This window comes from Eulemur rufifrons, chromosome 17 (assembly GCF_041146395.1).
Source record: "Eulemur rufifrons isolate Redbay chromosome 17, OSU_ERuf_1, whole genome shotgun sequence".
In the NCBI taxonomy this organism is placed as follows: Eukaryota; Metazoa; Chordata; class Mammalia; order Primates; family Lemuridae; genus Eulemur; species Eulemur rufifrons.
Genome location: NC_090999.1, coordinates 17,496,576 through 17,640,754, shown reverse-complemented (window position 1 = coordinate 17,640,754; position 144,179 = coordinate 17,496,576).

The window sequence follows — 144,179 nt, the reverse complement described above, 5'->3', positions numbered from 1 at the left end:
ATGTACTTTTTCTGTGTAGCCAAGAAAAATGGCCTGGAGGTGAGATCATGAGGGAAAAGAGATCAAGTGTCAATGACTTTGTAATTGGTCTCCAGAGTCAGTTGGAGCACGAGAAATGCACTTTAAATCAGCAAAGAGAGAACACTCTGACTGCAGTTTGGAGGCATAATTATCTCCCACCAAGTGGATGTACTCTTCCGAAAAAGAGCTCCCAAAGTGCAGGGAGACATAGGGCTTCATTGAAAGAAGATCTGCATGATGTGAGATAATCTAGTCAAACATTTTTAAAAATTGAACCTACCAGCTACCTTTTCATCCTCCAAACTACTTCCTCACACTCAAATATTTTCATTGAGCTAACAGAGATACAGGCACATCTTTCTCTATTCAAATATTAGTATTAAGCAGAAAAGAACATCCATGCATAGATGTTACAAAAAAAAAAAGAGTAAAAAAAATTCAAATGAATGGTGGATAAGGAATATAAAAGAAGAAAAAAATTTTCAGGACTCTGAAGAAAATGTCAAGCAGATGATTTTTTAAAAAATATTTATGTATTTTTATTTCAATAGATTTAGGGAATACAAGTGGTTTTTTTTGTTTGTTTGTTTGTTTGTTTTGTTTTGTTTGTTTTACATGGATGAATTGTATAATGCTGAAGTCAGGGCTTTCAGTGTACCATCACCAGAATAGTGCACATTGTACCTGATAGGTAATTTTTTATCCCTTACTCCCTTCCTTCCCTCCTTCTTTGGTTTCCAATGTCTGTTACACCACTTTATGACCATATATATGGTTTGTTTAGCTCCCACTTATAAGAGAGAACATGTAGCATTTGTTTCTCTATTCCTGAGATACTTGAATAGGTTAATGATCTCCAGTTTTATCCAAGTGGCTGCAAAATACATTATTTCATTTCTATTTATGGCTGAATGGTACTCCATAGTGTATATATACTGCATTTTCTCATCCAAGCATCAGGTGATAGGCACTTAGCTTGATTCCATATCTTTGCAGTTGTGAATTGTGCTGTGATAAACATTCAGGTGCAGGTACCTTTTTAATATAATGACTTCTTTTCCTTTGGGTAGATACTCAGCAGTGGGATTGCTTGTTCAAATGGTAGGTTTACTTCTAATTCTCTGAGGAATTTCCATACTGTTTCCCATAGAGGTTGTACTAATTTACAGTCCCACCAACAGTGTATAAGCAATCCCTTCTCACTGCATCCATAAAACATCTATTGTTTTTTGATTTAATAATAATGGCAGTTCTGACAAGGGTAAGGTGGTATCTCACTACAATTTTTTTTCAGGATATTATGGGGGTACAAACACTTTGGTTACATGTTATGACTTCGTCTCACCCAAGCCAGGATTAGAGGCATGCCCTTCCTGCCACAATGCTCACGGCATCCATTAGTTGTGAGTTTACTCACCCTACCCCTCAACCCCCAGTGAATATTACTACCATGTGAGCACCTTAGTGTCTATCAGTTAGTGCCAATTTGATGGTGAGTACATGTGGTGCTTATTCTTCCACTCTTGTGATACCTCACTTCAAAGGATGGGTTCAAGCTCTACCCAGGCTAATATAAGAGGTGCTAGATCATCATTGTTTTTTGTAATTGAGTAGTATTCCATTGTATACACATACCATATTTTATTAATCCAGTCATGGATTGACGAGCACTTGGGTTGTTTCCACATCCTTGCAATAGTGAATTTTGCTGCCATAAACATTTCAGTGCAGATTTCTTTATTACAGAATGTCTTTTGTTCCTTTGGATAGATGCCTAGTAGTGCTATTGCTGCTGCTATTTTAATTGCATTTCCCTGATGATTAGAGGTTTTGAGCATTTTTTCATGTATGCTGGCCATTTATCTATCTTCTTTTGGAAAAATTCTGTTCATCTCTTTTTTACATTTTTTGATGAGGTTATTTTTTTTCTTGCTGATTCTTTTGAATTCTTTGTAGATTCTAGATATCCGTGCTTTGTTGGATGTACAGTTTGCAAATATTTTCTCCCATTCTGTAGGTTGTCTGTTTACTCTCTTGATGATTTCCCTTGCTGTGCTGAAACTCTTTAAGTTAATCAACTTCTATTTATTTCTGTAGTTGCTGTAATTGCCAGTGGGGTCTTAGTCATACATTCTTTGCCTAGGCTGATATTTAGAAGAGTTTTCCCTACATTTTCTTCTAGAATTATAATGGTTTCATGCCTTACATTTAAATTTTTTATCCATTTTGATTAATTTTTATGAGTGGTAGGAGATAGGGGTCCTGTTTCATTCTTCTGCATGTGGCTATCCAATTTTCCCACCTCCATTTACTGAATAGGTTTCTTTTCCCCCATGCATACTGTTGATGCATTTTGTACATATAGAGTTAAGCATTAAATTATGTTAATGAGTTGTTATTTTCTGAGGAAAATTCTTCTACTGCTCAATTTTTGATATTTGAACTAAATATAGTGATAGTTTCTAAAGAGTTCCATTTTCCCAAGAGTGGGTGTTATGCAAACTTGAATGATCAATTATGATATTATCAACCATGCAATTCTAATTGTGATTTATTAATGTAATCTAGAGATTGGTCATTATTCTATTAGGCAATTAAAAAGCACTTACAGTTTATAATAGGAAAGACAGAGTTTGTTTATTTGTCCTTTTTTTAAAGGAAGTGATGAATAACTAAGTAAAAATATTCTCAATTAGGGTGGTGATTTGTCAATGGATCATGAATAAATTAACAGAAAGACAAATTGCAAAAGTCACAGACATACTATATTTTAAAAGTTGAAGGTTTTTAAGTGATTTCTTCCATTATCTGGACAGATCTCAGAGTTATGATTATAAGTCATTGTCTCATGGTAGATAAGAGCATGAAACATATTGATTAGACTGATTTCTCCAAAACTTCCACTCTCTTCCTTTAGATGTATCTGGCCTGTCCACAGGCTTAACTGCAAAGAATGCTGTACATAAGATGTTTGAAGAAACAGTCTTGAGGTAGTAGAGCAACAAATCCCCTTTGCCTCTCTATATCTTCAAGAATTTTCTAGCATTTCTCTTCAACTTCACCTGAATGTATTCATACTTAATGGCTTCACAAATGTTGCCTAAGAAGCTCAAATCTACAGATGTGCTTTGTTTCCTTGCTAAATGTCAGATCATTTGAAGCCACATCAACTGTTTTCTCATTTTAGGAGCCAACTTAGACCCTTTATGATGAAATTGCACTCCAGAAAACTTTTGCATAGCTTCCTATGGGATGTGGATCATTTACTCACATGTAGGCATGGCTTTATATGGCAAGTGTATCCTAAATGTGTGTTGAATTAACAAATTATTATGTTTGCATGGTTATTCACGTCAATTTAGTACATCCTCTAAAACGGAGGTCTCCAGCCTTTTTGGCACCAGGGACCAGTTTCAATGGAAGACAATTTTTCCATGGAACAGGGGTGAGGGGGTGCAGCGGGGTGGGTTTGGGATGATTCAAATGCATTACATTTATCGTGTACTTTATTTCTATTATTACATTGTAATATATAATGAAATAATTATACAACTCACCATAATGAAGAATTGATGAGAGCTCTGAGTTTGTTTTCCTGCAACTAGATGGTCCCATCTGGGGGTGTTGGGAGATAGTGACACCCTAAGTGTGTTGCTTATGTCCAGTCTACTCTGTAATCTTGTTTTGGTTGCTGTCACTGCAAAAAAAAAAAAACCCTACTTCATAAAGATAGGATGTTGGAAATGGAAGCAGGATTTTTTTTGTGCTTTTGTGGCAATCTCAGGATATTCTACCTTGACTTTAATCCAGAACATATGGAGACTTGAAGTTGTCTCAAACATACTTTTAAGGCCACCATCATTTGCGATTTCAAGCAGGTGGTTTTCTTCTAGCACGGACAAAGTCAATTCACCTGGCTTATTCACAAATGAGTCACGGATCCATTCCTTCCCAGTTTGGGGATTCTTTTGTGGTTGGGAAGTAATGCTCAAACTCCTGAAAGCTGAGATAGGTGATCATGGACCAGCTGGGAGAAAGAAGGCCCTGGCTCAGTCTCTTTCAAAATCTCTGCTAATGTTTGAAACATGTCAAAAATCCCCATGTTCACTCGTCGTCCCTATAATTCCAGTTTGGCTTTGAATGCAGCCACTTTATTCTGCTGACTTGAACACAGCTGTCATTCTCCCCTGAAGTGACAGATTGAGTTCATTGAGCAGCTTTAATATGTCACACAACTAAGCAAGTTTTGCGACCCATTCTGCGTCAACTGAAATGTGCTGCCAGTGGCGACTGTTTTTCTAAAAGAAATCTCTGGAGTGGTGCTCATTACTCAAAAACTCTGGCCAGTGGTCTGCCTGTAGAAAGCCATCTCACTTCTGTGTATAAGAGAAGACGTGTGCTCTGTGTCCACCTCCTCACAGAGCTGCACAAACAGATGTGAGTTAAGAGAATGGACTTTAATGCGGTTGATAGTTTTAATCACATCCTGAAAAACGTTGTTTAGTTCAGGAGACGTTTTTCAGCTAGGCAGCATTTCTCTCTGGATGACACAGTGCATAGACTCACATTCAGAAACGACCTCCTTGACCTGAATAGTGAAACCAGAAAGCCGCCCAATCGTGGCAGCCACTCTGTCCATGCTTATACTGATACAAAATGACCAATTTAGTTTTCCTGATATGTAATCATTCAAAGACTTGAATAGTTCTGCAGCTGTGGTTTTTGTTGGCAACAAAAGTGCATATAACTTATCCTTGTGTACATCCTTCTGAAAAATATATCCCACAAAAACAAGCATTGTTGCCTTGTGGTCAACATTGATAGACTCGTCAACCTGGATTTCGTACCAAGGTGACTCATTAATACTCTCTAATAATCATGCCTCAATATCCTCTGCTATTTCATCAATTCTTCTAGCTATGGTGGTAGCTGAAAGAGGAACACATGCCGCCTTTTGAACTGCAGCCTCTCCTAAAAGTTCACCACAAATGTCCTTAGCAGCAGGCAGGATCAACTCTTCACCAACAGTAAAGGGCTTCTTAGCTTTAACAATGTGGTTAGCCATTAAGAACGATGCTCTCAGTGCAAACACGTTTCATGAAGTGGTGGCCTTCCATAATTGCTTCTGTTCTTCAGATTCACATTTTTTTCTTTTGAAAAACTCCAAAGCCTTGTCTTTTAATACAGGGTGTGTGGTCTACATGTGGTGAAGGAGTTTTGAAGGTTTCATGGCTTCATTGGACAGCTGGTTGGTACATATTATACAAAGTGGGCTTGGAGAATGTGAATCACCTGTTGCAATGAACCCATAATTTAATTAGGACTCTTGGTATTTCCTTTTAAATGCAGCTTTTATTTTGTTGGCAGTCTTAGAATCTTCTGCTGTCTCATAATTGGGTCTCTCACCCTTAAGAAGCTCTCCAGCAATGTCTGTTTTTCACTCATTTTTGCTAGGGTTAGCTTGTGGGCTTACCAAAACTGTGACCAAGACAAGTGCACAGTGTGGGAAAGAGGTGTGGACGGAAGTGGTAAATAAAATAATGGGCGGGTCATGCATGAACTGAAATAAATGTTGCATTCTGACTTAAATCCAGCCACAAGATGCAGCTGTACAACTGAAGTACATCAACTCACTTACCACTATAAAGCCTGCCACCAGATGCCACTTAATTGCAGACACTGATAAGGTTTGATCAGAGTCCGCAAGCAATTGATTTAGTATAGTCTCTGGGCAGTCAAACCTCTTGCAGCCGCCCCTAGTACTAGCATCACTGCCTCAGCTCCACCTCAGATCATCTGGCATTAGACTCATAAGAAGTGTAAAACCTAGATCCCTCACATGCACAGTTTACAGTAGAGTTTGTGCTCCTATGAGAATCTAATGCCTCCACTGATCTGACAGGAGACAGAGCTCAAGTGGTGATGGAGAAATCAGGGGAGCATCTGTAAATAAGATGGAGCTTCATTAGTTCACCAGCTGTTCACCTCCTGCTGTGAGGGCCATTTTCTAACAGGCCAAGGACCTGTATTGATCACTGCGGCTCAGTGTTTGGGGACTGCGGCTCTAAAAGTCCCAGTATATGTTCAAAAGCTTTCTCAACTTCTGCTATAATATAGTTCTATGCTTTGGGGGCAAATAGAAAGAATCAAGGCCCTCAAAGTAGTTAATGTGTTTAATTGGGGAGTTATTCTTTTCTTTAAAAAAGTATTATACTAATAGAACTACTTTTTAAAAAATTATATACCTCTAAGTTTCAAAAATACTGAATGAATTCTGCTTCCAGAATTTTTCAACATGAAGGTTTTTTAAGTTAAAGAGCATTTTTTAGAGTATATTCATTTCAGGGACTCACTCATTTTCTTTTACCCAAAGTAACATAAGGATTCACAGACATTTTTATAAAATTTGCTAGCCTCTTTTGTGTTGATGATGTTAATTATTATTATTTCCTATTGGGGTAATCAAATTTTAATGAGTATGTTACGTGTTGACAATGTAAAATTACATGGGCTAACTAGGCATGGTGGCTCACGCCTACAATCCCAGCACTATGGGAGGCCAGGGTGGCCGGGAGTTCAAGACCTGACAAAGCAACATAGTGAGACCCCTATCTCTACAGAAAAATTAGGTGGTGTGGTGCGATGAGCCTGTAGTTTCAGCTACTTGGGAGACTGAAGCAGGAAGATGGCTTTAGCCCAGGAGTGTGAGGTTGTAACGAGCTATGATGACAATATTTGCATTCTAGCCCAGGTAACAGAGAAAGACCCTGTAACCCCCCCCCCCAAATATAATATAAGCTTTTATATTATTTTCCACGATAGATTTGCTTATTAAACTAAAGATACAGTCTACTGTCCTAATTCAGTTAAATTTGTTGCTGTTAACCCTCAACTCTTAAGCTTTTTTCATTTCTCTTTTTTATGGTAACTATTTTATTAGCTTTATTTATTTTTCAAATGTGGCATCAGTTTTTAAAAATTCTTTAGTTTTACATTAAACACAATTGACAATTTTAGAAAATCTTTGAATACAGTGTAACCTAATTGACCCAGTATCCATTTTTTAAATATAAACCTTTTACTACAGTTTTCTTGTGGTCATTACACACTGCCAATGAGAACATTTTCAGAGTATCTTTTTCAAAAACAACAAAAGAACCATGAAAGCAAACAATAACTTCAAAATAATGCAAACAAAATAACGAACTTTTCTAAAGACACTGGAGTTTAAAGGCAGAGTGAGAAAAAATAGAATATAAAAAAATATATAATTGTATGGAGATTAAAGATGTAAGAGTACTTTTAAAATTCCCGAAGAGGAATATATTTGCTATTTTACTAATCTCTGTGAGCCTATCTATGGAAAGGAATAACATATTCATATCTCAAGCTCTTCGGGAGTTTAGTTTTTACCTCAATGTATAGACAAATATAACTCCTTATAGAATTAGTTATCTAAAGAATCTTGAAGGCTATCTAAAAGGTGCACAGACATGTTCAGACACACACACATACTGTCTTTCTCTGTCTCTCTGTCTCTGTCTCTGTCTGTCTCTCTCTCATACACACACCCCATATACACCTACCAGAGCAAATAGAAGGGTTATTGGTAATGAACCTATGAAATTCAACCACTTTTTCTATTTTCCTGGAATTAAATCTTACCTGACTTGAGTATTTTTTTTTTTTTAGTATGTTATTTAAGACTATCCACAATTACTACTTAACTTTATCTACAGTGATATGTTGGCTAATGTTTTATCTAAAAGACATGTACTTTGCCTAATATTTGAATTAAAGTGATGCCCTCTTAACCTGGAAGCCCACATATTGATTTACCCTCATTTGTATGTGCCTGAAAATTAGATTTGATAGAAAAATTAACACCATTAAATAGTGTCCTCACATTCTAGGAAAGGCTTGAATATGCTAATTTGGGTTCATGTTACATAAATATACACATTATATTTGGGGATTAGCATACATGTTGTTTTCCAGGATTAGCGAGAGAAGAAAGCCCTAATGAAAAGGAACCTACTTTTCTGCCACTGCAACATCAGTGAAGAATATTGTTAGCTAATTACTAGGAAATTTTATATAAAAATATATTAAAATTACAATAGAATATGTAGTTCAAAAGCATATAATAGTACTATAGTAATAAAATGTGTATACTATTACTCATTCTTAAAATATAGCAAGCCAAGAGGGTAGTTTCTTTGCAATTTCCCTTTACTGCTTGGTCTCCTTTTTTTCCCCCCCTCTGAGTGATAGAGTGATTTTCCCACTAGTTATCTCTTCCACTAGATGTCAGGCAAGGGGAGGGAGTGGTAGAGAATCTAAAACCAAGACCATAGTTACTTTTTAAAGTGGTGAAATTGATTAGTAAATGCAGCCAAACTGAATGGTGATCAGACATATGCAAGATAAAACACTCTGATTTTAGTTCACATTTGAACTCAATATTAGTAACAGCAGCTGCATGAGGACTGTACTTTTTTGTGATAATATCAGTCTCTATTTCACCATCCTCAAGGAATTATTCTCTGATTGTTTAGAAAGCTTAGCTTTTGGTATGCATTCCTAAAACAACATGTACTTCTTTGTAGCACTCAACACAATTTTAATTGAATAATTAATTTTGTCAAGGTTGATTGAATGCATAACTGCTACCTCCTCCCAAATATAAACCTTGTGAGGTAGGGACTAAGTCTGCTTTGTTAATTTTTTTGTCCATAGATTCCAGCATAATACCTTGAGAAATAAGTAAGCTTTTAAAAACATAATATATTGAAGGAGTAATGAAATAAAAGGAGGAATAAACATGAATGAATGAATGAATACATTAATGGTGATATAGAGTTATCCATTTCAAATAGAAAAACATTTCATTCCTAGATTTATTGTTTGGGTTCAACGTATCTATATCTCTTAAGAACTGACAAGACTCATGAAAATGCTAGGTGGAGGCTTTGTCTTTTTAATAGACCATCTATAATATTTTGTTTGAACTATCTGAAGAAGGAAGTACTAATGATAGCATTGATACCTAATGTAAGATACCCACAATAAAAAGGGGGCAGAATTTAGGAAGATGTATTCTATCTAAGGACATAAATATATTAACGATTTAAGCATATTCATATTTTTACAATATTATAATTCAAAATTGTATTTCATGCCAATTCTCCTGGTGAGAACTTTAAAATTGCTACAACAGAAGATATCTATTGTTCTTGCTGCTTTTTGCCCAATTTTTGTTCCATACTGTTGAATTAACTACCTGTTCTCCTTAGAAAAATCCATCTTCCTCCTTCTTAATGGCCGTGAAGATTTTCTTATTCCTCTCAAAATATCTACATATCACTGTCTCAATACACCATTCCCCAACTCTCTAGGTATATAATTGCTCAAGCCACTCTGTTCTCATTGTGCATTTATGTGAGCTCTGTGATTACATTTAGCAAGTTTTATTGCAGCTTGCAGCATATATGTATGCTTCCCACTAGCTATTAAATGCCCTCATAAAATGAGCCATTTTTTATTCTATAGGACTTTGTAGAGTGTTTGATATTATTTAGACTTGTAGTAAATATGTTGCCTAAAATAATAAAGTGGTTATATGTTGGGGGAAAGCACAAGAGCTTTACGTATAAGAGTAGGCTTCAAAATAGCATAACCAATTAAAGATTTACTCCCATTAAAGTAGGTAATTTGAGTAGAAGACAATAATTAAGTTTTAACAATTGCAAATCTCTTTTACTTCCACTATCTGAGTTTTAGCTATTTACCTTCAGGGTTTTGATGTATCTTATTTTGCTAGTTTCCAGATATAATTTTCCTTTGCTTCATGAGCTCGTATTTCCTTTTTCTATGATACCTTCACTACTCCACATTACAAATATATTCTTTAGGACTCTTCTTTTTTACAGTTCTCAACATTTAGATTGTAAAATACATGGATGTCATTCATTAATCAATAATTAATTTAACATTTGTGAATTCCATATTTTTATCACATTTCCTTTTATCTACAGAAAAAAATAGAGGTTATAATTTATTATAAAATATGAAGCTTGAAGTAGATTATTTCTAGTCACAAGACTCTAGTGTTTTCTATTTAGGACAAATTCTATTATGTTAACAACTTAATAAACAGTAGGTGTTCCCCTAATGGTCTTGACAACCCCCAGAGTGGTAACTGGACCAGCATATCAGGTATTACAACTAAGATTTTTTCTTGACTTTCTTCCTTTTATCCAATTGAAAGGTAATAGAAAGCTTTCAAGATTGGGAAGCTCCCAAGTAACAGTTAGGCTATGACAAAACCACTAGAAAAAGCTTGTCTATATGATCATCTGCATCCATAACTTCCTACTTCATCAGGGAAAGTATTCCAATTTTTATGGGACAAGAGGTAAGGCAGCTAATCCTTTCAGAGTAACTGCTAAATTCCTTTCTTTACTCTTTACACACTTAATTGTCATACCATCTAGAAAGGTGTGTTCACAGCATTTGCAGCCACTGAGAGATTAATTATCAACTTATATAAACTCTTTTATTTAATAGCATCAAAGTCGATGAGGTGCTTCTCTGAGCATTTGTCCTGAGCATTTATGGTAGCAGGAATTTATCAAATTTCTGATATTTCTCAGTAAACAGTTTCTGTTTTTTGCACTCTAAGTTTCATGCTAACTGGTCATGGTCCCATGCAATACATGTATAGCTTTTTGGGCAATCAGAAGTCTTAAATAACTTATTTTGAAAATGGATCTGATGTCTCCCCAGTGACCATGAAGCATAAGTTTTTCCTATAATAGGTAAAACTGGTCTTCCTTCTTTCTCTACACATGGTTGTCAAATGACTCACCTAATCTTCTTCCTAGATCTATGGACTTCATTTCTGCTCAAGGTAACCTGCAGTTTGTGTATAATCAAGGCACCTAAATCACAGGAACTCTTAGATCTCTACAACATGTCCTTTGATGATCATTAGTTACCCACTAGCAATGTACCCACCCTATTATTAGCTCTTCTGAATGAATCTTCCATTCTCATGATTGCCCAAGAAGTCAACCTCTTCAAGCATACAAGAGCATACTAAACCATTCCATATTGGCAGCCACTCTGTGACGCTTCTGAATGCAATCAGCAAGCATCATCTGGAAGAATTAGGCTGTTAGTCATCAGCAAAAGGCTCAGCAGATGCACAGACAACCTTCCCTTAACATCTGTGGAGAGATATACTTGATCTGGGACACAACTACGTACACTGTTGGTCTGGAATCCAATAGAGGAACCATTACTCTTGTGGCTCTTTCGTTTTTAAAAATAGTAAATGCTTGAGAGGTGGTAGTTGAGTTTTGGGGAGATACTTGTCTTGGGTTAGGGCATGAAGTAGTCTGAGCTTAGGAACTGCATATTTAAGGAGTTCCTGGAAATATCCAAAATAAAGAAAACTTGATGTTAGCACCATGGGAAGTTAAGACCAGGAAGGATTTTGTAAGTGAGTAATTAAAAGAATGGTTCAGCAATCATATATTTCTCCAAAATTGTCCACTATTGTATGCAAATTTGGTTTATCAATATTGTATAAAAGTAACTACATATTAAGAATTAGAATAAATCAAATTTCCTGTCAGTTTTTTTAACGTCAGAATTTTTATAGAGATTGAGTTGCCTTTACACTTGATAATCCACAGTCTTTTAATAATGCAAAAAGGATATAGACCCTGGGAAGCTACGCTTAAATAAAATAAGGGAGATTTAATTAAATTATTGTACTTTTTGAATACAGAATATACTTAATTAGAGTACCATAATATAAACTTATTATTAACTTACTACCAAGGTGTGGTTGTTCATAGGGTCTCAACTTTCCACTTAATTTCAGTTCAGTAAATGGAAAAACAGAATTCTCATGCAATAATTCTAAACTATTTTACTCTTTGGATCATTTAAATAAATAAAGATATATCTACTTTGGTTATTTATGTTAATACATAAAGGCAGTATTTTTGATAAGGTATTATAACTAATTCATATTAATTATAAAAATTATGCCATCAAACATCTAATTAAGAGGCCAAGAAGTCAAGAACCAACCAGTGTTGATAGTGCTTTTGGTTGTATATGCCAAAAGTAATTCAGAGAACATCACTATACAACGATGGCGAATATTTCTATTGTAAAGGGGAAAAAAGGAAAAATAAGTAAATAAAGAAGTTACTAGAAAGACATAATTATTAGAAATACAGAGGAAAGCATACCCATATTAATGAATAAAATTATGTCAACAACTTTGGCCTTATTAGACAAAGTATTAATTCACTTTTATATATCTTTTTTTATACCTCTGTGTTAGTTACATTTTCATAGCATAGAGGTAACTTTCAAGTATTTTTTTTCTTGAATACATGGAGGATAGATAGAGATCAACTGAATTAAAACTTTGAGTAACCGTTAAGTACTTCTGTACTTTAATATCCATATCAGCTTTAAACAGATGCTACCATCTGTTTTTAAAGCCCCTAGGAAAATTTAAACCAGGTTTTAACTATAAACAAAGGACAACTTATCTCTTATTAAAGAGAGGGAGAAATTGATGAATAAAGTCATTTAGAACAATTTGCCAACATTCCTCCAATTAAATAACTGTCAATCAAAATTGGTTATGGAGATTTCACAATTTGAAAAAAAATTAATTCATTTTATGCTCACTTATTTGCAACGTCTTTGCCTTTTGTTAAAATATTAGATGTAATAAAATGTAAATACAATAGAAAAAGTACAACTTTCAAAGCAATATACGTGATTAAGTTATTTCTCTCATTAATAAGAAAAAATAATTTTAACATTTTAATAAAAAATATTTGAGTTAACATAAGAATAAATATGTTTATAAGATGATATTTTAGGCTAACCAAAGGCAAAGCTGAAAAATGTTAAAAATTGTATTTATCTTCCTACTAATGCAAACTCACACTCCTCATAGCCACCCCCAAAACAAAAATCTAGCTTTCTGTTTCACTGTACAGGCAGTTAACGTTTGCTGGCAACACTTGGTTCATCATCTCTTTCTTTATTATTCTCTTGGCTATTTCTCAAACACCACGTTCTACAGAAAACTATCCAAGGGCAGTTTTCTCCATTGCATTAACATTAACTAGTCCATATGCTCGGACTGTATTTCCTCTCATTTTCACTATTGCAAGAGTATTCAGAGAATTGCCAAAGCCTTCATGCTCTCCTCTTTCAATTGATAGTACACATTGCTAAGAAAATAATCTTTACTAGTAAAAATTATAATAGTGAAGCTTTCCTAATAATATTCTATAATACATGCCTATGCTAATTTTAATGATCTCCACATCTTTAGTTTGGTATTCATATTATCCATAAAGTAGCATAAATCTTAATTTTCAGATCTGTCACTTCATCTCATGCAGAGTCTATGCAAACTGCCATAGACTTTTATGAGCACATACCTACATTTTTCCCCTTATCTTCTAAGGTCTAAAGTAAATCAATATTTTATACGCCTTCTTTAATATTCTAAATTGAAAACTATCTCTTCTTTTTTGTTAATTCCTCTGAGACTTTTAATATTTATCTTTATACACATTTGTGTCTTGATAAAATATCATCTGTAATATTTAAAATTTTCTCTGGAAAGATACTATATTCTGTCCTCCATACACAATATCAATGACCATATTTGCACATAGTGAGTTATACATAAATATTTGGATTCCTAAATTAAATAAATCATATAAATACAACATTCAGAAGTTAATTAAAACAGGGAGCTCCAAAACTGATGCCATAATATGTATTTTGAAAAATATTCATGTTTCATCAATAACTATGCAATAACTGGGTGTTAAACATGTGCTTTGTGCTGTGATGAGTTTGATAAAGTGCAGACTACAGTTATGACAGATTCCTACATTTTAAGTCTATAATTCAGGCCTGACAATAAAGTAATTTAGTGGATGGCAATTTTTTTATAAATATATATATATATAAATGATATATATACACATATAATATTTTATTATAAAAAAGGTTTGAAAAGAAGATCACTTTAAAATATGAATAAGGAATGAGAGCTCCTATAGATGTAACCTTGGACCTCATAGCTGGGTGACTATCCACCGTCATGCCAGCAGATGAACAGATAAAATGTGGGCTGGTGAAAACCAGGCAGAGCAGAGGGTGAAAGTAAGAAGCTTATTTCCAGTTTCACTTGGATATTCAGTGAATGCTTATATACATCACGAAGGAAATCCTAGCACTTTGCCTTCTGTGTTGACCGGAAATTTCCAAAAGAAGTAAATAATGAGAAGTTGCTAATAACGTCCAAAGAGGAAAAGCAATCAAACAACAAATGAATCAATAGAACACTACATAAAAGGATAAGCAACTGAACAAGAGTGGGACTGCTAAATAAGCACATTAGAATCTAAAAGAAAATAGTCTAAAAAATTCTGAAAGAAAATGATTTCTGTCCTAAAATTCTATGCCCAACCAAAATTATAATCAAGCATGAAATTAAACATGAGCAGTTTTAGATTCAAAAGTTTTCTCGGGGGGATGGGGAGGCATGGGCAATATATATAGCTTGAACTTTTGTACCCCCATAATGAGCTGAAAAACAAAAAAATAAAATAAAAAACAAATAAACAAAAAAAAGTTTTCAGAACCTTTACTTTCCTTATTTCTGTATGCTATGCAAAATAATAGGGGGAAAATAGAAAAATAAAGATACTGCATTCAGTAAAGAGGAAATCCAATCTGAAAAAGAAATATGAAGGCAATAACCAAGAAAATGTGAATGTAGCCTAGAGAATTACATAGAGATTAATCCATGCAGACAATAAAAGAAAGCCATAGAAATACAAAAGAGGAGACCAAAATATTAGAATGGAGCATCTAATAGAGACTATTTCATAGATGTTTCAGAATTATATCAGAGTTAGGAGTCATCTAGTAAAACTCACATAAAATAAATTAAATCACTACAGATGACAATCATTCACCCCAAAACAATAATTGTACAAGAAAATAAATGTGATATTACTTCATTTGCTAGTGAACAGTGTTTAAAATTACAACAGTTAAATAGTATCAACATAATCAAAATTTGTTATTAAATTGTTATATGTTGAGATGACAAGAGAAAGAGAAGAGCTCATGTTTTTATTAAAAGATGTAAAAGAGAGTAACCTCCAAGTAGACTATTGAAGGCATTCAAAAGGATAATGTCTAAAATAAAAGAAAAATTAAGAAATAACTTTATAAGGTAGTTAAAAGGACACTAAGAAAAGAAGGTGATATTAGAAGACACCTCTATTTCCATAACTGTAGTATCAGAGCAGTAAATTTCTTCTAGTCACTTCCATGTATTCAGTTTTAGTGAAATGGAAATGCTCCAAAGCTTCCTGTTTGGAATAATAAATGGAAGATTTCTTCACTTAAATCTTCTATTACCCCCAAATCAACCTTTTCTAACTTGACTCAATTTTTCATGTTTATCTCACAATCTTTTTTCCCCCTATGGTAATAATCATTTTTATTTAAATAGCCACGAACCCATATGGTCTATTGTATTTTATTTTTTATTGTTTTTTATTTCAGGATATTATGAGGATATAAATGTTTTGGTTACATTTTATGTCTTTGCTTTGCCTCACCCAAGGGAGGTTTTGAGGCATGCCCTTCCCCTCTACAATGCACACCATGTCCATTAATTGTGAGTTTACTCCCTCCACCTGCCTAATCCCTGAAGAATATTACTATCCTGTGAGCACCATAGTATTGATCAGTTAGTAACAATTTGACGGCGAGTACATGTGCAGTCTATTCCTCCGATCTTGTGATACCTCACAGCGGATAATGGGCTCAAGCTCAATCCAGGAAAATATAAGAGGTGCTAGATCACTGTCATTTCTTATAATTGAGCAATACTCCATTGTATACATATACCAAATTTTAATAATCCACTCATGGATTGACAGGCACTTGAGTTGTTTCCACATCCTTGCAATAGTGAATTGTGCTGCCATAAACGTTTGGGTGAAGATGTCTTTATTATAGAATGTCTTTTGCTCTTTTGGGTAGATGCCTAATAGTGCTATTGCTGGCTCGAATGATATTTCTATTTTTAGCTCTTTGATGTATCTCAAAATTCTTTTCCACAGAGGTTGCACCAATTTGCAGTCTCACCAGCAGTGTAAGAGTGTTCCCTTCTCTCCACATCCTCGCCAGCATTTGTTGCTTTGGGATTTTTTGAGAGAGGCCAATCTCAGTGGGGTTAGGTGATATCTCATTGTGGTTTTGATTTGCATTTCTCTAATGATTAGAGATGTTGAGCATTTTTTTTTATATGTTTGCTGGCCATTATTCTGTCTTCTTTTGAAGAGTTTGCCCATTTATTGATGGGGTTGTTTGATTTTTTCTTGTTGATTTTTTTAAGCTCTAGATAGATTCTTGTTATCAGCCCTTTATTGGATGTGTAGAGAGCAAATATTTTCTCCCATTCTGTAGGCTGTCTATTCGCTCTAATGATAGTTTCCTGGGCTGTGCAAAAGCTTTTTAATTTGATCTTCTGTCCCACAATCTTAATGGTCAAGATTATACAGATTCTCCAGAATCTTGTCTGTATGTTACAGACAGACCAGTGAGTTACAGATGAGTTACAGTTGAAGCGTTTCCACCAATTTGTCTTTTAATTAGCCCTTTACTAATTAGAGGAACACTTTGAGATTATTTCCAGAGGTGTTGCAAATTATAATAATCTGCCTTTAGAGCAGATGTCCGGAAAAGAGTAAAGCCAGAACTTTAGCTTGGAGAATTAATTGTAGATTTCCCTCCTCTACCCTAACTTGTAGCTTTATCTGGCATCTCTTCAGGAAAGTTAATGATCTCGTTATAGCAGATTTCAAATTCTATATTCTTTTTCTAAATATCCCAAGCTTTGAAATATTAGGATTTTAAAAGTTCTTATTTTCGCAGCAGTCTTATGACTGGTTTCTTTTTAAAATTTTTATGATTAGTGATCAATTCTTCCTTAAAATTTACACAGAACTTTTTCTGCAACAGTGACAAATGTTTTACCCACCACACATCAACACAATAATTATATTCTCACATAAGGGCAAGCCTCACCTTTTTACCTACTAATGTATCAAAATACTGAATTTACTCACTATCTTATCATGCTGACTATGCCAAAATGTTTTATGGAAATTCTGGGCAAATAGTGGGAGAGAATCCTTTCTCCATGCCAGACACTAAATTGAGTGATTCATATTATAAGGCAATGACTGAAAGATTCAGAACACAACAAGACAGATAAAACTAATATGATTTGTACAAAAAAGAAATTTTCATTTCATTTTACCCAGGATAGTGCTCCCTCAGACCTCTCCTTCTTATTTTTATTTCCCTCAGTTGTTTCACATATCTGAACAGTGCTGACCGTGCCCTGCCACCCCTGTTAAAAGTGGCAACGAATTCATTTATTAAGGTGTTCCATGGGTGAGTTCTTACCACTTTTATTGGTAAAAGCAAAAGAAATCACCCAGATTAGTTTCATTTTTTAACAAAAAATAGGTTTATTGACATCACAGGCTAACATTCTATGAGAATGTCATATGTGTTCCAAATATTGACTAGTGTATTCTTCCATGTAGATAATTTTTCTCCTTCATTAGTGGTGGAAACGTATTTGTTGGGTTGGCTTCTGCTTAACATATCTGTCTCTGAAAATAGGCTCAGTGAAAAGAAAACTAGTTAATCTCAGCAACCTCTGACATAGTCTTTGTGAAAACTCAGTCTTGAAATTAATATACATTATAGGATAGTTTGATTGCTTTATTTTTTTAATTTAAGGTGATTATTATTATTTGTGGACATATGCCAGTATTTTTCTTCCCCATTGACAAGTAGAAAGACAAGTTATAAATTGACAAGGGGTGTTTGGAATGTATGTAGATTTTTTTAATCAAATTAAGCCTGCATAGACCATGTCTTTAGTGAACAGTTTGGACTCTATAATAGATATCATCCTCTAACCTACTATTATAACTAGGGAGCAAGAGAATTATCTCAATAACATAGGCATATATGCTGAGGCAAATGAAAGAAGTATAAACCAGTTTTTGGTAAACATAGATTTAACCACGTTCTGTGTATTAGTCAAGGACTTGCTTTTGTCTGTTTGATATGTACAGAGCTCAGTTTGATTTGATACTTCAGATCATATCATAAAAGCCTGTCAGTAAAACTAGTCCAACTATTTTTGATACCCCAATAAGTACTAGTAGGTTTGAAAATACATCTAACCTCTTGCAGTTTTATCACTGCATATATATCTATCCAAGTATATGTGTTAGTACTTTTGACACTCATGTTTTTTTATTCATAAACATATCCTTTGGGAATTTCTTCTTTCTATAAAACTGGAAGCTCAGATATTCTTGAGTTAACTATCATAAATATTTAACAGAGAATTGGAAGCTCTTATAAAAAACAGATTATTGGTCTTTCAAAAAATTGTTTTGGAGTATTTCTAGATTTGAAAAATTTAGGCAATGTTGTATATACAGAACATGTATAATTCAGTGAAAGTAACACAGCTGAGCCGTGGGATTTTTTTTTTATTTAAAAAGTAAAATTGTCAGTAGAAAAGAATCACATAAATATAAGAAATATTGGAATACAGATTGCCAAATAGAAATTATAAGCTATATTTATTACAAATAACAGAAAATGATTCTGAAAATTGAGCAATTTCTAGAAAAGCAAATTTCAATCTGAGAACAGATTACAGTCTGCTTGATACGTGAGTATTGCATATATCTAATTATTCAATATTGCAGCATCAATAAATCTTTAAATTTTCTAAAACTCTTAAATTACTTCTGTTTCTTTGGAGTCATATGCTTTAAGTAATTTTTAAATGTGATATTGAATTTAAGTATCTTAAACATAATTAAAAATGACCTTCCTAATTATCAGGCAAGATAAGTCAATTCAAGGTTACTACTTGCATATGAAGCAGGACTTATGAGGAATTGCACACTGTCACATGTGACAGGTTAAGAAATTGGCTTGCATGGGGAAGGTAAAAACCTCAAAGCCAGTTCACCAAGTAAAAGATGTACAGATCCCCAATTTTCCCATTACCTGCATAAAGAATGCCAGAGTTCAGGGCATTTTTGTTGGACAATAACTGTATGTTCATGATTTAGCAGATGAACTCTTTCGTATTGCTACCTTCATAGATTCTAACAGTGCAAGTGTGGGAGTTACTTTACCCATAAAACTTTTGAGCAGTTGATCCAGTATCAGTCATTCTGGATTTGAATACCAGCAAATCACAGGAGTTGTGAGGTATCACATGTTGCCCAGATCCTGGAAGTCTTGGTGAGCATGGGACATTGTAGACATCCTACCAGGATGTCGAAGCCACAGGAGACATGGGAAACAGAAGTTATGTGCATGCCTTCTTACTGTGAAATGGGAAGGCATGCTCCACACAATTAATATCATCCAGACAACCCAGATTGAGAATACAGAGTAATTTTTGGATCACCTGGTTTTTGCAACACATTAACATCACTGTTAATGGTGATGTATCTAAAAGATAGCATTTTTATTTGAAAGCATCCTGGGTACAGTTATATGTAATAAATCATATTAAACCTAGTAGTATCTGTCAACATTTTATTATTGTTATGAATTTTCGGATCAGGAATTTGGAAATATAGAGTAATCTGTCTCTGCTCTATGATGTGATTCAGCAGTGTGGAACTTGAGTCATCCAGGGGCCTCTTCAATCGCATGTTTGAAAATTGATGTGTGCTGGCACCTGAGGTTTCAGATAAACTCTCAATCCTAACAACCACACCTGGCCATTTCATGTGGCCTTTCTGCATGGGCTATTTTAAGTTTCCTCACAGAACAGTTGCTATATTCAAAAAATAAGCAACCCAGAAAAAAAGAGGTAGAACTTCATGACATTTTTATGACACAATCTCAGAATTCAGAAACATCACTTTTAACATTTTATATTTACCAAAAGAATTAGAAAGGCCTACCAAGTTCAAGAAAGGGTCAAGGGGATCTTCTTGATGGGAAAGTGGCATGGTTCCGGAAGAGCTATGGAACAGGAGATTCTGTTTTGGTATCACTGGGAAATATAATATGCCACGGAGACTTAGGGGAATTTAAAATTTACAATTTACAATTATACTCAAATTACTGTAAGTACATTTAAATTTACCAGCTCCATTTCCCATTTTTAATAAAATTTATTTTATTTGTGCCTAGAAAACTTATTAGCATATAAGTAAGAGAGACTCAAAAGAGAAATTAAGATATCATTTTGGAAAATCAAAAGTCACTGAAAATTTTAAAAGTGCTAACCATGGTATATTCATCTATCAATTGACTTAACATTGAAATTAACCTAGAAAAGATATTAACCCTGAGCTAAAAAGGTAAAAGAACTCCCTTACCTTCCCCTTTTGTTTTTATTTATTCATTTATTTTTGTATTTTTGGGGTTCTGAAGGGACCAAGGTGATTAGAAATTTTGTTATAGGAGGCGACTACAGAAAGTTTGTTCTAGATAATAATAAAGTGGCAAATAAATGCATATGTAATGAAGTATGTTCTCTAACGTTTCTTACATATGGCTCAACTCAATAGGGTACAAAGACAGATAGGGATTGATTATATTCCTCCAGATCACAGAATTTAGTACATGATGGTAGAAAAACAAGAACTTTTAATAATATTTAAACATTGTCTATAAACATTGAATATTATACTAACTGAATTTAATGACAGGCCACTGTAGATTGTAGTCATGCTATAAAGGTTTTGGTTAGCTTTCTAAACGTTGTTATTTACATTTTTAATCAAAAGAAATCCTGGGACTTGTCAGGTGTTTTTAGTCAATAATTCAGTTCTACTTGATAGATTCTTGGTATTTAAGATTGAAGAGAATTATCGAGGATTGAGTTAAAAATGGCCCACTGGATCTAAAGAGGAGATGCCAAAAGAAAAGAAAAAAAGGTGATCTTAAAAAGCTGCTAAATTTACTTTGAAATAATTGGTACACTTTATTCTCTGGTTCTTTAAATTTCCTTTAGCATAAAGGTGATAATGTATAACCTCTCTAATCCATATATATTTTAAAACCTAAACTTATGCTAATAGATGCAAGCTAGTTCTCAGCTTTTAATTTCCTTTAGTTATGGCAGGGTTTACTCACATTTTGGATAGATAGTTGACTCTACTCACCAGTATGAATTGTGTATTGCTCGTATTCATTGTAATTCATTTGTGGGTTGATTAAGATTGATTTGTGACTCTACTGCTTTTGTTAAATATTTTTTATATCACTATATCTAATTATGGATTTTTTATGATGAAGTTATATTTTATTTATAAAGTATTCTCTACTCTGATACAAATTTAGCCAATTGTTTATTTTGTTTTGCATCAAAATATCCTTTAGAACCAAGTAAGAAGTTAAGGTTACACTCTAAAGCCATTACATATGAAAAAAGGACTCTTTCATTTAGCAAAATTCTCATATTTTGTATTCCCACAAGGACTTTCAAAGTATACACATGATTCTCACAAGACACAAGGTTTTAGAAATGACAAGCCATTAGAAGCCACATTGTTCAGAAATGTGGAGTTTAGTGCCCTCTTTTACATTCCTAGTTACCTATTAATAGTAGTATGCAAGAACCTATGTGACAAGGGCAGCGCTGGCCAATAAGAGCATGTCTGTTTGAACTTTGTAAGCATTGATTTTTTTTTCCCTATGTCTAAATAAAACCTTTTGCTACATCACATTCCTAATCCATTAATGTATTGACATATGTTTAAATTACATGACATTTCTCACCCTAATTTCTATAAACTGTATCACTGATGTCTCACTTCTCCTCCATTTCTAGTGGCACCATCTGGGTTAAATTCACATGGGGGGGCTGCTGTACTGATCCTGCCTGAAAAGATGTCAGCACTAACAAAATGGTAGCTGTCATTGTTTCCACAGGTAGGCTGTCATGCAAAGTCCATGTTGCTTTCCAGTACTCCACCCACAAAAAAGAACATTCTATTAATTTCTACTTTTATGGGTCCTCCCCAGATTACTCTCATATTTTTATTTGTATTTATATTCTTTCACTGTGAATACTTTTTACATTATTATCTAATATTTCCTTTCCAGTGTATAATTTATATATATTTTGTAGAATAATTTATTTCTTTAGACTAAATATAATTGGTCAAATAATTGACTACATTATTCATCTATTTTAGTTAGGGTGATCAAAAATTTTGAGTCAAAATTTTATTTCTCTCTCCTCAAGTATCAAATCTCCATCCTTGCTAACGGTGTTCCCAGTTTCCCTCGCACTACTTAATTTCCTCCAAAGTTACATAAATAGACCTCCCATAAACCTCTTGGATTCCACTTATTGCTCCCCCATCAACATGCACTATCTTAGTGAATTGTAGCTGGGCAGTAGGGGAAATATTTCAACGAAGATTCAAAATGAAGACAATGCCATTCTCACCTCACAGGTGCAACCTTTTGTCTCATAATTATTTTGTATGATATCCACAAAAATAAAGATTACTGTTAACATTATTCTACAAAAGAAAAAATGGACAATCTTATTTATTTAAAAGTGTGTATTTCAAAATATATATTGATTTTCAGGCATTCCTTCCCTCCTATAATATATACTAATCTGTACAATATATTGTGTCACATGTATTGCTTTGAATCCAAGATCTCTTATTTAACTAAATCTTTATGTCAAGACAGTAAGTGTGAATGAGTGCTTCTCTATTTTCTTTTAATTTAATAGCCAGTTTTCATAATCTTTGTCAATATGAGAGTTTAACTGGGTTAAATTCCAATACAAGTAATTTAGAGACATCACTTTGGAATTAATTAAAAGATAAGTCATGCTAATTCTGAAGCCAAACTACTAAAGTCTATAACTTGATAAAAGTCTCTTGTTTTATAGTTAGAAAGGTGCTAATTATTTGAAGAGGTAACAGCACTAGATCTTGCCAAATTCCTCAATGGTTACAAAATCTTATAAATAACAAGGTAATAAAATCCTTTAAATTTAGCATAAATATGTGCTCTAAAAAAATATAGCAAGACCCACACTGGAGATTTAAAACCGAGGAGTTAGTGTAATGCCAAATGCACATAAAGATAGGTTCTGTAAATTTCCCATGAGAGATGATTCATTACTTTGAGGACGTCGATCAGACAGATGTTATATTGAGTTATTTCCTCCAGTTCCTCTCATTTATCCTTCACTTGCTGTATATGTGAGAAATACAGTTTTTGTGGGCTGATGTTCCTTCCTAATGTTCATCTTTTGTTCGCAGCTCCTGGGGCTTTGAACATGCTTGTGTCTATTTTTGCAAGGAAATGATGGCATAATTAATTTTTGAATAGTAATGTTCTCTGAGTAATTATTCAGTAAATAATCATCTAGCACTATTCAAAACTGCATATATTTGCAAATGAAACAGTTATACTTTGAAATCTTGTCTGAGGCACATCAACACATTAGGAGTAAATTATATAAGTCTAAATTTGTTTACAATTTTGGTTTTTATTTTATTGTATTAAGGATATTTATCATGTTCATTAGATTGTCTGTGCCTAGCCCAGAACCAAGAGGGAAGGCAGCAAACCATTGAAATTTATGTATTTACTGAATATAATTTTAACAGAGGGTTAGTGGTCTCTGGTACCACTAAACATAAGTTTACATCATAAATTCAACAGTTGCTAAAGTACAAATCTTATTGAAATACTAATTATGGCATATTTTAGAAAAAAAGAGCAGGGTGGAAATCAGACTAGTATTGAGCTAGGTAAAATTATAGAATACAAATCAAACTGTCAGTCAGGGCATCTCTTTCCTAGGAGTAACTGAAGCTAATTTCTGAATCTTGAATGTTCCATATTCTCCCTTATCCTTAGAGCTCTTGGTACAACTTACCTCCAAGAATCTTTCCCATTCTATGATTTGACTTCAGTAGGAAACTCTTTGTTCATATAATTCACCCTGTTGTTTTTATTGTTTGTTTGTTTTATCAATGCCAAAGCCATTAGAAAAACTATACTGAATTATATACTGAACTGCACATTAATTATATGAGCAGATCTCTGTCAGAATGCAATGGGCTTAAAAACTAGACATTTTTCATCAATGAGCCTGCCACTGAAAGTACATGGACTTTGGAGTAGAAAAATGTGTGTTTAAACCATACCTCTGCTGCTTATCTGTCACTGAGTGATGTTGAACATATGTATTTCATCTCTAAAACAGTGAAAAGAAATAATAAATTGCAGAGGTACTGGGAAGATTAGCAGTTAGCAGTGATATATATGAAATGAATATCATAATGCCTGCCATAACAGAATTCATAATACCATAAATTATTACCAAAACTAATAATCTGGGGTAAATGTCTAGAGGGACCTTGAAGGTTGAACCCTAATAAAAACTAAATCTGCCATGAGACTAGTGGAATTGATGAACAAATTCAGCAAAGTCTCAGGTTACAAAATCGATGTAAATCAGTAGCATTCCTATATGCCAACAACAGTCAAACTGAGAACTAAATCAAAGACTCAATACCTTTCATAATAGCAACAAAGAAAATAAAATTCCTAGGAATATATTTAACTAAGGAGGTGAAAGACCTCTACAGGGAGAATTATGAAACACCAAGGAAGAAAATAGCAGAGGACTTAAATATATGGAAAACATACCATGCTCATGGATCGGCAAAATCAACATTATTAAAATGCCTATGCTACCCAAAGTGATCTACAGATTCAATGCAGTCCCTATTAAAATACCATCATCATTTTTTCACAGATCTAGAAAAAATAATGCTATGCTTCAAATGCAATCAGAGAAGACCATGTATGGCAAAAGCAATCTTAAGCAAAAAGAAAAAAACTGGGAGGCATCAATTTATCAGACTTCAAGCTATACTACAAGTGTATAGTAATTAAAATAGCATGGTATTGGCACAAGAACAGAGACATAGACTAATAGAACAGAACTGAGAAACCAGATATAAAACCATCCTCATATAGCCATCTGATCTTTGACAAAACAGACAAAAACATACACTGGGGAAAAGAATCCTTATTCAATAAATGGTGCTGGGAAAATCAGATAGCCACATGTAGAAGACTGAAACAGGATCCACACCTCTCACCTCTACCAAAAATAAACTCATGGTGGATAACAGACTTAAATCTAAGGCATGAAACTATAGGAATTCTAGAAGAGAATGTTGGAAAAAACTCTTATAGATATCGGCCTAGGGAAATAATTTATTAAGAAGACCCCAAAGGCAATCACAGCACTAACACAAATAAATAAATGGGACTTGATCAAATTAAAAAGCTTCTGCACAGCCAAAGAAACTATCGGAAGAGCAAACAGACAACCTACAGAATGGGAGAAAATATTCACATGCTACACATACGATAAAGGGCTGATAACTAGAATCTATATAGAACTCAGGAAAATCAGCAAGAAAAAAATCAAACAATCCCATTAAAAAGTGGGCAAAGGATATGAACAGAAATTTTTCAAGCAAATACAGACTAATGGCCAAAAAACATATGAAAAAATACTCAACATCTCTATTCATCAGGGAAATGCAAATTAAAATCACAGTAGGATATCACTTAACTCCAGAGAGAAAGGCTTTTATCCAAAAGTCCTAAAACAATAAATGTTGGAGTGGATGTGGAAAGATAGGAACACTCATACACTGTTGGAGGGACTGAAAACTAGTACAACCTCTGTGGAAAATAATATGCGTATACCTCAAAGAGCTAAAAGTAGAACTACCATTTGATCTAGCAATTCCATTACTGGGCATCTACCCAAAGAAAAAAAAGACATTCTATAAAAAAGACTTCTGAACTAGAATGTTTACAGCAGCACAATTCACAATTGCAAATATGTGGAAACAACCCAAGTGCCCATCAATACATGAGTGAATTAATAAAATGTGGTACATGTATACTATGGAGTTCTACTCAGCCACAAAAAACAATGGTGATCTAGCACCTCTTGTATTATCCTGGATAGAGCTGGAGCCCATTCTATTAAGTGAAGTATCTGAAGAATGGAAAAACAGCACCACATGTACTCACCATCAAACTGGTATTAATTGATCAACACTATGTGCATATATGGTAGTAACATTCATCAAGTGCCGGGCAGGTGGGAGGGGGGAGAAGGGGCTGGGTATATTCACACCTAATGGGTATGGTGCACACCGTCTGAGGGACGGACATACTTAAAGGTCTGACTTGGATGGGGCAAAGGCAATATATGTAACCTCAACATTTGTACCCAGGTAATATGCTGGAAAAAAAAAGTTCTACTATTTGATAGTACAGCAAGGAAATTATAGTTAACAATGATTTATTTTATATTTCAAAATAGCTAGAAAAGGATAATTGTTATGTTCTCAACACAAAAAAAATAAATGAGGTGATAGATACCCCAGTTACTCTGATTAGATCATTACATATTGTATACAGGTATCGAAATATCACATGTACCCCCCAAAATATGTCCAGCTCTGATATATCAATAAAAAATACAAAAAAAAAAACCCTTTAATTTGTCTTGGATAAAAGAAAACTTTACCTTAATAAGTTCAATAAGTAAAAGTTATTGCACTTCACTACCAGACAGTTTTGCCTATGATTCCATAATCACAATCATCTTATGAGTAGCTATTCAGGTTAAAATCAATAAAAACTGAAAATCACCACATACAGTTCATCTCCTTGGAGCATCTGCTCCCACTAGAATCTGTCTGTTTATTCAGTGCCTTCAGAGAGCTGCTTTTTATGTTATGGTCAGGATTTATAGCTGGAAGCTAACAGAATGTCCGATAAAGCTTTACTCAGAACCTCAGAAAGGGCAGAAGTTTCACTGATCTCTTCCTAAATGTTAATTTGTACATTCTTTTTCACATTGTTTTTAGGAGAAAGCTCAAAGTGCTATTTTTTCCTACTTCTTAATATCTCTAATACAACAAAGATCTCTCCTTCCCCTGCCAGGTTGTGCTCCCTGGTTCCTGGTTCCCAGTACTGAAGAATGGTTACATACAAGCCTGCCAAAGGGATACAAGCAAGCTAAACAGCAAGGTTTATTGAGCACAGAACGTCCTGGAGAGGGCATGGGTCTATCCCTGCGAGAGCAGTCAACCCTGGTTTGGGATCTGGTTTCTTATCCTATTTTCTTAATAATATGCTAAGTGGGTGCGGATTATTCATGAAGTTTCAGGAAAGGAGTGGAGAGTTCCTAGAATTTCAATCCCTCCTCTTTTCTGGCTTTATAAGGTAGATTCTGGGGGTTGCCATGGCATTTGTAAACTGTCATGGCCTGGGTGGGTGTGATTTTTACTATGCTAATAAAGACTAGTTTACCAAAGGTCACTGCCAGCTCATCTGTGCACATGCCCCAAGGTGTTTGTTTCTGAGGTTGGCCATCTCTTAGATTTATGGGTTTCTTACTCCCCTCTCATTGGCCAGCAACAGTATCTCTACGAAATCTCGTTCACTTCACCTCTGCACCTGTTTCCCCTCCCTCCTGGTCCCTAATGCCTCTTCTGCATTTCTCAACATGATTCATTCATTCTGGCCTTCTCCTTCCTTTAATCTCCTCTTGTCTCTCTGTCTAGGGAGACTTATGTAGTTCCATCGACAGAAATGTCTTCTCTTTTCTTCTCCACCTACCTGCTCTGCTGAAATGCATTTATCTCACAATAATCAACACTGTTCTCCCATTCAAGATTAGGATCCAATCATCGATTTTCTAATAGCACTTCATAATTTTCTTCATACTTAGGTCGTCCATTATATTTAAATGTTTAGAGATGTATTCAATTATAACAAGGAACACATCAGATGCAGTGGTTCTTCCATAGTAGAAACTCAGTAAATATTTGTGGAATGAATGAACACTAAATGAGCCCACACTATTTTACCCTGTGTATGTGTGTATTTGTTTGCTCCTTGTTCATTTGGTTTGGTCTGATTTTCTACATGAAATTTATCTCTACTGCATTGAAGAACTTAAAGAACTTTTAATAAAATGACTTATCAAAGCTATTCTTCTAAGTTTTCCTTATAAAGGAAATAAAATAATAGTTTTGGGTGTAATCTATATTCTCAAATTTTATTATAATGGTAGAGTTTTGTGGAAACTTAGGAAAAAATAAAATAATTATTATTATTTATAATGGGAGCAAAATAGTGGTAGTTAGATTAACTTCATCAGTAAATCTTCAGGGAACAAAACCATTTCAATTCAATATCACATTTTTAAATTCATCAAATTTTCAAGAATTCTATAGTAAAATTACTTGAAATGAATTAACTCACTTGAGACTAACATACTATGTTAATAAATTTGTGAAATGACCTGATGAAATCTTTTGGTTTTAGGTTTTATTGCTAATTTATTGTTACATTTTTCTAACAAAAGAGCATAGATACATCTTGGCAACACCTTCTCTGTGTTTCAACACATAGTCTATAAAAATATATATAAATTGAATCCTCCATCATGTTTTTGATTAAGCCACTCTCACAAATGTTTACATTATGTAGAATTAGAGTTTTGTGTAAGATTTCTCTTTTCTGATAGCACTCTGTGCTTCCATCTCTTGTTAAAATCATCCATCTTGTTGTAATAATTTATCCTAACATCTTCCCTCATAGACTTTGATTTACTGGAGAACAAAAAACAGGGGAATTTTATTACATTTTCTTAAAATTGGATATATTTGTTGTTACAATAACTAAACTCAGATTTTATAAGCAAAATAGCATTGCCATTTGCAACAACATGAATGGATCGGGATAACATTACGTTAAGTGACATAAGTCAAGCACAGAAAGACAAATCTCACATGTTCTCATACAGTGGTTTTTAAGTGTTAGTATACTTTTCAGACTTCTAAGAGAACATTAGATTGGAGGCTCTGGTCAATGTGTGTGGGTGGAAAACACAAAAATCTGAAAACAATTTGGCAGATGCTCAGGAAAAGGCTAAAACCAACACAATTGTGATAATACTGTGAGATGATATGGAATCTAATAATGGAAGAACTCTCCCCTTTTCAACACTCCACTCTACATTTATTAATATTTTTAATGATATTCTGAGGAACTTCCCACCAATTCAGAACATTCATCATGAGTCGGTCCTGTTTTGGACTGTGCACTAAGGAATAAAGGCAATGAATCCTTGCGTTTTAAGTCCAAAAATATTGTCCGTGATTATGACAGAAATTATCTAAAAAGACATGGGAGTCAGTAGGATAAGTTTCCCCAACTGTTTTCCAGATGAACCTTTAGAGTAGAAAAGTCCCAGATAAAGATAAAGCCGGTAATTAAAAGTGATTGGAGGAGATTTAGGGAAAGATGACATAGACAGGAGGCAGAAGTATGTATTTTTCAAACACTCTGAATACTCACATTAAAAAAAAAAAAACGGAGCAAAACAAAACAACACTTCTTGGAGGAGGCAGGAAGTGGGGGACTAGGTGAAAAATTACCTCCCCATCTCAAAAATGCAGGCAGATGGTGACAAGCTGTCAACATACACAAAATGTGAATGGTATTGACATCTGCATAGCAAAGAGAAGGAAGAAGAAAAATGGAATCTGGTAGACCTGAGAAAACTAAAACCCCAAGATAGCCAATAGGTATTCACTAAAAAGGAGATGAAATGGGAGAGGTTTGCCTTCTGTAATGTTAAGTGAAAGCAAAGGACTCCCGGGAGGAAGGACTGAAGAACCCGAAAATTTTGCAAACTGACCTATGAGGGTTCCCTTCTATACACCAGGAAAGAGGAGTTCAGACCAAAATGGGTCTGGCGAGAGCACCAAAAAGTTGAAGGACATAAGCAATAAGATTTTTGAAAACTACACAAAATAATTGTGAAGAAGAAGGTCTATGAGACTTTTTAAATATTTCCTGAACTTTACCTCATCCTAACAGTTAAAAAAACCTAATTTTAGATAGAAGTGAAGAACATGAAAGTATCAATGTAAAAACATATAGAAAAAATACTGTAACAAACAAAAAAAAAAGAGAGGGGAAGGTTAAGGAAAATTATTTTACTACAAACAATAAAAGTTTGCCATAAATATATATGCCCCCAAGATATATAAAAGGTAACATATCCCTACAAAATGGTTTAAAATAAAAGAAGAAAATAATCAAAATATAAAAGCATGTCATAAATCAGTATTGGAAAAGCTCAGAATGAAGTGACAGAACTTCAAAAAGAATTAGATATAAAAGAAAATTGTTTTAGAAACTGAGATTAACTAGATGTAACAGAAAAGCAAGTAAGCATAACAGATAAGGTAAATAGGAGAAAAAAGACCAAAATGAAAACTTCAAAATAAATAAAGAGGTTTATAGCAAGTGGATAATATTGACTGTATAGTCCTACCTGCCTGAAAAAATAAACCGTGACAGAAGAGAGTGATAAGTGTTTGAGATGGTGGATAACCAAATTCCCCTGATTTGATCATTACATATTGCATGACCATATCAAATTATCACATGTGCCCCATAAATATGTACAATTATTGTCTATCAATAATAAAATGAAGTAAATAAATAAATAAAACTAAGATACTATGTGAACACATACACATACAAAATGAAGATCTCTAATTAATGGTGTTAGCTTCCAATTTAAGGAACTAGAAATTGCAGGCAAAGAAGCCCACAGAAAGCGGAAAAAAATTAAAAAAAAAAAACAATAAAGATAATGGCATGAGACTATAAAATAGAGAATAGAAAAATGATAGAGAAAATCAATGAAGTAAAAGCTAGTTCTTTTAGAGATCAATAGTATTGATTGACCTGTAGCCAAACTCATAAATTAAAAAAGAAGGAATATACAAAGTACCTTATTCAGGAATGAGAAAAGTCATGTCACTACAGATTCTGTAGGCATTAAATAGGTAAAGGGATATTATGAACAACATAGTACCAATAAATGTGAAAATTTGGAGAAAAAGACAAAATTTTTGAAAAATATAAAGCAACTTTACTCAATATCAAGAAAATAGCATGAATAGTACTAAATCTACTAAATAAATGGAATTTCTATTTAAAACCCATGTCACAAAGAAAACTCATTGCCCAAATGGCTTCACAATGTATTTATTCAAATATGTAAGGAAGAAACAATAATTCTACAAAAGTCTTTCAGAAACCTAAAGAGGTTATACTTCCCAACACATGCTAGGAGCCTAGCCTTACCTTTATGCCAAAACTAGGCAAAGACATTACGAGAGAAGAAATATTCTTCATGAACTAATATTTCTCATAAACATATATACAAGAACTCTAAACAAAAATTTAGCACATCAACCTCACCCAGGAACACATAAAAATGATAATAAATATATCATGACTAACTGGACTTTATCCCATATGTATAAAATTGTTTTAACATTTAAAAATCAACCAATATATTTTACCATGATAAAACATTTTAAAAAGAAAAACATATGATCATTTTAATAGATACAGAAAAACATTTACAATATCTAACATTCATTTCTGATAATCTAAGCAAAATAGGACTAGAAGGGAATTTCCTTAATCTGATAAATAATACCTACAAAAAATCTACATTTTGCTTAGTATTTGATAGTGAAATAATCCTTTCCCCTAAAGATCAGAAAAGAAAAAGAATGTCTCTTTCTAGCACCCTTATTAACAATATCCGCTTTTGGACTTTTTGGTTGGTGCAATTGGGAAAAAAAAAAAAAAAAGAAGAAGAAATGACAAGCCAATCAGAAAGGAAAACTTTTTATTTACTGAGAGCATGATCATCTACGTAGGAAATCCAATGGAAGTAACAAAATTTACTAGAGCTAATACATGACTTTTGCAAGGTTGCAGAAAACAAGATCAATATACACAGATTAATTATATTTCCATGTATTAGACACAAATATTTGAAAATTGAAGTTTAAAAATAATAACATTTATAATAGTGTTAAAATACATAAAACACAATTCATAGGAACATAGCTTTCAAAATTATGGAAGACTTTCTCTTTCAGTGAACACTACAACACATTACTAAGAGAAATTAAAGAGGACTTAAATAAATTGGAAAGTGTATTATGTTAATAGGTCAAAACATTCAGAAGTGTTTAGATTTTAATTTTCGCCTTATTGTTCTATAGATTCAGTGCAATCCCAATCAAAATCCTGATGAGTTTCTTTATAGAAATTGACAAGCTACTTCTAAAATTTGTATGAAAATACAAATGACACAAAACTTTGAACAGCTTTGACAAAGAAAAAACTAATAGTGCATGATTTTAAGACATTATAAAGCTGAAATATTTAAAACTGTTTACTTGAGTCTTAAATATTACAAATTGATCAGTGAAATAGAACACAGATTTTATAAGTAGACAATATATATACAGATAACTGATTTTTGACAAATAATTAAATGGAATTTAAGTATCACTAGTAGAAAATAGATAATGTTTTCATCAAACAGCTGGAACTTTCAAATATCCTTATGTAATAAAATTTACTTTGATCTATACTTAGTCTAACATCCGATACAAATTTAACTTAAATGCGTCATAGATCTAAATGTAAAGCTAAAACTGTAAAATGTCTATAAGACAACTCTGGAGAAAATGTTTTCACTTTTAGTTAGACCATGATTTCTAGAAATGACACCAAAAGTATGATTTAAAAAGATACAATATCATCATTGGATTTCATCAAAATTAAGAATTTCTGATGTTAATGAAACACAAAGCCACAAATTTAACAAAAATGTTTGCAAATCTTCCAAAACCTAGCATTGAGAAAATAAGAAACAAAATAAAAATGAACAAAATATTTAAAGAGATAACTACCAAATAAAACATATAGAAGGAAAATAAACAAACAAATGTGTCAATATCATTAGTCATTAAGTACATCATAAATCAAAATTAAAATGATTCATATTTATTAGAACGATTAAACTTAAAAAAGACTTACCATGTTAATATTAATGAACATGTAAGAATTGAAACTGTCATATACTTCTGGTGAGAACAGGAATAAAAAATGGTACAACCACTTTGAAAATGGTTTGGCATGTTCTTAAGAATTTAAACATGCATGTACCATATAAAACAGCTGTTCTACTCTTAGATATTTATCCAAGGAAAATGAAAGCCTACGTGCATGTAAAGACATAAATAAATGTTCATTTCTACTTATTTTGTACTAGCAAACAACTGGGAATAATCCAAATGTCTATCAACAGACACGAGGATAAGCAAACTATGGTATGCAATGCAATACTGTTTAGCAATACAAATTCTGTATGACTCCGTTTACATAAAATTAAAGGAAATATTAGCTGAAGTGTAATGGCAGAAAGCTGTTCACTGGTTACCTGGAGAGAGGGGCAAGTGGGCCAGGGAAAGGTTGGGGGGAACTTTTTGGTGACGGTTTCATAAGTGTATACATATGCCAAAACATTTCATTTCAAAATGTAAAGAAACACCATATGTTTTGTTATTCATTAAGATATGTTTTTATATGAGGGATGAATACAATAATATGTTTAGTCAGAAATAACTATTAAACATCAAATATCAAGTTCTTAATAAATCAAAATATTTTTCTATTTGGGCTGATTTCTCAATAACACTATAATGAAGATTCAAAGGCTTACATAAATGTTAAAGTACAAAAAAAGCATCAACAAACCACAAATAAGTTCATCACAAAACTGTTACAGAACATCAAATGTAACACAACTTCTGAATCTGAAAAGGTATATATTGTGCATCATCTTCTACAAATAGAAAAGCTCATGTTGAATAAACTGTTTTAAGTTCAGACAAATGTTTTTATTTTTTAATTTATTATTATTTTTTAATTTTTATGCTGGGTACATAATAGTTGCATGTATTTTTTAAGATACCAGAAATTTTGTGTTCTATAAAGAATGGTATAAATGATACATAATGTAAAAAACTGCCACTTTAATCTGAAATATTCACTAAAACAGAGAAAATGGATCAAAATAATAAAGATTGTATGTAATTAAAAATAAGCTTACAGTAGATTGCATTTGATTTTGTCTTGCATAGTAGTGCTTAAGAAAATTTAATTATGGGTATTGATATGTGATAGTGTTTCTAAAAATCTGAAGGAATTTTAACATGTTGTGAAAATGATGACACAGATTTAGTTGCCTAATTTTGCTTGAAATGTATGACATGATTTTTCCTTGATAAATACATCCTGAGTTAAAAGACATCTATGTGCAATAAACAAAAACATTATAGTCCTGTCTTTACTTTGTTATTTTGGCATTTATAGAGTAGCAGAGGAAGACTCTGTTATAGTAACTGGCACACAATCTAACTTGTGCTCAAGTTAAAGTAGATATTGTTACTCTTGCCCACACCTAACCATGCACAAGCAGTTTAGTTAGGCGTTAGTAATTAGGAAGTGCTTGGGTCTGAACAACATTGCATTATTTTTAAAGGAAACAAAGGCATTTTCAGGCATAGTCCTGAAAGTAAGTCAAGGGAGTATTAGACACAGTTTGGTGAGTGGTCAGAAGATGGATATTGAAAGGTGAATCCCCAGAGCTCAGTACTTTAATAATCTGCTAAATAACAATGAAAATTGGAAATAATAGACAAGAGCACTAACTTGAAAGTCAATGGCATTATAATCATGGCACTATTATAATGGAGATAATATTATGAAGGAAGAGCATTACTCACATTTACTGTGACGAAAAATACTGTGGTTAACTCCAAACCTAACACCCCAAATAAGTGACAGTTTACTTTCTCTGTTTAGCTCATCAGACTCTAAACAAATTATTTTCTCCTTATGTATGTTTTTGTTTGTATAAAGGAAACTTGGGAAACTTTTAACCTCAATGATGCCACTTGCCCAGGCACATCCTGAAACCACTTAGTTAGAAGTCCAGGAAATAATATTAGTTTTGCTTTGGGAAAACAAAACAAAGACAAATTCCAGTTTTTACTCAGAATAGTTTTGGTGACAACTTGTTCATTTCTCTTCCAAAGATACCCTGGGATTAAACAAATTATGCTAGTCACATATTCCAAAATTCTTTTAAAATATTATTGTAGGATGTACATTTACAGACAGTAAAGACCACAGTAAATTAAAGGAAATAAAACCAATATTTTAAAATACCGGAAGCTATCTTGGTTGGTTTTGTTTATTGTTTATTTTTTCTTTATCATTTCAGAGTGTACTTCCAATCTATTGTGAATATAGCATTTTGGCTGCAGAGTGATTTATGCTCTACCAAGAAGTTATTATTTTTCAAACAAAAAAAGAAAAACATTATCACTTTGGAGGTTTAGCCTCATGTCTACCTACACCCTAAGTCATATTTAACTTATTATACCCTACGTCATATTCCACTTATTGTATCTCATCTCTGGCTGAGCAGAGCAGACCATACTTTTAAAAAAGGAGGAGTGTTGGTTTGAACAGATGGCTTCCTGTCCTCTCTGATTCAAGGGTCACCATGGCAACAAGGAAAGAGGGGGTGTTGCTTAGCAACTGGAAACATTAATGAAGAGATTTCCAAACTGTATTTAGAAAAAAAAAAAAAACTGCTTGGAAGAACTTCAGGACTTGGCATAAATGTACCCCCAAATTCATTTATGAAACATGCTGAGTACATAATCACAAATCTGGAAGGCATAATGCTTTATAAGGGAAAAATATCAAATAAGTGGCTTACTGGGCATTTTTTCTAAAAATAATATTTTTGCATTAATAACAGCATTTATTGACAAAATATGACAGAATGATAAAACCATTATATTTTTTCTTGAGATATAATATTACAAAAAGCTAGATTAATTACAAAATTTGTTACTATCATATACTGTAATACAAACCGACATATAGGTAGGACCAGGAATTTATGGAATTGTTCTCTCTACCATGTTTGCTAATACACATGATGCAGCTACTTAAAACCCTTCAGGAGGTTCTCTCTCAAGCAAGGATAGAACTGAAGTTACAAATTATTAATGTCTATATATTAACTAAAAATATCTTTTCCTATTGAAAATGTTCCCTTATTAGTATTTCCCCATGTATTATGTTTTAAAGTTAATCTTGAAAAAATGGTTTATGCATGATCTTTTTTTTTAGGCGATCAATTGATAAAATAGAGCCAAATGGGATCTCCAAGATAGGTGTGTAGCTATTTTTATCTTTTTGTCATATGTGCTCCCATATCTAAATATAAATTTCATTGAATATTCCATGTCAGATTTGACACAAAATGCATATATGCATTATATTATTTAATATACGAGGGCTGTTCAGAAAGTATCCAGTCATAATTTTCATAATTTTTCATATTACATGGCTATACTTTCCGGACAGTCCTTGTATGTTTCTTTCATGTGCTTCTCAATGTGTTAACACTAGCTTTATAATGATTATATCATAATCATCATATTATAAACATTATTCTTCAATGATTTATATGTACCTATATAGTACCACCATTTTGCTAAGCACTATGACAAATGGCAAATATATTATATTGCTAATCTTTACGAAATATCTGCAAGTAGTTAGCATCTCCAATTAAAGATGAAGTGATGGAGACTAGGAAAATTTAATCAACATGAATGACATTGCAGCATACTACTCATAATCATATTCTCTAAATCTGAATTACATGAATTCAAAACTCACTTCCATTCAGTCCTAAGCAAATTATTAAACTACTCTGCCTCTCAGTTTCACTTTAAAATATGCATGTAAGTATTTACTCTTTGAGACTCTTAGGGCTTAATATACACAAAGCAAAAATAAATGGATTATGAGAAATGAAAGAATTAATATACATGAAGGTCTCAATAATGCTGGTACATGCATTGATGTGTGCTATTTCTGTTGTTTTTTATGTTGCTATAATTTGTTTGCATTATTATTGTATAAACTATCCATATAATAAGGAGCTCTTCTGGGACTTAAATGCAGTTTCTGATTAACACTAAAAACTATTGATTTTATAAAAGTAATTTGATATATGTTACATTAGTTTACCAAAGGAATAGGAAATACTTAGCTTTAAAACAATTTTAAAGTTTCTAGTTTAAATTTTTCTTCTTATGTATAAGAAAGTAATACCCAGAGAGATTAAATGATTCATCCAGAGTAAAGAAGATCAGAGTCTTTCTTGTTAGCTCATTTTATTTATTTAGCATTTAATATGTTACAGGCATTAGGCTATGCATTACAACCCTATGATCTCTTCTTCTGCATACACAAAAATGTATTAGGTAGAAATGATTAATTCTCTACAAATTACCCTATTTGCACATCTAAGAAAATAGCAGAAGCTAGATTCACATCTATGTTAGTTCTCTGTTGCTGCATAACTAAATATTGGTCAAAGGATACAAAATTTTAGTTCGACAGGAGGAATAACTTCAAGAAATAAATTGTACATTATGGTGACTACATTTGGCAGTATATTATGTACTTGAAAATTACTAAAGGAGTAGATCTTAAGTGTTCTTTCCACATAGACCAAAAGTTAAATAAATATGTGAGGCAATGCATATGTTAATTAACTTGATTTAGCCATTCCTCAAGGTATGCATATACTGTAGCCAAACTTTATGTTGTATACCATTAATATATACATTTTTAATTTGTCAATTAAATAAAAACATTTTTTTAAAAAAACAGAATGAGAACAATACCCATTTACTATCTAACAATAAGGTCAGCACTAGCTTGACTGAGTTTAAATTTTCTTAGAATCTCACAGGCTGGAATCAAAGTGTTGGCAGGGCAGATGCTTGCAAGAAGCCTCTGGAGAAGAATCTGCTTCCAAGCTCATTTAGGTTGTTAGCAGAACTAGTTCTTGGTGCCTATAGGTTGAGGTATCCTTTTCTTTGTCAAATATCAGTCAGAGGCCATTGTCTGCTCCCAGTGGCTTCCTATATTCACTTTCCGGTCCTCTGCATCTTCAGTCAGCAATGATACATTGAGTACTTCTCACATCTACAAACTCTGACTTCTTTTTAGCCAAAGGAAACACTTTCCTTTAAAGGGCTCATGTTATTAGATTACACCCACCCAAAAATTTGCGTATTTTAAGATTAACTGACTAAAAATGTTTATTACATATGCAAATTCACTTTTGCCGTGTAAAGCAACAATCATGAAGTGCCATTTCCTCATATCCATAAGTTCTATTTACACTTAAAGGAGAGCAGACTATACAATGGGGCAGTCATTGGGGGTTATTAGAATTTTACCTACCACAGTAACCAAGGCTATGATACCAGAGAACATTCTCCTTAACACTATATGATAATGTGGAACAGTATCTGTCTAAATAAAGGGATCTTAATATCTGTCTACATAAACATTGGCTGAACAAGCATTAGAAGAATCTATTTAGTGTATTTCTTATACAACTAGATTAATTACTGCTACCTTCACAGGTTTATTTTGTTCTAAATATATTCTCTTTTATCGTTTGAGAATGCTATGAAGATATTCATGTTGGTAGGATTTTTTGCTCTAGATTTATAATACAGACAAATAATAGGAAATAGATTAATCTCACAGATTTCTCTTTCTTCTGAGTTGTACAAAATTTATTATATCATAAAATCAATGTATGATTATATACTGTGTTAGACATAATGAATGCACTTCATTGTTCCTCAATTTCATCAGCTCAGTAAGATGATCGTATAATTATGGGATATTAATTTTCATCCTTTCTTGTTTCAAATAAATATCATATCTTGTATTATCATGTCTTTCAAATTATCAGAATAAATGTCTGATAAAATAATATTAAAATGTAAACTCTAAAATGAGTAACACCTATTGAAGTTGAGTAAGAAATTCATCATTCATCAGCTATGAAAGATGAATAAATTCTAGATATGCAATGTACAGCATGGTGACTATATTTTATACTTGAAATTTACTGAGAGAGTAGATCTTGAATGTTTTCACTACAAAACCTTTTAAAAAGTAACTAGGTGAGATAATGGATATGTTAATCAGCTTGATAGTGGTAATAATTTCACAAAGTACGTGTATGTTAAAACATCACATTGTATACCATAAATATATACAATTTTTATTTGTCAATATATCTCAATAAGGGTGGGAAACTTTTTTAAAATTAAAAAAAGAATGAAAGAAAAAAACAAATTAATCTAAACTTCTGCAATTGAGGAGCAAAATATCAGTGTTTTTGTGTCTTTTCTACTGATTTTAATGCAAAACCAGAGTGAAGAACCAACAATCTAATACTCTTAACCCAAATATTTAAGTATCTCCAAATATATAGCAGAATATTTTCATAATCAAAAAAGTAAAAAGGATAAAAAATTCTTCTAAATAAATGCAAAACACAAATCAAGAAACAACTCTGCCTTCTTTCCATCATTTACTCACTCCACAAATACAAACTCAACCTAAGGCATGACGGTTAACCATGGTGGTTACTGAGAAAGTAGAAAACAAATGAAACTCAAATGTTCTCAATAATGTCAGCCTGCTACCAATACTTATTAGTCCCATATCAACTACTTCCTTTATACAAAGCTCATATATTTCTTATTTAAAATTATTTTCTCTATGTGGTAGGTACACTTGTTTTTGTAATAAAGATGAAAGAGTGAGCTCAGTGAGCCTAAGTTTTCTAAAGGTAACCAAGATAATACTGAATGCAAACATCCATGCTTGCTATGGTTTGAACGTGCCCCCTCCAAAACTCAGGTGTTGCCAATGCAATGGTATTAAGAGGTGGGGCCTTTAACAGGTGATAAGACTATTAGGACTGCTTTATCATTAATGGGATTAAGGACCTCATAGCAGAGGCTTCTCAAAGCATTTAGCTAGCTTGATAGTTTGCTCTTTTGCTCTTCTTCAATATGAGGATGTAGCAAGAAGGTCCTCACCAGATGCTGGGGCCTTAATCTTAGACTTCCTAGCCTTCCTAACAGTGAGAGATAAATTTCTGGATTTTTTTCTTTTAATAAATTACCCAGTCTCAGGTATTCTGTTATAGCGGCACAAAATAGACTAAGAAAAAAAAAATGGTTTGTACATACATGTTTTGAATAGAATTGGCATTGATTCTCATTTCTTAAAGGTATATAAGTAGATTTCTCACTTTGCGATTTTGGTAAATTATCAGATAATATAAAGCATATAGTTGTTATTAGAGTGAGAATAACAATTGACACGTATTTATGCCACACAATTTTAAAGGATCATATTCCTGCATGTCTTCCAGTGGTAGTTTTATTACACTTGTAAAATTACTAGCCAGAAATTGAAGTGCAGAAATGATGACATCAAGAATAAGATATCCCAGGGAGAGAATTAATGTCAAAATAATTACATGGTTCACAGTCAAGGCTGTATGATTATTAGCAACTCTAGAGAAGCTAATTAAGTAAGTCAAAAAGTGTGTTTAAGCCAGTTAAGTTGGAGGGTTTCTATGGCTTCTGAACAAATAGGTAACACCTAATAGCTGAGAATGTACTCATTAATCAAAGGAACTGAAAATTGTATCACACTGATTAAAACCACATGTAGTAAAAATGCCTATTTAGTCTTCTTTTTAAATGAGATCTTAGCAAATGCTGGAGTGCTACAAATTTTAATTCACTCCTACAGTCAGACAAGGTTTTCATTTTATTATTCTCTCACAATTATTTTTATAATTACCTAATTTTAAGTAATTTCTCAGTCCTTCTCTTTTATCAATACTCATTGCTACTTTTTAAATAAGACAAAATTACACTTCTTTAAAACACAGACCAAACTTCCTACCTAAAGCCTAAACACAAAAAAATAGAGTGTATAGTGGGGTTACCAAATTTAATATAGACCTAACATGTGACATTTACTTACCATTAAAAGATCACATTAGTTATGTTTAAATTAATTTTTCCTTAAATATTCCAATGATTTTATTTAGAAAAGAAAAATGAAACAACAATAACAAAAAACCTGAAAAGCTCTTCCTATACCAATATGGCAGAATCATATACATTGGAAGGAACAGGCAGAATTTGCAAGGTAAAAAGGGAGATGGTGTGTGTCATAAACATAGTGACAGTGTGAGGTTAAAAAACTGCTATTCATTATGGCCCACTGATCATACTTCTTTCCCAGGCTGTCTTCACGATTGTGGTTAATTTTAGAATGCACCACTGCAAAGATTTCATAATAGGAAGGTACTCCTCAGGTTCTCATGAAGTAAACACAACGTGATAAATTAATTCAGCAAATTTTTTCAAGGGTCACATCCCATGACTTTAATACCACCATTTAGTACCAACCGATTAAAAAGAGAACTCTAATAATTATTCAGAAAAATACTCATTTTCAAGAATATTTTAGTTAGTTTTTTAAAAAGTGAAACAATTCAAATTTTAACTTCTTTTGCATTCATATAAAAATTGGGGAAAATATTAGAGTTTTTTTGGTTAAACATTATAAACATTAAACAAATTAGAAGTCTTGGAGTACATAGCTCTTAAAAGGATATTATTGTGGTGTACGTTCCATGAGAATAGAACATATATCAGTTAGAAAAACATAACTGAATAAGAGAAATGGATATTCTGCAATGTCTTACAATAATGTTTCATTGTATGTATCACTTTATTTGCATATTAAATGTATGCAAACTAGCTCACATCCTCTAACATTAAGCCTAAATATTTATTAATAATTCTATTTCACATTTGGACACTTGCATTTTAAGTAGAATTTGGTGGGAAGAATGTATAGCCTAAAATTAGAAATATTAGCATAAAAATGTTTGAGGACAATAGTCCAACATACATTTTAATGGTTCCTTAATCTTGGGGACCACGCTAGCCTCTAGAGGATAAAAAATAAAAAGGATGAGATGTGTAATCTGACAGATCTTTCTTTTAATCCTGACTTTTAAAATTACTAGCTGTGTGATTTTGACCAAGTTACTTATCATTTCTTAATATCTGTTTCATCAGTAAAGTAGGGATGATACTATCTACCTTATTGAGACATTTTGAGAATTAGAGATGGTTTATTTCATACAACTAAAAACATAGTTGTTACAGAAGGAATTAAGAAAAATTCCTAGGCCCTGAGATATTCAGAGCTTCTGCGATGCTTTTATACCTTGGAAACAGGCTGGAAGCACCTGGAGAGCTTTTAAAATGTTGGAATAGTCATCCCATTTCCCAGACTAATTAAATTAAAATCTCTGTGGGAAAGGCCTGAACATTGGTATCTGTTTAAAACTTCTTGAGTCATTATAAGTTGCACACATATTTGAGAATCACTGATTTAAAACAAGGCACATTGGTATTATTACTAGGCAAAAACATTCCATGGTCATAACTATTTAATAATTTCAAGATTAAACACCCTTAACTGAGTCAATAACAACAAATAGAAGAAGAAAAGTCAAAGTATGCCTGACTTTTAAAATTAGAAAATGGGAGACAAAAGATGAACCTATTGCTCCTAATTGAAAGGAAAATAATAGTATAAGAAGCAGCACTTCTCAAAGGAAAGTTGAGGCATGATTGTACTAACACAATCTTTTATATATTTATATAATTTTGGTCAAAATAAAAAGGCAAGTTTTGAGATTAAATTTCAAAATAAATCTAATGATGCATAGAAACATGTAATTACCTATGCAAAATGGGTAACTTTGCATGTGATCTCTAATTTGATACTGTTTAATTTGAAGTTTAGCTAAATTGCTTCCTTTGCCTATAGTTTTAGGTTGCTATATTTTTCAATATTTGAGATCTTCTAAATTTATTCACTTGAAATTGCCTTGGAGATTTCTAAACTGTTCTTAATTAATATATATATATGTGTGTGTGTATATATATTTATATATATATCTGTCTCAGGTGGATCCCATATAACCGTGACAGTTTTAATAGCTTTTATAAATTGAAAATAGGCTTGATTACAAATTTTTTGTGTATGTTCTAGCCAAATAATTTATCAATCATGGAAGAAACTTGGAAAATTTTATGAATTTGTTCTAATATATAGACAGAAGTGCTTTTTTTATAAAAGAAAATCTTGTACATCTCTGAAACGTTTCCAGAAGAGGACATATATAGATAAGTTGAGATGTCTTTGTATACTTAGCAATTTGACCAATGGCCTGTTGTCTATATCTTCTTTTAAAGATGTATATTAATAAATAAAAGATTTGTTTATATATCACGTTTTCTTTTGAGCCAGTATTTATACTGTCATATAACTTGTACATATTTAATTCTAATATTCAACACAGGAACACAGTTTTCTTATAATTTCTCTTCTAACATTGTAATGATCAGAAATAAATTAATGCTTATTTAAGGGTAGACCTTCCAGTTCATTGGAGTGGTCATTTATTAAATACCTCCCTGTGGACTTAAAAATCAAATACATTTTCTCAAATGTTTTACTTTTAGGTTAATAAATAGATTCCCTACACCAAGAGCATAGCCCAGTAAATGCCTCCTATTTGTAAATTTGTAGTTTTAAAATGCATTATATATATTACACATACACAGAATAATGCTCTCATAAAATGCCCACATCCTAATCCCTGGAAATCTGTGAATATGATACTGTACATGAAAAAATATATTTTACAAATGTGATTACGATAAGGATTTTGAGATCATATGATAACCCTCATCCAGGAGGGCTCAATGTAATCCAGAAGAGTTCTTAAAAGTGGAAGTAGAAGGTAAAAGAAGAGTCAATGTCAGAGTGATGTGATATGAGAAAGACAACTGGCCATTGCTGGCATTGAAGATGGAAGGCAGCCACAAAGCAAGGAATGGGGGCAGTCTCTAGAAGCTGAAAATGGTAAGTAAACTGATTCTTGCCTGGAGCCTCCAGAAGGGAGCATGACCGTACTGACCTCTTGGTTTTGGTCCAGAAAAACTGATTTTGGAATTATGATCTTCAGAATTGTAAGAAAATAAGTTTGTGATATTTTTAAAGTACTGTGTTTGAGATGATTTGTTACTACAGCTATAGGAATATGAGTATATGTACAGATGTGTATGTGTTTACATAAACTGAAGTCCAAGTAGAGCCATGCTGTCCTCTAAGATCTGGGTTTGTAGAAGGGAACTGACAAACCAACTTTCTGGCAGAGTTAGGAGAGTATTAGTGATATCCCTAACTGACATTTACTGAGTCCTTTTGAATAAAAGGAAAAAGGGAGGAATGGATTTCAGGATGTTTTTAAGTAATAGTACCTCTGAAAGGATAGATTCTCAGTCCACAATTGCTACCCAGTCTTTCCAAAATGTTTAATTAGTAGGAATCTTTTGTCCTTGAATGAGTTAATTAGTTTCTGTTTTTTTAATTGTAAAATGATAATGCTAGAATCAATTTCAAAGTTAGTAGTGAAAATAAAAATATGGAATAACATGATCCTTTTGGAAAATGTAGGTCACTTTGCTTCTGTAAACCCAAATGCCTAGTACTACACCCAGTAGATACTTTTGATATGCAGGCCAAGCATGGTGGTTCACACCTGTAATCAATCCTAGCACTTTTGGAGGCTGAGGAAGGAGGATCACTTGAGGTCAGGAGTTTGAAACCAGCCTGAGCAAGAGCAAGACCCCATCTCTACTAAAAACAGAAAAAATTAGCCGGATGTGGTAGTGCCCATCTTTAGTCCCAGCTGCTCGGGAGTCTGAGGCTGGAGGATCATTTGAGCCCAGAAGTTTGAGGTTGCTGTGAGCTATGATGATGTCGCTGTACTCTAGCATGGACAGACAGAGCAAGAGTCTGTCACAAAGAAAAAATAATGATACGTAAAGTTAAGAAAAATAAGCATTAGTTGACTGACTTTTAAAGGTGTGTATCTGCTTCAGATTTAATAAAATATTCTATGAAATTAGAACAAAAATGATGAGAAATATTTCAAGTTTAATTCTGATATGGTCTACTTCTAATTTGTAGACATAAGCTTCGCATCTTATCTTCACCTAAATATATATTACCCCATGTGTGTATATATATATATTTTTTTTCCACAAATGAGGAACATGAAAACTATCACAAGAACCAAGATGACAAAGCCTACAACAACTTTAAGCTCTATTATAACCTATTTTCATAATGGGAGAAACCCTTAAGAACAGATACAACTGGCAATAGAGAAATACGATTTAGTACTTCAAATTAATATTTATGAAAAACAACATATATGAAATGCTGGTGACATTCTTTCTGCTTAACAATTGGATCTCTCTGAATAAATATTCAGTTATATAAACTCCAAAAATTAGTGAAAATTATCTTCACAGACCACTGCTAAAAAAGACTATTTCAAATATATTATCTTCAATCTTTTATTCCATAATTAGAAACATTTTCACATAAAAAATTCTGAGTCTATTATGTAATGTCACAATGAAATTCATCTCATTTCGTAATTCTAATGTCCATGATTTGTTTGCCCATTTATGTCTTAGATTAGGCTTTCATTGTACCCCAGATACTTTACAAGTAATTATTATATATATATAAAAGAACAAAAAAATCAATTAAAATTATAGAGAAAAGGCACAAAAATTAAAAGACTGTGTTCTCAAGTATTTAAAGTATACCTAAGAACGTTACACATATATATTGACAAAAATAAAATGAAACTTATAACATAAACATGGGTACAAATTTATCACTTCTAAATCCTACTGCAATGGACTGAATGTTTGTGTTCCTTCCAAAATGTTATGTTGGAATCTAATCCACAATTCAATGGTATTTGATTGTAGGGTTTTTGAAGGTAATTAGGTTATGAAGATGGAGCCCTCATGAATGGAATTAGTGTCCTTATAAGAAGAAGCCAGTGAACTCTCTTGCACTCTTTCTACTACGTGAGAGATATAAAGAGATGTTGGTGGTTTGCAAAACAGAAGAGGGCTCTCACCAGAACCTGATCATGCTGGCACACTGATCTCAGACTTATAGCCTCCCAAACTGTGAAAATTAATTTCTGTTATTTATAGGCCATCCAATCTATAATCTGTTGTTACAGCAGCTCAAACTAAGATACCTACTGACAAAGTGGACAAAATATAGAAATAAATTATTTAATTCAGACTATTTCATCAGAGTTTGAGAATGAGGAAGAGGATTTTTATCCCAACTCTCCTGCCTATTTAAAAAAATTATTTATTTGCTCATTAATTCATATTTATTAAGGACCTACCACTTACTACATGTCAAGCCCTTTGCAAACATAATTGAACAAAATATAAAAATAATTTTGTTCTCAAGACCTTAAATTTCAGAAGGGGAAATTGATAATGAAAATATGCATAATTAATTAGTAAATGGCATCATAGTTTAAAATATTTTAAATATATATTGTTGAAAAAATAAAAGGCAGAGCAGGTGAGAATTATAACATTTTCTTCTTTAGATCGATATAATACAAATTTTAAAAGATAAAAGTACTTAACCTATCCCTAAAGGTATTTTACATATATTATCTTTCTTTTATCTCCAAAACATCCCTGATAGATTCTTATCAATTAAAAGATTAAAAATTGAATTGATTGAAAACAATGTGTTCAAGGATATCCAGCTAGTTAATGTCACCCTTATATGAAAATGTCTGTCTGTTTATAGGAGATTAAGTTTGTAAATATTATGTTGTTGATTTCTGTTGGTCATTAAAAGTTTAATACAAAAGAAATGATGGAAAACCATGTGTTTTGATTACCCTTATGGTGAAATCCTTATGTTAAAAGTCCTGTCAACCTGGTAAAGGAATCAAGACATATTTCCAGCTCCATATGCAGCTCAGACTGAGTCCTCTGCCACTTAGGTATGTCCATTTGAAACTTCTCTTCAGAAGGGAATAGCATGAGAAAAGAAACAGCATAGAAGTTCCATTTTTTTGTAGATATGAATGGGAAAGGGTGTTAGCTTTCAGAGTTGGCAGCAGCACAGGTTCCTAATGTTGCTTGGTCACAGAATGGCACCTGCCCGGTGGCAGTAGCTACTGCAGTCTCGTCAACACATTTGTTTCGTGCCTCACAGTAGAAGAGGTGGCAGTTTCTCCCCAGGTGAGTTCTTGCTGTATGGCTGTGATGAAACACTTGGCAAGGGAAGCGTATACACAGCTTCTCTGTTCTTCCAATCATGATTTAATGAATTAATTAATCATTAATGAATCCCTTTTCCACTTAAAGTAGATAGAGTGCTTTCAGTTATTTTATAGTAAAAGCTCTTGACTGACATGATGAACTCTAAGAGTAGGCAGCTTCTCTCTCTCTTTCCCCTACATCCAAGAGTGATTCTTTTCCTTTTTCTTCAGAATTCTCACTTGAGGTCATGGGAAAGGGACTCTGAATTTATTGTACTTGGTCTCATTTTGGAGGTTTTCTTTATGAAATGCATGTGTTCCTTTCTAATTTAAGATCTTGTCCCATCTCTGAGGCATCCTGATGCTGACGGTGCCTCAGCCCTGCACCTCATGTGCATCTCTGCAGACCTCTCTCACAACCAGCGTTTTCCGCTTTGCTCTGTTCCCCTCCCTTATTTCATCAGTTCTTCCCCTGTGGCCTTTCCCCTTTTCTCCAGGAAGAGGAGAAAAAAACATAACTTTTATCACTTGATGTGCTTCTTACCAGCTTTCACGGTATTTTCAGGATTGCATGGTGTGGCTTCTTCTGCATGGAGCATTCTTAGGATCCTTACCACGATGCTCCTGCTCTGCGCCACCATCTCCCACTGGTCTGCACAGGGGACTTAAAGCTCCTCACACAAAATCTCCACTGTTCATGTTAGCAAGTTCTCTTCCAGTCCTTCTTCTAAAGTTACTATTTCAGTGGTAGAGATTGCTGCATTAAAGGAAGAGCATACTCAATATTTAGAAATATATTACATATAAATTATGATATATTATTTGGTGTTAGAACATGTAATGATGATATACAACTCTAATTTTAATTTATAGTTCAAAATAAAATAGAGACCCTCCCTAAAATAAATTATGTGGATCACTTTGGATTGTATCAGTCACTTTGTGTTTGGTAGTTAGTGCTTATGGAAGTTTGTTTCCTACCCTCCCAGAGACAGGGACATAAGGGCTCTACCTTTCTTGATGATTACATTTTGAAGGGATTGCCCCTAGATCCTTGAGAAAGACATTTCTAAGTTGTAAAACTGGAAAGAGGCTGGGAGAAGATGTACATGTCAAAAAGGAAAAGAAAGAATTCATACTGGGGAGTTTTCTAAAGTAAATGCACTAAAAAAAGGGAAGGGCAGAGGCCTATAATCCAGAAGAAAATTGTCTCAAGTGTGATCAAGCTGAGGGGAACATTAATGCCATCTTGCTCAGTGTACATGAAAAGACAGCAAGGCACTTACCTTTAGTTGTTTAGGAAACCTCGGACCCTCAAGGTGAGAAATGAACTTCTTGGGGAGAGAGAACATAGGTGCTGGAGCTTCATTTAAAACTAGGGTTAAACAAGCACCACATGTACTCACCAGCAAAGTGGTTTCCCTGAGTGCACATTTGGGATTAACACCAATTGGGTATCGGACAGAGGTCAGGGCTCGGTGGAAGGGATGGGTGTATACCTACTTGATGAGTGCGATGCGCACTGCCTGGGGAATGGTCATGATTGAAGTTCTGACTGGGGGGGGATGGGGTGGGGGGAGGGGAGGAGTGCACACCTACATGATGAGAGTGATGTGCACTGTCTAGGGAATGGACACAACTAAAGCTCAGACTCGGGGGGATGGGGAGGCATGGGCAATGTATGTAGCCTGATCTTTTGTACCCCCTTAATGAGCTGAAAAACAAACAAACAAACAAACAAACAAAAAAAACTAGGGTTGTTTTTATAGTACAGGATGGCTCTTACTGCTCTGGCAATACTCTGTCCTGGCTTCTGTTTCACTCTTCATCCCCAGAGTCCTGTGATGAAGCCTGAGAAGTCAGTAACAAGAAATAAATAAATAGATCATTAAAATAACTGTGAGTTAATGAGCGCTTAAGGCGATGTCCAAATTGTTGTCATTGTACCAGACTGTAATGAAACACAGCAAGGAAAGGGTTTGCTCTAGTTCAATAAAGCTATTATGGGAACAGAGAAGGATATGCCGCAGAGTTAGGGGAACAAAAGCCGGGATAGTGGAAAGGATCAAAAACCAGATGGAACAAGAAGTCCCAATGCCAATGACAGGGGTCTCAGCAGCAAGCCAAGCAGGTTGTCAAAGGAGTAAAGAGGAAAACAAATAAAAGCTAGCATAATAGGATACAGGTCATCCCCGAAGATTAGATTGATTATACATATGAAGTACTTGACTATGATCCTTAAGGAACTTAGAAAGAAATACAGCCTGTGTGATGCTTTACAGAATTCCTTCAATAATACCTGAATTACTCAATTATGACCCTTAATACACCTAGGATAGTAAAATCCAGAGAAATCTGTTCCATATATAACCTGGTCATCATTAATCAGAGATGTTCAGAATCAATCATCCCGTGTAATACTGGTATTGTGTTTATGTGCTTTCACAAAAAAAAAAATGAATTATAAGAAAACATATATAACTTGAAATAACCAAAAAAACTAATCTGATTATGACACAGGCTTTGGATATCTTAGGAGTAGAAATATAAAATTGCATGTATTTTAAACCACAATGAAAAGAACAGGATATGCGTAATGTTAAACTGCATGATATTCCCAATAAATCTCTGCTTTTGGGAGAAGTAATTACTGATACTCTTCTGAACTTTTGGTACCTGCTATTAACACAGTAGGAAATTTTAAATTGTAACTTACCCTTAAGTCAAGGACTCAGAAATGACTGGGTTCCTCCTTCTAACAGGAATAACAAATATTCTTCAATTCCTTCTTTTGAACTAATGGGGCTGAACATTGCATATAAATAGTATGTGTACAGTTTTCATTTAAATACTCTTTTTGTTGCATTATTTCATTTAAAATAGTATAAAGTAAAAAAAACAATAGTAAGTATAATGCTTTCATTTTAATCACTGTTATTTTGTACTTGTACAAAATGTAGAATAAGCATGATGCAGATCAGTAAAACAAACATTTGCAGTCTTTTTATACAGAAGATTCAGAAAAGAAATATAAAACCATTTTGCCTGTTTTCCTATTTTTTTCGTACTTGTAAGGACTTTTAATTATTTTGAAAGCATTACTATTTTTTTAATTTAATTTACTTTTTTATTATTTCAAAGTATGACAGGAGTACAAATGTTTTTGGTTACCTGGATAACTTTTGTAATGCTTGAGTCAAAGTTAAAAGTGTGCTTGTCACCCAGACAGTGTTCATTGTGCCTGTCAGATAAGTTTTGGCCTATCCCCTTCTCCATCCTGCCCCCTGACTGATTTCCATTGAGTTTTACTTCCCTCTATGTGCTCCTGTGCTCATCAGTTAGTTCCAATTTAATACTGAGTACATCTGGTATTTGTTTTTCCATTCTTTAGATACTTCACTTAGGAGGATGGTCTCCAGTTCCATCCAAACTGTTGAACAAGGCATTGTCATCCTTCTTCATAGCTGAGTAGTATTCCATGGTATACATATACCACATTTTGTTAATCCAGTCATGAATTGATGGGCATTTGAGTTGATTCCATATCTTTGCAATTGTGAATTGTGCTACAATAAACATTCAAGTGCAAATGTCTTTTTGATAAGACAAATTCTTTTCCTTTGGGTAAATACCCAGTAGTGGGATTCCTGGATCAAATGGTAGGACTACTTTTAGTTCTTTGCGGAATCTCCATACTATTTTCCATAGAGGTTGTACTCATTTGCAGTTCCCCCAACAGTGTATAAGCATTCCTTTCTCTGTATAACCATGCCAGCATCTATTGTTTTTGGACTTTTTAACAAAAGCCATTCTGACTGGGGTAAGGTGATATCTCAGTGTGGTTTTAATTTGCACTTCCCTGATGATTATTAACATTGAGCATTTTTCATATGTTTATTGGCCATTTGTCTATCTTCTTTTGAGAAGTTTCTGTTCATGTCTTTTGCCCACATTTTAATGGGGTGGCTTGATTTTTTTCTTGCTGATTTGCTTGAGTTCTTTGGAGATTCTGGTTATTAGTCCTTTATCAGATATATAGATTGCAAATATTTTCTGTTATCTATAGGTTGTCTATTTGGTCTGTTAATTATCTCCTTAGCTGTGCAGAAGCTTTTTAATTTAATCAAGTCCCAATGATTTATTTTTGTTGTTGCTGTGATTGCCAGTGGGGTTTTCTTCATAAATTCTTTGGCTAGACCAATATTGAGAAGAGGATTTCCTACATTGTCTTCTAGAATTCTTATGGTGTCATGCCTTACAATTAAGTCTTTTGTCTATCCTGAATTAATTTTTGTGACTGATGACAGATATGGATCCTGTTTCATTCTTCGGCAAGTGGCTATCCAATTTTTCCAGCACCATTTATTGCATTGGGCTTATTTTCCCCAGTACATACTGTTGTCTGCTTTGTCAAAGATCAGTTGGACGTTGGTAGATGGTTTTATATCTGGGTTTGATAGTCTGTTCCATTGGTTTATGTCTATATTTCTGTGCCAGTACCATGCTGTTTGGGATAGGATAGCCTTGTAGTATAGTTTGATGTCTGATAATGTGATGCCTCCAGATTTATTCTTTTTGCTTAAGATTGCTTTGGCTATTCAGGCTCTTTTCTGGTTCCAAAGTAAGTAGAGAATTATTTTTCCTAGATCTGTGAAATATGACATTGGTATTTTGATGGGGATTGCATTGAATCTATAAATCACTTTGGTTGGAATGGAGACAATGTTGATTCTATCAATCCGCGAGCATGGTATATTCTCCCATTTGTTTATAACATACCTGATTTTTTCCTCACTGTTCTGTAGTTCTCTTTATATAGGTCTCTCAACTCCTTGGTTAAATATACTCTTAGGTACTTTATTTTCTTTGTGGCTACTGTGAATGTTATTGAGTCTTTGATTTCATTCTCAGCTTGACTGTTATTGGTGTATGGAATGCTGCTGATTTGTGTACATTCATTTTGTAACCTGAGACTTTGTCAAATTTATTTATCACTTCCAGGAGTCTCTTGCTGGAATCTTTGGGGTATTCTAGATATAAGGTCATATGGTACACAAAGAGTGATTGTTTAACCTCCTCTTTCCCAATTTGGTTATCCTTACTTTCTTCCTCTTGCCTGACTTCTCTGGCTAGAACTTCCAGCGCTATGTTTAATACAAGTGGTGAAATGGGCACCGTTGTCTTGTTCCAGTTCTTAGGGGGAATGCCTTCAACCTTTCCCCATTCAGGATGATGCTGACTGTGGGTTTGTCATACATGGCCTTTATAACTTTTGAGATAAGTTCCTTCTATGTCTAGATTGTTGAAGGCTTTTATCATAAAAGGGTGCTAAATTTTGTTGAATGCTTTTTCTGCATCCATTGAGATAATCATATGATCTTTTTGTTTCTGTTTTTTGTGGTGAATCACATTTATTGATTTACATATTCTGAATCACCCTTGCATTTCTTGGATGAACCATACTTGGTCATGGTGAATTATTTTTTTGATCTGCTGTTGAATTTGGTTTGCTAGTATTTGATTGAAGACTTTGGAACCTATATTCATAATGGGTATTGGTTTGTAGTTTTCTTTTGTGTGTGTGTCCTTTCGTGGCAGTGGTATCAAGGTGATACTGGCTTTGTATAATGAGTTGGGGAGCGTTTCTCCTTCTTGATGTTATGGAATAATTTCTGTAAATTAAGTGCCAACTCTTCTTTGTAGGTCTGATAAAATTTGCCTCTGGATCCATCTGGTCCAGAGCTTGTTTCTGTTGGGAGATTTTTTATTGTTGCTTCAATCTCATTGCTCATTATAAGTCTGTTCAGGTAATCCTAGCACTCTGGGAGGCCAAGGCGGGAGGACTGCTCGAGGTCAGGAGTTCAAGAACAGCCTGAGCAAGAGCAAAACCCCATCTCTACTAAAAATAGAAAGAAATTCACTGGACAACTAAAAATATATATAGAAAAATTTAGCCAAGCCTGGTGGTGCATGCCTGTAGTCCCAGCTACTAGGGAGGCTGAGGAAGGAGGATTGCTTGAGCCCAGGAGTTTGAGGTTGCTGTGAGCCAAGCTGATGCCATGGTACTCTATCCCAGGCAAGAGTGAGACTCTGTCTCAAAAAAAATAAAACAAAACAAAACAAAAAAAAAAACAAAGTCTGTTCAGAAGTTATATTTCTTCCTGATTGAGTTTTGGGAGGTTGTGTGTTTCCAGATATTTGTGCATTTCCTCTACCTTTTCAAGTTTATGAGCATAGAGATTTTTATAGTATTCATAGATGGTATTTTGTATTTCTGTAGTATCAGTTGTACTATCTCCTTTTTCATTTCTGGTTAAGCTTGTTAGGGTTCTTTCTCTTCTATTCCTGGTTAATCTGGAAAGAGTTCTATCAATTTTGTCTATCTTTTCAAAGAACCAAGTTTTTGTTTTGTAAATCTTCTGTATAATTTTCTTTTTATTAGATTTCATTTCATTCTGCTCTGATCTCAGTTATTTTATTTTTTTTTTTTTCTTCTGCTGGCTTTGGATTTGGTTTGCTCTTCCTTTTCTAGTTCCTTAAGATGTTTCATAATATTGTTAATTTGTGATCTTTTTGTCTTTTTGATGTAGTCATTTAGGACTATGAATATTCTCCTTAGGACTGCTTTTGCTAAATCTCAGATTTTGATAGCTTTTGTCTCCTTTGTCATTCAGTTAGAAGAATTTTTTAATTTCCTTCTTAATTTCATTATTGATCCAATAATTGTACATCAACAGATTGTCTAATTTTCATATAATCTACATTTGGAATTCTTTATCTGTCCTTTCAATATTTTCATTTTGGCTGGTATTTATTGCTAGAGAGCTGGTGTCCCCTTTTGGGTGTTTCCTTTTTCTCTGATTTTTCATACTTCTGGATTTCTTTCCCCGTTTCATACTCATCTTGATTCTCTGTCTCCCTTTGATGACAGAGGATGGAAGTCTTTGAAATCCTTTCTCATTCCTCAGCCCTGTGGTCTTCTTAACAGTGTGAATTCTATTGACAGGCCCAGCTTAATTTCTGAGGCAGTAGGTGGTACTTGTGCATGAGAATCAACCATACCCTGAATGACTGAGTCAGTAAATGCTGTAAAGGATGTACAAATTGATCTCTCTGTCAGTAGGTGGTACTTGCCAGAAGGAACAAGCTGCAATGTTGTTTTTGGGTCCTGTGACCAGCTCTAGTCGCTAAAGAGAACCACTCGAATGTCACAGGTGGTAAGTGGGGCCCAAGAACTTCCAGGTGAGTCCTTATTCTCTACCACAGTGGGGGAGTGAGGGTGGGTGGGACTGGGTTGGGTGAGCTTTCCCTCAGACTCCACTAAAGCTGGAAAGGTGCCTGTTTCCACAGGAGTCAAAGGTCTGCTTCCAGCTTCTGGGTAAAGCTGCCAGAGAGAGGTTGAATTGGCCACACCCGACCAAAAGGTCTGTCTGATTGTGGAGACAAGCCCATCTGAGATTCACAATCTGGCTATTAGAAGCAGGCTTTGCTCTTCCCTGCCCCCCTACCTCCTGCTCCGTGGACTCCCTCTGACATCTGTCAGCAGGTAGGAGTTCAAGTGAGCTGAGCTCCCCTATGATTGCACTGTGTACTGGGAGGTTCCTCACCCAGGATCCCAGTCTGAGTTGAGAGCACAGGCTTCCTGTTGGGGGAGAGGTGCCCTGTGAGTACACTGCAGCTAGGACCCACACCATATTGTTAATTAAATCTGCCCATGTGGGCTCCCTGGCCTCCTGAAATGGTTTTCACAAATCTCACCTCTGTACCCCTGAGCAACACAATTGGGGCTACGGGATCTGGCCTGCAGGCCTGTCCTTGAGTCCCCAGAGATCAATCCCTTACCATGCCAGGGAGAAATTTGCTGGTCCCATGTTGCCTATTGGGTTTGAGGTCCGTCTGTTTCAGGGTGTGCTCTACTCTGATGGAGCTGCTGGGCAAGCGGCACTAGGGAGGGGCAGCGAGCAGGAAGCTCACAGTCCAAGCACCTTCAGTCCACTGCAAGATCTTAAGAGGAAAGGTTGGATCCCCAGTCTCTGTGGAAGCTTTGGTTTGGTGGCTCAACTGTCTCTGTCAGCAGCCACAGGTCGGGGAGGGGAAGGGGAGGAAAAGAGTCTGGTTGGAGGAAAGCTAGCACTCTGGTCATCTCTGTCCCGCTCTCCAGGAGACAGCCCACCCAGAATGTCTAGGCTCTGTAGTCACACAGATCATGCAGGACCCGCTGGACCTCTGTGGCTCCCACAGTGTGGGCCAGAGTTGGGAAATGTTTGTGTGGGAATGAGCAAGACAAAACCCAAGGAGTTGAAGCCCCCTGGGTAAGACAAATGTGCATGGTGGGTAGAGAAGCAATATTGTACTTGGCATTCTAGCTTAGATCTGCGGTAACAGGAAACTCCCCAGGGGGGCTGGCAGCCTGGTGCTTTGTCAACAAGAAGCTCCCAGCTTGATAATGGCAACAGCTTTTGGGCTCCTGGGGGTAGAAAGCCTCTCCAGCAGCTAGGGGATCTGACAACTGTCAGAGATATGAGGGAGGGAGAAAACAAACCACTCCACTTACCCTTTTTGCTGCATGCCAAGCCTGTCAGGGGTTGAATTCTGTTGATATTTTGTTCCTTCTTGTTCTGCTCTGCAACTTCTTCCTGTGTAGTCTCTTGTAAGTTTTGGCACCCTTCCCTCAGAATTATACCTGAGCTATGTTTGTTTGTTTGTTCTCTTTCATCTAAATTTTTTCTTTCTTACTGCGATGCTCTGGCAGCTGGTGTCTCTGGTCAGACATTGTACAAAAGTGATTTTTTCCTGTTTTCCAATAATGCCCACTGGCTAGTGATTGCATCTTCTCACTAGCATAACTTTTCACAATTTGATCATTGAATATTTAAAAAAATGACAATATTCTGTATCAGTCACAATTTTTGACAATTTAAAATGTACAGCCATATCATTATCTGACTGGATACTTAGGAGGAAACCAAGAAGCTATAATTGGCAGAAAACTGCACTTAGTATAGCAAGAAATAAGAAGAGATTTCCGATCTAAGAAAAAATATGCACCTGAAATCTCACTGAGTCTTATGTGTACCTGTGTATACATGTTTCTAAATGCACTTCTGTATCCCAAACTGCCTGATATTTAATACTATCATGTGATATTCCAAAGAACATTGTTATGATGCATGGCTTGTTACATTTGTTTGTAAAGCAGCTAACCTTGAATACACTCTTTGCAATACATTGAAATTAATGTGTTGTGTGGACATGTAAGTGATGATTGATGGGTGAATGAGGTATTGGCTATCCTCATGGAGAAGAACCAAAGGATCAGTGTCCAGAGGGACTCAGTAATTTCTAGTCTTTGGATCAAGTTGTGAATTTAGGATTTGGAAATTTTAACGTGTAATTTGCTATTAGAAAGAATCTTGCATTTAAGCAGTTTATATGAAACAAATATGCCCAAGAAAATTCATATCTGTTTCAATATCTCATTGTTCCATCCCTCTGATTTTTTATAGAGGTATAAGGGGACATTTTGAGAAGTTTCAGATGTAAAGTGTCAATTTTTGACACATGTATCATCACATTAATATTGCCAGTATAATATGCCTTACATATTCAAATGGGGAAGATTTCTCTAAAAGCATATATGGTACCATAAAAAGAGAAAGTCTTACATGGAAATGCCAATTTCTCCCCTTTTGCTTCATTCCTATTTAATCAAAATTGTGAAACATATTTCATAGCAACTCTGGGAAAATATTCTCATGTTTCATAGGCACTTGTAAGGAAGTAATAACTTTGCTTAATACAATATAAGACATCCTGTGAGAGCTCAATAAATATTTGTTGACTACCTGACTAAAATAATATATACTCTTCTTCATGAGAATGCAATTGCTAAAGAGATATTGAAAACATACTAATTGAAATAAATCTAAAAATGCTTTCAACTGGGAAAATTTCACTTTGCAGTTAAAAACCATTACAAAAGATTTATGATAGTTAAATTAAGTAACCCATAAATTGTATCAAAAAAACTATACTACATGGTGACAAAAGAATAGAGTAGGTCTTTCTATAATATTTACATTATTAAGAAAATGCTAGTTTTCAAATTAATAATATATTATTTTTTGCATATAGAAACATGAGGTTAAATTTAAGATGTTTTATTCCCATTTATATGATCTTCATTACCCATTTCTATAGTAATCAAAGCTCATATTGGAAGTAAACTGCTTAAAAGTTACATCATTAAAATAACTTTTTACACCATTAAAAATCACCAAATAAAATAAAAATATATATGCAAAGTCATGAGATGGTAAAGCACATATAGTGAGCAATAAATATTAACATTTAAAAATATTTAATCCAATTTACTGAGGTATAATTTACATATTTAAAGCCACATACATTTAAGTGTAATTTTTAAATGAGTTTCAACAAACGTCTATACCCTAGTATATACCACCCCAATGGAGATAGAAAGCAATTTTATAACCCCAGAAGTTTCCTAATCCCTCAAATTTTCTTATGCTGTTTTCTTTAGTTCCAAGTAATGACTGATGTGCTTTCTGAGATTATAGATTCTATAGATTAATTTTCGTCTTCCACAATCTTATACAAGTGGAATGAATGGTATGTTCTATTTTGTGTCTGGCTTTGTTTACTGAGCATAATGTGGTCATAAATGCTGTTTAATGTATCAGTAGCTTCCTAATTTCTATTGCTGAATAGCACTCCTCTGTATTTGAATTTTTTTTTTTTTTTTACAATTTGTTTATCCATTCTTACATTGACATGTACTTTATTAGCCGGTTTTGAATAGAGCTGCTATAAACTTTCAAGTGGGTCTTTGTGTACTTACGTGTTTTCCGTCCTTTTGGATAAATACGTGTGAATGGAATTGCTGCATCATATGGTAAGTATATATTTAGTTTCTTGCATTTTCCTGCATTTTGAAATTCATGGATAAACAGAATTTTATTGTAATCTTTTTATATAGTCTTTATTAAATATACATTGACATCAATAGCTAAGACTTAAAGACAGCTATCTGTGCTCCTTCTTCAGAAAACTGAGTCTTATTTCTGAAGTCCATTGCATTAGTCGGGGTTCTCCAGTTTTCCAGAAAAACAGAACAAAGTGTTTATGTATACACACATACATATATATATATATATCTACACACATATATTAATATATGTACACTTATATGAGAAAGAGTGTTTGATTTCTTATAATAAATTGCCTTATGCAATTATGGAGGCTGGCATGTCCTAAGATCTGCTGTTGGCAAGTTGAAGACCCAGGAGTGCTGATGGTGTAGTTTCAGTCCAAGTCTGAAGGCCAGCAGTCTCAAAACCCAGAAAGAGCTAATGCTTCAGTTCAATTCCTAAGGAAGGCAAAATCTAATGTCCTAGAAAGAAGGCAATGAGGTCACTCAGGAATTCTTTCTTATTTAGGGGAGGGTCAGCCTTTTTATTCTATGTAGGCTCTCCACAGATTGGATGAGGACCACTCATACTGGGAAGGGCAATCTAGTTTGCTCAGTCTACTCATTTAAATGTTAAAATCATCTAAAATGTACTCACAGAAACCCCCAGAGTAACATTTGACCAAGTATCTGGGCACCTCATGGCCCAGTCAACATGTACAGTTAAACAGCATACTCTACCTTCAGGTTTCTATATTCTAATAAATGAAAGCTTTCTTATTTGTAATACCAAGCAATGACATCTTCTGAAATAAAAACAGATTTCAATATGAAAAATGTTAGAATTGAGAAAATTCTTTCTGTAGCAGAATTTACTCTCACTGTTATGTGGTACCTCTGTTCTCTAAGTGAATTTCCATATTCCTTTGTAAGATCCTAGTCCTGGGTTCTGGGAAAGTTCCTCCTCCCTTTTTTCCTGTGGCTTTGGGATGGTAAGTAATGATTTCTGTTGCCAATATATTGGTTTTACTATCATCCCATTTGCCTTCTGATTTTCCATTAAATTCTCTGCATTTAATTCATCCACTCATTCTACCTCTCAAACCCATTTCTGCACTAAAAGCTCTCCTACTAATGGCATCGATGTAACCCATGTCGTCAAGTACTCAGTATTCATTCCTCAACTTAGGTGGTTCTCATCAACATTTAGTGTTGTTGACTATAGCCTATTATTGAACCATTTTCTTTCATTGCCTTCACTGAACAAATTATTTCCATTGATATCGTTACTTCTTAGTATCCTTTGCAGGATCACTCTCCTCTAGCAGGCACTTAAAGTTGATCATCATCAACACTCAGTCTGAGAACCCACTTCCTTTCAGTCTATGATACTCCTGTGAACATACACAAACTCAATTACTGCCTATCGGCAGAAAACTCACAAGTTTGTATAATAGCTCCCGCCCAAATTTCTTTCTTGAGTTCCTCAAGTTACATTAGAATGTATATCATCATTTTACTTGGATGTTTCAAAGCAACTAATATTAAATATATACAGAATTATTTCAAAATACCCTCACCACAGATCTGCTTGCATTGTGGTCAGAATCCCGGTCTCCTGGTGTAACTATTTTTTGTTTCTTGGAAATAGGTTGTCAAGTTTTCTCCAACTTTAAAAGCTTTAAGTCACATTAATACTCACAAATTTACTTCTACATTGTATGTAATCTAGAGATAGAAGTTCAGTTTTATCAACTCCCTTAATTTGTCATTTTAAAAATTAACTTAGAGGCTCTATTTATTCTTTGATAATTAATATAGATTTGCTAACATGAAAAATTCATTGGATTATTTTAACCATTTTTTCATAAATTTCTTGATAAACATCAGTGAATGATTTGGCTGTTGAACATATGTTGATCTAAAATTTTATTTTTTCCTTTGAAAAAAAAATCTTTTTTTTTCTTAGGGAACATGAGCTAGGATCCTTCTTAATTTCATATAGAAAGTTAAAAAAAAAAAAAACTTTTGGGTTGTTAAGTTAAACTGATTTTATGTTCTTTAGACTTTACTATGAAAATTAAAATACTTCAGATTATAAATGCTCAGACCTTACAGCAGATTTTGAGCCTCGAATTTTGCTGAGTTCACTTTGTTCATTTCAAAAGAATGTGCATATTTAAGCTAGAAAAATATGAATTAAATATTAACTACTATTACTTAGCTGTCAATTTTCTTGTGATTAATTTAATCTTTTGGGTTTCTATTTTCTATAACCATAATATAAAGGGTAAATAGCTTAAAGATTAGATTTACTATATATCAATTACTTTCAAAATTATACAATAGAAATAAATAGTGGTTATTACTGCTAATACTACTAATAATTTTTCTATTTCTGGTGTCACAATGTTAGTTGTACTAATCTACTTTTATACTGTATATTCTATCAACACATCTGAACTTGTCTGTTCTCGATTTTGAATTGAGTTTAGGGTAAAATTAAATTGATTTTATGTAATATTAATAAGATAAAATTTATTTTTGGAAAAAATTCCTTATTGCCTGTGAGAATATTAAGACATTCTTATAAGGTGATATAGTTGAAAATATATTTCCACTACATAATTGATTTTTGGGATTTTTTTCAATCATTGTTTTTTGACCCACATTGTATAAATCTATGATTAATAAAATAGAAGCAGGCATGCAATCAAAGTTAGGGTCTGGTAAGATGTATCTTATACTTTGGAGTTTCTCCAGAGGTAAGCTGTCAGCCTTCTCTTTAATTCTAATTCTTTTAAGAAAGATCACGATAATTACAGAACTCCTGGCATAGCATTTATATTACCATTCATAGTGATGGATGTACATTAATCAAAGTGTCAATTCAAAACTCAGAAAATTTATTTTAATATGTATTTGTTTTAGCTATTTCCTCTGCAACAGGGTATAACATCATACAAATAATGCTCTATAAAATATGTCATGAATAATACAGTCATTCAAGTCTTTCAATCATAGCATTAATTTGAAATAGGAATGGATATGAATTTTCTATGCAAATGAAGGAAACTCATAAGATAATTAAGTTTCTTTGCACTATATTGTAGACACCTCCCAAATATCTTCTTTCAATTCTTGAAGGTAAGCATGTAGAAATCTGTTGCTAGGAGCAGGGAGTACTATTCATTGACACTGTGGGCACATGCAATCTTCCATTGTGTTAAATTTCCTACTGATATATTTTTCTAATAGTCAACCTCTCTGACTTTCTACACCTAAGATGTTAGTACTGATTGGGTGGACCATATCGCCCTGTGGCCGTACTGAGTCTGGATACATAGAGAATCACTGAATATTCAAAACCGCTACATTCTCTCTTTCTTGTTCTCTCTCTCTCTCTCTCTCTCTCTCTCCCCTACGTGCACACACACACACACACACACACAGCATCAGGGTGTGTTTCTGAATTTACAATGTCTTTCTACTGATATTCTAAGTACCAAAACATAGTGTGATATTTTTTGTTTCTTATCTAGGCCATTGCAAAATTCTTCTATTTTCTATGGCCATATTATTACCTCATTTAAAGACATTTACCAATCAATTACAACTTATACTATCTAATTTGGCAGTTTATTTGTATTAATTTAATTTTCCAACATAAGCCCTAGCAATTACTTCCTTCTTTCTGGATTCATGGATTATGTAGCATCAGTTAGGAGGTAGCATTGAGGTTATCCACACAGAGCTAGGGTTAAAATCACCAAAATATGAAATACCTTGTCTAGAACTACATAGCCCAAAAATATCAGACTGAGACATTGATTTTTGTGATTAGCAAAGGACCATTATATTTACCTTCCCATTCCGCTTTAGACTTCTCTCTATATAACATTTTCTTAGTCTTCGACTCCCTCTAGTACATGTATTCTATTTAAATTGATCCATTTTTTTTGCCGTAATACTTTTATCCATAATCAAATCATGTTCTTCATTTTATCTCATTATACTTTGACCATCTATGTAATAGTCTTCTTCCTCATATTCCCACAGAACACAAATCTTAGTGCCTAAACAATTATATTTCCTTAGTAACTATTTAAAGATCAAGTTGATGTATAAGAAAATACTTTTAAAATATTGTCTATTGAAAAAAAAAATGTAACTCCAGCAGACACACTAGTACAGGAACTCAGTATTCTTATATTATGATTCAATTTTAGTGTTTTCAGAAAGTATAATATATTCTTGCATGTGTGAAACCTTTTTTTAAATGTCTAGATTAATTTTCTATCCAGGCAAGGTTGAGTAGAAGGGTTAAATATGAAATAAGTGGAACTAGGAGGTGTCCCTATTAATTATACATTTGCTAAATTTTTTGGTCTTAAAATGAGAATAAAGCTCACTTAGTGGGAAAATTAGGAGGAGGAGGCAAAACTGTGGTTAACCAGAATGTTTATCTTCAAACAAATTTCCTCCAGTTAGAAGTAGCTTAATTTGACCTCTACATGTGATCTGCTTTTTACTGGCAAGAATTAAATTTCTGGGAGGGAATGCCTATAAAAATCAATGTTGATGTTTATCTATATTTACCTAAGGGGGTGAAAAAATATCAAATATTACTGTTCTATAATAGACAAGTTAGGAAAATGGTTTTTCTGTTTCTGGAATGTAAAAAGAAGTGTTCTGTGGTCAAATCTAAATTATTTAGACAAAATGTAAAATTGAAGCTGTCATAGTAAGGTCTGAAATATATTCATGCCATTAGCAGTTAAACACATAAAAATTAAAAAAAAATAAATTTATTGTTAGACGTATTAATTCAAACCTAACAGAAAGCTATTCTACCAAAAGAAGAAACTTTGAACACAGTCTTTTGTTTCGAATTTTAAAGTTAATTTGAGGTAATATTACTTTGATATAAAATAACGTATTTTATGTTGGAGATGAAGTTCAGAAATAAGGAACATGGGACTTTTCCCTCTCATCCTCCAAGCCACTGCCCTCCAGAACCTACTGATTCACCTGTTAGGTAACAGGTAATTTATCTGTCTCTCATTGCCTCATTTACAATATAGAGATAATAAGACCATTATTGTCTGAGCATATGAGAATAAGAACAAATGAATTCTATAGATCTCTGCTGCCTTTAAAATCACTGATTCTTCAATTAAATCTATCCCTATTAAAGAAATATGTGTTTCAAGCCAATTTTTCTATGTTCCAGTTTCTTGTCAAGCACTTCAAAAAGATAAGGCAAATTTTATATACATATTTATTTATTTATTGCCAAATACATTTCATTAAATCTTTTAGCACAGACATTGAGTGAAGTTCTTCACTATAGCATTTACAATCCTCATTTACAATTTCTATTTAAAGTTATTTCACTGAATACTGAAAATAAATATATTTTAAATGATCATAAAAATTCTATCAAATATAAATATTGCTTCACTCTTATGTGGAAAAGCAATAGACTGGGTTCTTATTTCCTTCTTTTTTTTTTTTTTTATTTAGAAGAAATTATTTTGGAGGAATATCCACAGTGGGTGGGGGGAGGGGATGGGTGTATACCTACATGATGAGTGCGATGTGCACTGTCTGGGGAATGGACATGCTTGAAGCTCAGACTCGGGGGATGGGGTGGGCATGGGCAATATATATAACCTGAACTTTTGTGCTCCCATAATAAGCTGAAATACAAAAAATATTGTTAACTTCATAAAGTTTAATCTATTTAATTAAAAATATGCACATGCTTGTAAAATATTTTTAAATAAAGACTGTAAGTATATTCTTCCCCAATCAGAGTAGTTCAGATGGAGGGCAAAATGATGAGAAGTAAATTTTAGAGTACACGTTTACTATTTATGTGATGTGGTCTTTTTAATATGATTTGATAGAATCTAAAATACATAGGGTGGACATGATTCTCTAGAGATAGTATGGAAATATTGTTGATTGCTTTTTGAAAGTTTATCCATATATTTATACATAAATTGTCAAGCTAATGTCCTCTTCTTATTAAAAAATTGAACAGTTTGACATATGCCTGCATAGAAACCACTCACTTCTGTTAAAAAGACAGAGTAAAATATTTCCTTCAATCAAACTAGAAATTTTCCTCATGAATAAGTTAAGAGCCCACTTCTGCATGCTTATAAGAGACAAATGAATTTTCAATGTCAGCATCAAGGAGTATGGGCAAAACTTTTTTTTTTTGGAAATTTTTATTTTATTTTTTTTAGAGATTGAGAGTTTTGCTATGCTGCCCAGGCTGGACTTGAACTCCTGGGCTCCAGAGAGATTTCAGAGTAACTGGTACTATAGGTGTGTGCCACAGAACTGACTGCAAAACTCTTTTATATAAGACTATGTTTAAAGCATACGTTGCAGATACTAATTTCCTTTGACACAAATGCACATGGGTAAGTCTATTAACCCAAATTAATCCTAGTTCTGAGTAAAAATCTTTAAAAACTCTAAAATATTAACAACAAAACTACAGAAAATAAAAATGTTTTAAAAAATTATTTAAAGCAATGTAACATAATTGTAACTTGTAACAAACTTAAGTATGTGAAACACATGCACAAAAGGCTTCATATTTTCAGAAATATTTGTTCATGTTACATTTCAGTGAATTTTATACTTATTAATGAATTTTGATTTTAGCAAGTAATCAACATTTGATTTAAAGCTGTTCAGATATAGTAGATTATTTGTGTTTACTAAATTTTTTGTTTATAAAATCAAATATGAAGGGTTTCTATCACAGAAATTTAGGTTTAATTTATTCTTTAAGTAAAGATTTTATAACAATATTGGAAACTATCTAATTAGTGTTATATTGCAATACTGGATTATTTTCCTTTCTTTTTATTTTCTATGACTCTCCAAAATTCATATTCAGATACTAGAACTTTAGAGTTTAACTTAAGAATAAAGTAAAACTAAACAATGGCTATTGTGGTTCTATTGCCGTTAGAATCTAATCTCTCTATTGCTTAAACCAACATTTATTCAAGGAAATTGAAAGCTTTTAGTGCAGGACTTTATTCTTAGCTATTGGATAGGTATTTCAAATATATTTAACTAAACATATGAACATACTAATTCATTGCCTTATCAGCATTAAACCAATTAAACCTTTGTACTTCAGAGAGTGGTCATAAAGTATGATCAAAAGTTTATTTATTATTAGAGTGAGATTGCATCTAAGAATAATTAAAGTCCCTTCATCCCTATGTTTTTCCACCCTTCAGTTCTAATTTGATAGAGTTGGTAGATGAGAAAGAATGTGAGTTCACATTACCTATGGTAATTTAATTATGTCTATGCAGGTTAAAGTCATCATCTTTCATTAATTCTCATGTGAATAATTTAGGAGTTTAGAATTTTGTGTTTATGTTTGTATGTATACGTTTGCATGTCAAGAAGTATGTTTTTCAGTACTTAACAATTTATACATTACATAAAGTTTTAAAATATATCAGTAGTTTTTTAAGATCATAGAATACTGATATATATTTTGTGCTTAACCTGAACACACATTGGGTCATGTAAATTATTGTCACTCTAAAGACAAAAGAATCATAAACAGTGTAGTGTATAGCTGTCAATTTTCTGACTACCCAGCAGGTTGAACCACCCTTGGTTATAATTCACAAATTCTCAGCCTTAGGGCCTTGCATACCAAAGTAAAACCCAGAAATTGAAATCATTTTTGGCTAGTACACAAGGTTATAACAGATTTTCAAATAAGAAACACTCCAAATTTTAGTTTGAAAATGAATAAGTTGACAAAGGCCTCATGACATTTGTTATAGGTGATTGTGTTATCAGACCTTGATGATAGCTGGGATAACAGCCCTGTATTCTGTTGATTTCAAGACTGAGTACTTGACAAATAAATATCTTCAGCTGCTCAACAAAAGCAGCAGTAGTGTTTTCTTTGCACCATTTTTAATATATGTCCTTAGGCACAGTTCCTGAGGTTTGTTTTCACAATTTTCTGAACTACCTAATATTCTTTTACTGAATTAATTTTTGCTTATTCATCCGGAGTCAGCATCTATTCTTTGCAACTAAGATCCATGCATTAAACAGAAAAATCTGATATCCATTAAAGAATTGTCTTTGCTATGAACAGTAAGTGACAGAAAATCTGACAGTAGCTTTAAAAAGGTTCTTTTTTTTCCCTCTAATTCCCTCAGAAGTGCAGAGGGAGATCGCTGCATTGAGTCAATGGCCCACAGCTGACAGGGCCAAGATGTTTGTACTTGTCTTAGCCTTTTCCTGCAGGGCCACAAGACAATTGTTACAGATTCAGCCACTAAGACAGAATTTCCTGCAGGAAAAGAGGTTAAAATAGATAATGCAAGAAGAAAGAAGAGACAGGTATATTAGAAACACAAAACTTTTGCTGAATTTCCCAGTAGACTTGTACTTGTGCCAAGTTAGCTCACATTGTGTCACACAGCCACCCTAATTGCAGTAGAGCCTGGTGACTTTAGTTTTATAACTACGTACCTTGCTGCTTGAAGTTCAATTGCCATCAGTTTTTAAGGAAGAATCTAACTTGACTGTATCATTCAGGATCCACATGCAGATACTATAAATCCTTTTAGCTATTTTATATGAAAACGTATTTATTTATTATAAAAAAATTATGTATTCATAAAAATGGCCAAAGGCTAGAGGAATAGATATGATCTCTGTTTGCAGGAATGACTATTTAAAAAACATTCAGCTCAAAGGAACTAGCCCACAAAAAACCGTGCTGCTTCTGATTCAGTCAGAAAACTGCTGAACTAAGTGCTGGCCCCTGAGTTATATTCCATTTGTTACAATCTTGGAATTGAGAAGCCACTGCTGTGATTGCTGGATCCAAAACCACACTGCCCCAGGCCTAATGCGTGGCTCTCACGTGTTCACCAGACATCTCATTTGCACTGGTCCTGAATTCAAGTCTCCTATGAACCAAATGTGGTAGAACCTAAATCACATTACAAGGCATGTAGAAAAGGTTAAGAAATGTAATTTGTAACTTTTAAGAAGCTACTATCCTGGAAGGAGTACCAGAAAACTGTTGGGAGATTTGTATGATCATATGTACTACAATTATGTAAAAATAAAAATAGTAGTAAATTATACTAATTAACCATTAAATTACAAAGCCATTCCTGGGCAAACCAGATCTTTCTTTCAATTAATTCCCTCTTTCTTATTTTCTTCATATCATACTTATTAGAGTAACCAGAGAAAGGAGAAAGTAACCATTAAAAATTAATTTTACTATTCTTCTTAAATTATCCATCAGCCCCTTGTCAAGTATAGAATCAACATTGAGTTCCCAACCATGCATATGAGATTCCATCAAACTGTCTCCTACCAATATCCCCTGCTTTATCTCTGACAACTCCATTGGAACATTTGACATTCTAACACTGGGCATCTCTGTATACTTCTTTGTTTCCCAAATCCATAAATTGATGTTTGTAGTACTTTCCCTGTCTCATATTTTTTCCAAGGTAAATCCTATTCACCTCTTAAGATGCAGATGTGCCTTCACATTCTACTAGGTAACAAAGCTAACACGATACTCTTTCACGTCTCTTTCTCTCTCTTCTTAAGAATATCTCCCAATACTTTCAGAATATATCCATCACTGTACCTACTATATTTTGTTTGAACTATCTATCTGAGAAACTTCTCTTTCCTATGAGATTATGAGTTACCTGGAGATGAGATTTATATTCACTTACATATTTCCAGCACATTAGTCAATGCCTGATCTTCGCAGGTTATCAGTACTTGTTTATGAGAGGAAGAAAAAATTAAATGATAAAGACTATTTTTTAGTAATAACTCTCATTATTAATTATAAGAAAATATTTTATATGAAGTTTAATTTATTTTATATGAATATTTTCTGGAATAAACTTGGTTATTAACATCAGTGCTTTTGACATAGGTAAAAATCTACTTGTACTCATGAAAATAAGAGAAAAAGATGTGCTGGTTAATTTTATGTGTCAACCTGACTGGACTGAGGGATGGCAAGATAGCTGGCAAAACATTTCCATGTGTCTATGAGAATGTGTCTGGAAAAGAGCATTTGCATCAGTAGACTGAGTAAAAATTGTCCTCTCCAATATGGGTGGGCACTGTCAATCCTCTGAGGGCTTAAATATAACAAAAAGGCAGAGGACGGGTGAATTCATTCTCTTTTCTGGAGCTGGGACATCTGTCTTCTCCTGTCCTAAGGCATTGAAGCTTTAGACTCAGATCAGGACTTAGATAATAGACTCCCTTTTCTCAGACCTTTAACTCTGACTACGACTTAGATCAATGGCTTCTCTTCTTTGCAAGACTTTGAGTTTGGGCTGGAGTTAAACCCAGTTATATTTTCTGGGTCTCCATTTTGCAGATGGCAGATTGTGGGACTTCTTAGTCTCCATATCACATGAGCCAATACCCTCATTAATAAATGTCTTTCTATATATCGCTATCTATATCTACATTTATACCTATCCTATTGATTATGTTTCTCTGAAGAATCTTGACTAATATACAAGACTCATTATTGGTTGATGTTATTGTTATGAGAAGTAAACTCAAATTTCTTGAATTGCTCATATGTTCTCACACCATGAAACATCAAAATTACTTGAATAGGCTAAACATATTTTAATATTTTATGCCTATAATGTACTTCTATATGACTGCAAAGACAGACTATGCTAAAGGATTTAAATAATTAATCAAAAGATTGGAAATTTTCAGGGCAAATATTTGACCTGATTTCAAATTTAGAATTTTCCAAATGCTGGAATTACTTTTTATGCAAATAGCATAAGTCTTTTACTGGGAAATATATTACCTTCAAAGATATTAATTATTGCTTATTTATTTATACCTTTTTGTTTCACTACCAAAATTGCAGACCTTGTCTACTTTCTTTAGGGACTAAATAAATACAACTAGTTTTTTATTTAATGTTTCTAAGAAACGTATATAAATTCTTGACAAAGAATGTCCTCTTATGTGATTAATTACACTCTTTGGAAGATCTCTGTAGAATATATTTTTTCCATATTCTAAGTTCAGTTAAAATAAAAATACAATATCTATATGTAATTGTGGCCCTAAGCTGTTTTTAGGAAACGATGTCTAACAAAAATTGATTGCTCTGAAGTTTTGTCTACCATAATGTTACTTTTAATTAGTGCTTTTGAAGATTGATCCTCAAAAACTAATCTAGTAAATTTACATCCCAATATTGAACATCTTAAAAAAAAAATCCAACAAGCTATCTAGATAGAGAATTATTCCTTATAGAGTAATCAGTAACAATTTTAATTTGAATATCACTCAATATTTTCTCCCAAGAACAGGAATCCTGCCCACATTTTGGGCCATCAAAGTTTAGGAAATAGCTCTCATTTAAGACTTTCATATGGACTTGTAGATTTTTAAGACTGCTTTCTTTTCCCTAAACATTAGAATTCTGGACTCTGAAGGCTGGGGTAAAAACCTAGTATAAATGTAATTGAGTTTTTAAAGGTTTCTCTAAAGTTCACTAGAGATTTAAAATGAAGAATTTCAAGCCTGCCTGGCTATAAATGAAATATGTTCTATAATGTTGGAACCAAGCACAGTTTTTCCTTGTCAGCAGAAGGTAAAAAAAAAAAAATCATCATTTGAAAAATATGAAATATGATTGATAAGTCAAGCTTGTTTTCATCTTTGCCTTGACATTTTTGTCACTGGAGGTCAAAGTTCTTATGATGTTACTCCTGATTTGAGTTTATTTTGGTGGAGTAAGGTGGGATCCAGATTACACTATCTCAGTTAGGAATTTTTTTAATTTATCCAGCTCAAATGAGTTGGTGAAAAGAAAATACAGACATAGACTTATACATACATATTAATATATATATATACACACACAAATACACACATGTATACACACACATATATCACACACGTATATATACCCATATATATCTGTAGTTATTTTATACAAATACATCTGAATATTAAAATAAGCAGAATATAACTGAGTAAAAATAATAAAAGAAATAAAAAACAAAAAGACTAGGTATATGTAGTAGTAGAGAAATATTTATATAATTCATACCTATAAAATAGAGAAATTTTGAAAGAATTAAATACTTATATAGGAAGAATTTAGAGAATGTTAGAGTATATGGTCACTCTAGTTATAGTGTTTTTATAATTAATTTCATATTAAAGAGCTCTCATACTGTACCAATTTTAAAGAACAGAATTATACTGATTTCTTAGAAGCCAGAAACTTTTCTGTGGATAAAATTGTATTGAACAAAAATAAGATATCAATGCAATTCTATTCTTGCATAGAATTTACTTCATAAAAATATGTTGATTCAAATCTGAATGAAGAAGTCATTTCCACAATAACACTAAAAAGGCATATACTGTTAGAATACCATTTTTTAAAAATCACCTATTTTCTTATGTATTCAGTAAGATTTTCCATTTATTTTTTTAATTTTTTGTGTGTTTCCATTTTTTTAAATGTGGTGACAGCAAAAATTAATCTTTATGATGAAAATATTTCTTTTGGTAGCCATGATATGTAGTCCCACATGTAATCAGATGAATTATTTCTTATTAATTTCCAGAAAGACTGTATTTACTAGATTAGAGTTAGTTGTGTAGTTCATTGTAGTTTCAAGTATCTAGAGACTTGTATTCAATGGGTCCTTATTCCTTTTGCCTTTACCACTTTTATTTATTACAAGATTGTGTTTACAAGAGTGTACAATTGGTGGTTTTTATCCCTTTTTAATCTTTCACCTGAGGTTACAGCACAAGTATAATCATTATAAAGAAAACTGCTATTTTCTCTGAAGTACTACTTTCATACAGGAATAAGTTATGTCTCTGGCAGCCTTTCAGTGACAATATTTCAGGTGTCCTATTGTAATAGATATTATTTTGAAGTTATCACATTTTGTTATCCAGAATATGTTCATATAATATTCTAGACAAAATCCTACAATAATATTGACAAAATAATAGATCACATGATTCTGTCACTTGCTGTGAGTGAGGTAGGCCAAAAGGATAGTTTCAGGAAGAACAAACCCCCAAGAATAAATTTTTTGAGGATGATGAAAATCACCAGGGGACCACATTACATCAACAGCCCCTGTTGAGTAGAAATATATGTTGATGAGACTTTCCACTTAAGCTTCAGGGTTATTGACCAATCATGAGGGATTTGTTGTTCCATTATTTGTTTCAAATGCTAATTAAGACTGTAGGTAGCTAAAATATTGTGTCTTTATTCACAATTATGCTAGATGTCTATAGCTTTCTTTCTTTTTTTTTTTTTTTACCACTTACCCACTTTTTATTTTGAGATAATTATAGATTCATATGCAGTTGTAAGAAATAATACAGAGAAAGATGACATCAAAAGCAAGGGCAACAAAAGTAAAAATAGACACATGAAACTACATCAAACCTAAAGTCTTTTGCACATCAAAAGACATAACAGAGTGAAAGACAATCTATATAATGGGAGAAAATATTTACAAATCATATCTGTTAAAGGATTAATATCCAGAATATATAAAGAGCTCCTGCAACTCAACAACAACAAAACAAATAACCCAATTAAAAAATGGGCAAAGGACTTAAATAGATATTTTTCCAAAGAAGATATCCAAATGGACAATAAGCATATCAAAGATGCTCAATATCACTAATTATTAGAGAAATGCAAATTAAAACCATAATGAGACATCACCCCACACCCATTATGATGATCACTATCAAAAAAAAAAAAAAAAAAGAACAGAAAATAAGAAGTGTTGGTAAAAATGTGGAGAAATTGGAATCCTTGTGTACTGTTGGTAGGAGTTTAAAATGGTGCAACCACTATGGGAAACAGCATAGATGTTCCTCAAAAAATTAAAAATAGAATTGCCATTGATCCAGCAATCCCATTTCTGAGTATATATCCAAAAGAATTTAATCCAGGATCTTGAAGATATATTTGCACTCTCATGTTCACTGAAGCATTAGTCACAATAGCCAGGAGGTGGTAATAACCCTAATGTCCATTGACAGATAAATGGATAAAGGACGTGTGGTATGTACATGCAATGTAATATTATTTGGCCTTAAAAAAGGAAATTCTGTCACATGCTACAATATGGAAAAACCTGGAGGACATTGTTCTAAGTGAAATAAGCTATTCACAAAAAGACAAATATTGTATGATTCCACTTATATGAGGTATTAAAAGTATTGAAACTCATAGAAACAGGGGCTAGGGAAAAAGGGGAGTAATTCATTGGGTATAGAGTTTCAGTTTTGTAAGATGAAAATGTTCTAGAGATCTGTTGCACAACAATGTGAAAATAGTTAACACTACTAAACTTTACACTTAAAAAATTAAATGGCAAATATTATGTATGTTTAACATAATTTTTTGGAATAACATTTAAAAAAAATACAGAAAGATCCCATGTATTCTTTATACAGTTTTCCCAAATGATGTCTTGCAAAACCGTGGTACAATATCACAACTATGACATTGACATTGATACAATGAAGTCACAGAACATTTTCATCACCACAGGGATTCCTTATGTGGCTCTTTTATAGCCACATCTACCTCTTTCCTGTCCTCACTCCCTCCTTAACCCCTGGCAATCCCTAATATATTCTACATTTCTATCATTTCATCATATCAAGAATGTTATATAAATGGAATCATTCAATATGTAACATTTTGGGATTGACTTTTTTCACTAAGCATTGTTCTTTAGAGATTCATCCAGGATTGTCACATATATCAATAGTTTATTCCTTTTTATTGCTGGGTTGTAAACCATGGCATGAATATACTACAATTTCTTTAGCTATTTACCTGTGGAAGGACATCTGTGCTGTTTTTACTTTTTGGCGATTGTGAATAAAGCTGCCATAAACATTTTTGTGTACAGGTTTCTGTGTGAGGACAGGTCTTCATTTCTCTGAGCTAAATGCCCAGGAGTGCAATTGCTGGCTCCCATAGAAGTTGCATATTTAGTTATTTAAGAAACTGCTTAAGTGTTTTCCAGAGCAGCTATACCATTTTACCTTCCCACTGTCAGTGTATGAGTGATCCAATTTCTCTGCATCTTCACCAACCTTTGGTGTTGTCAGTATTAAATGTTGCAAATATACCATACAAATAGGAGAAACAAGGTATGGAAGTATATGGAGACTCTCTGGACTTCCTTCACAACATTTTTCTAAAGATAAAACTATTCTAAATATAAAGTTTTTTTTTTAAAAAAGACAAACTCTAGGCTAAAAGCTAAACTTGTTATATAAACAGGGAAATCACAGGAAAGAAAAGCCAAAAAGCTAACTGGCATGTGAGTAGAACTGCAAATCAAAACAGTGATGATTTAGCATTTTAAACTTTTGCATTGGCAAAATGGATGACACAAAGTATTGATGGACTCTAGAATGGGACCCATCCTGCTGGTGGAAGTGCATATGAATGTGGTCATTTAAGAATCGAATGCAGCAGCCTTTAGTCAATCAAGTATAAACATCATCAATAAGATGATATTTCCACTTCAAATAGGTATAACCCCTTCCAAAAAACAAGCAAGCAAACAAACAAACAAACAAAAAAAAAAAAACAAACAAATTGTAAGTAAACACAAACAAGGATGTTCATTGAAACATTGCCCAAGGTAACAGAGAGGCAATTGCAAGCAATCTTGGAATGTAAAAGTCAGTTGGAGGCACAATATTCAGCAATAGACAATGAAATGTACCCATAGCAACACTGACAGAAATGTAAAAACTAGATTGAGTATAACAGGAAAAATGATAAGACTTATAAAACATTGTATCAGGTATGTAGATATAATAAATGTACAAGATAGATTGCACTGAGACAAAATCAAGAATGATTTTTCTTAAAATAGCATTATTAATTTTCCTGTATTTTCAGCATATTCTATTAACAAAGTAATTTACCACTAATAAATTTGAGGAAGAGTACCTATAGCTATATAGCAAAACAAAGTAACATGCGAAGTCTTTATTTTCTATGCATATACTTACTAGGTTTTGAATGCTAATTTTATAAAAATGAATTATAAATGTACTTTTTAATATACTTTCATGAAATTTAAACTGATATACTACCTTTTGTGGAAGGGAGGAAGAAAATTTCTGCATTTTACTGCAGGCTCACTAAAGTTCCTAACTGTGACCAGTTGTATGATGATTTGTTAAGGTCTTCTGCTTTTAAAAGCAGAAACTCATCTGGTTTAAGGTTAAGCTGACTAGGACATAAATTTCCAACAGAGAAAGCATGGTATCATACACAAATTTTAACAGTTCGTGTGAGTCAGTGGAGAGAACCTTCCTTTTAAATTATACACATTTTGCTATCGACATCATTTGTTTTATTTTTCTTCTTTTTGCTATTTTTTTCTTTTTTAAAATAAAAACTCAGTGATTTTCTGGCAGCGAAGCAGAAAAGGAAAATATCTGAGCAATTGGCAAATGCTTAAGTAAAAAGAAACTAATGTGAGATGGAATTTGCATTCTAGTCATTGGGGTGGTATGTAATCATGTACTGTATGCAGCTAAATGAGTCTGTTGTCTGGCTGTAATGAATATCTACATCCATCCTAACAGTTAATGAGGAATAAATGACTTATTATCCATGAATGATTGTGTCTAAATAGCTCTGCAACAAAAACAGAATATTAAAATGTGTCGCTAAAATAGATCTTAAATGATAATGAACTTAGATTATTAATTAATTTTTACAGCATCGTAAGGTTCACTGCTTTAGGATGAACTCAGCACTGGCATAGTTTAAGCACAATGATAGGCTCAAAGTCTGAATTTAAAATAGATTTCAATGTATTTGCATGAATGTATATGTATATGCATGCACATATGCATATTTAAACATATGTATATGCATATATATGGACATATGTAAAGACATACACATTTAAAGAAAAACTTAATTTTGTGATATTTATATTTGCTGCTTTAAAACTGACAACATTTATTTAAGCTTATCTACCAAAAATGTTAAAAATTCAGGATAATATAGGAGGTGCTACATCACCATTGTTTTTTGTAGCTGAATAGTATTCCGTGGTATACATATACCACATTTAATTAATCCACCCATGTATTGATGGGCACTTTGTACCCCCATAATATCCTGAATTTAAAAAAAAATCATTAAAAATTCATGTTTAATAGATTCATTTATGAGTTATAAATTTAATATTAAAAGGAAAGATTTCTATATTAGAATTATTTTTGATAAGCCTGAAGTTCATGTATAATTTTGAAATAAAGAGATTATTATATTTGTGAAAAAATAAAAGGAGCATCTTTTAGATTATAATTTTTCACTGATTTATTCAGTTATAATTGACAAAATTATATATGTATAAGATTTATTATGTAATTTTTACATACATATACATTGTGAAATGATTACCACAATCAAGTTAATTAATACATCCATCACCTTACATGGTTACCTCTGGGTGTGTGTATGATGGGAATATTTAAAATGTAGTCTCTTAGCAAATTTCAAGTATGCAATACATTGTTGTCAACTATAGATAGTCACTATGCTATAAATTAGGTCTCCAAAACTTGTTCATCTTATAATTGAAAGTTTCCACACTTTGATCAATGATTTTCCATTTTATTCCACTCTAGTCCTCTGGTAACAACTCTTCTATTCTCTGTTAATATGAACTCGACTTTTTTAGATTCCACATATAAGTGAAATTATACATTATTTGTCTTTCTGTGTCTGGCTTATTTCACTCAGCATATTGTATTCCAGGTTCATCCATATTGTTGCAAATGACAGAATCTTCTTCATTTTTATGGCTGAACAATATTTCATTATACAGATATGGAAACATATATGTTTATATATGCATATATTTTTCATATTGTCTTTATCCATTCATCTCTTGACAGACAATTAGGTTGTCTCATATCTTGACCATTGTGAATAATGTTACAATGAGCCTGGGGGTGTAGATATCTCTTTGAGATACCAATTTCATTCTCTTTGAATATATAGCCCAAAGTGGATTGCTAGATCATATGGCATTTCTATTTTTAATTTTTTGAGGAAACTCAATGCTATTTTCCATAATGACTGTACTAATTTACATTTCTACCAACAGTGTGCAAGGGCTCCTTTTGCTCAACATCCTTGTCAACAGTTGTTATCTTTGGTCTTTTTGATAACAGGCATTCTAACAGGCATAGCATTGTGTAGCTAACACAATGAGCACTAGATTTCAACCACTTCTTGTTACACATAGTAGGGACACAATAAATTAATGAATGACAGTTTAGCATTTAAGCAAGCATATCTACAGTTAGTAATATTTTTTGTTTTGTTTTGTTTTCTGATATCGATTCCTGGAAAGGACAGCAATATTTTATCTTACAGAAAGATGGCCTACCTATATCAGTAATGCTTATTTCAAATTGTCATTATGATTTATTTCGTGGCTATACGACTGAAATATCAGAAATATAGGAGTCTGTACCTTTCAATTGTTGGTCATTTTCAAGATTAATTACATTTGAAAACAAGTTTGGCAGACCAATGTATATATGGGTTTAATCCACAGTAATCTCCTGCTCTTTTCATCAAGTGTCAGTATTTTAAGATATTTCTAATTGATGCTAATATCACGAGTGTTTGCAGATAAATTAACATTTATTGTGTTTCTGCAAAGTGCTAAAACTATGCTAGGAAAATATCAAGGACATTTTCCTGTGTAGATACAATAATAATTAAAGAAAAATAAAGGAAAAACTACAGTAGATAGTACATATAGTAGAGAAAAGACAAATAAATTTGTATGGTAATACATGACAACAAAAAATATGCAAATAATAGAATAAATCAATATTTGATATTTTTTACAATGGTAATTTTTACTACAACTCATTGTCATGCTAGTTGTTACAGTGGAATAATGTACCTGAGAAGCAACATTCTTATTCTGTATCCTCAGAATTGAAAAAGATTTCTATAGACTTTCATATCTTCCTATATTCCTCTCATGTTACTTACATACTTCTGAGACTTACCAAAGATGTGGTTACTTCTTCTTTTGGAGTAGTTAAACCAAATTAATTTACAAAAATATCCATTACAAAACAATGAGTGATAATATAAATACTGAGCAGAAGTTGGATTCTGAAACTAGATTTTCTGGTCTGAATCCTAAAATTGCTAATGAGGAATTACATAAGTTTAGAAAAAAATAACTTAACTTCCTTGTGCTTTAGTTTCCTCATTTGCAAAGTGGAGCTACTCACTTGACAGAGTTATTATAAGAATTAAATAAATCAATTTGATAAAATTTGGTAAAAATACATTGAACATCTGAACACACAAAAAAGTATTTATTTTCTACCTTGGTGAAAAAAATAAAGATTTTTTTTTTTAATTACAAGTCTACATATAGCTTCAATAGAGTCCTTTCTATCATTAGTATTTGATATTTTAATGAACATACAAAAGTCATACACTTTAACTTATTTTTTTGTAATGCAAGAGTTTTCCACATTTCACAAATTTTTTACTTCCCACTTGTGTATTATTTTGTGTTCCCATTTGACTTTTAGATTTCTTATACAGTTGTTCATGTATACTGTAAATCAAAGACTAACAGGAAGTTTATGACTTCAACAGTAAGCACTTGAGGATTCTTATTTTGAAAATGTGTAGGTTCTAAAGCTCATTTATTTTTTGAGTAATAAGTATTTATATTGACAGTGGGATTTCAATGAAGTTTTCAGTGACTGGAGACACATCTCACATTAAATTAAGAATATTTAACACCAAAGAAGATTATCTTATATTTTAGTCACAGCTGAAAGGCAGCATTACATATAAGTATACCGTATTAAATATAAAAAACATTACATTTCTTATGTGAGGGAGAAATAAAGACTTTCTCAGACAAGCAAAAACTGAGGAAATTTGTCAAGCCCAGATCTGCCTTGCAGGATGTACTCAGAAGTGCATTTTACAAGGATCAACACAAGAGTCACATACTGGTATAAAATCACCCAAAAGCTGAAGCTCAGAGCCCGTATACCATAATGGCTCACGTGATAAAACAAAACAGTAAAGTTCTCTTCAACAGGATGAACAAAAATCCACTCTACTTATCAATTCTTTCAATAAATGTGAATACGTTGAACTCCCCACTCAAGAGATATAGGCTGGTTGAATGTATAAGAAAATAAAAGCCAAGTATCTTATTTCTCCAGGAAACACATTTAATCCACAAGGACTCATTCAGACTCAAGGTGAAGGTAAGAAAACAATATTCCATGCAACAGGAAACCAAGAGAAAGCTAGTGTAGCCATTATCATATCAGATAACATGGAATTCAAGTCAGCAAAAGTAAAGGAAGACAAAGATGGTCATTATATAATGCTGAAGGGAGCACTTAAACAAGAAGATATAAAAATCATAAATATTTATGCACCTAACAGAGGTGCCCCAGATTCATAAAGCAAACCCTACTTGATCTAAACAAAATGATAAACAGCAGCATCATAATAGCTGGGAACTTCAATACCCCACTAACAGAAAGGGACTGATCTTCAAAGCAGAAAATAAGCAAAGAAATGATGGACTTACATGAACTCTAGAACAGACAGGACTAGCAGACATTTACAGAACATATTACCCCAAAACCATTGAATATATTTTCTTCTCATCAGCTCATGGTACATTTTCTAAGACTGATCATATCCTAGGGAAAAAAACATGTCCCAATAAATTTAAAAAAACAGAATTATAACATGTATATTCTCATAACACAGTAGAATAAAATTAGAAATCAATTCCAACAGACATATTCAGTTCTACAAAAAGTCATGTAAATTAAACAACCTACCATTGAATTATTATTGGGCCAAGGAGGACATTGAAATGGAAGTCGAAAGTATCTTCAAACTAAATGACAAAGGGGATACAGGTTATCAAATTCTGTGGGATTCAGCAAAAGCAATCATAAGAGGAAAATTCATAGCCATAAATGCCTACATCCAAAAGACAGAAAGATCACAATTCAACAACCTAATACATTGTATCAAGGAATTAGAATAGGAAAAGCAAACCAAGCCCAAACCCAGCAGAAGAAAAGAAATAAGTTAGGTCAGAGCAGAACTAATAAGATTGAGGACAAAAGAATTACACAGAAGATTAATGAAACAATAAGTTGCATCTTTGAAAAGATAAAAATTGATAGGCCTCTCACTAGGTTAACCAGGAACAGTAATGTAAGGATCCTAATAGCTCAATTAGAAATAAAGAAGGAGATATTACAACTGATACCACAGAAATACAAAATATCATTTCTGAATACAATGAAAATCTCTATGCACATAAACTTGAAAACATTGAGAGAATGGACAAATTCCTGGACACATGCAACCTCCTTAGGCTCAACAGGAAGAAATATAAATCCTGAACACTCAATATCAAGTAACTAAATTGAATCATCAATAAAACAAATCTGCCAGCAAAAAGAAAAAAAAAAAAAAAAAAGTTCTGGACCAGATGGTTTCACAACCAAATTTTACAAGACCTACAAATAAGTGGTACCAATACCGCAGAAATTATTTCAGAACATAGCAAAGGAAGGAATCCTCCACATTTCATTCTACAAAGCCAATATTACCTTGTTACCAAAACCAGGAAAGGACAGAGCAAAAAAAAGAAAGCTACAGACCAATATCCCTTATGAATATAGATGTAAAAATTCTATATAGAATCCTAACAAATTGAATTCAGCTGCACATCAAAAAAATAATCCACCACAACCAAATAGGCTTCATACCAGACATACAAGGAGGGTTCAACACACACAAATCTATAAACATGATTCACCACTTAAATAGAGGCAACAAAGACCATATAACCCTCTCAATAGATGCAGAAAAAGCAATTGACAAAATTTAGCACACTTTTATAAGAACTCTCAACAAAATAGACAAAGATATATCATACCTCAATATTATAAAAGTCATATACGACAAACCCACAGCAAACATTGTACTGAATGGGGAAAAATTGAAAGCATTCCTGCTTAGAACTGAAACCAGAAAATGTTGCCCACTATCACCACTTCTGTTCAACAAAGAGCTGGAACTCCTAGCCACAGCAATCAGGCAAGAGAAGGAAATCAAATGTATCCATATGGGGAAAGAAGAGGTCAAACTATTACTCTTTGCTGGCAATATGATCTTATATCTATAAAACCCCAAAGAGTCTGCCAAGAGACTACTGGAATTGACAAATAAATTCAGCAAAGTCTCAAGTTACAAAATCAATGTACACAAATCAGTAACATTCCTATGCACCAACAACAGTCAAGCTGAGAATCAAATCAAAGACTCAATACCTTTCACAATAGCAATAAAAACATAATATCTTTAACCAAGGAAATGATAAAGCTCTACAGGCAGAACTATAAAACGCTGAGGAAGGAAATCACAGAGGATGTAAACAAATGGGAAAACATCACACTTATGGATAGGCAGAATCAAGATTGATAAAATGTCTATACTACCCAAAGTGATCTACAGATTCAGTGCAATCCCCATTAAAATAAAAATGCCATTTTTTGCAGATCTTGAAAAAATAATTCTATGCTATGTATGAAACCAGGAAATACCTTGAATAACCAAAGCCACCTTAAGCAAAAAGAACAATTTGGGAGACATCAATTTACCAGACTTCAGCTATACAACAAGGCTATAGTAACAAAAACAGCATGGCACTAGCATAAGAACAGAAACCTAGACCAATGGGTCAGAACAGAAAACCCAGATATAAAACCATCCTCACGTTGCCATCTGATCTTTGACAAAGCAGACAAAAACATACACTGGGGAAAATAATCCCTATTCAAGAAATGGTGATGGGAAAATTGGATAGCCACACATAGAGGACTGAAACAGGATCTGCACCTCTCATCACTCACAAAAATTAATTCACCTTGGATGACAGACTTAAGCCTAATTCATGAAACTATAAGAATTCTGATGAAAATGTTGAAAAACCTGTTACAGATACTGGCTTAGGCAAAGAATTTATGAGGAAGACCTCAAAGGCAAATATAGCAACAACAAAAATAAATAAATGGGACCTGATTAAATTAAAAAGCTTTTGCACAGCCAAGGAAACTATCATTAGAGTGAATAGATAACCTACAGAATGGTAGAAAATATTTGTGTGCTATACATAAAATAAAGGGCTAATAACCAGAAGCTACAATGTACTCAAGCAAATCAGCAAGAAAACATCAAACAACTCCATTAAAAATTAGGAAAAAGACATGAACAGAAGCTTTTTCAAAAGAAGAAAGACCAATGGCCAATAATCATGAAAAATTGCTCAGTCATCCCTAATCATCAGGGAAATACAAATCAAAAGCATAGTGAGATATCATCTAACTTCAGTGAGAATGGCTTTTATCAAAAAGTCCCAAAACAACAGATGTTGGCATGGATGCACTGAGAAAGGAACATGTATGCACTGTTGGTGGGCCTGCAACTAGTACAGCCTCTGTGGAAAGTAGTGTGGAGATACTTCAAAGAACTCAAAGTAGAACTACCATTTGATCCAGCAATCCCACTACTGGGTATTCACCCAAAGGAAAAGAAGACATTTTATAAAAAAGACACTTGCACTCAAATGTTTATAGCAGCACAATTCACAATTAAAGAGATTTGGAAACAACCCAAGTGCCCATTAATACATGAGTGGATTAACAAAATGTAGTATATGCATGCCAGGGAGTATTACTCAGACATAAAAAAATAGTAAACTAATACCTTTTGTAACAACATGCATGGAACTACAGACCATCCTTTTATGTGAATTATCACAGAGATGGGAAAACAAATGCCACATGTACTCACTACTAAATTGAAACTTACAGATCAAAAGTCATGTGCACATATAGTAGTAAAATTCAATGGAAATCAAGCAAGTGGTAGGTGAGCAGGAGATGGGTAAATTCACACCTAGCGGGTACAATGCACACTATCTGTGTGATGGACACACTTATAACTCTGACTCAAACTGTACAAAAGCAATTCATGTAACCAAAATGTTTTCATCCCCGTAATATTCTGAAATGAAATAAATAAAATAAAGTAAAATAAAATAACAGATTATTTAACACCAAAGAAGATTATCTTAAATTTAGTCACAGCTGGCAGGCAGTAATAAATGGTAACATTTTTTCCCTACAAAATGTGAGAAGGGACACTCTATCCTCAGCATTACCCCTCACATTTATTATTATTTTAATATAGCACATAAAAATAGGTTTCTTCAGGTTTGCACATAGGAATTTGTCAGCTCACTTAGAACAAGGATATTTGTATAGGTGACCTAACTCAATGACCTCACTGAGTCCATACTTTTTCAATATTAAAAAAAAATTATTAACAGCCAGTTACTGTACAGTAGATATAAGTAACTAACTAGCTAAAATTTCAAAGTAGGGTTTTCCAAAGCCATTGGTTCCATGCATAGATATTTTGAATATATGAACCCTATAAATAGGCCAAAAAAGTATTTATTTCTCTTTTATGACTTTTACTACAGTAATATCTATACCACAATAGTGTGTTCATGTAAAATTGTTGGCAGTAGCTAGAAAGCTAATAAAGCAAGAGAGATTTTTTCCATTTAAGTCTGATTGATGAGGTTTTGAGGATACAGTGTGTGTGTGTGTATGTGTGTGTGTGTAAGGTATAACATAAATTTGAAAATTTTGCAAACTCTAAATGCACAGATCCTTTTTAACTGTTAACTTTGTTAACTTTGGAGGCTTCAATAATCTAAAGTGTATTGTAACTCTCCCAGAGAGAAATTTAATTATGCCTTTTTGTTCTGGGAAAACTGATCATCACTGCCACAAACTTGGTTTGGAAACGCTACCTGATGTTTTACCACCTCCTAGATATTTTTTCTTTTTTTGACACCTACTTCCTTTCTGATGTCACACTAAAGAAGGGTGGATCTATTTAGCAATTTTTTATTTCAGAATAGGTTTACTTCCAAAGAATACTTCCCAGAGTGAATGTAAAAGAAAACTGAAAAATTGTTCACTCCAATTTGTGTACAGCAACATATAACTCTACCAGAGTGAACTCAGCTGTGATAAAGCCTTTGGAATTGTTTTCTTGACAGCTACATCAAGAAGATTAGTATCTTCCATATTCCTTTTTAACTTCTTGCAGAACCAATACTGTCTTTGAAAATCAGGATGGCAGGGATGAATGGCCAAGAGATTAACATAAAAACAGAAACAAAGCAGGAACTTTTTCTCTAGTCTCCTTTATTTTCCATGTTTCCCCTCCCTCTTCCTTTTCTCTCAACCTACGCATCATACTATATTAAAACACAGAGAATGACATATAATTTCTGGGAAACTAAATATGGCTCCACAATATGTTTCCTCTAATTGATTTTACTCCCCTTGTTGGGAGATACTTGTAGTCCTAATTTGCTGCACCCATTTACACCTTGTTTTCAAATACACTAATGAATAATTTATTCCCAAAATATCAGTGATGTAGGTTGTAGCAATATTTATTCATCTGATTATCTAAATAATAATGAAATTTGTGTTAAAATAAATCAAAATTCTAAAATTGTGTATCTTATGTTGCCTAGATAACTCAATACTTTTACAATACAGGATTTATGTTAGAGTAAAAAATTATCTGAAGCTTAAGAAATATCAGTAACGTTGGCACTCAGAATGAGTCCCCTTAATTGCTCTTTCCCAGGTTTCTTTGCCCAGGGCTGTCTGTATATGTCGTTTATGAAGTGCACAAGGGATGTTCAAACCACAGAGTATCTTTGTTATTTACATCAACAAAGGCAAAAGGCATGGTAATACCAGATTTACAGGAAAATTCCTGTCCACATGCAAAAAGGGAATGAATTTTGGAAAACATAATTTGTATAGTTAATCTGTAGTCTGAAAAACAATTATTCTAGGAAAGAGATGGCTACAAGCTAGCACAGGTGGAAGTTACCTGAGATAAGACGACGAATGTGACTTAAATAATAAATAAGTATGCAATCTTTTACTGAAAATGCAAATTGATCTTCCCATAATAAGAACAAAATTCTTTCTGAAAAATGGCTTTACATTAAAAAAAAATACTCTACGTATTGTTAAAAACAGTCTTCTTACATAGACTTTGCATCTAATGTTTGTTAAAACAAAGCATGATATTAACCAGCTAGTAAGGAAAAACATCATGGTATAAAACATCTACATGAATAGTGGTGTTTTGAATTTATACTTAAAACAAATTTTCAATAGAAGGCTTACACTTTATCATATATAAAATTAACTTAAGAATAAAGATTCTGTGATTTTTTAAGTTAAAAATTGTATAGAGATGGCAGTATAAATAAAAATCCATCAGGCATTATATTCATACAGAAAAATAAACAGCCCAAAATATCTATGTGTGTCACTATTGGAATAGCCTTGAGCTTCTTTAAGTACCAGGGAGAAAGATAATACCATGTAATTAGAATTTGTTTAAAATAACTTGGAAGATTAGCATACATATTTATTGTATAAAAACAAAATTAAAATTCTTTAAAAACAATGTTAAGGAATAAGAAATTTCTGACATTAAGAAAATTGGGACAAAAAGTATTCCCTGACAAGAGGAGGAGAGTCAATTAGAGGGAAGAAGTTGTGGAACCATGTTAGGTTATAGTTAAATCTAAGTTTTAATATAAAATATGATGAATAGGGGAGGAGAGAGGTAGTATGGAAATAAACGAGATTGGAGAGAGAAATTCCCACTATGTTAATGTATTAATCTCTTAGTCATTCATCCCTGCTGTCATGATATTCAAAGACAGTATGTGTTCCTCAAGAAGTTAGAAAAGGAATATGGAAGATACTAATCTTTACGTCTCTGTCAATGATTTATCCACAATAGACATCAATCGCAGTACATTCTTCCTTTATAGAGAAATCTTTCTGAACTTCCTTTTGGTGTTTGCTATCAGTTACTATCAATCAGTAAAACATTTTTTAAAGCAAACCAGAATACAATTTTTAGGTCACCTTTATTTTGCTGCTTTTCAGAGGAGGTATATAAAAACGACAAGTGCTTTCATTGAATAAATGTCATGTATATTAAATACATCTTTTAAATATGCTAGACACTTTCACAGTCATTGAATATCTTATAATTTATTTGAGAAGGTGTGCAAGCATAATCTTATTCTTATTTCATTAGGAATCTTTCATTACTACCTCAGAGACTTAACTTGACATAAAAATATTTTTCTTTAGTTAGAAAAAGTAAATTTCAGTACCTACTAATGGACACTTACCTTGATTAACATTAAAAAAAAATACAAGCCTTTATTTTCAATGTCTTTCTTCATTAGAAAGTCACTTCTCACTTAGTGATTTTAAACTCATCTGAGGAAAGCATAAAAGAATGTTTTGGACTTGCTTAGTTCAGCTAAGAGTTTCCAAGCATAGTTTATAAAAGAATCATATGTTAGATTTTCTGAACTAAAAAATAGGAGCAGTTGGTGATAATGGAATAACCAAACATTTTTAAATAAGTGTACCTTTGAATTGTGTATTTTATTTTCATAAAAATAAAGCAGCATAAACACATCACAGTTAATTTTAACATTCTGTGAATAACATAAAATTCAAACAATTTATATAAGGCTTTAAAAATCATCTTTTTTGAGCATATAACACAAAATAAATTATTACTTAAAACTAAATTGTACCAATGCAATATATCAATGCAGCAAAAAATTATAATTTAATAAACAAAGTCATTTTGCCCCAACACACTCACATTAACATTTGGATATGGCATTATACTCTGTTATTATGATGTCTTAAACTCTTGCAATTTTGTTCCCTTTGTTGAAGAAAGATAAATTTCTTACTTTTTCTCTATTACAGAACAGACATTTATCAACTGAGGAATGAGATATTTCTTACTAGGATTGTTTACATTTCCTTGACTTCTATCTTCTAAAATATAAAGAGATTTTGAGTTAAAAACAAAGAAACAAGAAAACTAAATTGTAACTAGTGAAATGAAATAAATTAACTTCATTATACCTATTTTAACATTGCATACATTTAGTGTTCATTTTACTGGTTATTAATGAGCTTAATCCCACATTACAATTAATGAATATTATTTATAAATGTAAAAATCAGATTACCATCAATATTTTTTATTATTCAATGAGAAAAGCAATGAAACATTCATAGTCAATCATTCTTAAGGAACTCTGAACAACACAAACTTTGTATTAGTTTACAAGCATAACCTGAACATAATAAACTCCTCTACGTGCAATCTATAATCAAAAAATGGAAAAACCTGACATTGTAAGCAACATGCCAGTTATTCCATCTGTAATTGAAAGCCTAAGAGTATGAGAGTAATAACAATGGAAATATAAAGCAAAGTGGCTATACACTGCTAGGATGTGACTTATTTTACTATATTTAGGCAAATGAGTTTTCCTCTATGGGTACTGGCTTTCTTACCGAACAAAAAATTTGGTTGAACTAAAGCTTGTCACCTCCCATGTAATTCAATAATTTATAATTTAAAAATAAAAGGTAAATGCCCATGTTTAGGATAAGAAGCCAAATAAAACTGAATAGAATATAATTGATTGAGGAATGGACACTTCTATTCCTCAACCATGACTTCTCCCTTAGATATTGCTGTAAGTGGCCACGGAACATGAATGAAACCTCGAAGAAAATTATCTTTTGTTTTTCCTGTTGAATTCAGGATAAAGGTAAAAAAGTTTAGGTACAGAAAAATAAAGAATGATATATTTCTCACTAAACCAATTTGGAACTAAAATAAGTACCTGCTAGTCTTATATTAGTCTGGATTAAATAAGTGACTAAAATAAGTACCTCCTACTCTTATATTAGTTTGGATTAAATAAATGAAGGCACTGAATAATAAGTAGACAATTTTGTTGTCAAGGCAAATGTAGTACATATACGATTAATAACTAATTTTCTAAACTTTATTAGTGTATTAAAATAACAATTTTCTTTGTATATAAACAAAAGTGACAAAGATAGACTGTACTTTTACTTATGTGGATATTTAAAAACTCACACTGGATTATCTGGATTTATGTACCTGCCTCTGACCTTGAAATTTTCTCACCTCAAGGTGCACCTCTGGATTTAATTTCTAAAGTATTTGGGCCCCAGGTTTCCGGTTATTGTAGGAATTCATTCAAGCAAGCCATCTTCAAAAAGGTTTTGGGGCTGATGTCAATTTTAGGACTCTCCTAGGATTACATGGATAAAAGTAAGTGGCCCAGCCTATCAGTGACATTACCATTAATGGATAAATAGCAGGAGTAGGACTGAAGTGACAGAAGATGGATTCTATCTAATGGAAGATAGAATCAAAATCAATGACTAATAACTAAAAAATTAGCTCTAATTTTGTTTTATCAAAGTTCACTTAGATGATAGAATTAAACATCTAAGTCCACAGATGTCTGGGAGTATATTAATAATCTTAGACATTTTTTATTAGTACACTTCATTTTATCATACTCATATCTTAAAATTGTAAAATTATATGCATATAGCTTAATAATTGAAAATATTTAGTAGCAAAATGATTACTGATTTTCATATTTTCATAATATAGTTTCATGTCATTAATCATTAATGAATTTAGCTTTAGAATACAATCTGGAATAATTTTCCTTGTTGAAAGGAAAAGGGTGTGTTTATAATGGACTTATTTTTGGATCTAGTGAAGTAAATTTCTCAGTAACATTAACTTGACTTTCACCTACTTGTGGTCAGTCATATTTAGTGCATGATCAAGTATTTTAAATAAATCACAACATAGCACTGATCTAATTTAATCAAATAAGGCTTAACTTCCTGGGCAAAAAAAGATATATTTTAAATAACTAAACATAGGATCTATCTATAGAATTTCATTTTATAGATAAGAAAAGTAAAGCACAGAGAAATAAAATGATTCATACAAGTAGAAAGCCACAGTGTAGGAAGAATAGAACAAGTATCCAGATTTTTATATTCTTAAATTAATACACTGTCTACAAGATCTTATTGTGCAATTTCAGTACAAGAGAAAAATTACCCTCACACATTACCCATGCATATAACATGTCTGTATTATAACTTTTTAGCAGTGCTATTAACATGGATATTTTCTCCAGAGTACTTATTCACAATCATAATTGATTAAAAAGTGACTATTTCTGTTCTTGTTTACTTAAAGTTTACTGATTTATAAGCTGTATGTGCCTAACAACTACTTGTGTTCAACAGTTTGTTTTTTTTTTTTTTTTTGAGACAGAATCTCGCTTTGTTGCCCGAGCTAGAGTGAGTGCCGTGGTGTTAGCCTAGCTCACAGCAACCTCAAACTCCTCGGTTTAAGCGATCCTACTGCCTCAGCCTCCCAAGCAGCTGAGACTACAGGCATGAGCCATCATGCCTGGCTAACTTTTTCTATATATATTTTACGTTGGCCAGATAATTTCTTTCTATTTTTAGTAAAGACGGAGGTCTCGCTCTTGCTCAGGCTGGTCTCGAACTCCTGACCTCCAGTGATCCACCCACCTCGGTCTCCCAGAGTGCTAGGATTTCAGGCATGAGCCACCGCGCCCAGCCTGTTGAACACTTTTTAGATACCTTCTTTTGGTTGGGAATTAATAAATGGATATTTGTGAAATTAAATAATTCAAACTCAAAGCTGTTGGAAATTTAAATTTTTCTGAGCCTTGAGAAAATGGTGGCTATGCAGCCTGAGTCACTTGGCTTATAGCAGCAACTTCTGCCCTTTTTTTCCTGTAAATAATTAGGAAGAACCAGTTCCACCATAGATAAAACCCCTTCAGATGATTACCTCTCCTCATAGAGTAATAAAATAATATTCTTCGGAATATAGTGATCTGTAACCAATCAAATCCCTGCAACCTATGTGCTGATCTTGTAAGGAAAATGTAATCTTGCTGAAACTTCTCTGTCTCTGCCCATATAAGTGAAATTTTAACTTCTCCACTCTGAAATGCTGATCTCATCTGTTTGGAGTCAGTGATTCTTGGGTGGCTGTCCTAAGATTTGCACTTGAATAAACTCTATACTTAATAATATTTTCTGAATCTCATTATGTAAGGTTTACATTTTGGTGGCCGCAAAAGGGACCTGAAGTGGACCCTCACTGTTTCCTGTCACTTTACTGACAATTGGAGCCCTGGCACCAGCATGAATGACTTTGTCCATCTGACCTTGTCAGAGTCAACAGGCATCTCTGCTAAGGCCCCTCTTGGGTTCAAATTTCCCAGCTTGGTTGAAGTTTAGTCTTTATTTGATCATCACACATTCCTAACTCACCAGGGTTGGAACTGAAGCTCAAGTGCAAGGTAGGAATTTTGTTTCCTTTTCTCTAGAGATTCTGCTGATCACAGATTTTTGATTTTTATGTTTCTCTGAGGTTAAGGTTTTGTTTAGAAAACGCTTAGAGTTTTTCAACCTTTTCTCTCCTTTGAAATTTTGATCAGGGAGAAAACAGTTTCTGTTTGAAAAAAGGAAGTGAATCTTTGTGGCTTAAGAGAAAAATTTGTAATCTTTAAAACTGGCCAGATTCTGAAGTTTAGTTCAATTGAAAAGTCTAAACTTTCTTCTTCTAACAAAATTATAAAAGCCTCTCTGTGAGGATGAGATAAGTGCAGAAGATAAGAGACATTGTTCCTCCTGGCCAAAAGGCCCCTAAGGTGACCTAAGGTCTTATAGAAGTGTTGGAGCTTTTCACTCATGATGTGAAAAGATCTCATAGGAAATTTCTTAATAAAAACATACAGGGGACCTTGTTTCATCTGGTGGGGACACAAAAAGGCTGATCACTTAGTCCCTTAAGCACCCAAGTCTCTTGGGATCACCAAGACATGTGAAAGGGAAGAATTGACTCAAAGGTAACACGTTGAAGGTCTATTCCCACAATAGCATACTTTATCCAAATCACCTCCCACTAGGCTTTTTGATCGTTCAAAAGGAAAGTCTAACTTACAGGTGATTATACTTCTGAAATTGAGACTTCCTCTTTCAGGAGAGATTCGCCATTAAAAACAGTTGGATTCCTGTTTAATACTCATGGTGCCTCTTCATGCAAATATTTAGACAAATGGTCTCATAGAACTCAGGATACCTCAAATTGCAATGGCCAAAGTGACATACTTTTGAAATATCTAAACTAGTTTATCTGCATTCTCAATTACAAGAAGCCAGCTCTAAAATAGAACAAAATAACTGGGAGAGCTATTTTCATTGCTGCTTGGAAACTTCTAAAAGAGGTTCTGATAGAGTCATTTCTTTGCAAGAGGAAAACAAAAATTGTCAAAAAAAATTTTGAATTGAAAAAGACCCCTTCCATCAGTTCCTCCTTCTCTCTTCTCAGAACTTCCTTGTATGGACTTACTTCTACTTCCTCCTCCTCTTCCTCTTCTCTCTGTTGTCCTGGCTCCATTTTAAGAACACTCTGTGTCTGGTGGAGAAAAACCTGCCTTGCTTTACTCATTATGGTCAAAAGTAGAATTTAAAGACATAATTAAAGAATTCCTGGATCCTCTTCAGGACCCCATTGAATTTGCTAGAGAATTCAAATTAACATTTGAAATTATGACCCTAGATTCTCTGATTTATATCAATTGGTTCAACATGTTCTTAATAGTATCAGAAAGTAAAGTCAAAGATTGAATAGCAAAGGGAAATTGGAGAAATCTTCCACAGCAGCAGTCCCCAATCTTTTTTACAAGAGGTACTAGATCACCATTGTTTTTTGTGGCTTAGTAGAACTCCGTGGTATACATATACCACATTTTATTATAGGGAGAACTATGAAACACTGAGGAATGAAATAGCAGAGGACGTAAATAGGTGGAAAACCATACCATTCATGCTCATGGCTTGGCAGAATCAACATTGTTAAAATGTCTATGCTACTCAAAGTGATCTACAGATTCAATGCAATCCCTATTAAAATACCAACATCATTTTTCACAGATCTACAAAAAATAATTCTATGCTTCGTATGGAACCAGAGAAGACTCATATAGCAAAAGCAATCTTAAGCAAATAGTGCAAATTAGGAGGCATCAATTTATCAGACTTCAAGTTATACTATACTGCAAAGCTATAGTAACTAAAATAGCATGGTACTGGCACAAGAACAGAGACATAGAGCAATGGAACAGAACTTAAAACCCAGATATAAAACCATCCTCATATAGCCATCTAATCTTTGACAAAGCAGACAAAAACATATAGTGGTGAAAAGAATCCTTATTCAATAAATGGTTCTGGGAAAATTGGATAGCCACATGTAGAAGACTGAAACAGGATCTGCACCTCTCACCTCTCACAAAAATCGACTCACGGTGGATAACAGACTCAAACCTAAGGCATGAAACTATAAGAATTCTAGAAGAAAGTGTTGGAAAAACTCTTACAGACATTTGCCTAGGGAAAGCATTTATGAGGAAGACCCCAAAAGTAATTACAACAACAACAAAAATAAATAAGTGGGACCTGACCTGATCAAATTAAAAAGCTTCTGCACAGCCAAGGAAACTATCATGAGAGCAAACAGACAACATACAGAATGGGAGAAATATTTGTATAGATTCTTGACAGTTTGTTTTGTTTTGTTTGTTCTGTTTTGTTTGTTCTGTTTTGTTTTGACAGTAGGTTCATTCAGAATAGATATTCCACAGCACTGTGTAAGAGTAACTTTATTGGTTTTATTCCTGATCAACTTGTCTAGGCCTCAAATAAGCCATACTGCTTAATTTGGAAACATAAAATGGCACAGACATTTAGTAAAAAGAACTGAAGACTATCTGGCTAAAATGGGGCTGAAGCCAGTGACAATCAAATTCTCACTTGAAGTTATGAGGGCAAGACATTGTGAGAGAAATTACACTATTCTTAAGACTTTATCATTAATATATTTTTTACATATATCTAGGTTCCTATTTCAACATGCTCTGTGGAGCTAATTACAAAGACAATCTGCAAAAAGGCTTAGCAGAGGATCTGTAGTACTTTGGAAAGTTATATTGCCAAATTCTGATAAATATAGAGAAGAAATTATTAGGAGAAAAGCACATTTGCTTACATTCCTGCAGACTGCATAATAAAAGTGTTGAAAGACAAATTCTTGTCTTCTATATGGTAAATTCAGTTTTAGCATTTTGTTTGTTTGCTAAGCAAAGATAAAATACCAGATATCACCTAAACTAAGGTAGAATGTATAATCCCTTTCTTGGGGATAAAGAAAATGCATAGTAGATTTCAAAAGTGAAACTTGCTCACCCTTCACATCTTCTAAACCAAGAGGAGTTAATCCATTCAAAGTGGTTAAGAAATGGCACAGTGAAGGAAGTCTCTGGTATCTTTGAAAATGGTTTGTCTCTGCAACAGTGGTTGCTATTGGTATCCCTTCTTCAAAAAATGTTGATGAAACATTAGTTTTAGTGAGATTGTAGAGGATTCCAAGGCAGAGTACATTGTCACAAAAATCTATTGAGTGATACTTACTTTAAAGCAGCAGGGTGTTGTAGTCAACAGAAACATTTGACTGCCCTTCCTACTGTTGGTAACTCAGCCCTATAGTATGTTTTTTAAATAGATATCTTCAACAGCTACAGCCACATTGGATTCCTGACTTGTAATAAAAAGGCCCAGGTGAAACCCATGCAATGACTCTTCCATGTAAAAGTAGTAATTAGAAACGCAAACCATCAAATTTATAAAATGGCACAGATAGTTCCGTTATAAAAGTCCTAAACGTTGCCAGGGCTGTAGTTCCTAATCGCGTCCCAATTTAAATCACTAGTTTCACTAATGCACAAAATACAAAGGTCAGAGAATGACAATGAATTATAGTGAGCTTCATTGTGTGCTGACTCTAATTTCAGCTGCTCATCCAGATGTGATCGATTTATTAGAACAAATAAATATAGGCTCTGCCACCTGGCACTGAGCTATTTATCTGGAAATCATATTTTTCTTTGTTCCAGTAAGTCAGAACTATTAGAAGCAGGGAAAGCAGTAGATGTCACCATTCTGCTGCAGGCTGAGGTAATGGCTCTGGATCTCTCCCACAAGAGAATCAGCTGAGCATTTCATCACTTCCTAGCTGGTCAGACACTTCCTACTCTGATTCATGTGACATCCTGTTGATAGGATCTGAGAAACAAGAAGTAGCCATTGCCGTGTATGTCTTCCTAAGTATCTGTGTATGAAAAAAATGGGGAAACATCCTACAAAAAGAGCAACTCACTGAAATTCTTCAAGGTCCAAAGTTCTTAGAGAGTAAGGCCAGACTGCATGTGAATTGTGGCAATAGTGATATTAAATTTGTACTCTTTGAAATCTATTCAGTGTATATTTGTTGGTTAATATTTAATCAAGTATAATAAGTATTTATTAAGCACACAAAATACTTTTAATTTTTAGGATATAGGGTTAGCATATAACATTTTGGCATAATTATATTCCAAATATATTTATTGCTTATTATTTTTACCAAATTTCTATACCTTTTTGCCTCATCTTTAAGTAATAACTGCTGTGTACATTCAACAGCTGCTTTATCTCTATTCAGTGAATTTGTCATTGAATTTCTAGTGCATTCTCTTCCCTTATAAATAGCGATGTTTCTTGGCACATAAATACTGGCGTGCCTTTCTTCATTGTCTACTACTTCATTTATCATTATGAACTATACTCTTGTCCCACAAAAGTCTTTGTCTTTAACTTTATTCTGTCTCTTAATAATATGGTAAACACTGGCTCCTCTTTGTTTGGCCAGATAGCAAATATATTTGCTTTAAATATTTTCTTTAAATGTATATTGGGCCATTACTAAAAAGCATACAGTTTATTACTTTATTTGTACTCAGTCCTCTTTTTTGTGTTATTATGTTATTTACTTTTATGACTGTTTTATGTTCATATACACATGAATAAAATAATCATGCTTTCTTGTTGGAGCATCTAACTATTCTAACTGTGAGATTTACATTGATTAATATTTTTGCATGGGAAGGAGGGGAGTTGTAAAAAAGAAACTAAACACTGTAGTTTCCCCCTGGAGCATTTGCTGAATTATTAGGTTCTTCAGGACAAAAGGCTAAAAAGCTGAACAGAAATTCTGTGAAAATAGAGAGGATTTGTTTATAGTTTCAGTAGGTTAAGAAGATAAAAATAAATATTTATGACCCATGAAGCAGGTTTGGTAGTAATTACTAAGTATACTAGGTTGCCAATTGTAATGCATGAGAATCAGAAAAATTACAGGTAAATAGAGCATTATAAAAGCAGCTTCTGTCCTCAAATGAGCTCAAACCTTGATTGCATTAAAGTCATCTACCTTCACTTTTTCAGCCTTATCAAAATTTCTACATTTTTTTTAACAAATGTCTAATTTTTGCTTAAAAATAACCATGATACCAAGAAATAGATTCAAGTAAACAAATCAACAATAGTCCCAGAACCACTGATGGTCTTTTAAGTTTTAAAATAAATATAATTAATACATTTGAGGAAATAGATAAGCTTGAGGATTTCACTAAAAACTACATTAAAGGAATCAGGTAGATGGAAGGCTGAAGTGGGAAGATTTCTTGGGGCCAGTGGAGATGGAGACCAGCCTGGGAAACATAGTGAGATGCCTTCTCTAAAAAAATTATTAAAAAATATATATATCTGGGCGTGGTGGCACACAGCTCTGATCTAAGCTACATGGGAGGCTAAGAGGGGAGGATTGCTTGAACCTAGGAGCTTGAGGCTGCAGTGAGCTGTGATCACACCGATGCATTTCACCCTGGGTGACAGAAAGAGACACTGTCTAAAAAAATAGAAAAAAGAAAAAAAAATTCAAGTGGAAATTAATGAAAATTAAATTATAACATTTAAAAGGAGAGTAGTTGAAAGCAAGAACATGAGATGGGTTAAAAAAAATTATTGAACACAGAAAAAGAAAGAATTAGTAACATAGAAGATAAGTTAGTAAAAAATACCTAATCAGAGCCACAGAGATCAAAATGAAGGAAAAAATACATATTTAAAATGCAGGAAAAACATTTACTAACTTCAGTGAAAATATTCAATGTTTAAAAGAAGCGAAGTATTTTCTGGAAAAGCAATTATGGAAAACTAGTTGTTGACACAGCCTATAAAAAGAAATGCAAGTTCTGAGGCAGTAAGAAAAGAAACGTAGTATGAAATTATGAACAAAAGGAAAAATAAATGTATAGGTTAGTATAAGTCACTAAGAGTTGAATAAAAAAGATAACAATGTGCTGCCAGTTTTAAAATTAATATAAAACTAAAATTCATAAGGCAGGGGAAAGGTAAGTATAGTTAAATTGTTGTAAATGTCTAGTATTCTCAACAAGATAGTTACAGCACTTTTTATTTTTCTACTATAATATATTTTAGATGAATATTGTAATCTCTAGAATAGTCCCAAAAACATAGTAAAAGAAAGCTAAAAATAATATAGAAATAAAGAGTAATAACTATGAATTTAAAACACACACACACACGCACACACACACATTTGCAAAGCAAAAAATGACAGGAAGAGACCTGAAGTAAATATTAGGAGAAAAGATTCAAACTTCATTATATTAGTAATAATTGTAAGTGCAAACAAAATGAATTAAATTAAGATTATTGTACTGGATATGAACTAAACAAAACAAAACTCTGTGTTCCTTATAGAAGAAACACCTTAAATAAGAGGTTGGGTGTGAGGAAAGCATGTGAAATTAAAGAAAAAACAACCAAAATAATGTGCATGTTAACCCCCCTACACACAAATTTTGGTATATCTATACATCATTTGAAAAAGCAGACTTGAAATCAGAATGATTTGTGGCAATAAAAATGAACATTTCATAATAATAAAAGGATTACTCCACAAAAATCATATTTTTAAAATTTTTATGGGCCTAATAGTACAGATTCAAAATTTATAAACAAAATAACAAGAAAATAAAAAGAATAAATTTATAAATTTCAAAGCACTGAGGAAGGTCTTAAAGCACCTTGCTCAATCAATATTAAGAAAAAAAAAACTAGAAAATTTCTGAATGTTGGAAAGTTAAATAATATACTTTGAAATACGGTATGTGCCAACAATAAACCATAACAGAAATGTGCTGATTTGAATGTTAAGGAAAATGTGGCAGATTAAAATTTGTGAGCTGCCTCTAAAATTGTGATTAGAAAAACAGATCCTTAAATACTTATATTACCTTTGAAAGGATCAGTTCGTTAATTTGTATGAGTCTGATTTACTATCATTGATTTTAGATAGTACTCAATATTTGGTATTATTTAGATTAATGACCACCACAAGTGGCTGCAAACTTTTGTGACGGTATTCTTTTCTGAAAATGACGGGTAATTTACTGCAGTGGATTAAAGTATTAAAGTTGGGATTTATGGGATCTATGCTGAGAGAAGTTCATATCCCACCAACTTCCCCTTATCCTCCAAAAAAGACAACTCATTGTGAGTGGAAAGAGTACTGTGAGTTTAAGGGTCTCTATTCTGGCTTTATGAGATCTACCTATGTGTCTCTCTTTCTGTCTGTCCATCCATCCACTTCTCATTCATTTATCTATCTACATTTGCCCTTTATTTATATAAATCCACTATACATTTTAGAGCCTGGAGTATTTTTATAGTTCTTGGTAGTTTTCCACATAAAAATCTCCTCATTATTGTTACTTAGATAATTTTCAACATATGTTTTATTTATTGTCACAGTTATTTAACGTTATCTTTCTTTCATTCACTAAATACAATCCAGGATTAGGAAATAGTTTGAACTCTACCTTCAATATGCATTGAGCATAAAGGCAAAATATCAATTGGCATCAGTGGCCATGAGAAATTTTTTCTTCTTTTTTTCCTTCATCCCCCCTTTTTAGGCTGACTCATATATATAGAACACAGTGTGGACGAGCTAGTCAAGTCTGATGTCCCAGAAAATGCTTCCCCACAGAACAATGATGACATTTCTATGTTTACTGTTTTAAGATGCTTTGATCACTTAAAACCAATTTGATGGTCACCTAAGCATAACGTTCATCGGGTGTCTGGCAGATGGAAGGGGGAAGGAGGAGATCTGTATATACACACATAATGAGTGCAATGCGGACCGTCTGGGGGATGGACGTGTTTTAAGCTCTGACTTGGGTGGGGCAAAGGCAATCTATGTAACCTAAACATTTGTACCCCCATTATATGCTGAAATAAAAAAGAAAAAAAGATGCTTTGATCAATAAATATTCTTACAAGCACTGTTTTTCATGTGTTATGTGGGTTGTGTGTCTTGCTCATCAAAGAACCTGATCATGTCCTACCATTCCACTGCTAACACTGATTTTAAACACCCACAGTTTCCTAACTTATATCCTTTTTTCCAGTTTTACCAGAGAAAACTTTATAAAAGTAAATCAATTCATGTCATGTTCAGGTCAAAACTCTCCAATAGCTTCCCAATTCCAAATAAATACCAAAGTCCTTTGCAAGGCCTTCAGAGTCTCACAGGAGCTGACCTCCCTTTACACTTCTGGTTTACATTCGTACTACCTCCTCATCTCTCCCTCTACTCTGTCTCACAGGTCTCCCAGCTCTTCCTCAAATATGTTATGCAACTCCTTTGTTGGTGCATTTGCCGTTGTTATACTTTCTGCCTGCAATCTTTTTTCCCATAACACTACAACCAGATAACAGGTTTTCCTGTATTTGGCCAAATAAAATCTTCTTCTTAATGATTCATGAAATATCTAAAATTATATCTTCCCTCCTTATAATCTTTACATGCTTATCTTTTATGTCTTATAATCAGCTACCATGCCATATATTTTTAGCGTCATAATTATTTGTAACCCCTAGTAGAATATAAGCTCCATAAAGGAAATAATTTTTGTTAGATTTATTATTCTATGTTTGATTCTTGAAAGAGTGAATCAGAAACATTTTAAAAGTATCAATTAAAAACACGTTCATGACTATTTTTAAATCGAACTTGAATTATACTTTACAATATGAAAAATGCTCTATTATTTGAAGTACAAAGGAAATTTTGATTGCCATTAACTTTATTTTGAACTTTATTTTTTTATTTATATACTGTAAAGTAAATATATGCTTCTATATACCTTAAGTTTCACATCTATTTTCCTATTTACAATAAAACTAAAATATTTTTTTGAGTCTGCCAAAATAAGCTATTCTTTTCTCTAATGAATCCAGACATTTAGTTTAAGTGACTGTCATTAGCTCACTCATGGGATAATATTCAAATTGTCAACACCAACCATTTTCTTTAAGTTCCAAGGATTGTAATTTTTTTTTGTTACAAGTTAAAAAGCATAGTTGTAGTACTTTTTTAAACGTTAAATATTCTTCAAATATATAATGTCTATCTTTTAAAACTTTTAAAAAATATTAATATCTTTATTCTTAACCACTCTGTAGAAAGAAGAATGCTTAGATAAATAAATATGAACTTAGTTGAGATGCCAAATATTTAATAAAAACATTTCTACAACATTCCTACTCTATGACAGGGTTTGGCAAACTACTCTCCATGAACCAAATCTAGTCTGCCACCTGCTTTTGTTAATAATGTTCTTGTAAAGAACACAGCCAGACCCATTCATTTATGTATTATTTATGGGTTTGTTTTTTTTTTTCTTTTTGTACCACAATTATAAATCTGAGTGGTAGCAACAAAGATATAAGGTCTGCAAAGCTTAAAATATTTTCTATCCGACATTTTACAGAGAAAGTCTGCCAACCTCTGTACTAGTAGGTGATAAGGGTTAAAGCCCGTGAAATGGAAAAGACTATAGTCTGTGACTACCTTGAGATTTCTGGGACATTAAAGTCAGTTACAACAAGCTATGTTTGTAAATACACTCCTGAGTTCTCCAAGAGAAACCAAGGTGATCAAAAAGTAAAACTGAGAGTTATCATGAAGATTGGGATACAATTTTGATAAAGATTTGATCCAGATGCTATTGTGATGTCAGGATAAACAAATGCAGTAAAAATGAATTGTAACAGACAAAAATGTAAGGAACTCTCAACTTATATAGACACTAGTTTGTGTGATGGTTTGCTCTTTTCCAAAGGATAAAACATTTTCTATGCAAATGCCCATCCAATGTCACTCCCAAATGTTTTTTTCTTAAGATTTTTATCAACATACACTTATGCTTAAAAGCATCATGTGCCTAATTTAAAAATATTTTGAAAATGATAGTCATTCTGAGTTTTGAGAATTTTTTTGTAGTCAATCTCACCACGTAAGAAAGAACAACAACCATGGTACTGTTTGTTAGAGACAAACTTTGATTTGTGCCACCTTCTGCTCATAGTGGTGGTAGGTGATAAGCAGTAAGTAGATGTAGTTCTCCTTCAGAGGAAGAATTATGAAATGGTGGGAAAAAAGTTAAAAGTACAAGTCATATAAATCCCAGGGGAAAACAGAAGGGTGTGGGGGGCACAGAGCATTAAAATGTTGCTCTATAAGTGTATTATCTATTCCTTACAACAAATCATTATAAAATTCGATGTCTTAGACGATCGACGATCTTTTATGATCTTCTGAATCTACAATTCTGGCATGGTTTTGGGGGGAAAGACCTGTTTTTGCTCCATGTGATACTACCTAGAGTGGTTCCAAGGACAGCTGGAGGATGGAATCATTTGATTGCTCACTCACATGTCTGATGGTTTGATGCTGGTTCTTGGCTGGGCACTCATAGGAGTACTTTCATCAAAAACACCTTCATGTAGCTGCTTGGTTTCCTCACCATATGGCAGCTGAATTCCAAAAGTGAGCATTCTAAGAGAGAATCAGGAAGAACAATATTGTCTTTTAGCTCAGAAATCATATTTTATCAACTGTGCTTCTTCAAGTGAAAGGTACGCATATTCCACCATTTGATGGTAGAGTGGCAAAATTCTAAAAAGAACAAAAGAAACCAGAGATAAATCATTTGGGGGAAATACGGAAACTTCTCAACTTATGATGGGATTTATATCCTGACAAACTCATCATAAATTGAAAATATTTTACACTGAAAATTCATTTAATACATCTAACCTACTGAACATCATAGCTTAGCCTAGCCTTTGTCAAACATACTCAGAACACTTACATTAACCTAAAGTTGGGCAAAATCATCTAACACAAAGCCAATTTTATAATCAAGTGTTGAATATCTTATGTAATTTGTTGACTATTGTACTGAAAGTGAAAATAAATCAATTGTATGTGTTCTTGCAGTAGGGTTTCTCCTGAATGCATCTGGCTTTTGCACTACTATAAAGTTGAAAAACCATAAGCTGAACCATCTGTAATTCAGAGACTATCTATACAATCTGCCATATTGAGGGTAAAGCACCATCTTAAACAATACTATGCCATCACTTGTTTCCAAATCTTCTTGACACAGAAAAAATTGTAGATGTTTGATATGATATTGTATCTTATATAAAAATAATTCTAGAAAAAAAGACAGGAAGAAACTCATGAAAGAGAAGTGAAAGTGTTCTAGGCATCAAATTAATTGCTTTTATTTAATAATAGTATTTAATTCACAAAATGAATGAAAAATAAAATGAAATGAATAGAATGACTCAGAGAGTTTAATTTGATGATACTCTCATTACATCCCTAGTGAATGATTGTTACAGAGGTGAGAGTGATGTTTGAGTAGCAATAAAAGGAATCAAAGTATTTCAGTTCTTTTGTAGACCTATCAGGTCTAGGTGAAATTTATTCTTTCACTTAGCTAAGTGTTTGCTTACACTACAAAAACACTAAAAACATTTATTAATGCACTATTTTTTAAAGATTTCTGCTGACTTCTGGTTAAAAACCTGAGCAAGATGAGAGTGGACATAGGTGATGTGATGAAGCAGGAACTTATGATGCCTGCAATTATTTGTTTAAAATGCTAATTACATAATGACTCCCTTAAAAAAATGAAAAAGAGGAAGAATGGTGGTTGTATCACAGAAGTAAATTATGGTACAATTTTTGGACATGCTACATTTGCTTTGTCGTAGGATATGGAATAGAATAAAGAGGTTGGCCTAGGTAAGAGCACATGCGTGGTACTGGAAGCACTAAGAACGTGTGGAATCACTTTATTCTTAGTTCACATCACCAGCTCTTCAATTCCACAGAGAAAGTAAATGCCTGTTTTATTCCATATATTCTAGCTAATTTTACCAGAAACCTAGTTATGCAAAACTGATTTTGATCCGTATTGTAATTTGCCATATGCCTTCCTCATTTAAAAGATATCCTCACTTTTCTGTGGTGGTTTGCTAATCAGGTCTTTGAGTATCTTTGAGACCCTGGGGAATCATTTTGTCTCTAGTCTGACAGGGAACTAAAACGAATTTTTTTTCCTCCAAGGATACCAGTAAAATCATGAAGACATTTAAAAAAAATGGATTATTGAAATGAAAGAAAATCACACTGTTGAGTGTCTGATACGTATACATTAAAGGAGAAAGGAATGAAGGAATGTGTTAAATTTTATGAGTATAAAAGTGGGGCAATGCTTTCTATTTGCTCTTAAAGCCAGCTTTTTCTATTACATTGGATAGTCTTTAAATGGTTATCCATGTGCAGCAATATACCTCACACAAATTTGCAGAAAGGAAGAGTTCACTCTGATATATTAAATTCCAAATAATAATTTTGAATATTAAAAAAATATTTCTGTAAAAACAGAAGAGTTTTATATGTAGTCGACCATGTCATTCTTTTGGGGGACTCTAAGGGGATATTCCTAGCTATGAATATAAATGTACATTAAATACATACTGAATTATAAATAATAGAAATAAAATTAAATAATAACAGTATAAAAGTAGTAAAACAATATTACTGCAATGAAATGCTTCTCCTTGAACAAACTTTTACAGCTAAATTATGAGTACAGTAAAATGGAAATATTTATTAACTCCGTCTGTGTTAGAGGTGGTACATATTGAAATATTTGTTCCACTTACTTTTCAATGTCATGCTTGTATCCTTTATAGCTAAAAGGATATTTATGTATTTGTTGGAGGTTTTGTTTATCTAGGTATATGAATTGCTAATTTTGTTAGATAAAGAACTGCAAGAACTAAGAAACAGATTCAATTGTGAAAATATTCAGAATTTTTATTAGGGTGCCACGTATAATAAACTATATGTCTACATTCTTTGATCTGTTTCTGAGAAGAAGATGGTTTGAAAAAATGGACTGTCACTAAATATTTCAGTTTATCTCCATGGATCTCAATGAAATCAAATCATGTAATAAAGGCTGAAACCTCACCTAGCAGCATAATATGCTCCTGTCACCTTTTATTAAAATGACAACGTTTAAACCATAATTCATGTGTTCAGGTTTATTTATCATTATTCATAGTTATTCTTTTGTCCTGAAGATTTCTAGTTCAGAAAGGCTATTTAATCTTTGGGACAGTAAGTAAAGCTCTGACAATTATAGTAAAGGTATATTTTATTTGCTACTGAATAATTTATAAGTAAACCTTCCCATTCTCCCAAATGCTGATTTTTTTCTGTATACACACACACACACACACACACACACACGTGTGTACATATAAATATTGCTGCAGGTATATTGCTGCATATGGATAACCATTTAAAGAATATCCAATGTAATAGAAAAAGCTGGCTTTAAGAGCAAACAGAAAGCATTGCCCCACTTTTATACTCATAAATATGAGAACATATATATGATACCTAGAAACAAAGTAAAATACCACTACTTTAATGCCATTATATTACACTCAAAAAATAAATATTAAAAATGCAACTCATTTATATTAATGGAAATTTAATATTAATTTTTTTAACATCGTATGTTAGATTCTGTCAAGAATTTCCATGATGATTAAGTTCTTTCTCTAATTATTTAGGAGATATCAGCCACATTCCCATAAAACATTCCAATGAGTCAGCTTGCCTATGTAAAAATAAATAAACCAGTTATTGGTTTTATTACCAGAACATTAGTTATATAAATAATGTGAGGGAATGTTGTTCATAAATTTCTTACAGAAAAAATAAAGTTTATTAAAGAAAGTCATGTGAAGGAAGCACAGTGAGGTGTGACTAATCTGACCAAAATTAAAATGTTTGTTAAAAGCCTCAAAGATTAAAAAGAAAATATAATGCTGTAACATGACTAAGTTTAGGCACAATGAAATAGACCAGAAAGTCTAGAAATAGACACAAATACATTTGAAACTTATTCTTTGAAAATAAAAGCCATCCCAAATCTATGGTCTACTTGATTGAAAGTGTTTGGATAACTGAATTGTCATTTAAGCATTGATATAAAAATAGACCTATACTCGGAATGCTGGCCAGAACAAATTCCTAAGAAATCAAAATGTTATAAAATTAAAACCATGAGTGTATTAAAAGAAAATATGAAAAATTCCATTATCATTATCATCTGAGAAAGACCTTTCTAAATATGGCCTAAAATCGGGAAGCCACATAAAAGACTTTAACAAATTTGACATAGAGCTCAGAAGACAAATGCCTCACCTTATTAAAATATTTGTCATTTCTAATATGGGTTAAATTTCCTGACATATAAAGACTGAAATTTAATATCATGCACATCAAAAACACGGTAGAAAATGTGAGTAAATGCTTTAAGGAAAAAAATCACAGAAAAGGCAAACACAACATTGTTCTTACAAAAGGGGGAAAAATGTGGATCGATCAGATGAGAAATAGAAATTAAAACTACATTGAGGTGCAATTTCTACTATGAACAAAGCATTTTCACATGGAATCTGCCTCTGCAAAGAATTTATGACTAACTCCAAAAGCAAATACAGCAACAAAAATAAATAAATGGGACTTAAATAAATTAAAAAGCTTCTGCACAGCAAAGGAAATAAGCAACAGAGCAAATAGATAATCTATGAACGAGAGAAAATATTTACAAACTATGCATCCAACTATGGGTTAATATTCAGAATCAACAACAAACTTAAACTAATCAGCAAGAGAAAAACAAAGAACTCCATTAAAAATTCAGCAAAAGACATTAGCAGAATCTTTTCAAAAGAAAATAGAAAAATGACAACAAATATATAAAATATGCTCAACATTACTAATCATTAGGAAAATGCAAATTAAAACCACAATGGTTACCTCTGTCAAAATGCCCATTATTAAAATTTAGAAAATAATAGTTGCTGGCATGGATGCAAAGAGAAAGAAATGCTTATACACTGTTGGTGGACCTCCAAATTAGTATAACTTCTATGAAAAACAGTATGAAGATTCCTCAAAGAAAGAAATGTAGATTTACCATTCAATCCAGCAATCCCACTACTGTGTATCTAGCCAAAGGAAAACTGATGAAATATGAATAAGGTTATTGGATTTTATCACTATTTCTTGGTTATGATATTGCCCAAAATATGTAGAAAGTTACTATTGGAGGAAACTGGATGAAAAGTATGAAATTCCTAGATATTCTTTCTTACTACTGCATGTGAATCAACAGTCTCAAAAGGAAAATGTTTAATAAAATAAAAATGCTGAATATGAATGTGAGAGTGGTAGTAAGTGAAAGTGCTTCTGATGCTCTTCAGAAATATAATAGGGACAGAGATGGTGAAAATGGATTTGAAAAGATATGGGTTCATACTGATTTTTCCAATTAAAAATGTGAACATTAGTGTACCCATCATCTCTTCTCAAATATGTTTCATCCATCACCATAAGTTTCTATAACAGTGACATACAAAGTGATAATCTTTCTAATATTCTAGACAGCTTAGAAAATTATCATTTTTTTATTTTCCACGGATTTAATAAAAAAGGTATCATGTTTCTTATTTCTTCATCTTTTCACCATAGCCCCAAAATATAGAAGAACTAAACTTGGATTTTACCCACATATAATTTTATTTTCACATATATTTTATCTTTATTTTTTAAATGTTATTTATGATGTTTGTATTCTCTTTTCCCTAGATTTGTAAATTAAATCTTTACATTTAAATAGTTACAGTAACACATTCAAAGACAAAATTACAAACAAAAAATAACTTTTTGTTATTGACTAGAAACAAAGCTTCTAAAATTCTATAGCCATAAGAAGGAATTAATCTTATGTTTAACATACAAAGATATCTTGAATCTTACAATGATTACAGGTATAATTCAGGGTTTAAAAATTTACTGAATAACCAGATATATTTTCCACTTTTCACTGTACAAGACAGACCCTAAGGCACTGCTGTTATCTATAACTGCTATAGGGATGTAGAATTGTCTGGTCAGCAGTTTCAAGAATATCGTTTACTTAGAAGTGATTCATATTATCTCATAGTGGCTGTGATGTGGAAGTCAGCCAGAAACAGGGTGATAAAAGAGAAAGAGGTAATTATCTAGAGAACTAAAGTATAATATGCACTTGTGAAAAGAGGAAAGAAAATGACTGGATGCATGCCTCAATTAAAGAGGTGACATTATAAGTCCAAGGGAAGAGGCAGCAGTGTATTGCTTTATAGCTTATATATATGCACCATAAAGACAAAATAGTGTGATACTTAGTAAGGAGAGAATGGGAATTTGTAGGAAGTCAGCTTTAGACATTTTAAGATAGCCTCTTTAAATTGTCTCACTTCTGCAAGGAGAAGCTTTGCATACCACATATGTATCAGAGAACATAAGATTTAATCCTTTAGTAGTGCCATAATCCAAGGATAATGTCTATCAATATTCCCACATTTGCATAATTAGGAGGGATGATTTTTTTCTAGCTGAACTGAGTTCTGGATACAAAGGTGATGCTAGCATAATAATTACTCCTCATTGGTAGATATCGCTCTTAATCTTGATAATATAAAGGCGCATATTTTCCCTTTACAATTAAAAGTAATTTGTGAGGAAATTCTTATAGCTTCTATGAATATATAGTTCCCAATTTGGTAGACAGTATATTTTCCAAAGATTGGTGGAACAGTATCTGTGTTTTCAAATGCTTTTATACATATGCCCCTGCTGCTCTCCCATCAGTAGATAAAATCCAAGTCTCTTCCCCTTGAATCTGTAGAGCCTGTTGAGTGTTTTGACCAATAGACTATGGTAGTAGTGACATTGGGTGGCTCCCAAATCTGAGGCATAAAAGATGCTTTTTCCTTTGTTTGTTGGAACACTCTTAGAGTGCTGAGCCACCATGTAAGAAGCCTGACTTCCTGAGGGCACCTTGCAAAGTGGAAGCTATGCAACAGCTAGAGACTACATGGCGCTCCATTATTTCTACAAAATTTTAATAGGTATGTGATGCCATCACATTGTAGTTCTAATTTTGAGTATCTTTCTGCATGTCATTTGTACATCTTTGCTAAGTGTTTTTACTGTTTGCTTTTTATTTTATTTGGGCTGGCTCCTTATTATTAAGTAGTGAGGGTTCTTTATGTATTCTGGATGCAATTTCCTCATCAGGTATATGGCTTGCAAAAATCTTTCCTAGTCTTAGCTTCTTAATTCACTCTTTTAACGGTAACTTTCAAAGAGTAGATGTTCTCATTTTAATAAAATTCAATGCACAAATTTGTCTAACTTTTATAGATTTTGCCTTTAATATTTTACTTAAAAAAACTTTCACTAACTCAAGATAATAGATTTTTTTCTAAGTTTTCTTGTAGGAGTTTTATAATGGTAGATTTTATATTTAGGGTCATAATCTATTGCAAGTTCATTTTTTTGCATACAGTGCAACTTATGGATTGAAATTCATTCTTTTGCATAAGAATGTACAGTTGTTCCAGTCTCATTTGTCAATAATACATATTTCTCCCCTCAATTGTCTTTGTAACTGTTGAAAAGCAAGTGAACATATTTAAATTGGTCTATTTTTAGACTCATTCTGATCCATGGAGCAGTGTATCTAAATTTATGGCAGTAACACACTATGTTAAATGCCATAGCCATATAATAACTCCTGTAGGTATAGCCCCTTATTTTATTTCTTTTTCAAAATTGTTCTACTTACCCTAGTGAATTTTCATTTCTAAATGAATTTTAGAATCAAATTGTCAATTTCAAAAAACAAGCTGGCTTATATTTTGATTAAGATTAAATTACATATATAAACTGGGAAAAAACTAGTATCTTAAAATATTTTTTCCAAATCATGACATTGTGAATTGATTTTGTGGTTGATATTTCTCTAATTCTGTAGATATTCCTTGGTGTTATGGGAGACAAAATTACTTGAAAATTTGTTCCTTTTAATCTTGCTGTGTCAGCTGGGATGAGAGTGTTTTTGTTTTTTTTTAATTTCAAAATACTAAGGGGTCACAATGTTTTTTTTTTTTTTTTTACATGGATAGCTTTTATAATGCTTAAGTCAGGGCTATATTTGTGTCTATCACAAGAATAGTGTTCGTTGTACCTGTTAGGTAGGTTTTTACCTGCCCTCTCATTCTCCTCCCCGCTTCTTGTTTTCCAATGACTTTTACTTTTCTGTGCAAACGTGTGCCCAACAATTAGTTCCAAATTAGCAGTGTTTACTTTAGAAAAAATTCTGCCCCACTACTGAGGCACATTCTTTTTTAAGTACTCTACCCAGTGCCCCATTATTTATACATTTATCCATTTCTGTTGAAGAAAACAGGCACTATTCCTGGCCCTGTGAGAGCTTGGAGGACTGTCCTATTTGCTCCTTTTGGATGTTTTTTTGTCATCTTCAGACAGTATCCTCGCATCCACATTCTGATTAATATCAGCTAAAAACTCAAGTAAGGAGACCCTCTTTGGATCTTTGGAATTCTCTCATTTCAGCTCTCTCATATCAGTACTGTTTCATAATCTCTAGCTGCTTTGGCCTCCGCACACTTTCAGTTCTGCCTCCTCATTTCAGTTCTATCTGAGTTTCCCCCGAACCCCTGCACTGGGGCCTAGCAATTTTCTCCAGGAAATCCAGGGAAAGAGGAAATCAGAAGGTTATCTCATTTATTTCCCTTTTCTCAGTAATTATTGTCCTTCATTGTCTGATGTTCAAGATATTGAGGAACATTGATTCATATATATATATACACACATATGTATTTATATATATTATAGAATGTGAGTGTATGTATATATTATGTGTGTGTTTTAATATCTATCAGGTGTAAGAATAAATACAATCCTTATTTCCCTGTCTTGGCTGAAAGCAGAGATCACTGGTTAATTTTTTTTTATTTTTTTAAGTTTTGGAAATTTTCTGTAAAGATACGAAGAATTCACAGAATTGAAGAGAAGAAAAAATAAGGGAACAGGGACAAAGTATCCTGTGGAATCTTAAGAGCAGCAACTGTTTTATAATCTTGTGTAGATAAAGTTTATCTTTCTATTATTTTATTCTAGTATCGAATACTAGGAATTGGCTTAACTTTAGTGATATGTATGAATGAACATTATATCTTTATACTAAAGAGACAGAGAGATGGGTGGAGAGGAAGAAACAAAGGGAAGGGAAGGGAAAAGAAGAGGTTTGGCAATGAATGGAGACATGACTCCATAACATATGTTCACAAAAGGATTAAAAACAATGGAAGAGAGTTAATTCTCCAAAAGGAAATCCTCTTACCAAGAAGGAAACATTTTAAATATGGTAACACAATATCAGCAATATCTACCATATCCTAATTTATTTAAGGTGCTCATTAGAGACATACATAGGAAAAGCAAAGTCATGTGTTATACATAGTAAAAATAAGTTAAAATTGCATGCTGTGTGCATATTTATTGAATGTCTAATTATAAATAAATATAGCTTATTATTTAAAATAAATAATATTGATTTTATTATTAATGTCTGCACTTTGCTACCTTGAGAAACATTGTTTGGTGTCTTTTTATCTCCAGATATTTTTCTATGAAATTATATTTTAAATTTAACAGAACTGAATATCTCGTTATTGTTTTCTTGTCCTATTTTCTTTTCTGTATTGTGCTTTAATTCATTCTTAATTTTTGTAGTGTATATTTTTGTACTGAATAATTTTTTCCATGGTTTATTTTTGAGGAGATCAAGGGAAACTCAGTGAATCATTTCATTGCTTCAAGAAAACAATTAAATTATAATTTCAATGCAATGGCATTCTGAAATGCACTCATCATAAGTCATCTAATTTTTTATCCTTATTAGTATTCTAGTCTACTTCCTTCCTACACTGCTATAGTTTAAGAAAAAAAAAGTAGCATTCACCATTATTAAAAATGTTGACAAGTTTATTCAAGGACAAACTAAAAAAAAAAAAAAATCAAGAAAAACATAAACAAATCCCTTAATTTCTTCACTTAAACATTTATTCATGTCTTTTTGACCACTTTCCCATACAGAATTTTTTTCCTTACATTTGAGTGTCAGAATTATAGGATTAAAATTTGTTTCTTTCTTTTTTAAATGTCAGGAAAAGCAGATAATTTTTTCAAATGCCCATTTCCGTAATTATTTAATTTTCTTTTCCCCAAAGTTGACGTAGGTTTAATGTGCTTAAATTTTAATGGTTTATTTTTTTACTATAACTTTATTCAAAAGTATTTAAAAAACCAAGGCTAAGGAAATTATTTGTTAGCTATCAATCTCAGTCCTGAATACTTCTTAGAATATATCTTTCATAACATTTTACATTAATTATCTAATTCGTATTTATATGTTCCTTTAAATTTAAATTGATATTTATTCAATGTTTTTGACAATTACTTTATAAATTATTCAGTATGTATTAATAAGCCACTATAGCTATATATATAATTTAAATTATATTAAAATACTCCTGAAATATATAACATAAAATCAATCTTGCTCTCCAATTACATATAAGAATTAATTTGGGCTGGGTGCAGTGGCTCATGCCTGTAATCCTAGCACTCTGGAAGGTGGAGGTGGGAGGATCATTTGAAGTCAGGAGTTCGAGACCAGCCTGAGCAAGAGCGAGACCTCTGTCTCTACTAAAAAATAGAAAGAAATTATCTGGACAGCTAAAAAAATATATATAAAACAAAATTAGCCAGGCATGGTGGTGCATGCCTGTAGTCCCAGCTACTCAGGAGGCTGAGGCAGGAGGATTGCTTGAGCCCAGGAGTTTGAGGTTGCTGTGAGCTAGGCTGACATCATGGCACTCTAGCCCAGGCAACGGAGCAAGACTCTGTCTCAAAAAAAAAAAAAAAAAAAAAGAATTATTTTGCATATATTTATCCATTATTTAACAATTCCTTGTTAATTTTATCAGAAAATTTCCATTTATGTGAAAACTTATGTATATATGTATACATGTACTGTATGTATATACTAATAAATGCATCAAATATTCTATTATACTTTGTATTTTGGGATCTAGCTTCACCACTAAGAATTGCTTGTGAATATCATAGATATATAATTTTTTAGGTAGAGAATAATATTTCATTTAGAAATATTAAGATAAATAAAGCTCTTATTCTGAGAAACAATTAAGTTGTCTCTACCTTTTCCACAAGAAAAGAAAATAGTGTTTTGAATATCCTATGTAGATGTACTTGAGTATTTTTTCAAGATAAATTCATAGAAATGGAATTACTGGATCAAAGTTACATACATTTAAAATGTAATTAACTGCTCACAAATGAATTTTATTTGATTTAAAAATTCTTGAATTCTCCAAACATTGGTGTTTTCCATATTGCCATGATAAACCAAATATTTTATGCCATCCAGCTTTCAAACATGGCCTTCCAAACAGAACAAAACAATCAGTTATCACAGAATGCTAAATGGGAGCCTTCCTCATTTGATGTTACAACTGAAGGTACATAGTTGACAAAAGTAGATGTCTTGTCTCCAGTTTTAATATGAGTTCCCAAACTGTTTTTTTACTATCTCAAAAGTGGCTTTAGCATCCTTTATTAAACAATATAGTGGAAGTGAAAAAATAATTAACAATATTCTTTTTATATTATCACCCACTGAGTAGGATGGCAGTTGCACCCCACAACTGCAGGCACAGTGAAGAGGCTGGCAAATGACCACTGTATCTGGAGACATGAATGTCTCTTAGTCACTATGTTTGAAACCTCAGAATTGACAAATAACAAAGGTGAGTGGCTGAATGGAGCTGACACATCAGGAACAGAATCGAGGGAGAGAGATGAATTGGGACCCCTCAAGGTTTTCAGCAAAAGGAAGTTTGAGTTTTCCCAATGCTCAAGTAAATCTTTGGAAACCAACTGTGGTTGAGTAAACTTTAAAGTTAAGTAGCCAAAAGGCTTGCCTGAAGGTGCAAAGTTATTGCATAGAGATAGTTTCTATGGGATAAACTGCCAGAGACAAGGGTAAAGGCTAATTGATAAATGTAATGTCCATCTACATGAAACATATTCTCTCTTGAGTAACTTGCCAGTGGGACATTGCAAGGGATAGAATCAACGAAGAGTACTGAAAATTTTCACAGGTAACAGAATCAGCCTTAAATGTCTTTTACAAAATAGTCCTGAAGCCAAATTTAAAGTAAATGAGCCATGCATATATTTTTATTCTGTTTTCTTGTGCAATACTTTTCTCTAGCCCCCAAGACAAGAGAGGCTATAAAATCAACTATTGAGTTCAGGGGAGTATAGAATTACAAAGAGAAGAAACCACCTCTAATGTCTCCTTTCTCTACTATAGACTTCTCATTTACAGTGAGAATTAAAGAATTTTTAAACCACTAATAGTCAATATTTTTAAAAATATGTAATTAATCTCTATAACATTCTTGTTTATTTTTGATATATGTTATTGATGTCATTAATGTATCCATGTAGGAAATATAATTTTCTGCTGTTATTCTATAAAAATTAAAAAGCATTTATGACATACGCTACTCTGTTCTAGGTATTTTATATATTGTGGTGAACAGTGAGGAATGCATAGTCCTAGTCACTGTTTTTTCATCTTTGGCTGGCCACATCCAATGACAGATTGTTGGGGGATATAAAGGTCTGGCCATTTGAGCCCAGTTAAAAAAAAAAAAAAAAAAAAAAAAACTTGGAAAGGCTGTTCTTCCTCCAAAGTTCCTCCAAGTGATCACTTGAGATTGTTGCCAGGCCTACATTGGGACTGAACTACTTCTTCAGCCCATTTTTGCTTTCTTCTCCCTTGCACAGGTGTTGATCCTGAATATTTAAAATATCATGCAAGCTAAATTTTATCTCATAGTCTGCAACTAGAAGAACCAAATGAGCAATGCATACAATAATTCTTTTAATATTAAAACAACATCTTGATGTGTGAACTATTAATATTCCTGTTTCAAGATAAGGAAACATAGAAATATATATATTTTCCAATAAATAAGTAAACATGTGTCTATGTTGAATGCTTCCAAAAAACTGAACTAATACTAAAAAAAAAATTAAAGAAAGTACTCTAGTGAGCAGACCAATGAAGGAAAACAGCAGATTTAGACACATTTTTCTTTGAGAACAAACAGCATGCCTATAATACAAGGAACATTATTTTGTCAAATAACAATGTTGTGTAATTTTCCTATCTTATCATTTTGAAAAACCAAATATCTGTCTGTCATGTCCATGCATCTAGTCTTGTTCATTATTTCAGACATTAGATCTATCTGCTTTTTGATTTTGTGTGTCTTTAGAGAACCAAGATCTTATTTACCAACTTTAAAATACTTTTCTTAATTCATCCCCTGCTTCCTCTTACTCAAATATCATCTACTAGATTTAAAACCCAATATTACTCTAATAAGATATTTATTCTATAAGGACCTTGAAATCCAGAAATCTTAGTGGTTTATAAAAAAAAAAAAAAAAAAAAAAAAAGGATTGCTATTCTGAGAAACTCTGCTTTAGTCTGGTGGCTCTTTGGGGTAGTTTCTTTCTTGGCAGTGACTCATGAATCTAGTCCACTTCCAATTTATGGCATCTTCACTTCAGATGTGACTTCCAACTCACTTTAGTATGGAAAACAAAAGACAAAATATTACTCAGCCTGAAAGTAATGCATATCATTTCTGTTTAAAGTTCTTTTGCAAGGGCTAGGCTCTACCCAAGTACAAGAGGCCTAGGAATAAAACTGTGCTTTCTGGAAGGAGAAGCACACCAAATATTGAAGGGCACTGATAATGTCTACAGTCCTCCACCCAAACCAAAACTAGGTTTAAAATGGTGATGTACTATGTCTCCCAGTAGGAGTCACATTCCAGCCAATAAATGAATAGAATATGATTAATCCATTGTGAATTCTCCAACTCTCAGTAAGGAAAATACTCTTTTGAAATCATGGATCCAGAACACGTTTTTTTTTTTCTTTGCCATTGACATCCTATTTATTTTTGGTTGACTCTAAAAATTGTTAGTTCGTGGTCTAAAAGAGTTGAAAAGATTTAACATTTGTTAAAGTGTCATTGGTCTTCAAATGGATCTTATGAAACACATTTCTGTGTTGGTTATATTCTAACAACCTTTTGGAAAATTTCACAGTGTTAGAACCAAATAGTATATTGAATATTGTGAATTCTCAATAGCTATTTGCTTAAGGATTAAATATTACATTTTGTTTTAAAAATACAGTCAAAACTGTAGAACATATGTTCCCTTATCCCAGAGACCTGTTCATTTTCAATACTTTTATAATTGCAATTGTGCATCTCAACAATTAGAAGTAGTTATCATTTGGAAACCTAAAGCCTCTGATTATGTAATTTATAGGACTAAAATATTGAATTGAATACTATAAACATATGTCAAGTGTGTCCTAAGCAGAAGGCACCAAGATTATAAAGAAAACCAATTAAAACATAAACCGTCAATTATGCTTTTTTTTTTTTTTTTTTTTTTTTGAGACAGAGTCTCACTCTGTTGCCCGGGCTAGAGTGAGTGCCGTGGCGTCAGCTTAGCTCACAGCAACCTCAAACTCCTAGGCTCAAGCGATCCTCCTGTCTCAGCCTCCCGAGTAGCTGGGACTACAGGCATGCACCACCATGCCCGGCTAATTTTTTCTATATATATATATATTTTTTTTTAGCTGTCCATATAATTTCTTTCTATTTTTAGTAGAGATGGGGTCTCGCTCTTGCTCAGGCTGGTCTCGAACTCCTGAGCTCAAACGATCTGCCCACTCGGCCTCCCAGAGTGCTAGGATTACAGGCGTGAGCCACTGCGCCCGGCCAATTATGCCTTTTTTTAAAAAAAGGATTTCTAAGTAATGTAATAAGATTACAGAAGAAATCTATGCTTACATATTAATATTATCAATTTTCACACTAAAACTTTAGAAAAACATTAGGAAAAAAAACACTACACTAAGACTCAAATAGATGTCTATTTCTTTTATCTAAGCTCTATTTAGTGAATGTTCTATGGTTGAATACATAGAATAAATATGTTAAGTCTATGTATCTCAGACACAGATTAGAATGGCTGATTTCTAAAGTCACTTCTTAAGCACTGCAATTATGTGATTTCAACAAACCGTATGTCTAGCTTTGTTGTAAGTGTCATAGACTAGACTCAAACTTCTCTTATGGGTTGGAAGTTGCCTTGGGCACATATGTTACATACCAGTAATTTTATTATTGACTCAGCTATAGATCATCTTGATTTGGCATGAAAACTAGGCACTTCATCTTGCTCTGCTCTACTTCCTTCAGTTGAGGATCAAAAAGTGTTTCTATCTGATTGTCTTACAGGGAGGACATTTGTGTCATGCTGTTAGCTCTAATCACTTATAGAAAAAAAAACTTGGCCAGCAGTACATGGTTTCCTGCTTCACAGCTGGGCTTTCCAACTGTTCCTTCTGTTAAGGTATATTTGGGGTATAGTGAAAAAGTGGTAGAGATCCTGTAATAAAAGAACTCATGTTAATATGATAAAGGTTAAGCAATGCTCTGAAGATGATACAACTGGACAAAAAGAAAAAGAGGATAACAGGCAACAGACAATGATGTTACAGAATCAAATGTATTGAGGCAAGAGGCCAAGAAAACAAAAACATACCAGAAGTTAGCTCTAGATCCAGAGAAAAGAGCCTGATCATAAACAGCACAGCAAATAACACTTCAAAGTTTGAGTGCTCTGTAACTACTCTTTACTACACAAAAAAATTAAAGAAAAATAAGCACCCATGGATTGATTTTGAATCATAGGCATGTACTATAGCATGGCATTGCTATTATGTTTGTGTAGCCAAAATGTAAATGCTTTCTGCAAATTTAATTTACATGAGAAATTAAAAAGAATGGTTGAAAATATGAGTAAACACTTCCTCAAAGACTCTAATAATTGTTTATACTTGCCCTGATATACTGACATTGACATTCTATCACCAAAGAAAACCACTACATGGCTTGGGCACTTGCTGCATGTCCCACTTTAGACTGCATTAATCTAGTGAAATCTAACTGGATCTTAAAGTAGCCAAAAGGCTGTGGTTACAACCTGGCCAGGCATATGCACTGCTGTGTCACCGTGGAAATATGCCCTCACTGGGAAACAAAAGTATCACTAAGAAGGGGACTAGTGAAAAAAAAAATCTCCAGAGAAACATTAAATAATATATTTTTTTCTGGCTGCAAAGGAAGATACAGCACAGGATGTTTCAATGAGATAAGACAGGGGCATGCACTCGACTGAGTGTGTGAGGAAGCTCAGAAAGAAAATATCTAAATTCCAATTCCAGCCACCTGTATGCCAAGTTATTGTATATCATAATATTTGGCTGTAAATTACTTCTCTAGCACTAATTTAAAAAATAAGAGCTCAATTTTCCCATCTTAATTGTTATTGATACACATCACTACAAAAAAAGTCTGCAGAGTAAGTCTTGTTGAAATGATATACAGCTCATTAATCAGAGTCTAATATGTGTGAACAGCCTGTAAAAGGCATGGAGGCAAAATTTGAATGTGAGACACAGAAGATTGGGGGGGTGGAGGGACAACTAAGTTTGTTGAGATTTTTCCTAGATTTGTTATTGAAGTATATAATATGATAATTTTTATTTGGAAAAATAAAATTATGAGTAAGAATATTGCAAAGAACCCACATGAGCCTTGACCCAATTTGTTACCATTTTTCCCATCTATTCATGTACTTTATCATTGTACTCATTGTACTCATGATAAAGTACTCATGTACTTTATCATTGCTCTCATCCTTTCCATCTTCTCAATCTCTCCCCTTCCTCTCTCTCTCCATCTCTGTCTCTCTCTCCCTATCCAGCTTCCTCTATTTCTCCCTCTCTCTTTCTGCACAGATACACACACACACACACACACACACACACACAATTTTAGACCCACTTTAGAAGTTAAATACACTGTGGGCCTCCATCCCTAAATATGTATGTGTTTGTTAACAGTAGAAGAATTAGTACTGCAGTTATCAACCTCAGTATATACAAATTATATTTTTCTATTAATAATTTATTCTCAATCATATGACTTTGACATTTGACCCAATAACGTTCTTTATAACATTTTCCCCTTCATTATTGGAATAAGTCTAAAATTTGGCATAGCATGGTGTAGTGTAATGTTGGAGATAAAAGGAGGTTTTGGAACTTGGTGTGAAGTGTTCTAATGTTTGAGTCTAAGGAAAGTTTACTCGCTAGGCATCAAATTTTCCAATAGTCTAGATTTTTGTGTAAAGACATGCAGGTTACGTATAGATTGTAGCAGCATGAGAGGCAGAATTAAATAAAATAAAGGGCTATCAAATTCATATCTACTGTGTTTTTCTCATAATGTCTGTCTAGAATAACAAGAAAACACTGAGGAAAATGGTATATCATCTCTCTATATAAGACTGTTCTCAACACTACACTTATTTTCTCAAAAATGTGTTGATTATTTATATAAATTATCTTTATATTAATTAGTAATCCATTATTTATTTAACAAATATTCAATGAGTGTTGACTGTATATTGGGTTTTGTATAGACAAGCTGGGGATATACTGATAAACTCACAAGAAAGCTTCCTGCTGCGAGTAGTAGAAGATGAGATCAGAGAACATAGAATTCATTTAGTAAAGGGTATTGGAAGTCTTAATAATGAGATTAGAATATATTATATTAGTAGACAGATAAGTTATCACCTTATTCATATCAAATAATAAGGAAAATAAGTATAATACTTAATATATTAAATATACTTATACTATACTATAGTCAGTAATATCAAATAAGTATGATAATAAGCATTTACATGATTTGAGCAGTACAATGATTTATATTCAAAAAATATAAATCTGGATACTGTTTTAAAAATGGATTTTAGAATGTTTGTTCAGTTGACTGCAAATGTGATTCCAATTCTCCGCCACCGTTACTACACGTGACTACTTTCTGGATTATATCCATAGTCTTTGCAATGTGTTTTTGCAGAAACTCCATCATCTCTGTTTCTCTGCCCCTTTAATCTGGCTTGGCCTTGTGAATTTTGGCTAATAGAATGGGAGAGAAGTAACAATGCTCTAGATCTGAATCTAAGCCTCATGAGGCATCATGTACTTCTGTCTCTCCCTTGGATGTTGGAGACCCTGTGAAAAGATGCCCCAGCTAGTTTATGGGATGAAAAGACACATGAAACAGAGCCAGTCCTCTAAACTGAAGTTGTCCTACATCAGCCAACAGCCAGCTGACTGCCAGACACGTGAGTGAGCCTAAGTCAAGGCCAAAACTTCCCCGCCAAGCCAAGCTAAGATCATGAGAAGCATCTAGCCGTTCTGTAGACTCATAAACATTTGAAAAATCATTCTTTCTTTAAGCCACTAAATTTTGAGGTGGGTTTATTATTCATTAATATCTAAATATGGCAAATAAATAGTGTTACCAAAAGGACAGTTAGGAAACTATTATAGCAATGGAGGCCAGTGAAGATTTCGTCATGAATTAAGAATTCTAATATTAGAAATGCAAAAAAGAACATATTTGGTATGTTTTGGAGATAAATTCAAAGGGACTTCTAGATGGTTCATGGTTTGAATGTGTAAAATGACAATGATTACTATATGTGATCCAATATTGCTTTGGCATTTTACCTTCTATTAATAGAGCTTTTCAGGCATAAGCTAAGGTGTGATATTTCTGTAATATTGAAACTAGCTGGTGTTGCTTTTATTATTGTGATTGTAAAAATTTACTTCAAAATGAGTAGTTAAATAAAACCTCAGATCCATAAATGTTATAAATGAAGAAAACACATTTTCCACTCATTAATATAATAACTTCTTTGACTTTTGTAATAGTTTGAATTATCCAGTAGAAATAATTCAGAAATCTTTGCTGTTTATTCTAAAAACTCTCTATTTAGGAAAAAAAAATCCACGCTATTCTTTATTTTATTTTATTTTTAATTGGACATAAGATAATTTTTCTACCTCTCAATTTATATTTATTTTCAAAATTCATTATTGGTAAATGATTAAATGCATTTTTAAATACAGATATTTCCTCATAGTTTTGATGTGCAATTCTACAATGTTAGTGGTACATTGCAAGCAATAAGCTATTCATTTTCAGCTGCTTTTAAATATAAGGACTCTTGTTTTTGAAGGCTTTTTGTATTATGAAAGCACAATTAACATATAATTTTTTTCTTAGCTATGAGCACAACAGGGAAAATTATTCCATGTGTAATTTTTTTCTTTCTGCTGTTGTTAAAACTCTACAAATATCATTCAAATAGAGCACAAACTTTCACAAAGTAGAAAATAAAGCATGACTATTTTGGAAAATTTCTTTCCAATGCTTTGAAGAATATCACAATTTCCTTTAAAGAATTAGGAAAATAATAAAACTGTTTTATTAATGAGCTGTTTAATTATAAAGCCATCATAATACTGATGCAACATTTCATTTTAATGTTTGTGATAGTTAATTTTATGTATCTACTTGACTATGCTACAGGGTACCCAGATGTTTGGTTAAACATTATTCTGAGAGTATCTGTGATGATGTTTCAGAATAATATTAATATTTGAATCTGTACATTACATAAACTAGATTGCCCCTCCCCCCATTCAGATCAGTCTCATCCAATTCACTGAGTCCTGAATAGAACACAAGTCTCAATAAGAAAGAATTCACTCTCTCTGTCTATCTTTCAGCTGGACTATTTGTCTTCTCCTGCTTTATACTTGGACTTAGTTTGGACTAGTACATACACCATCATCTTCATGGTTTTCAGGTCTTTGGACTTAGGTTGAAATTATTATTCCTAAAAATAGATCATTCTGAAATTTAAAATTTATTTAAAATATTACTAAACTATCATTGTGTTAAATATTAACAATAATTTTTCTTTTTGTATTTAGTTAATATAAAGAATCAAATTGCTTGAATAATAATGTACAATTGAAAATGCACAGTATGTGATGTATTTTTTTCTTAAGTTTTAAAATATTATCCTCCAATCTTATGTTCATTTTATAAGTACTATTGTACTGGATGTAAAGCATCACACATACGTGAGCACTTAAAGAGTTGATCTCGGAAGTAGGGAGTAGAATGATAGATAACAGATGCTGAAGAGGGTGTGTGAATGAGGAGAGATAAAGACAGGTTGGTAAATGGGTGCAAATGTACAGTTAGAAGGTATAAGTTCTAATGATTGATAGCAGAGTAGGGTGAATATAGTTAACAATAATGTATAGGATATTTCAAAATAGCTAGAAGAGAGGACTTGAAATATTCTCAACACGTACAAATGATAAATACTTTAGGTTATGGATACCCTAAAAACCTTGATATGAACATTACACATTCTATGCATATAACAAAATTTCACAAGTACCCCATAAATATGTACAAATATAAGGTATCGATTAAAAAATGAAGGAAAAAATGGCTATATAGCTGAACATTAAATCCAGATAAGAAAAGATAGATAGCAATGATTGGCAGGGGAATGCTTTCCAGGGAGAAGGAGTTTGTTAGCAGAAGATATTTGAGCAGAGACTAGAATGATGAAGGTTTCCTCCTTTTCTTGCTCACCTCCTTCCTATCTCTCTCACTAGCTTCTGTCTCTTACTATGCTCTGCCTGGATTGAATCAGAAGGAGGGAAAAGTGGTAGGAGGGTTCAAAAGGATTTCATATGATTTATATGTTCAAAAGATGGCTTTAATACAGCTGAGTCTGTTAGGTGATTAAAGCTGAATCTGATTGCCTTAGAACACATTCCTGAGTTCTTTCAAGTCTTTCTCTGGAAATACTGGATCATTCTTTTCATAACATATGCTGATGCATTTTTTTTTTCTAACAGCCTATCTCTCCCACTTTGGTCTTGGCTTTCTGGTTAGCAACTTTTTCTCCCCAACACTTCAGGGTGACAATATTTAAAATATCCTGCAAGCTGTGTAGTTCACTTATGGCTTATAAAACATGTTTAGATATTCTATAACCCATGCTATCAATGCCATTGTAGCTAGAATTTGATCAGTTTAGACTTTTTTTTGTGATTTATCTGATGAGTGCAGCTTTTTACTTTTAGATCCCTCAGAAGGCGTCAAACAACAGTCCACATTTCTCATCCATCAAAAGGGGTGCATATCCCAGTGTTCCCTTGAAGCTTTTCTCTCACAGCTAGAATTAAGTGAGAAGCATGCAGAGTCAGAAATACATGCACTCATTCATTCACTAAAATATATTGATGGTCAGTTGACAATGAACACTCTGTGTAACAGGGAACAAAACATAAAAAAAAAAAAAAAAAAAAAAAACTTTCCTCATGAACTTATGTTTTAATTGGAGTTAGGAATTTTTTAAATATATTAGTAAATTCTATGGTTTTTCAAATTGTAATAAGTGCAATAAGGAAATACAAAGCAGGGGAAGACAGGTTCTTATTAAGAATTTTCTGTTTGAATAAAACCTGAAAGAGGTGCATAATTGACCAATACAGATATTTAGTGATATTTCCAGGCTGATGAAAGAACAGAAAATACAGCCCTTGACATCAGCAAATATCTGCAGTATGTAAGGAACAACAGCTAAGCAATGCACCATGTATTGTAGACCATTTTACAGCTTTTGCTTTCTACTTATTATCAGTGAGATGAGAATAGCATGGAGGATTTTAAGTAGAGAATAACATGATTTGACCTCTTTTTTCACAATGTCATTCTAGCTGTTGGGTTAAGAAGATATAAAGGGAACACATGAAAGGAGAGAGACTGTCCTACTGCAATAATGCAATAGGGAGATGATAATGGCTTATAGTAGGTTCTCAGTGGATATATAAGAACTTATTGGGTTTTGCATATACTTTGAAAATAGAGACAAGAGATTTTGTTAACATACTGAACGTGAGACAGATACGAATGGTAGATGAATAGTCAAAGATGATTCCAAGTTTGTATAATTTGTGCAACTGGGAAGGGGTACTTATTTACTATGATTAGAAATACTGCAGAAAGAGTAGATTTTCTGTATAGTACAGGATCTTTTGGACATAAGTTTGAGATGTCTAAGAAACTGAGAGGAGACATAGAGTAAGCAGTTATATGTGATTTGGAAATTATTGGGAGAGTTCTGGATGGAAATACATATTTGAAATTTTATGTTTACAAATGATATTAAAGAGATTAATAAGGCATTAAGTGTAGCTAGAAAAGCTAAGTTTTCCAATGACTGAATCTGGGATATTCCAACATTAAGAGGCAAGTAATCAAGAAGGAAACTTTAAAGGAGACCAAAAAGAAGTGGCCAATAAGATAGGAGAAAAACCTTGAAGGGGTGGTTCTGAAATCCAAGTTAAAAAAAAAAAATATATGTATATACAGAAGAAGAAAATATGGGAAAATATGAGGAGGACTGATAAATGACTTATATCATTTTGCAACAAATAGGGCATTACGTCATTGCTGCGGGAATATTGAGGCAGTAAAATTATATTTTAAATGGGCTCAGTGAGTACGGGATGAGAAGAATTGTAGAATAAGCAATAACTTTTTTTCAAGAAATTTGAAGAAGAAAATTGAACAGTAGCTAGAGGAGAAAGTGGCATCACAACAGAGTTTTATGAAACTACAGTTTTCTTTTTAAATAGAAAAAGTCCAACACATAGGAATGAATTGACACTGCATGTGTAATGCGGGCAGTGGGTAGGCTCTGTTTACCAAGGGAAAGAATTGCCTTGGCCTAGAGCATAGTAGATTCTTCCTAAGTAACGAGAGTTGGGGGAAGTTTGAAAATATTTGGATAGTGGGAGAATAAATGCACTGGGGAAATATGGAGCATTTTGTAGGCACCACTCTGGGCCCCTGTCAGGTATTATCTTCTCCTGGAATCTCATGATTTCCTGCCTCCTATTTACCTAATCCTTCCCCAGGAAGGAGGAGTGCTGGTAAGGATTGATGACACAGATGGGGCCATTGCTTTTTAGGATCAGGGTTTAGTAAGAAAATTAAACATTGCCTATGTGGGGTTCTTGTGATTCCATTTGTGTATGCATGGCTTGAGAGTTGTGGTAATTGAGGCTGTTTCCACTACGGAGAAGTTCCAGTCAGGTTTGTTTCTTCTTTCTTTGTTCAGTGTTGTTCTGACTCAGAGAAGCTAACAGACAGAGCACTGGAGAGACCACTTGAAGAATACCCGAGTAGGAATTCTAGACAGAAATAATATATAGAAATTGAATCAAAAATTATTTCTTTGCCCATTTTTATTATTTATTGTCAGCAAACACCATATTAATATACCAGTCATTTAAAAGAATATAAAGTTCTGATTATTTGCTTTTGGTGCCCAGTCCTGCATGTATTCTAGGGAAAAAAAGTTATTCATGACATAGTCTAAACTAAATTAATATTGGTGTATGTATGCAAAGAATCATATTTATGAAAATGATTAATTTCTCAATCACTGTGTGTTTTTCATACTTGGTCTTTGGAAACGTTTTGCATGTGGTGACTCAGAATAGAAAAATTCCAGTGTTGATAGGCCCTTTGGAAAAACATCATCTCAATATCATCTCTTAACATATAAGCAGTGGTTGGAAAGACCACGTAGAAACTTTCAGTAACATGTCTTGTCAGAGTTTTATCTCATCTTCACTTGTCCCCGGCTCTGGCTCTTTCGTTAATAATGATTTTAGAATTATCAACGAGCCTGTTTTGTCCAGAATTCAAGGTAACCCATAGATTTAAGAATGTTTTGAAATGGTATTAACCATTTTACACCCACTCGCCTACCACAGACTTTGGTTAATTTACTAATTTAGTGATTATAATCAAGAATAGCTTACATATGTACCAATCAAAGATACTGCTACTTAAGCCAATTTTTGAGTCATGTGTTTTATGTTTGAGGTATCTCTCTTCCTTTCTTTATCATCATCCTTCAACTTTATTTCTTCTTGCTTATTTGGATTACATAAACTCTGTTATCACTATGATTAATCAAATATAAATTCTATAAATTTATGAATTTTTAAAGAGTTCATCTAAAAACTAATTGAGACTTTCAATATGCATGCCAATATAGAATTCACACATTGGAATAAAAAATAACCTTTATCTGTTTAAAGCTTAACAATCCAATACTTGTTTTTGTGAAGGAAAAGAAAACAAAAAGAGCAATTGCCCTTTGATGTTATACTACAATTTGTTTTATTTTCCTGTGGAGAATTCATATAGAAGTGCAAGGACAACAAATTGTCAGGTTCAAATAAAAATTTATATCTTAAGGTAAAAACAAGACACACAAGAAAACCACATAGATCTTCCCAACAGAAGGCTTCCTGTTGCTCTTATTGCAGGTGGTAATACTATGTGGTCCAAAGGTCCCATGAATTAATTATTTTCTTGACACATTGTTGGGAACCAATTGCCAGCTTTCTCCCACACTGAAAGTTTTAGATGTTTGGAAAAATAGGAAGCAAACTATTTTACCTTCATTTTTAAACTCTTGGACATCTCTAAAATAAAATTGTTTTTCTTAGCCTTCAATTTTTTCCCATGGTATACTATGAAATGAAAGATTTTTTGTGATTTTATTATTCTACTAATAATATTCTCCTAAGTAAAGTATTTGCATATGCTTCCACTTCTTAATATCTGTCTTATTGTTGAATCCAACATCATGTTTCTAGCTTTCTAAATAGAAATCTTGATTCTTACATTCACTACCTTTGCTCAAAGAATCACCAAGACTCTTGAATTTCTCTCTTGAACTAATTCTTTTAATTATCACATCATTTGATTTATGTTATAACCATTTATCTATTTTTATTTTCTCTATTTTGTTATGGGAATTAAAATAAAAGATTATTTTATTATGAGAATTATAATTGATCTTTGATTCACATTACCAATTCTGATGTGCATTTTGGATCATTCTGAGTGATTTTGAGATCACATTAGTCTCCTACTCACAAGCTTCAAGCATTCACCAATCACTGTCCTAATTTCAATATCCTTTCCACAAAAGTGGTAAATTGAGAGAATTAAAAATAAGTCTAATGAGAACCCTCCCCAGGCACTGGTTTGTTTTAAATGCCCTTTGAATAAGTGAGAGTTTAGAGTACAAATGATCTCCAATATAATTTAGAGGTGACTGAAATAAACATACTGAGAAAGGATATAATTTGATAATACTGAATGGCTTCCTTAGAAATAAACCACCCCAAATTCTAGCTATTATGGGATAATGAGAAACATTCCTCATCCACCTTCTAATTTAGCACAAATTAATTAAGATTAAATATTTAGCAAGCTGCTCAGTTTGTGCCATGTGAAGTGGTAAGAACATCCCAATAAAAAGTTAGTCTTTTTTCTTATCGTGTATTTTTTACATATATATATGTATATATAAAAATAAGAAAACAGTGTCAGTCTGTATTCATGGTCTTAAACATTGTTTGTAGCATTCCAACATAAATCATATTCAGGAAATCTAAGTTTTTGATAACCCAAACATCTCAAAAATGTAATGCTTAAGATCAGAAGTTCATATCCCAATAGTAAAATGTTCTCAATATATGGAAGAGTGAATTCCCCAAGAGGAAATAAAGTAAATAATACAACAAAATATTTGATTTGATAATAATTAAACCTATAATAAAATTATCATCAGATTTTAAAAATAGAAAACAATATTCACACAGCAATGAAGGAAATGTAGATTGATACACACTTAATTGTATCTATCATTAATATTTCTGATGCTATCTCCATTAATTCTAATTTTAGAAATATCACCTTAGAAAATAATTTAAAAGAGTAAAAGGTTTTTCTAGAAAAATTCCTAAAAAAGGAACAAAATATGAAAACTATCATAAAATTATAACAGCCATAAACTATTATATTCTGTCAAAATACACAATGAACATATATTTATGGGCATGGAAAGATGTTCCTGATTATGTCAAATTATACATGAAACATACACATACATAGTATTTCTCCCACGGACACACTGCAGCTGTAAAATGTCATAAACTGCCAGACTTTTAGTGACTATTTCTTTCTTAGTCACCTAGAAACTTAATTCTGTAAATCAATTGATGATCAAAAATATTTATGCTTGAAATTCTATCAGTGTGATGAAACTCCCTTCTCTTGCCTGGAAGATTTTGGTCTCATCAAACTAGAGAATAAACCTTGATTTAATTCCAGATGCAAAGCTTTAGATCAGAAGTTCTTAGGCACAACATTTCACATCTCTTTTAATTTCGTAGTTTCCAAGTACATATGGCTTTGAGTTTACTTCATGATCTAGACCTGATATTGATCCCTTTGAACGTAGACTTGTGCTACTTTGCCCAATCAAAATGTTGCTTTATTTGAATTTCACCTAACCTGCCTTTTCTCTTAAAGCCTATAATTACTATTTTATTTTTCCTTAGCTTCATGAGAAATTCATGGTTTCTCTAGAGAGTGGTGTCCTTAGTTGCAATATATCCTGCCCTTGTCAGTGTCAGGAGCTCAGCTGAGCTGGGAGAGAGCTGAGGTGCCAGGTGGTAGAGTAGCCAATTGAAGCAAAGTAACAGCGAAGCCTATAATCAGATTATAGACTAAAGACTATACTATTACTATAGTATAAACCAGAGGCTAAAATCAGACTCTGGCTCCTCCTGTTCCATTTTCCTATGTAAAAGGACATGTGTATAGAGGGTCAGGTGAATCATCAGAGATGTGTGAGTTTTCTCACTGTTGAGGGAGTTATAAAAGTCTCTAGAAGTTTTCTGGACCTGGGGGAGCTGGGTAAAGGCCCAGGGGGCAGGAGCAGGCCTGGAAAAATACAGAGTATTAAGTCATAATGGGGAAAAGTGTCTTCAATTTTTCTCCCTTCTCTTTTTCTAAGGAGGCCTCACCAGAGGTGTCTAAAGACGACCTCTGCCAAAGGCCTCACACAAAGAGACCTAGGAATGAAGGCCCCTGGGCTAGGAATGTAAATTCGTGAAAGAGCATGACCTGCTGGGGATCTGAGTCCTTGACAGCATCTGCCTTCAGAGACTGCAATGCATTGGCCGCACACCTAGTGTGGAGAGTTGCGGGGGCAAAGCCATCTCCCATGGGGACTGCCAGGTAAGGCCATTGTAGTCACCTATGGCTGAGCCTGAAAAACTGCACCTACATTTTTAGGAAGGAACTATACTCAGGCCACAATTTTGTTTCTGGCAATCTCAGATTATCTGGTCACATCTATGTACACACACACATATGCACACACTTATACATGCATGTACATCAAAATAAACATCTACTCATCAACATTTCATGATGAGTACAAGTGGTAGAAAATTCCATTTTTTACAACTACTTATTTAACACTCTAATGTCATCTCCTGAGCCAGTATTACTAAGAAATGTTGAACTAATAAAAGTTAGGGGAATGTGAAATAAATAGAAATAGAGCCAGTAAAAACAAAATGTTTATCTAAAATAATTATGACATGAAGCCATTGTAAAACTCCAGCAAAGACAATAAAATCATTCATTATCTCCGAAATTAGAAATAATGAACCTGCTTAGTGAGGAGCAATTGTGTAAGGGAATTTAGAATAATTAAAGAAATAAGTATACTTAAAATATAAGACCTCTTTTTGTCAAAGAAAACACAAATACAATTTGTCTACATGATTTTGAATATAGAAGAATTTTCAACAGTCTACATATTTTAAGATTGTTAATGAAAACACATTTAAGAACATAAAATGCATTTCGGAGAGTGTAGACTCCTTTAAGATTATTTTTCATAATACTCTAACTTCCATAATTTAAAATATGTGCAACTACTTTTCACTTTCCATATAAATAATATTTCCCCAAAAATAATGTGAGATTACAAAAATACTATTAATGTGGTTTGAAATACTGTAGGACAAAAATCCTAGATATATGACTTAGTTTTACGATTCATTTGTCATATGAGCTGAGGGAAATCTCTGCTATAAACTTGTACTTATGTACAAAAGGTTGACTGCTGTAAGACTTAAGTCTGGTTGAACCTCAAGGACTCATTTTTGTGAGAACTAAGCCTGGCTTTATACCAAAATCAATGACATCGTTTCACAATAATGAGCATTCACAAAAGAGACTTTTCAATTACATTCTGTAACCAATCAAATTGTGTCTTTCTAAATCCCACCTTATTTAAAAATAACTTCCTCCTTCCCGCTTTACAACAAACTCTCAGATTATACTTATTCTAGAATGACATGAGTTCTCCTGGCTTAACAAACTGATAAACCTAGTCTTGATTTAGATTAATTTTTCATCTTTGATTGTTTTTCTACATGTGCCCTAAAAAAACATGATTTCCAATTAATGTTCTGTGCTTTCTATACCAAAACACTAAATGAATTATAATTTAAAAATCTTTTCTGCATATATTTCTATTTCTGCTTTTGAGTATACATCTCTTCTTCTACTTTTGTTTATATGCTCATTTTGTGTCTCTTGCTATAAGCTGCCTCTCTCTAACTAGGCTCAGGTGGCAAGCTCATACCATTCTTCTCCCCATGGCAGCCAAGAAGCAAGTGTCATATGCGAGCACTATCAGTCCACTTTCTGTTTCAAGTTTTGAATTTGGAGGACTTTTGAAGCCATCCTGCAGAGAATTTGGAGAAGCAAGTTAAATTCATCTCATAATCATTGAATACCTCAAATTCTATTTTATATAGATGAAATTTGGCTGACTGACTTTTTGGTTGCTACTGCCTATCTCTGGCATTGTCATGATACATCCCTGACTGCCCCCTTTTTTTCCAAATAGGCATTTCAGCTTACTTTCAACTGTTTCTCCTATGCTCGCTTTTTTTAAAATATCTGAGATTACATCTCATCATTTGCAATGCATAATCTTCCCTGGTAGATAAATTGCTATTAAATAGTGAGTTGAAAGCAAGAAAACTGTAAGGGAATGTGGGGTATCTAGAATTAATTAAATGGCTCAAATAAGGAAGAAAACTATAAACATCTTAATATGCCAGAATAGAAAAGTGGATGATCATGGCACCTGGTGTCAAAGGAAATATTTAAATTATTAGCTGTGATCATTTGGAAGCAAGAGTCCGTTGGGCCAAGCCTTCGCAGAGCATAGTGAAGAAGGAATCAAGGAGTCCGTATTCAAGTAGCTATATTTGACAGTGTTTTCCAAGCTAGAGAAAACCTAAGAACAAATACACACACACTAAATTACAGAATTATTAGTTCAAATTAGGAACTAAATTTAAGATTATTCTGTGGCAGTGAAAAAACAAAAGTCCCCCATTTCTAACCACTTCAGGACTGAGATAACTGGAAATCACATTCAGACTTTGAAATGGTAGGTTGTCAAATTAAAATTTCCATTTTAACTTTCATTGGTTAATCCAAGTCTCATTTTAATGTACACCTTCTAAATAAAGAAAGAAATAGAAATTCCCTGGCAAAATCAAGAACAGTGCTTCTAAACAACTTTCAATTCATATCAGATAATAAAAATGAATGTTCATATGCCATCCTAGATTAAGTAGTAAAAGCTACTCATAACTCTAAAAGACAAACCTGGGGCCCAGGCCAATACTAGCTACACAAGGACTAAGGTGATCAAAATTTCTGCATACCTGTATGACAGGTACAGTACCCTGTGTTGAGGGAAAGGAATATAAATATTTGAGGAGATGGAAATGCTGGATGAACAGATCATGTTTGCTGTGCTCAATTGACCCCTAACTGTAATCTTCAAGATGGTTCAGAAAAGATTATCATTATCAAAGTTTTCATGCATACATTCAATGGAAGAAAGTTTCAACATCTGCAGAAATCTCTTACTGGCACATTTCTATGTGCTAGAGAGGCTAGCGTGGGTTGCAATAATTAAAATAAATTCATGGTGGTGGCCTAACTATTTTTGATGGTTACGTGATCATCTTTTCCCTTAGAATTAAATAGATTGGCAGTCCATTAAATTTGTACCTCCCTTGAGAAAACTAATAATCAATCAATCAATTAATAAATCTAGATCTGGTAAACAAAAATTATTATTGGACCAAAGGAAATTGTGATTTTTCTCCCCTATCTATCTTTCACATTTTCAGCAGATCAAAAATCGAAAGCTTGTGGAATGAAATGTGTTAGATTGGCTTATTCTGTCATTATGTCTGCTGTGTCTTTCTATGTGCCCCTGTGCCTATATGGCATTTTTCATCTGTCTCACCCTCTGGGAAGACTATACAGGCTTGGCCAGTGAAACACCAGCAGAAATGATGTTTGCTGATTATTCCTTTGAAAATAGTCACCAAAGAAAGCAGACTGAGAATAGAATATAAAGATAATTAAAGGCATGGGCAAACTGTGAATTTGTACATTTATGGAATGGGAAAATTCAAGCTAGATTATGTCCGTTTTCATATTTATGCAATAAAATTCTAATTTGTATTTATTAAGACTGTAATACATGTGACAAGTCACGACTATCCATTTTATTTTCAGTCATTACTACAGATAATTTATTATAACTTCAAAGAATAATATTTATATCTGTTGCTTTGCTGGTAGCTGTTCTAAGATCCTTAATGAGAAATTTCAGGTTAGGATTCCAGCATGAGAGAATGAGTGCAAGTCCCCCTCTCACCCTTAAAACAAGAATCTGAAATCCTCTTAAACAAAATTCTTGCTACAGGATCAATTAAGGCACTTTCCCCAGAAGTTCAGGAAATCTATCTGAGTAGATTTATACACTCTATTTCTGAAAGTTAGAGCAAAGAGTGTTTCTAAACTATTTTAGCTGATTTATATTCCCTGAATATTTATAATTGGATCTTTAAACTCATTTTTAATTCCATTATGCTCATTAATAAAACACTTGTCTTAACCAACAGAAAACTTTTTTAACAAAAATGCTAATCATTAAATAGAAAAGTGTTGATTTTTGAATGAAAATGCCTACAAAATGATATTTAATATTTCAGTCTACATTATGACTCTTTCTCTTATAAAGCTAGTTGACTACCTTCAAACTATGGCTGTTTGATAGAATTTATCTCACCACAGTTAGAATTAAACTTAAAGTACTGACATAATACATAATAAACCTTTCACATTGATTATACAAAAGTATATGAAATAGATTGTCTTTAAAAGAAAATAGGACTTGTCAAAGAGAATAAAACATACTCAAGGTTGTGTTATTAAAATGCAAAGTATTATTTTAATATAACGATCTATTTTATTTTTTAAAAATTTTACTAAGATTTGAGGAAGCCTAGAGCTCTAATAAAACTTAGGAAACATTATATTTAAAATATTATAAGAAATTAAAATTATTCCTTAGTTGTTATACCCAGCAGTAGAATTTCATATAGCCAATATACATTAGTGAAGTAATATTTAATTAGAGGTGTTTTAAACTACAAAAGTCTCATCATTTGCAAAGAGAAATTGATGAATAGAGTATGTTATTATTAAATTTAAGATTATGAGTGCATATTGATTTTAAAATGTAACTTTTGGCAATTTTCTCAGAGCCCATCCCAACTTTAAAGTAATATTTTGAGAAACTATTACCTTGGAGGAATAACGACAATATCTAAAATGGCCATACATTCTTGGTTTTGGCAGAAGTACCACTCAACTAAGTAATTTCAAAAAGTAAAAATGATATATATGCCTCACTTTTTTTCCAACTGAAACTCATTTTTCTTGAATTTTCCTGCCAAGAGTCATTTTTGCAGCAAAGCATCTTAAATGTTACCTGCTCACCAGGCCTGAGGAAAATGATAGGTGTAAGTCACACCTTTGGAAATAAGGTGATACATAATTCTGTAAAAATCTGGAAAGTAAAAAGAATAATTTAAACTAAAAATAAAAAGTTATGGTTGATTGTGAGAATAAGTAGGGTCTTCCTTGGGTACCATGATGATATGGATAGAGACTTCTGAGGCCCTTTGTGTCTAAGGATACTCTTATTCTGTGTTTTCACTGCTTCCAAATCTAGGATATTACTCCTGGGAACTTTATTCTTCTATATCTTATACATTACCTTGAGCACTGCATTGGCTATAGGTTCTATATCATTTCTACCCTGCTGTTTTTCCAACCTTGCTTTCTGAACTCTGATATTCAGTGCTATACTCCAGGCTTAGTGGGCTGCTTGCTCTTCCGCAAGCACATGAAGCTCTTCCCCACTTTAATGCTCTTGCACATACTCTTATGAGAGCATGAAAGTACTTTCCTCTCTATTCCTTCTTATCCTCCAGTGTTCAGCTTCAATGTTACATTCCCAGTTAAGCAACAAGTGAATAACATACCTCGGTTATTTCCCTCACTGCCTGAATCTGAAGGTCTCTTTATCCTCTGTTACTCCTCTCACTGCAACCTGTTTCTATCATTGTGAGTATTACATATGTCTCTTATGAATATGCTTTTTTGCCTATTTATAATAGTTATATTGATTGATATTGATATTGATAGATATTGAATGTATTATACATAATAAAAGTTTTCTCGCTTGTTTACTGTCTATTCTCTAATTTACTTTAAAGACTCTGTTTTGTTCAATATTTTATTGCAACAATAGTAAATATGAAACCTGTCACATAGAATGCAAATAATATTTTTGATAATTTATTGTGATTACCCTTATTCTCTATCCACTCTAGGAAACTTTAAATTACCCCTTTATATGTATATCAAAATTATGTTTGAAATTTAAACATTTCCAAAGACCAAGCATTAGTTATGGGAAATATACAATCTGGAACAAGTAACTAGTTATTAATATAAGCCTTCCCTAACCAGATACGTAAATCTTCATTAATCCTACTCAGAGTGTCTTGACAGCATTATGTCTGCCACTTCCTCATTCCTCTTCCCCATCACTCCAAACCTTGTTTACTTTCTATTCACTGAACAAAAATAGTACCAAGTGTTAATTCAAATATTATATGCCTTTTGCTCACAATAATGTCAACATTTCTGTCTACAGATTATTCTTTTCTTAAATGCTACCTCTTTTAATATTCTTCTATGTCAGAAGGAAAAGGTCTTCCTTCTCAGAATACCATATCAATTACCTATCTTTTAGCATTAATCTCAGTTGGAAGATTTAACATTGAATTCTTGGGGATAAAAGCCTAGAAACTATCCTTAATGACTATTCTCTGAGCACCATATGTTCATTTAAGTTTTCCAATTTCCGTCTCTAAATTTATCCACAATCTACCCATTTCTCCACATTCCATTATCAGCTCCACATTCCTTATGTATTGTAACTCAACAGGGCTACCACAACAAAACCAAAGGCTTTCCTTTTTCTCTCATTTAGCCTTCTCAAAATATCTCACAAAAGATGCCGGCTTGAACATCTAAAATACCAATATGACAATGTCACCCTTAAAACAAAATACTTCAAAACTTTCTATTTTCTTCAAAGTAGAATCCGAGCTTTTTGATCTGGCAGATGGAGCCTTTGAGATTGGTTCTAGCAGAATCCCCCTCTCTTTTCCCTTCATTTCATTTCTTCACTTCCTTACTCCAATAACTTCAAACTGCTCGACATTCTCTCCATCAGCTTTCCCCATGCTGCTTCCTCTGCCTGGGAGCCCTTCCCTATCCTCTTACCTTTGTTAACTCTCCTACTTTATGCCATTTCAGAGAATATGTCCTGCCTTATCCTCATTCACCACACGCTCTCCTGGTAGGTCATTCTCCATGCACTCCAGTAGCATGCTGTTATCATATGTATGTTTTACTGTGTGTGCATTTTAAAAATTTTACATGCAATGCAATGCAAATGTATGCAGGCAATTCCACATTTGTTATTCTGCAGTTGCAAGACCTTGGGAGAGATAAATTTCTGTTCCTCAATTTCCCCCTCTGAGATATGAGGATGATCACTACGGATTATTATAAAGATTTAACAAACTATGCTTGACTCAGGGAAAGCATCCACTAAGTGCTCCGAGCTTATTTTGTTGTGATTATTATTTGTGCCACGAGTATGTCTCTGTACCTCTGTCTCTAGAGATTATCAATCCCCTGAAGGTAGAATTTATGGCTTGTTTATTATGATGTTAGCACAGCATAGAACAGTGGCAAGCATTTATAGGTTTTCAAAAATTTGTTGAGTTAAAGATTGAAAGAATGAAGAAATTATTTTGAAAATATGTGACCTTTCTTACTACTATAGCAGGTTTTACTTATGTGTGCTCTTTAGTGCTTTACATGTATTAAATAAATTAACATGGTAAAAGGCATGTAATATTATCTAAACTCTAGATATTATATGTGCATTTTAAGATCAATATCTGGAGAAAGTGCTTCAATTTTTTTAAAAATAATTGAAAAATGGAAGACAGTAAAAGCTGAAAATGATTCTTACAGATCGGCTTTTGGGCTTACTGTGGCTTATTTCTATTTTACTGCAGGCTGTAGCCATTTGCTGTGATGTCAGCTCTGTGAGCCAAAGGAAATTTATTTTTCAAACTTTGAAATACTTAAGGATAATGTTGAGGTGATGAGGAGGAGTAGTCAACACTAACAGATCACATTGCATTTGTTATTTACTCATGAAAATGGATGATTTCCCATTTGCATCTGTTTTTGCTGAGATCTGCAAATGGAAAAGCGATGGTGACTGTTTGACAAATTAGCCAATCTAGAATATTTTTTAAAACTCATGTGTTTAGTCTAATAATCTTACACTTGTCATGACTTAGAATTTTTTAATATGTAATTATGCATGTGAATGGGTGAATTGGCTATGGAGGAAAAGAAATGGTGGAGAGGAGGAGGTAAACATGAAACAGCACCATTTTAAGAATTAAAAGACAGTGAAACAAAATGATTTGAGAAAATAAACAAACAAAATTCATCAAGATTGATCACTGTGTTTACTTAAGAAGCTCTTTATTTGAGTGCTGGTATACTTAACATCATATAGTTAACTAGAATACAATTGATTTGTTTGCTTAATGCTTCTAAGATCGATACTGAATATATTTATTTACTGAGTTGTTTAAAGACCTATCTTGTTCTGTTAACAGACATTACACATTGTATTATACAGTAAGTTTGTCATTCATGCAACTCTAGAATTTTCTTCCCTGTTTAAGTAGTGTTTTTACATTAATTTGAATGAATATATGTGTATAATATATTTGTATATATTATATATGTATATATACATAATATACCTACTAATATATACAGAATCATAATTCTGTAAAACTAAACTGAATTTTTATAGTCCAAGCTTATTTATAAGTGGCATATTAATATTAGTAAGAAATAAATGACTGTGTCTCACACTAAAAATACAGTGATATCATTGCAGAGTTTTAAGTAAGGAGAAGTAAGGAGAAACTAGAAAATTGTTTCTGGTTTTTTTTTTTTTTTTTTCTAGTGAATATGACAGAAAGAAGAAAGATGCAGTCAGTTCAGTGTATTTGGAAATTTGTCATCATATTTATGGACCAAAGAATCTTTGCCAGATCAAGAGAAAAGTGAAAACATGAGGAGAAATTGATGATTGAAAGAGTGTCATGAGAATAGCTGATAAGAAGGGGATACTTGAGGATAAGTTTTAATTATGATATTTATTTTTTAAGTCATATTTCTTTTGTCCACAAGACTAGAGTATACTCACAGGAATTTCTTTCTGTGGCAAAGAGGAAGGAAATATCATTAGCGGTGTGCAGATTAAAAAACAGCGTGGGTGCAGTGTATCAATGCTATTCATACGGATGTGTGACTGTTTGAGAACCATGACATGATTTCAGGCAAATAAAAAGCCTTAAAGTCAATTGCTACCATTTACCAGAAATTATGGGGAAAGATCAAGGTTTGGTAGGTTCATAAAAAATGAAGAAAAAAGACAGAGAGAAGAACATCCCATGATGTGCAATTTAAAGATTTTTTGTTGTTGTTGTTTTTCTCACTGTTTTGTATATATAATTGGAAACTGAAGAATATTATGGAAGTAACATTGAGGCGCAAGAAGGAGACTTATACTAACTTCAAACCCAAAGGTTGTGAGAACTGCAAGGCAAACTATAAAGCAACAGGAAAACCTTTTACTTGGATGTTTACAGAAGTATTTTTCTCTGGGTAAAACCATTATTCAGTTAAGACAAGTGGGCAGAGAAAGTTTGGGGAATGTTGTACTGATTTTCAGATTGAATTCTCATAGGGTAGAATGGGACTCAGGGGAAAGAGTGGTGAGGACTGGGTGAGTTACACAAGGACTGACTGAAGAGAGAAAGCACCAGGATGTATGTGGCTGTTGTGATCTCTACTGGAAGAGCAGATGTTGAGTCAGGTGGTGGAGCCTTGAAGACTTCGGAGAGACGCTTGGTAGAGAAGGGTGATTTGGGTATTGGGAAGTACTTCACCATTCATTTTGAGGAGTGGTGTGACCTCCACTAAAGGGAAGACTTTTTAGTAGACTTCAGTCATTTGGGTGGCAAGATATTTTTTTCCATCCTCAGTTCCACTTTCTGGTTATTGTTGATTTAGTTTGTCTCTAAATTTCTACAATTTATTTATTGTGTGACTTTGGGACAAAGCAAGTATTTGGAGACATAAAAAAAGATAACTTTCCAACAGACTTACAGTCCGATGTGAAATAAAACCTAGTTTTATTCTTATACACTATAGTTTTGTTCTTATACACTATAAATTGGTGAAGGATTAAGTCATGAATGTTTTTATTATCTCTTTTTGTTTCATTTCTACCCCAAGTAATAAATCATCGTAAGAGAACCAGAGAAGAAAGGCAATAAAATTCTGGCTTTTGATTTCACAAACAAAAGTAGGGTTATAAGAAATAATTTTAGGGAGAAATTATAGATTTCAGAAGAACCTTATCATTGCCCAAAGTGCGTAAGATACTATATGCTGAGGAAGAAGACAAGAAGAATGCAAAAAAGTAAAAGGCAAGTGAAATATTCTGAAAAAAACCCTTCAGTTTGAGTACCATAGAGTTAGGGTTCTGAAGGAAGAGGACAACCGTATGAGGACGAGTCTAGAGGATTTCCATATTTCTCACACCTCACCAGCATGGTCAGGCACCAAGAGAGGACATACATGGTGAGGCAACTCTTTGTTGTTGTTTTTTCACAGTGATATAAGCTCCTAAAGCAAAAATTACCTCTTTCATTTTTATATCACCTATGCCTAGTGCTGGTCTGGATTGATGTTTGCTAAATTAGCAGATATGTGAATGTCAGCATGGATTCATAGGTTCAGTGCTAACAAGATTCATAGAGTTCTAGTATTTGAGAGAAGAGAAAGAATCATAATTTAAGTCTTTGGCACAAATTGTAGTAAGTGTTTTAAAAATAGGAATGTTTTAGGCAAAGGACACATCATATTTGGTTTATTTTCTTATGTGACAACATTTTCATTTAGTTAAATACAGAGTCCAGTGTAATATAAATCTGTGTTTCTCCTAGTCATGCATGTTCAAAGATTTGTTAGTACCTGTAGCATTAACAGCATGATAGTGGCAGTTATTAGGAAATCAACTACATGACTAATCATGGCTGAGAGATCAGCCCATTGCAAGTTGAGCACATCCAAGGCTAGTATATTAGTGAAATTATGGAGTGTATGAGGAAACAGTGAAAAGACTGAGATTATTACACCAGAGGATCATAATTTGTATTAAAAAACAAAATAAAAGTAGCAAATAAACATTTCAGGAAGTCGTAAAAGTAATTATCATATTCAAAAACTTTTGTTCATGCTGCTCATATAGGTTCTCTAGTTTCTTCCAACCTGGAATTAAGATATTTCTCACACATAACAGTATATTATGAAAACAAACAAACAAATGCTAGATCTGGACTGTCATTTACCATAATCCTTTATATGCTTACAAGTGACTTGTTATTGGTTTTTCCCTTTCTGCTTACCAATGCAATGTAACAATATTTATATAATATTTTAAAGAAAAGAATTTTGAGTCTTAAGTCAATTGTATTTAAATAAAAGCTGATACTTTGAGCACTCACTATCTGCTTAAATATTTTTCTTCCTTTTGCACAAGCCTCACAGCTATGTTAGGGCTTACTGTTCTATGCCTTAATAAAATTAATCACTGATTTTTTTGTTATACCCAGTACACTTGTAACAATGCTTGTTCCAAGTCCCTTTTGTGGATTATAAATGTCATTAGGACAAAATATCTACCTTTTGGTGTAATCCAAGAGGCTTATTACACATTAACTACTTGTTTTTATATGATCAACTGGTGATTATATTGAAGTCATGAAGGTAATCCAAAGGATAAATGCAACACAAAACCAACCAAATAGTTTATAATCTAAAGTAATTGATTAAGGCATCACAAAGAAAATGTAGTCGCAAGCTGGTGTAAAGACCACTTTTTTAATAAAGGTAGAAAAATGATAATTTAGGAAAGAGAAAAAAGTTAATTCTTCTTAGAAGATGTTTAAGTGGGGAATTTTAGTAGATTCAAAGAGCAGAATTTCAATAGGCAAAGTGTGCAACGGGGTTCTAAGCTAAAAGTACCACAACAAGTGAAGGATCAACCCTGTCCACTCTAATTTAACATTGGATTAACATTTAAACATTGGATTAACTTTATACATTAGATAAATGAGAGTTGATGTTGTAGAACCATCTTTAAGTCCATATCAGATTTAAAAAGGTAATGAATAACAAGTTAAGTGGTATGTACTTGCTTCCTTCATCTTTTGAAAACTAAAAGTTGTTTTTTTCTTTTTAAATGGAATGGGGAGTTGGGAGGAGCATATTGATGAGAGATGTATACTTAGGTGATAAATAGCAACTAAGTATTACTTAACCATTTTATTTCTAAAATCATTTTTGTATTAAAATGATAATTCTTTTCTCTATTTTTACTTTATTTCCATATTCTGTCATGTGATAATGAAATATAAAGGATTCAAAATTAACTTAACATATCCACTTAGAAAATGATTGCTAACCAGTGTTAAATTTCTGAAGCTTCAATATTAAAATCTAGTTAAATTTCACTCTTTGCCTTTAGGCAACACAGTTTAAGAAAGGTTAGTCCAGAACTTTGACTATGCCTCTATAACATAATTGTACCATATTTATATAATTTTAAATGATTTTTAAAATGTTCACAAATATGACTAATTACATGATTTTGTTTCTTCTATTAAATATCTTCCAAACTATTTTTTATTATTACTTTTTCTGTCTGCTATTTCACTTTCTTTTAATTTAATTTTAATTTTAATTTTTTTGTAAGGCAGGTTCTCACTCTGTTGCCCAGGCTAGAGTGCGGTGGCTTCATCATAGCTCACTGCAACCTCAAACTCCTGGGCTTAAGCGATCCTCCTGCCTCAGCCTTCCGGGTAACTGGAACCACAGATAGGTGCCACCTGTACCTCTGGCTTATTTTTCTATTTTTTGTAGAAATGGGGTCTTGCTCTTGCTCAGGCTGGTCTCCAACTCCTGGCCTCCAGTGATCCGCCTGCCTCAGCCTCCCAAAGTGCTGGGTTTAGAGGCATGAGCCACTGTTCCTGGCCTCACTCCCCTTTTATTTTATATTTTATAGTTTGGAGATATCCAGGTCAGAGATCAAAAAAATTAAATAAACAAATTATCAACAATGATCAAAATTGGCATTTAATTTGTTGTGTCACTGCCTTGTGTACTAAGTATGGACATTCTGCTGATTCCAAAGATTCTTGTGTGAGTTTATGCGTGGTGATAAAACTACTTAATGTATGCTTTAATATGAGTTTTAATTTCTTACACAATGGAACATAAAAATTTGAACTCTCTGAAATAAACACTATAGACTTATTTTCACCCGAGGACAAGTTCTAAACTCAGGAGGCACCCAAATATTGAATCATGATGTAATGATAATAAATGTATATTTATATGGCATACTTGTTAATATGAATAGGCCAATTCCTACAGAGCAGAGCTTTGTGTGTTTTTAGAGTAGCCTCATGAGAAAATATACTTTTGTCAGAATGCTAAAATTATAAGCATGATTAAAACATAATTCTTTATTTAAGAAAAGCATTATTGTCAAAAATATTTATGATGTTTCTTATGAAATATGTTATATGTATAATCTCAAAATAAGACATGCAAGTCTAAAATGCAATTCTTTGTTCAGGAAATAGATTGCAGATTAATTTAAATTTGAGTCAAAAGATAAAATCTGTTTATTTTTCATGTATATTGGTCAAGGGAGGTTGGTCAGAGATTTTACTCATATCCTATTAAAGGCCAATAGAGAGATAATCTAGACAATTTTCTGACTATTGAACTCATCTCATGGTTATTAATTGTTTGTATCACTATTTTGGATATATAAACAGAGATTTCACAATAGCAGTTTGTTCTATAAATTTGAAAATAAGTACCGTGAATATTTTAATAACATTTAACAGGGAAGGACTTCGGGGATCATAGGGAGTAATTATGCTAATAAACCTCTTTAAATTTCAAAGTAGATGAAATAAACATGCATTTTTACATTGTAGTATTTTAACTCGTGTTCAGTAGGAAATCTTAAATTTCATGAGTAAAAATAACCAATTATTTCACTATATATTCCTAGTTTATTGTTTAATAATAATAAATATTGTATATATATATATGGGTAGATAGAATAATAGGGCAATTTTCCAATGCCAGCAATAAAGAGGAAATTCTTAAATACATTCATGAAATTGAATCATTTTAGTAGGCTTAACTCTTCATTTTTATCAGAATAAACCAATAATTATCACAATATTTCAAGCCACCATTATGTTTCACCTGCACCATTATAATGGGCTCCTAATTTGTCTCTGTACTTTTCTCCTTGCTCCTATTACCTATTTTCTATTAGCAGGCAAAGAGCTCCTTTTTAAATGTAAATGTGTTTATGCCAGTCCCTTGGCCAACCTCTATAATGAATTCCACCATTCTCAGGGCCAAGGACCTTACTCTGCTCTCCTATCCTGTCTGCTCTGGCCATCCCTTCTTCCTCCGGCCTCTTCACCTGTTAATTCCTGCCTCTGGCTCACTCTGCCCCAGATGTACTGGCCTCCTGTTTTTTTCTGTCATGCCAAGCATGCATAGTTTGTGAAAATGCTATCTCAATTCCCTTTTTTCATGTATTTACCAGATTGACAGCTGATATTAGTCACATACACTCATAGCCAGAGGTAGGAGGACACTTTGCTACGCAAGGCCACATGGGGGACTGCTCTGGAGAACACAGTGAACAAGCAGGGGATGTGGCAACAGGCATTAGAGGAACAAGAGGGAGGATGTGATTGAGTTATTTAAATAAATCTAGGGCTGACAGGGAAATGAAATCCACTACTAAGGAATAAGCAGTCAATGTGCCTGGTTTCTGTGATAAAGAGGATTGTTTGGGTAGATGACCTTATTCACAAGGGCAAAGGAGGAGGGAAATTTTCAGTTAGGCCATCTGAAGCTCTCCTAATTTTACCAGATGTCAAGACAGCACATGGTATTGAATCTTCATTTCAGGCAGGTCCCATGAGATGTTATACATTAAAGAGAGGTGGAAGTGAAGACTGGCTTGACTTTCTGAAATGGAAGATTATGAGAGCATCAAATGTGAGTGGTTGAACAGAGGAGGGAAGAGCTGATCTGGGATTTGACATATTGGTCGTTGAGCTATTGACATTACAAAGGTAGTAATCTTTGGCTTTATTCAAGCTCAAAACAAAGGTTTAGGGATCTTCGACTAGGTGATTCAATTCTAATGTGAGTACTACATTTTAGTAGGATAAATGTAGAGTTCATAATAAACATGGTTAAATGCACATTTTTAGAAAATTAAGAGTGAGATTCAAATAATATGTTAGTGAATCTGTTAAGAGGCAGACACTGTGCTGTGTACTTTAATTTTCACATACACAAGAAAAACCTGGGGGCTTTTATTTTAAACATTTTATGGATACTGACATTGATTTTCAAGCTATCTAAATAATGTAGCCAGGATTCTGAAAAAAAATCTTTTTTTTTTTTTTTTTTTTTTTTAAATACAGTCTCACTCTTTGACCCTAGGTAGAGTGCAGTGGCATCATCATAGCTCACTGCAACCTCAAACTCCTGAGCTCCTGAGTAGCTGGGCCTATAGGCCTGCTCTGCCAGCCTTGCCTAATTTTTTCTGTTTGTGGTAGAGATTTTTTTTGTTTCTGTCTCGCTCTTGCTCAGGCTGGTCTTGAACTCCTGAGCTCAAGCAGTCCTCCTTCCTCGGCCTCCTAGAGTGTTTGAATTACAGGTGTGAGCCACCACACCTAGCCTGAAAAAATTCTATTATTGACCAAATCCAGTAACTTCTACCAAACCCCAGTTCCCACTGGAGATGCACTTTAAATATTTGTATTATTTAGTCAAAAGAAATTATCAATAATTTGTTAAGTACAATCTGAATCTCTCCAATTATTAAGATAGTAGAGGGCTATGATATTAGAAAGAAACACTTGACTATATATTTATTATTTTTAAAATAAACGAAATAACACTTATGATTGAAATAGATGTGGGAGTGTGCTGAGGAGGCAATTGAAGTAACATGTGCCAAACAGTGTGCTAGGTATCCTAATAATGTCATTTATTAAAGTATACATTTTAAAAATTTAAATGCTTATGCAAGTATAACATGAATTAATCTTAAAAATTTTACTTACCTGATTATTTAGTGATGGAACTAAAAATAAAACCAGTTCAAAGAGTATTTGAGGAGCTAGGTCTCTATAAATGATTTTATAAAGAAATGTTAAACTAGGATTGGGGGTTAGATATGAAATTGGTTAATATCTTACAGAGCAACAAACCTAACTTAGAGTTGTCTTTTCTTCAAGACAAGTGAAAAATTGTCCATTCAATAGAAAGCCAATTAAAGGTGTAAGCCCTTAAAATGCACTGAAAAAACACTCAGTAATCTCTTTTGCCAATTTCCAAGTTTAGTATATTTCTTCAGACACTTTCAAACTTAAAAAAAAAAACATATGAAATGAATATATTTGAATATATCTCTCTTCATTTTACATATGAAAAAATGAAGCTCAAAATGTCTAAGTAATTTGTCAAAGATTATAAAATAAATAAAATGAAAATATTAGATATTAATGAAGGTCTATCTCCTCTTTTTAAATATATCTTCTTTCACTTATAACAAATTTCTGCTTAAATTATCTCTAGATTTTTGACAAGCATTAAACAAAGATAAATTAGAAGGAAAATAAACATTTGGTTGGTAGGTAGTTCTGTAACCAATATGTAGATGGAGACAAGTTTTATATGTAATTTTTAAACAAAATATTTAAACTTCAACTCCCTCACTCTCACCTGATAACACTGTGTAATAAAAACTCTAAAAGCTCCCAACGATAGATCTACTCTTCTTTACTCAACCATGCATATACTCTTTCATTCCAGCTACTATGGAAGAAATATTCCCTGCTGGAAATAAAGCCCCATCCTTTCATCTGTGTCCTAGATCCCACGTTTTGTTACCTACTCAAAGATTTGATCCAGAAATTCTATCTACTTTATCTCGTATATCAGTTTTCCCTCTCTCTTTTTTTTCCCATTGCATACAAGCATAATGCTATTTCCTTCCCTAAAACAATTTTTTGACCTAACTTTAGCTACAGCTATGATTCTGTTTCTTCCTTTCTCTTGAGAGAAAATATGTTATGAAAATAATGTCTATGTTAATTTGGTCCATATTCTTTCCAATATTTTTTCTAAAACCCCATCTAGTGAGGCTTTCATTTCCTAGTCATCAAAATTGTTCTTTCCAAAGTCACAAATAATGTCTAAATTGTAAAATCTACAGTCTGTTTCTCAGTTTTTGTCTTACTTGAAAACAATTAACTTACCTGACTTTCAGGGCACAGCATTAATCTAGTTTACCTTCAGTCTCACCTGCCTCTTCTATTAAATCTTCCTTTTCTTCTGAACGTGTTAATTTAGGAGGGCTGGTGAGCTCACTCTTATAATGCAATAAACAGTTTGATTCAAATTTATATTTCCACCTGAACCTTTCCCCTGAACTCCAGTCTCATATATTCAACTGCCTACTCAAGGTCTACAATCCCATGCCAATCCAGTATCTGCAATTTGGCAAATCTGAAAGAAAGCTCCAAGTCTTCCCCTTACTGTCCCTTCTCCTATCATTTC